Here is a 119,518-nt window from a genome sequence, read left to right as displayed (position 1 = left end):
AGAGCCTTTATTTCATAAAAGGGAGTAGAATTAAGACAGTTCTTATAGGGAACATGTACTTATTTATAGTCTTGATCCCATAAAAATTAGTCTATGGTCCTCTGGCAAAGATATAGTCAACAAGAGAATTGGGTGCTTACGTTTGTAGTTTGGGATATGCTCCCGTGAAGAAGCCAGTCTTCCTCAGCTAGGATCACTTGTGTTGTATTCGATGAAACCACTGACCCTATTATCAAGAGATTGCCACTTGTGGTGCCACAGTTGCTGATTACTGAGTTAGAGCTCAGAGGTGGTGTCTGGCAACTTCTGAAAGAATCCTACTGAAGGGAAAAGTTTGATAGAGTTTGCTGGAGGGAAAGAAATATGTTAAATGTTTTTAAGTAGTTAAAAATCCTAGATGTAAGCAGATCAGAATATGACAGTGCTTGGCTCTTAGTATGTGTACTAAAATTCTTAACGATAAGTGTTGAATAAATATAAAAAAAGGAAAGGTTTCAGAGAATGTTAAAAAAATAAAATAAAAACCTAAAATGAAAATAGAAGTATGTTAAGTTGTTGCTATCAGTTTTACATGATGCTCATTGCCTAATTGTGTGTTGCCCTGTGAAAATAAAAGGATAAAGTAAGAGTTTATACACAGCATAAAAATACATTTAGGCTATAGTTTTATGGATCCATCAGTGGTGAAATGTTCTGCTTTTGTAAATTATACAGGTAACTGAAGTGCTATTCTTTTATTTTTCTTTTATTTTTTTGGCCGTGCCTTTGGGCTTGCAGGATCTCAGTTCCCTGACCAGGGACTGAACCCAGGGCCACAGCAGTGAAAGCCTGGAATACTAACCACTAGGCCATCAGGGAACTCCGTGAAGTGTTATTCTTTTAAAGGGCAAAATAATTTGTAACCTTGTTTGGTGGGAAATTTCTCAGTATTTATTACTTGCTTAGGGGTCGTCCAAAAGATATACTGTGCATAAAAACACAAGCTTCATGAAACGTTAAAATATGAAGATAGTCCATCACACTGGAAGTTGTACCTCACTACTCAGAGTGTAGCTCGGGAACCCTCATCCTCTGCCTGCCCTGGGAACTTCATAAAGGGGAAAAGAATTAAGGGCTTAGACATGCAGGGTCTCAGGCCCTGCCCCAGACCTGCTGGCCCAGACTCTGCGGTGCCAAGATTCCCTGGGGTTAGAATGGACTCCACGGCTTGAGAGGTGCTGCACCAATGCAGTAATGCGCTCAGGAGAGCAGAATTTTCTGGGGCTTTTTACTTTTCACTCTTCCACTAGCGTCCTCAGGTGACACTGCCTTCCTAGTTGGCGTTACAGGTGCCTCTGCTGTTCCAGTTGTCACTCCCTGCCCACTCCCCTTTCCACATGGCCAAATTAAGAGGAACCAAGTTCCCAGGGGGACAATGAATAAGCCTGCTAAATCAGATATTTCTAATAGCACATTTCAAAGTGTGTGCTCTACCAAGCGCAGAGGCGACGCTTTCTGAGAACTGTGTTATGTGTTCACAAGCCTGCAGCATCTAAGGGCTGATGTGCCTGCCCCGAAGGCTGTAAAAGGACGGATCGATGGTGTGTTTATGCACATGAAATCAAATAACAAAAATCGTTTAGGGCTTCCCTGGTGGCGCAGTGGTTGAGAGTCCGCCTGCCGATGCAGGGGACACGAGTTCGTGCCCCGGTCCAGGAAGATCCCACATGCCGCGGAGCGGCTGGGCCCGTGAGCCATGGCCGCTGAGCCTGCGCGTCCGGAGCCTGTGCTCCGCAACGGGAGAGGCCACAACAGTGAGAGGCCCGCGCACCGCCAAAAAAAAAAAAAATTGGATCATACAATATGTGACCTTTTGTGACTGGTTTCTTTCACTTAGCATAATGTTTTCAAGGTTCATCCATGTGATAGCATGTGTCAGATTTCATTCTTTTTACGGCTGAATAATATTTCAGTATACAGAGAGACCAGCTTTGTTTATCAACTATAGTTGATTTACAATATTGTGTTAGTCTCAGGTGTACAGCAAAATGATTCGGTTATACATATATATGTATATATCTAAATTCTTTTATTCCGATTCTTTTCCATTATGGTTTATTACCATGAATTCAAAATATTGAATATAGCTCCCTGTGCTCTACAGTAAATCCCTGTTGTTTTTGTCAGTCTTAATAATAACAACGTCTCTCCGTTTTTCCCTCCAGTTCTAGGAGCCAGAGCTGTTTCTAGCAATTGCTACCTTAAGGTGGTTCCCTTTTTGCCTTTTCAGCTCTCCAATACATGGGTTAACCAATCTTTATATTATAATGATTTTTTTTGATGTTGACCATTTTTAAAGTGTTTATTGAATTTGTTACAATACTGCTTCTGTTTTATGTTTTGCTTTTTTGGCCGTGAAGCATGTGGGATCTCAGCTCCCCGACCAGGGATCGAACCCATTCCCCCTGCATTGGAAGGTGAAGTCTTAACCACTGGACCGCCAGGGAAGTACCCCATTCTTTTTTTTTTTTTTTTTTTTTTTTTTTTGCGGTACGCGGGCCTCTCACTGCTGTGGCCTCTCCCATTGCGGAGCACAGGCTTTGGACGCGCAGGCCCATTGGCCATGGCTCACGGGCCCAGCCGCTTGGCGGCATGTGGGACCCTCCTGGACTGGGGCACCAACCCGTGTCCCCTGCATCGGCAGGCGGACTCTCAACCACTGCGCCACCAGGGAAGCCCTGGGGTATCTTTTTTGATGAGTTGTAGTGTCTTCCTGTCGATGATTGTTCAGCAGTTATTTGTGATTCAGGTGCTCTTGCAAGAGAGCACATCCTTCTACTCCGCCATCTTGAACCAATGTCCTATATAGAGATTTTCAACAGTGCCTAACCCCACAAGTATTTTGTATTTTTCTTTACCACTCTCTTTATACATATAGTTTCCACTTCCTTGCAAGTCTGTAATTCTGGCCGAGACTTGTAGAAATAAATCAGAACAAAATTCATGAAGCCTGTATATGCAATATATGTATTTGAATTTTTGAAATGCATGTACTCTCTCCCAACATTCCTTATATGACAAGAGTTTTTATTTGAAGTATCCTCTTCCTGCTGGAACTGACACCCCAGTGTTTGCCAATCTAACTGTACATTCTACAGCCTGCCATCAGTATGCCTGAGCAAGGTAGGTATAAGGTATAATCATTTTTTAAATCTTACAGTATCTGCCAGAAATGTGGAAGTGTATAGCAAATGCTGAAATTGGCCAAATTCTTATAAGGACTAAAATCAGGGTGTGCATAGAAGGATGGTATTGGGTAATCGAATTAAACAATAAGCTCTCTGTTCTATGAAAAGGCAAATACTCCTTTTCACTACCTACAACCCCAAGAGCATGCAACAAACATGAAATGGAACTCTTTTGTTGAAATAATACCCTTGGCTACTTTAAAGGTTAGTAGGAGCTTTTCTTTCTCTGAAAATTCTCCAAGGTAGACAAGTCAAACTAGCGTGGTTTAACTCCTTTTGACACTTCAAGATACGGCTCAGATGTCACTTTAAACCTTCCTTAAGCTTCCCTACCACCAGTAGAAAATTACACTTAAGCTGTTACTTTGCAATACCTTTATCTTCGGAATTTTGTTACTGTTTTTTAAAAATTTTTTTATTGGAGTATAGTTGATTTACAATGTTGTGTCAGTTTCTGCTGTACAGTGAGTCAGTTATACATATACATATATCCACTCTTTTGTAGATTCTACTCCCATATAGATCATTACAGATGAATTATGTTACTGTTTGTTATTTGTATCACTGGCAGTGTTGGCCTGAGAGCCCTTATTCTAAATCGTGGTATGCCTGGTGTCTAATTAAGTGCTCAGAATGTAGTAGGTGCTCAGTAAATGTTCAACTGATGAATGAACTTTCTATTGCCACTAAGTTTACCCTGGGATGATCTTGGTCCCGTGGCTGCCTGAGGTCTTCTCAGTGTGGCAGCGGGATGTTGCCACTAGGGCACTCTCCAAGAGGTTGTGAGAAGGGATATCACCTTGGGGAATTGGAGGTTTGGCCCTCATCTGTATAGATCCGGAAAATTGAGTGGCCAGTGTACTTTTGCTATTCAGAGTCTCTTTTTCTCAAAACGTATGTATTGAGAGCTTTCTCCGAGCCTGGCCTTCTGCTGAGTGCTGAGAATATAGAAGTTCCATGGGCACGGCCCCTGTCCTCACTTCATTTACCACCTAGCTGCAGAAGTCCATTCAACAAGCCCTAAAAAGAAACAACTCAAGGGAGTTCCCTGGTGGCCTAGTGGTTAGGATTCCATGCTTTCACTGCCGGGGCCTGGGTTCAATTTCTGGTAGGGGACCTGAGATTCAGCAAGCCAAAAAAAAACATGAAAAAATAAAAATAAAGGGCTTCCCTGGTGGCGCAGTGGTTGAGAGTCCGCCTGCCAATGCAGGGGACAGGGGTTCGTGCCCAGGTCTGGGAAGATCCTAAATGCTGCGGAGCGGCTGGCCCGTGAGCTGTGGCCGCTGAGCCTGCGCGTCCGGAGCCTGTGCTCCGCAATGGGAGAGGCCACAACAGTAAGACGCCCGCGTACCGCAAAAAATGAAAAATAAAAAAAAATAAAAATAAAAACAAGCCCTTACACTGAAGTGTGGGACTGGCCTGGTATGGGAAGTACAGCATGCTAGAGATGCAAAACAGGAGTACCCAAAATATTCCGGCCCCCTAAGGGGCTTCTGAACACACTCCCAGAAGGCACTGTCTCCAGAATATGGCTCTCAGTCCCGATTTACAAAGTCAAAATGTCCCTTTATTAATAATGGGCAGTGGAAGCATCTCACTGAATACAAGTATACACTGTGGACAGAGAATGTCGCCTGCATTTCAGTAAACAAAGGATGTTGTGGCCATAAAGCCACCATTCACTGTAGCCGCCCTTGAGGGTGAGCCCTGAGTGGATTCAGGATAGAGAAAAACAGGATAGTGGCCCTAGATAGTTAAGGTGCATATCAAAGGAATGATTTCAATGAGCCCAGACTCTTGCATCTTCCCATACCAAAATCATTAACTTGAGATGGCTGTTTTTGTGATTAGCAGTAATCTTTTGATGTTCTGATGGTTGACTACATGTTTTTTTTTCTCAGCAAAATACTCATATATCCTGGCTCTTCCCTTACCTATTTTATTTATTTATTTAAATAAAAAAATTTTTTTTTGGCCACACTGCTCGGCTTGTGGGATCTTAGTTCCCTGACCAGGGATGAAACCGGTGCCCCCTGCAGTGGAATCATGGAGTCCTAACCGCAGGACCACCAGGGAAGTCCCTCGTTCCTTACACTTTGGAGCAGTCTCTCAGAGCTAACTGAGAGGCTGTATCCCAGGCTCAAGTCCTCAGTAAGTTCGCTGAATAAAACATAATTCTCAGGAGTTCCCTGGTGGCCTAGTGGTTAGGATTCTGGGCTTTCACTGACAGGGCCCGGCATTCCATCCCTGGTCGGGGAACTGAGATCCCACAATTAGGTTGTGCTTTTTTTTTTTTTTAGTCGACTACACACATCAACATTCCCTCTCCAGAGTCAGACCCACATAGGGAGACAGATTCTAATGGGAAGGTTTTTTGGTGAGTAAGAAATCAAAACAAGTCTCCTGTTCAAAGGCATTAGATTAGCATGCTGGAGCCTCCGTCCCCACACTAAGGATAGCCTTGGAAATGGGGTCATTATTTCTTTTTTTAAAAAAATTATTTTACATTTCAATTGGCTTTTTTAAAAAAAATTACTTATTTAATTTATTTTTGGCTGCGTTGGGTCTTCGTTGCTGCGCATGGACTTTCTCTAGTTGCAGGGAGCTGGGGCTACTCTTCGTTGCAGTGCGCGGCCTTCTCATTGCGATGGCTTCTCTCGTTGCGGAGCACAGGCTCTAGGCGCGTGGGCTTCAGTAGTTGTGTCAAGTGGGCTCAGTAGTTGTGGCGCACGGGCTTAGTTGCTCCACGGCATGTGGGATCTTCCTGGACCAGGGCTCGAACCCGTGTCCCCTGCATTGGCAGGCGGATTCTTAACCCCTGCGCCACTAGGGAAGCCCGGGGCCATTATTTGTGAAGTTCTCTGTTTTGACCAGGATTCTCTCTCTCCCAAACATTGCTTGGATGGGCCAGTCAGCCTGGCCTCCCTGACTCTCCCTTTTCTAGGTTTCCACTCTTCTGATGAGACACACTGCTTCTTGAGATTTGTCAGTACCTTTGATCATATTATACGGTATGATGGGGTCTGTTAATTTACTGCCAGCAAAGACCGTGTAGTAGTCGTAGTAGTAGCCTCTGTGTGTATGTGTGTGTGTGTGTTTGTGTGTGTGTGTGTGTGTGTTGTGTAAAATTAAGGGCTAGCAATGACCGCAATCAGGACGTCACACACCAGGGGAGGGGTAGTCGGCTATATTAATCAGGGAGTCTGTATTCCAGATTCTAGCTACTACAAATGCTTCTGTTAGCCATAGCTCAATCAATAGCAGAGGCTTTGCTAAGTAGCAAAATGAAAGTTAGAAATGGGTTTTCATTGGTGAAAGTAGTAGCTTGTTAGCCAGTATGATGGGTGTCAGAAATGGGCTCACAGCGGTGAAATTAGTAATATTCAAGATGTGCATTGCTTAAAATTTGAGTCTCTTCACCGTTGCATTGACAGGGTATGAGAACCTAGCAATCTGAAGCCTGCTCCCTAAGGGGTAATACTACAGGCCAAACCTCTAAATAGCCCTGTGTCCAGCTATGAACTCTGAGGGTTCCAGTTCCCTGTGGCCATAAGGCCAACAGAATCCTGCCTCTGTAATAGAGGCAAGTTGGCCTCTTAACAGGACAGAGAGCTGGGGGCATCACTGAGCTTACTGCTCTTAAGAACTTTCTGCCTCAGGCTCCTGGCTGTTTACTAAGCATCTGAATAAGTGGGCCCATATTCAGGTACATGCATAGCCTTTAGGGAGGAAGTGGGGAGAATACCCCCTACTGGCGACGAGCTGTTTTTCTTGTGACGTTCACCTTTCTGGCAGGTAGAGTTCTTAACAGAGACCGTAAGTCCTTGAGCAAAACGTGAGAATAATTAATGCAGATAGATCATGGGATGCCTATTAAAGATTTGGAAATAAAGAAATGATAGCTCTTGGGACTTCCCTGGTGGTCCAGTGGTTACGACTCCGTGCTCTCAATGCAGGGGGCCCGGGTTCGATCCTTGGTCAGGGAACTAGATCCTGCATGCATGCCGCAACGAAGATCCCGCATGCTGCAACTGAGACCTGGCGCAGCCAAATACAAATATATTGGGGAAAAAAAAAAAGAAATGTTAGCTCTTGAAGACTTAAAACATAACCCCAATAATGGATCCCAGCTGAGATAAGTACAGTGCTTTATAGAGCCTTGGGTTAAGGCTGGAGAGTAACCTCTTTGAAGGCATTTAAACAGAGAATGGGTCTATCAAAAATCAGGTTAGTTTGACCTGAGGAAGAAGAGAGTGATCTGAGACCCAGAGAGCCAGCCAGAAGCTATTCTTTCTCTCTCCCTTCTGCTAAGCTGTTTTCCTTAGAAACGGATCACTAAGCCTGGCCCACTTGCAAGAATAGGGGAATCAGACTCCACCTTTTGAAGGGAGGAGCATCAAAGAACTTGTGGACAGATTTAAAAAAACACCATCCCCTCTATTAAAGACGTTGTAAGAAGCAGACCTCTGAAATTCATATTTCTCGCGGGAGCAGTAATAGCTACGTTTCTCTTGAGCACCCGGTTTGTTTTTATTTTGTTATGTTGTGAATCACTCTGTAAATTGTGTTTTCCTCTTTTCCCAGCTGTCAAGAAGCTCAAAATAAAAATTTGGCTCATGTCCAGCTTGTGGACAAGAACCTCAAGGCTTGCGTTTTATGGAATCAACTCACCCATGACTTCTTATTTTTCCTGATCCTTCTTTCACTTTCACTTTCTTGCCATTTCTCTCTCTCTCTCTCTCTCTCTCTCCCTCTCTATTTGTATATAAAAGAATGATATGACATATATCTATATATCTACACACACACATATGTATGTCGTGGCATATCGTGTATATGTTTACAGCCTTCCAAATCCCTTTGAAATAAGAATGTATATAAATAAAACAAATACAATTAACAATTTTTCATTTCTCTTAAGACTTGAGGTCACTTGCATAGTCCTTTTGTTTTCTTAATAAAGATAACTATTTTTTTTAATTCCATGCATACTTATACTCAAACAATACAGAAAATCATGAAGTAAAAATACTCCCAAGTTTCATCTCCCAGGGAAAAACATTATTAACACTTTGGTTAATGTCCTTCTAAACATCTCTTTATAAACCTACAGGCAATTCTATGAAAATGGATTTTTTTTTAAGCTCACTGTGCTATGTATATTTTCTAGGTCAATTTAAAAAATGTTTATCATTTTTAGTAGCTGCATGGTGTTCTCTTGTACCATAATTTAACTATGGTGCATTTTAATACTCAATTCCCCGGGCGGGTTAGAGGCAGCATTACCGATAGATTTTTTCTGCATCTCACTGGGACTTTTGCCTTTAAGAAGGTGAGGAATAGTGGCCGAGGCCATCAGCTTTATATAGTGTCTAGGTATGGGTTCATTATCTGCTGCTCTAGTTTTGAAATCTCATAGCTGGACTGAGGTGTTCTGCCTGTGAAATAAAATAATGGTACTTTCCCCAAATTTACAGAAATAATTAAAATTAATAGAAGGAATTTCCCCAATATTGAAATTTACTCTCACGTAAGTTATTAAATTTTTGGCGCCTGACACCACTACTTAGTATTCTCTCATAAAAAATGACATAGGATTTACACAAATTTTCATAATGAGTTATTTAAGGCAACATGTCAGGATTTCATGACGCTCTGTGACTAACAGAAGCTCGGTCATTGGAGATCTGGTTCCATCAGATGTAAATAGGGAGTATGCCTGAGAAAAAAATCCATCCCCGCCCTAATCTCGTCAAGAAAAAAAATCGATTCAGCAAACCGAGTTTGTTAAAAAATTTCAGTAACGAAACAACTGGCGGAGGAAGCCAGTACGTTCAATGTGTATTTAGCGCCAACTAAGGGAGGAGAACTGTGCTAGAAGCCCGGGCGGTTCAGCCAAGGTGAATATGACGCAGCCCCCACCCCGCAGGAGCTCGGGACCGCTAAACCGTGCTGAGAGCTCTGGTGGAGGGGCAGGACTCGGGACAGGTGTCGAGCCAGAAACCTCAAATTCTGAAAGCCATTACAACTCTCCCGCCTTGAAAGTCACGAAGTATTTCTCCTCATCCCCCAATCATTCGGGCTCTGTTCCGAAGAAGAGCAACCAAAACAAAAGCAGAACAATGTGTCCCCGACCTCGCTCCCTCCCAAACACTGAACTATTTCTGAACTTTTCCCGCAGGATGATAAGGAGTACCTTCCGGTACTGGTACATCGACCCTAGAAAACTACAAATCCCAGGAGGCTGCACGCGCAGCACAGTGGATACTCTTCCCCCATTTCAGAACGCCGCATTACGCTCCAATCCTGATCCGGGTCTGCGAGCCGTGGCCGCGCAGCCTGCTGGGACTTGTAGTCCGCTCCAGAGTCCCTTTCCTCGTTCGCGCAGGCTCGCGCGGCCTCTGTTCGCCCTTCGGCCCTGCAGTAGCCCAGCCCCGGCTTCAATGCTCCCCACCCCCATTCCGCTCCGTCCCCTCAGGGGCCAACCTCCTCCGGTCACGTGGGGAGCCTTGCATGCGGCAATTGGCTGGGGGGTTCAGGGGTGGGGCGCGAGGCCCTGCGAGGTTCCGTGCCCCTTGTCGGGCTGCTTGTTTGGCTGCTGCCGTCACCTCATGGCGACGCGGGTAGAGGAGGCTTCGCGGGGAAGAGGCGGCGGCGCCGAGGAGGCAGTTGAGGCCGGACGGGGCGGACGGCGACGCAGCCCGCGGCAGAAGGTCAGTCTGGGGGGTGCCTGCGTTGTTGCTGGGCCCGGGGAATGCTGGGGCTAGCTGTTTCGGGGTGCACCTCTTCACTGTCCCGGGTTACCTTTAGCCACGGGACGATCATCGGCCCTCTTCGCTCCCAGGGTGACGACGGTGGGAGCAGGTGAGGGGAGTGGAACCGGGGTGGATGGGGTGGGAGGGGGCGACGGTTGGGGATTGAGGCGGGGGCGGGAGTGAGGGCAGGGGGCGCAGCCGAGTGGGAGGGGGAAGGGGTGCTTGGCGGGGGCGCGCCAGGTGTGACAGCCACGTGCGGCCGGCGCCGCGGGGCCCCGGGCGCCAGGTGTTCCCTCTCCCAGCCCCCGCCCTCCGCGTGCTTCCAGTGCTCCTAGCGCTGGGCACCGCCGTTTGGGCTGCCAGGGGTCGCTGGCTCACCCTCCTCGCGCCGGGCAGGTGCGCGGGGCGCGCTGCTGGGTGCGCCCGGGCGGCGCGGGCGAGGCTGTTGCGCAGTAAGATAACCGCGCGGGAGCCGGGGCTGCGCTGCGCCCCCCTTCCCCCGCCCCCCTGCGCTCCCCGCCACTGCGCGGGCTGGCGAGCCGGGCCTCTCGGCCCCCGGGACCCAGGCCCAGCGGCTGCTCTGTGGGCGCCACGGGCTTGGCTGCACGTGGGGAGAAGATGCTGGAGGACCTGGGTCCCGCACATTTGGGAGCAGCATCGCGGATAACCGGTCTTCCCAATCCAGCCCTCCCTGCTTCCCCTTCTCGCTCTTTATTTCTGCCCCTTTTCTTTCTTTCTCCCCCCCCACCTTGGTGAGCGGAAACTTGAGCGCCTCCCCCAGCTTGGCCTTTGGTCTCTCTTAATCTGGGAGTCGGGCTGGACTGTTCCCCTTGCCTTATTTGACTCACGTCAAGGAGTTTTCAGTGTCTCCCTCCCTTTCTGGAGGAAAATCCCGACCTTCAGAATGGGAGAATTCCACTTGTTCTGGAGTCAGTGGGTGGAGTTCGAAAAAAATTGCACAACAAACGGGATACAGGGCTTTCAGGGCCCAGGAAGAGAGAGGTGCGGGGAAAAGGACTGGAAAGGTGGAAACCCGTCTCGTTCCTTGCGTTTGAACAGATTGAAACATTCAAGTTGTTGGACTTCGTGCTTGATCACTCGGGGCTGTTTAATGTCACTTAATTATGCGTTTGAATACTCATAAAGATCACCCCTGTTGGAAATTACGAAATAATATTTTTCTAATGCGACTCGTGAACTTGAAAAAAAAAGAACAAAGGTTCGCTTTACCTCTGCGCAGAGTGTCAAGAATTAGCTTTTCGAGGCCTGTTTCTAAGGTCAGGTGTTTTCACGTCTGTCTTCATGAGCGTGTTACTGCTTCTCAATTACCTGTCTTTCTCTCCCTCTCTTTGTACTCTAAAAGAAAGATCCAGTACTTGAAGGACTGAAAAAGAAGCTGTGGACCGAACGGAACTCTAGGGATTCAACACTGTCACTTTGGACACCTCACTTATTCCCTGAGGGTGGGGAGCCAATCTCAGGGTTTGATTTCATAGGCCCCCCAGGGGAGGACTCCGATAAAAAGCCAGTGCAGTTGAGGATATGAGTTCCTTTTTATGCCCCTAGCCTAAGGATAAAAAGTCAGCACTAGGAACTGACGTTTAATCAACTAGCATTTTAAACGACGAAGAGGTAATGACCCTTTGACGCAGTTCTCTGGTTAACAGCTGGATAAGAGTAGTCAGGTGTGTCTGTACTGTCTCAGTTTTGTTTACTTACTCAGGCACCATTCTTCTTTGCTCAGGCTTTTCTGGGCATCTTTTTTCCTTTTGATTTACAATTGACTATGAAGTGGAATTGAAATACATGGCTAAATATTAGTTTCTGAATTTTCGTTTTAAAAAATTGGGTGAATATCTTGTGTTTGCAGAAGTCACTTTTTAAGTTATTTTCTTTGGACCCCTCGTTTTTTATTTCCTCTGGGCCACTAGCTTGAAAATATATTCGTAATTCTAACTTGATCTCAGCCCTATTTTTCAGGAAGCAGAAATGCTGTTTAACTAATTGAGTTGTTTTGAAAATATTGAAGGAATTAAAGGAACAGTGACCGTTTTGTCACTTTTGGGTTACATTATGGGACTTAAAAGTGAGAAACAGTTGGAGATGGGCTTTGTTGCTTCCTGTTTGTCTTAACCATCTAGTCACTCTTGACCTCAGGTAATTGTGGCATTGTTTCATAACTACTGCTATTTGGATGGTCTCTTAAGGTGACTTTTTTCTTTTAACATTACAGTACATTTCTAAGAGTCTCTTGAATTGTCTAAAACTGCTGTCTGATGTGATAGCCACTAGGCGCCTGTGGCTATTTAAGTGTTAATTAAAATTAAGTAAAATTAAAAATTCCCTTCCTCAGTATACTAGCCACATTGCAAGTGTTCAGTAGCCAATGTGACTAGCGGCTACTGTGTTAGAGCAGATCTAGAATATTTCCATCATTGCACATTGCATAAAGTTCTATTGGACAGCACTGGTCTAAAAAGATGGGATATTACTTTGTCAAGTATTCCAGGCATTTTTTAGAACACCAAGCTCCTTCATAGTACTTCCTAAATCCGTGTGTAGAATTTGTGGGGTTTTTTTTTGTTTGTTTGTATTTTTACTAGAATTTGTTTTATAAGGTTGAGTTTTCAAAAAACGAATAGACTATTTTTTGAGCAGTTTTAGGTTTACCAAAAAATTGAACATAAATTGCAGAGTTCCCATTTATCCCCTCACACCACACCCCTTTCCCCTATTATTTATATCTTGCAGTATTGTGGTACATTTGTTACAATTGGTGAGCCAATATTGATACATTCTTATTAACTGAAGTCCATAGTTTACATTAGGTTTCATTCTTGGTGCTGTATATTCTAAGAGTTTTAACAAATGTATAATGACATGTGTCCACCATTACGATATCATACAGAACAGTTTCACTGCCCTAAGAACCTCCATCCCTTCCTCTCTTCCCCCAAACCACTGGCCACCACTGATCTTTTTATTGTCTCTATAGTTTTGCCTTTTCCAGAATGTCTAAGGTTGATATTTTTCCCTCTAGATTTTTGCTTTGGAGTGTTAAAAATTATTTAACTACTCTTAAAAACTTATTTTCAGGTCAGATAGGAAGGATAAAGATATATGGAATGTATGCTCAAATTAATGAAATGTTACATTTACATGTTGCCTTATAGTTTTTATAGCATATTTTTGCACATATATTAAGTTTTTCAGCATCACTCAGGTGCTGTGGAGAAGGCTGGGCAACTGTCATTGTCCTCATTTATAGATGACAGATTGCTCAGCAAGGTCAAGTGATTTGCCCAAGGGGTGAAGCCGAGTGTGGAAAGTACCCTTTCATCTACACTACAGTAATAAGTAGGGTGGTAGTGGGCAAATAGTATGGATTTGGAGTCAAGACCCGTGGCTCTTGCCACCTATTAGCTGTGCAACCTTGGGCAGGTTTCGCAATCTTTCTAAGCCTCAGTTGCATCATCTGTAAAGTGGCGATGATGCTAATCCCTACTGCATAGGACTGTTGTGAAGTATGAGAGTTGAGGGCTTCCCTGGTGGCGCAGTGGTTAAGAACCCGCCTGCCAATGCAGGGGACACGGGAAGATCCCACATGCCCCGGAGCAACTAAGCCTGTGCACCACAACTACTGAGCCCACGTGCCTAGAGCCCATGCTCCGCAAGAGAAGCCACCGCAATGAGAAGCCTGTACACCGCAACGAAGACCCAACACAGCCGAAAATACATAAGTAAAAATAAAATTAAAAAAAAAAAAAAAGTTGATGTGACGCGTTCAGCCCAGTGCCGGGCATGTAGAATTTTACTTGGTGGGGAGGCTAGCATATATGAAAGATCCGTTTCTCTTGCTTTTAGGGTGTTATTCTGTAAATCTATTTTCCAACCTTTGTGTCCTTCACTCTTCCCAGAATCTCTCAGTGATAGACTTAACGAGGAGAAATCAGGTCAGGGTGGGGCGAGAGTATGGGGTAGGAAGAAGCCATTTCGTTGTCTTGTTTTTCTCCTCATTTGCGGACTTGATGAATTTCCACTCTTCTAGCACAGAGATTAAGTAATAAGAATCAAAGTGATCTTCTCTTTACGACATTGTCATCTAATTCTATCAGCAAACTTTGGCAAATTTTATTTTCATGGAGAACCAAACGGGCAAAGCAGTAATGAGAGCAGACCAGATACAGCACATCCCTCTAGCAGTACCACATTCATAGATCGTAATATGCCACAGTTATTTATTACATTACTGGAAGGTGTTGTATATGTTATTTTGTGTCATTTATATCGGTCTTGACTAGAGAAATTTTATTTAGGAGTGTATATACCAAATCCAGATTCCATAAAACAGGTCACATGTGATTTCCCTTTGTGTGGGATTCTTCACAGAAGGAGTCACTCTAATAGTTTTCCTTTCAGTAGATATGCTGTTCAGGTTTTGCACTTTGCAGAGAGTTGTATTTCAAAGGAAAGGAATTCGAGTTCTCACTGTTTCCTGCATTGTGCTCAGCACTTAAAATGTGCTTGCATTCTGATATCTTCCTTACCTCTGCAGAATAGGTGGTATCCCTAGGTATGTAGATAAGGCATCTGAAGCTCAGTCAAAACAACAGCAAATCTTGCTCAAATTAAATAACACAGCTCAGAGTTGGTGAAGTTGGCCTAGAGCTGGTATATAATCGTGTAATTGATAACGCAACTGATGTACCCTACTGCATGGACAGTTTCCGCTTTTCTAACCTAATATCCCAAAGAAATCCCTTTGCCTCTTCCCCCCACCCCCTTCTTCCCAATTACTTTTTGTTTGGTTCTAACACGATTACAGTTTCCACTTTTTTAACCTAATATCCCAAAGAAATCCCTTTGCCTCTTCCCCCCCACCCCCTTCTTCCCAATTACTTTTTGTTTGGTTCTAACACGATCATCAGTAACTTTTAGTTAATGTAATGGATGTGACAGTATTTAAAGTGTGTAAAGTGGTATACAAGTTTAATATAGTATTCATCAACATTGAGAATTAGCTATGTTTAAAATTTTGCCAAGTGGGGCATTTCTAGAAGAGGATAAAATAGGTTAGGTGACCCTTTAAGGGTTTGAACCTTGAGTATGTTTTTATGATTCAATTTATTTCCTAGTTGAAATTCTCTTGGGACTTACAACTACTTAAATTTTATTACTTGAAGGAAAAGATATATAAAATGACCATTGTTGTCCTGTTGTGCTGGCAACATAATTTTATTAACATTTATTGCTCAGGGTGCTGGTTTGCATTCTGTGTTCCATTTCCAAAATGTCCCCAGGACGACCCCCATTACCCCCACTTCCTACTCTGTAGTCTGCCACGAGTAATATTGCTAAACTACCACTTGTTCATTTTTCTTCTTTCCCTACTCAGGTCAAAGTAGAATGGTTTGTTGAGGAAGATGTGCCAGTAGCTTCGAAGCACGTTTCGTTAAGGATGTTTCATTTTTTAAACTTATTTATTTATGCTGCGCTAGGTCTTAGTTGTGGCATGTGGACTTTAAATTGCGGCATGCATGCGGGATCTAGTTCCCCAACCAGGGATCGAACCCGGGCCCCCAGCATTGGGAGTGTGGAGTATTACCCACTGGACCACCAGGGAAGTCCCAAGGATGTTTTAGATTGACATGTGGGTCATATTTAAAAGTGAGAATGCATAATTTGCAAATGCATCCTTATTCACATATTATAAACAGTTCTGCTGCATGGTAGCAATATATATTCATTACAGCTTATCTTACTACTCTAGGAGGTAGGTACTGTGCATCTCTAGTTTACAGATCAGGAAACTGAGAGGTTGACCTCCCTATGGCAACACACGAGGTAGTAAGTGGTATATTCAAAGGCCGGGGTCTCTGGGCTCCAAAGCCATTAGCCATATTCCATGTCTCTTGTGCTCTCTAAACACATTTCTTGAGGATGGTAAATAAAAATGTGCTCTTCGTTGAATGTGAGTAAAACTTGGTGATAGGTAAAATGAGTAATAGTTTTTGCTGAATGAAATCAAGTTACAAAGGGTGCGGTTAGGTCATTGGGGGTATAGGAAAGCTATTGTAATCCAGGAACCCAGGGAGTTTTGAGCCTTATAGCTTTTGTTTCATTGCCTTAGGCCCCAGGTTGACCTTAAGATATTTGATTTAGGAAGTGTGCTTTTGACTCCCTGCAAAGGCACCTCCAAGTGTAGTTTGGATGAACTAAAAGGTAGAGGGTTTAGAGACCCTTTTTTTAACCTCTCAAAGTCTGCATAGCACAGTGTTAACAAAGAGCTGAAGTGGTTGGGTTAAATAGGACAAGAAAAAGAGAAGGTTTGATGTTTCAAAGGTGCATCATGATTGGTCCGTGTGGAGCTGGCGAAGGATGACTTCATAAAATTGGAACAGGGGTGTTGCATTTACGTAACCTGTAAAAAGTAGAGGACCATTTTACATCTCAGGAGTCTGTGGCTTGAAGATGCTAAATGTGTGGCCTGGCCCCTGCCCTTCTGCAAAGTAGATCAGGCCCAAGCACATTTCAGTAGCTTTGGGAATTAACATCTTATTTTCTGATCCTTTTGCCACCTAGATAGGTGTTCAGGCTAATACAGGTATCTCTCAGATTGCTGCTCATCACTGAACTACAGTTTTAGAGCTAGAAGTGATTTTGCAAATTATGGAGTCCAGCACCCTTCCTTTTAATAAAAGAAATGGCCATAGAAGTTAAATGTGAAATCGAGTGCCATTATCCTTGGATTAAAAGGCAAACGATGTGCACAGTCTAAGATAGATGTTAGCACCAACCACTAGAGATAGTAGCACAAACCCCTGCTGGAGAGAGCGTGCAGCCAGAGAAGCTGCATTCTGACAGGGCCTTTTCCAGACCTGTTGGCTCCTTTTTAAAAAAAATTTTTAAATTTAATTTTATTTATTTTTTTATACAGCAGGTTCTTATTAGTCATCCATTTTATACACATCAGTGTATACATGTCAATCCCAATGGCCCAATTCATCCCACCACCACCCCCACGCCCCCCCCCCCCGCAGCTTTCCCCCCTTGGTGTCCATACGTTTGTCCTCTACATCTGTGTCTCAATTTCCGCCCTGCAAACTGGTTCATCTGTACCATTTTTCTAGGTTCCACATAGATGCGTTAATATACGATATTTGTTTTCTTTTTCTGACTTACGTCACTCTGTATGACAGTCTCTAGATCCATTCACGTCTCAACAAATGACCCAGTTTCATTCCTTTTTATGGCTTATATTCCATTGTATATATGTACCACATCTTTATCCATTCATCTGTCGATGGGCATTTGGGTTGCTTCCATGACCTGGCTATCGTAAATAGTGCTGCAGTGAACATTGGGGTGCATGTGTCTTTTTGAATTATGGCTTTCTCTGGGTATATGCCCAGTAGTGGGATTGCTGGATCATATGGTAATTCTATTTTTAGTTTTTTAAGGAACCTGCATACTGTTCTCCATAGTGGCTGTATCAGTTTACATTCCCACCAGCAGTGCAAGAGGGTTCCCTTTTCTCCACACCCTCTCCAGCATTTGTTGTTTGTAGATTTTCTGATGATGCCCATTCTAACTGGTGTGAGGTGATACCTCATTGTAGTTTTGATTTGCATTTCTCTTATAATTAATGATGTTGAGCAACTTTTCATGTGCTTCTTGGCCATCTGTATGTCTTCTTTGGAGAAATGTCTATTTAGGTCTTCTGCCCATTTTTGGATTGGGTTGTTTGTTTTTTTAATATTGAGCTGCATGAGCTGTTTATATATTTTGGCGATTAATCCTTTGTCCGTTGATTGGTTTGCAAATATTTTCTCCCATTCTGAGAGTTGTCTTTTCGTCTTGTTTATGGTTTCCTTTGCTGTGCAAAAGCTTTGAAGTTGCATTAGGTCCCATTTGTTTATTTTTGTTTTTATTTCCATTACTCTAGGAGGTGGATCAAAAATGATCTTGCTGTGATTTATGTCAAAGAGTGTTCTTCCTATGTTTCTTCTAAGAGTTTTATAGTGTCCGGTCTTACATTTAGGTCTGTAATCCATTTTGAGTTTATTTTTGTGTATGGTGTTAGGGAGTGTTCTAATTTCATTCTTTTACATGTAGCTGTCCAGTTTTCCCAGCACCACTTATTGAAGAGACTGTCTTTTCTCCATTGTATATCCTTGCCTCCTTTGTCATAGATTAGTTGACCGTAGGTGCATGGGTTTATCTCTGGGCTTTCTATCTTGTTCCATTGATCTATGTTTCTCTTTTTGTGCCAGTACCATATTGTCTTGCTTACTGTAGCTTTGTAGTATAGTCTGAAGTCAGGGAGTCTGATTCCTCCAGCTCCGTTTTTTTTCCCTCAAGACTGCTTTGGCTATTCGGGGTCTTTTGTGTCTCCATACAAATTTTAAGATTTTTTGTTCTAGTTCCATAAAAAATTCCATTGGTAATTTGATAGAGATTGCATTGATTCTGTAGATTGCTTTGGGTAGTATAGTCATTTTCACAGCATTGATTCTTCCAATCCAAGAGCATGATATATCTCTCCATCTGTTGGTATCATCTATAATTACTTTCATCAGTGTGTTATAGTTTTCTGCATACATGTCTTTTGTCTCCCTAGGAAGGTTTATTCCTAGGTATTTTATTCTTTTTGTTGCAGTGGTAAATGGGAATTTTTCTTTAATTTCGCTTTCAGATTTTTCATCATTAGTGTATAGGAATGCAAGAGATTTCTGTGCATTAATTTTATATCCTGTAACTTTACCAGATTCATTGATTAGCTCTAGTAGTTTTCTGGTGGCAACTTCAGGGTTCTCTATGTATAGTATCATGTCATCTGCAAACAATGACAGTTTTACTTCTTTTCCAATTCGTATTCCTTTTATTTCTTTTTCTTCTCTGATTGCCATGGCTAGGACTTCCAAAACTATGTTGAATAGTAGTGGAGAGAGTGGACATCCTTGTCTTGTTCCTGGTCTTAGAGGAAATGCTTTCAGTTTTTCACCGTTGAGAATGATGTTTGCTGTGGGTTTGTCGTATATGGCCTTTATTATGTTGAGGCAGGTTCCCTCTATGCCCATTTTCTGGAGAGGTGTTTTTTTTTTTTTTTGCGGTACGTGGGTCTCTTACTGCTGAGGCCCCGCCCGTCGCGGAGCACAGGCTCTGGACGTGCAGGCTCAGCGGCCGTGGCTCACGGGCCCAGCCGCTCGTGGGGTCCTCCCGGACCGGGGCACGAACCCGTGTCCCCTGCATCAGCAGGCAGACTCTCAACCACTGCGCCACCGGGGAAGCCCTCTGGAGAGTTTTTATCATAAATGGGTGTTGAATTTTGTCAAAAGCTTTTTGTGAATTTATTGAGATGATCATCTGGTTTTCTTCAACTTGTTAATATGGTGTATCACATTGATTGATTTGTGTATATTGAAGAATCCTTGCATCCCTGGGATAAATCCCACTTGATTATGGTATATGATCCTTTCAGTGTGTTGTTGGATTCTGTTTGCTAGTATTTTGTTGAGGATTTTTGCATCTATATTCATCAGTGATATTGGTCTGTAATTTTCTTTTTTTGTGGTATGTTTGTCTGGTTTTGATATCAGGATGATGGTGGCCTTATAGAATGAGTTTGGGAGTGTTCCTTCCTCTGCAATTTTTTAGAAGAGTTTGAGAAGGATGGGTGTTAGGTCTTTTCTAAATTTTGATAGAATTCACCTGTGAATCCATCTGGTCCTGGACTTTTGTTTGTTGGAAGATTTTTAATCACAGTTTCAATTTCATTACTTGTGATTGGTTTGTTCATATTTTCTATTTCTTCCTGGTTCGGTCTTCGAAGGTTATACCTTTCTTAAAATTGGTCCATTTCTTCCAGGTTGTCCATTTTATTGGCATAGAGTTGCTTGTAGTAGTTTCTTAGGATGCTTTGTATTTCTGTGGTGTCTGTTGTCGCTTCTCCTTTTTCATTTCTAATTTTATTGATTTGAGTCCTCTCCCTCTTTTTCTTGATGCGTCTGGCTAATGGTTTATCAATTTTGTTTATCTTCTCAAAGAACCAGCTTTTAGTTTTATTGATCTTTGCTATTGTTTTCTTTGTTTCTATTTCATTTATTTCTGCTCTGATCTTTATGATTTCTTTCCTTCTGCTAACTTTAGGTTTTGTTTGTTGTTTCTCTAGTTCCTTTAGGTGTAAGGTTAGATTGTTTATTTGAGATTTTTCTTGTTTCTTGAGGTAGCCTTGTATAGCTATAAACTTCCCTCTTAGAACTGCTTTTGCTGCATCCCACAGGTTTTGGATTGTTGTGTTTTCATTGTCATTTGTCTCTAGGTATTTTTTGATTTCCTGTTTGATTTCTTCAGTGATCTCTTGGTTAATTATTAATGTATTATTTAGTCTCCATGTGTTTGTGTTTTTTACGTTTTTTTCCCTGTAAATTCATTTCTAATCTCATAGCGTTGTGGTCAGAAAAGATGCTTGATGTGATTTCAGTTTTCTTAAATTTACTGAGGCTTGATTTGTGACCCAAGGTGTGATCTATCCTGGAGGATGTTCTGTGCGCACTCGAGAAGAAAGTGTAATCTACTGTTTTTGGATGGAATGTCTTATAAATATCAATTAAATCCATGTGGGCTGTTGTTTCATTTAAAGCTTCTGTTTCCATATTAATTTTCTGTCTGGATGATCTGTCCATTGGTGTAAGTGAGGTGTTAAAGTCTCCCACTATTACTGTGTTACTGTCGATTTTCTCTTTTATAGGTGTTAGCAGTTGCCTTATGTATTGAGGTGCTCCTATGTTGGGTGCATATATATTTATAATTGTTATATCTTTTTCTTGGATTGATCCCTTGATCGTTATGTAGTGTCATTCCTTGTCTCTTGTAACATTCTTTATTTTAAAGTCTATTTTATCTGATATGAGTATTGCTACTCCAGCTTTCTTTTGATTTCCACTTGCATGGAATATCTTTTTCCATCCCCTCATTTTCAGTCTGAATGTGTCCCTAGGTCTGAAGTCGGTCTCTCGTAGACAGCATATTTATGGGTCTTGTCTTTGTATCCATTCAGCAAGCCTGTGTGTTTTGGTTGGAGCATTTTATCCATTCACGTTTAAGGTAATTATCGATATGTATGTTCCTATGACCATTTTCTTAATTGTTTTGGGTTTGTTTTTGTAGGTCCTTTTCTTCTCTTGTGTTTCCCACTTAGAGAAGTTCCTTTAGCATGTGTTGTAGGGCTGGTTTGGTGGTGCTGAATTCTCTTAGCTTTTGCTTGTCTTTAAAGCTTTTGATTTCTCAGTTGAATCTGAATGAGATCCTTGCGGGGTAGAGTAATCTGGGCTGTAGGTTCTTCCCTTTCATCACTTTAAGTATATTATGCCACTCCCTTCTGGCTTGTAGCGTTTCTGCTGAGAGATCAGCTGTTAACCTAATGAGAGTTCCCTTTTGTGTTATTTGTCGTTTTTCCCTTGCTGCTTTCAATAATTTTTCTTTGTCTTTAATTTTTGCCAATTTGATTACTATGTATCTCGGCGTGTTTCTCCTTCGGTTTATCCTGTATGGGACTCTCTGTGCTTCCTGGACTTGGGTGGCTATTTCCTTTCCCATGTTAGGGAAGTTTTTGAGATAATTTCTTCAAATATTTTCTTGGGTCCTTTCTCTCTCTCCTCCTTCTGGGACCTCTGTGATGTGCATGTTGTTGCATTTAATGTTGTCCCAGAGGTCTCTTAGGCTGTCTTTATTTCTTTTCATTCTTTTTTCTTTATTCTGTTCCGCAGCCGTGAATTCCACCATTCTGTCTTCCGGGTCACTTATCTGTTCTTCTGCCTCAGTTACTCTGCTATTGATTCCTTCTAGTGTAGTTTTCATTTCAGTTATTGTATTGTTCATCTCTGTTTGTTTGTTCTTTATTTCCTCTAGGTCTTTGTTAAACATTTCTTGCATCTTCTCGATCTTTGCCTCCATTTTTTCCCAAGGTCCTGGGTCATCTTCCCTATCATTATTCTGAATTCTTTTTCTGGAAGGTTGCCTATCTCCACTTCATGTAGTTGTTTTTCTGGGGTTTTATGTTGTTCCTTCATCTGGTGCATAGCCCTCTGCCTTTTCATCTTGTCTTTCTGTGAATGTGGTTTTTGTTCCACAGGCTGCAGGATTGTAGTTCTTGCTTCTGTTGGCTCCTTCTTGTCTTCTTCACCAGTGGGAGAAATCAGTTGCCTTTGCCCTAACTTCAGCACTGGTTTGCCCCTCTTTTCTTCTCATTTACCTAATTAATGCCGCTGTGTGCTCCCTTGTCCTCTACATGCTGTGACACATCACTCTGGAGCCTTTTGCTGCCTAAAGTTAGAAGCTGGGACAACTCCTTGGGACTTCCCTTGTGGTCCAGTGGTTAGGACTCAGCACTCTTGCTGCCAGGGCCCTGTGTTCAATCTCTGGTTGGGGAACTAAGATCCCCCAAGGTGTGCAGCGAAAAACAAAACAAAAAGTTGGGATGATTCCTAAACTTAACCTTGCCTCCAATTTGTGTCCCTCCTCAGAACTCTGTCATTGCTTGTGTTCATTCATTTTTTGTTTAACAGTTTTATTGAGGTATAATTCATATGCTATACAATTCATCCACTTAAAGTGTAGAATTCGATGATGTTTAGTATATTCAGAGTTGTGTGGCCATCACCACACTTGTTTATTTTTAACATACTTTGGAAGAACATACTCTTTGGAATATTATAGAGAAAGAAGAGAATTCAGTCTCTGCTTTCTAAGTCCTAGGTCTGTGACTGGACACATTACTTAAGATTACCTGGGGCTTCCCTGGTGGCGCAGTGGCTGGGAGTCCGCCTGCCGATGCAGGGGATGCGGGTTCGTGCCCTGGTCCTGGAGGATCCCGGGTGCCGCGGAGCGGCTGGGCCTGTGAGCTGTGGCCGCTGAGCCTGCGCGTCTGGAGCCTGTGCTCCACAAGGGGAGAGGCCACAGCAGTGAGAGGCCCACGTACCGCAAAAAAAAAAAGATTACCTGATCACTGAGGCTGTTGTTCATCATACCTGCCTTTAAGACAGTTCTGAGGATTCAGTGAGGAAGTATATCAACTACTGTTGGAGAGGCTTTTGAATGAACCAGAGCAACAAAGAAAGGCCAAGGGAAAATGGCTTATACCAATTCTCCCTCACCACCCATGTGGATTATAGTAATTGGTACTGTAGTGACTTAACCAAAAGGGAAAGAGGCTGATTTGTTAGGTGTGGTTGAACAGGAAGGAAAGGACACTCTTCTCCCCCCGCCCCCCCCCCCGGTCCCAGGGTGTGTTCCCTAGAGATGGATCTGCTTGGTTTGGGAGCCCTCTCAGACCATGCTTTCACTGAGCTGGCCTCTTGTCTTTCCCTGTTCCTCCTCTACCGCAGCCGGGCAGCAGTTCTCAAACTTTTTGGTTTCAGGGTCTTTTTGCATACCTAAAAATTATTGATTACCCCAGGGAGCTTTTGTTAATGTGGGTTATATCTAATAATGTTTCCCATATTTTAGAAACATATTACCCAGCTGCCATTCGGAAAGTTTGTACAACTTTATATTCCCATCTACAGTGCTTGCTGCCTTTTCCCCCATACCCGTTTCAAAAGCAGCTTAAAAAAAAAAAAATCTAAGTGATGTATATACCTAATTTTAAAGGTCAAATGACGCAAGGCTTTCAGAAGAGCAAAACCCCGAACTGCTTTTCCCCATCCCAATTCCCACTTCCCAGAAACCACCATTTTACATCCTTAGCAGTTTCATCTGTTTGCCTCTATATCTCAGAATACGCTTATACTGCTCTTCCTTCATTTTGTTTTAAACTGTGGCAGACACTGCTGTTTGCCCACCTGATACCAATTTCTTCCTCTGTCTTCAGAGGTAGCTCAGAATTCCTGAGCCTTTCCAGGGTTCTGAAGCTTTAAAATGTCCTGGTCACCACCTGGCTGCTGTTAGTTGCTCTCCTGTGTTTGGTTGTGTTTTTTTTTTGTAATAAATTTTGTTTATTTATTTACTTATTTGGCTGCATTGGGTCTTCGTTGCTGTGCGCGGGCTTCCTCTAGTTGTCGTGAGCCGGGGTTACGCTTGGTTGCGGCACGCGGGCTTCTCATTGCAGTGGCTTCTCTTGTTGCATGCAGAGCACAGGCTCTAGGCGTGTGGGCTTCAGTATTTGTGACACGCGGGCTCAGTAGTTGTAGTACGTGGGGTCAGGAGTTGTGGCTTGCGGACTCTGGAGTGCAGGCTCAGTAGTTGTGGTGCACGGGCTTAGTTGCTCCGGGGCCTGTGGGGTCTTCCCGGACCAGGGCTCGAACCCGTGTCCCCTGCATTGGCAGGCGGATACTTAACCACTGCGCCACCAGGGAAGCCCTGCCCTCTGGTTTTATCAGAAGTGGGGACTGCTCTTTCTTGTTTCATCTTTCCCAAGATTATTCTGTATTCTGTCAGAAGAGAATAGGCTTATTTTTCATGGGCCTTTTCCTAAGACTTGTTCTGAGGAATGTGGCATCCCATTTATTACTGACTCAACTGCTTTATCTTGCTAATGGAGCAATTCAGTAATTCTAGCAACTGGAATATTTTTACATTAACTCCTGATGACCAGTATAAAGTTAGATTTTATTTGCTAAAGACTTGAATATTTGAAATTGTGATTCATCATGATTGGGGGGGGCGGGGGTAAAATATATATAGCATAAAATTTACCATTTTAACCATTTTTAGGCGTACAGTTCATTGGCATTAAGAGGTTAACAGTGTTGTGCAAGCTACACCACCATGCATCTCCAGAACCTTTTAATCTTCCCAAACTGAACCTCTACTCCATTCCCCCTGCCCCCTGCCCGTGGCAAGCAACCACCATTCTGTTTTCTTTCTCTATGAATTTGGCTACTTCAGGTATTTCATATAAGTGGAATCATACTATGTTCTTTTGTGTCTGACTTTTTTCACTTAACATAATGTCTTCTTCAAGGTTCATCCATGTTGTAGCATGTGTCAGAATTTTCTTCCTGGGCTTCCGTGGTGGCGCAGTGGTTGAGAGTCCGCCTGCCAATGCAGGGGACAAGGGTTTGTGCCCCGGTCCGGGAAGATCCCACGTGTCGCGGAGCGGCTGGGCCCGTGAGCCATGGCCGCTGGGCCTGCACATCCAGAGCCTGTGCTCCGCAATGGGAGAGGCCACAACAGTGAGAGGCCCGTGTACTGCAAAAAAAAAAAAAAAAAAAAGAATTTTTAAGGTTGAATAATATCCTAATGTACGTATATACAGGTGCACCTTGGAGATATTGCAGGTTCAGTTCCAGACCACCACAGTAAAGCAAATAACATAATATAGTGAGTCAGATGAATTTTTTGGTTTTTTAGTGCATATAAAGTTGTTTACACTATAGTGTACTCTATTAAGTGTGCAGTAGTGTTATGTCTAAAAAAGCAATGTACATACCTTAATTAAATAATACGTTATTGCTAAAAAGTGCTAATCGTCATCTGACCATGCAGAGTTGCCACAAACCTTCAATTTGTAAAAAACGCAATATTTGTGAAGCACAATAAAACCAGGTATGCCTTTACCATATTTTATTTATCAATTCATCCATCAGTGGACATTTGGGTAGTCTTCACGTTTCTTAACTTCAGATGTGATTCTTTAGGACATAGAAACACTACTTTCATACCAGGCTCAGTACATGTAGGTCTCAAATCATGGCTTTTTTTTCCTCACTCACTTCCTACTTTGTTGCCTAGTTTATCTGTATAATGAAGTAATATTCTCACTGTCTTAGAATTGTAAGGCTCAACTAAATAAAGTATTTTAAATGTCTACCACATAGCAATTAGTAAATGTTAGGTTTTTTTCCTTTCTCCCTTCAGTCAGAACTTAGCCTTATATACAGTATGTTAACCCTCTTTTGTGTGTTCTCTGTATAGGCTTAGCTGTTGACTGTCTGGTTCTACTTGGGAAGAGTTAACTATCCATGATTGAACCTATTTTTTTTTCAACTGGTAAAATGATTTGGTAGATGTCCTAGCCGTAGTTATAGATTGAGGCCAAGTTTAAATGAGATATTTTAGTTTTCATAATTGTTTTAAGAAGGAGATATATCAGAACGGCTACAAAAATTCATGCTTAGTAGATCGTGTTCCTACTATAGTAGAAGGTGTGGTGTAAAGATTTGGGGGGACAGACCCAGAGGTCTGTTGAGCAGGGTGAAGGGAGAAGATGACATGAAATGACTCGAAAGAAACTCCTGCAACTCTTCAGACTCTGAGGCTGGGGTGTGGTGGATTAGTGAAAAAATAAAATACTGCTTTTTGTTGTTGTTTTTTTGTAGTACGCGGGCCTCTCACTGTTGTGGCCTCTCCCGTTGTGGAGCACAGGCTCCGGATGCGCAGGCTCAGCAGCCACGGCTCATGGGCCCAGCTGCTCCGCGGCATGTGGGATCTTCCCGGACCGGGGCACGAACCCGTGTCCCCTGCATCGGCAGGCGGACTCTCAACCACTGCGCCACCAGGGAAGCCCTATAATACTGCTTTTTATAATACTTCGTATAATACTGGTCATGGTGAACAGTTTGGGGGATATCTTTATAGAAAAGTTTTCTCCATTTACTGGCTTCTGTATGAATACATTTTTGTTTATACTGACATGTTCATCCAGGACCAAATGTTTCTTTTTCCTTACTTAATTATACCTTGGAGATCTGTTCATATTGACATGGCTGTACCTTACTCTTTTGAATAACTGCCTCCTTTAACTTGTGTGGATGACCATTCTTTAACCAGTTCTTTTTAAAATTTTATTTAAAAATTTTTTTTATTTTAATTTTTTGGCCACACTGTGCGGCATGTGGGATCTTAGTTGTCCGACCAGGGATTGAACCCACAACCCCTGCAGAGGAAGCGCAGAGTCTTAACCACTGGACCACCAGGGAAGTACCTTTAATCAGTTCACTATCAGTAGACGTTCTGGTTCTTGTGTGTAGTAATAAGCGGTGGTGTGCTGAATAGCCTTTGCCCTTGAGTGAGAATATCTGTGGAATAAACTATGGTGGACTCACTGGTGAAAGTGAACGTGCATTCAGATGTTGAGAGATACTGCTAAATACCTCTGCAAAACCAATATGCTACCAATGTAGGCTTCTCAGGACTGTACTGGGGGACCTGTTTGCCCACATGAAGGTTTGTTTTGTTTTTTTAAAAAATCACTTAAAAAAATCTGGTCAGTATTGCTTTGATTTGCATTTTTATTTGTATTTCTTTAATTATGAATGAGGTCGAACTTTTTTTGGATGCACGGTGCAGCATGCGGGATCTTAGTTCCCCAACCAGGGATGGAACCTGTGCCCCCTGCATTGCGAGCGTGGAGTCTTAGCCGATGGACCATCAGGGAAGTCCAGTTTGAACATGTTTTTGTATGTTGGGCATTTTTAGTTCTTTAACTGTGATCTCCTTGTTCAGAAATCCTTGAAAGTTGGGTCTCTGACTCATTTGAAGCCCTTATGAACGTGGTCTTTTGGCTAGTCTGCAGTTTTCAATTAATATTTAGTAAATTGATTTTGCTTTTCTTTAAAAAATAAAATAGCTTCCGAGTTCTCTGATTTCCTTAGACCAAAGTTTCACTTTTTTTTTTTTTTTTTGTGGTATGCGGGCCTCTCACTGTTGTGGCCTCTCCCGTTGCGGAGCACAGGCTCCGGACGCACAGGCTCAGCGGCCATGGCTCACGTGCCTAGGCGCTCCGCAGCATGTGGGATCTTCCCGGACCGGGGCACGAACCCGTGTCCCCTGCATCGGCAGGCGGATTCTCAACCACTGTGCCACCAGGGAAGCCCCAAAGTTTCACTTTGAACTTCTAGTTCTTTGTGGTTTTCATTTTTCACGTTTCAATCTTGATATATCTGGAGGGGTGTGATGGGTTATCACTTTTTCCCCCCATATGACTTGGGAGATAATCTCAAATCGTTTATTTCCTTTACCAGTTTGAAATGACATCATTTTAAAATTTTTTAGGGACTTCCCTGGTGGCGCAGTGGTTGAGAATCCACCTGCCAGTGCAGGGGACACGGGTTTGATCCCTGGTCCGGGAAGATCCCACATGCCGCGGTGCAACTAATCCCGTGTGCCACAACTACTGAGCCTGTGCTCTAGAGCCTGCATCCCGCAACTACTGAGCCCAGGTGCCACAACTACTGAAGCCCGCGCACCTAGAGCCCGTGCTCCACAACAAAAGAGAAGCCACTGCAATGAGAAGCCCGCGCACCGCAGTGAACAGTAGCCCCAGCTTGCCACAACTAGAGAAAGCCTGCATGCAGCAACAAAGACCCAATGCAGCCAAAAAAAAAAAAAAAGTGATTGTTATACAAATATATTTTCTTTTTCAGATTCTTTTCGCATGTAGGTTATTACGAAATACTGAGTGTAGTTCCCTGTGCTATACAGTAGGTCCTTGTTTCTATTTTATATATAGTGGGGTGTATATGTTACTCCCAAATTCCTAATTTATCCCTCTCCCGCCTCTTTCCTCTTTGGTAACCATAAGTTTGTTTTCTATGTCTGTGAGTCTGTTTCTGTTTTGTAAATAAGTTCATTTGTATCATCTTTTTAGATTCCACATATAAGTGATATCATATGATATTTGTCTTTCTCTGACTTCACTTAATATGATAATCTCTAGATCCATCTGTGTTGCTGCAAATGGCATTATTTCCTTCTTTTTTTATGGCTGAGTAGTATATCATTGTGTGTGTGTGCGTGTGTGTGTATCACATCTTTATCCATTCATCTGTCGATGGACATTTAGGTTGCTTCTATGTCTTGGCTATTGTAAATAGTGCTGCAGTGAACATTGGGGTGCGTGTATCTTTTCAAATTATGGTTTTCTCAGGGTATATGTCAGTAGGGGGATTGCTGGGTCATATGGTAGTTTTATTTTTAGTTTTTTAAGGAACCTCCATACTGTTCTCCACAGTGGCTGTACCAACTTACATTCCCGCTAACAGTGCAAGAGGGTTCCCTTTTCTCCACACCCCCTCCAGCATTTATTGTTTTGTAGACTTTTTGATGATGGCCATTCTGACTGGTGTGAGGTAATAACCTCACTGTAGTTTTGATTTGCGTTCCTCTAATAATTAGCAATGTTGAGTATCTTTTCATGTGCCTTTTGGGTCTTTGGAGAAATATCTATTTAGATCTTCTGCCACTTTTCTAATTTAAAAAGCACATGAACCTACCAACTCCAACCACTTATTTAAAAAAATAACAAATAAAAAAGCATATGAAAATGTAAGTTTTATGGGTAGGTTTGTTTGTAAAATTTGTATTTGGAAATGTAAAAGCCCTTCAAAATACTGGAAACGTTTACAAAAGAGGTTCATATTTTCAAAACCAAATAAGGCCGGTCGTGGCCATGCTGAGAGCGGGAAGCGCCTGGTGTCTGAGGCCAGGCAGGCGTGCGCTCTGTGTCTTCACATTCCTGTTTCGTCGTTGATGACTCTTAGAGGAAATTATTAGAAACATAGGGTTGAAGGGATTTTTAGAGATAATTTAGTTTAATCCTAAGACACAAAAAGTTTTTTTTTAAAAAAAACCTTCAATGTCTTAAATATAATCACTTAAAATTATTTAAAGATGTCTCTACTCCCAAATTAGTGTTGTCTCGCCTCCCTAAACCCCAGAGTTAATTACTGCTAAAAACTCTCCAGCTCTTTCCCAATGTTTTCCTAAATTCATGCTGGTATATCTAGCATGGTATGTATTTTTAGACATTTAATGTCTCTGATTTCTTTGTTTGACTTTGAACTTTCATTTTCCAAGGCTGATGTGTGAAGGGAAAGGAGTGGTGTAACGGAGAGAACATAGGCTCTTGAATTTGACAGACCTGGTTTTGAGTTTTACTGGCCCATTTTACTGACTTGAATATGATCTTGGGCAAGTTACTTCACGTCACTGAGTCTCATTTTCCTAAGACCCACCTCTCAGTGGCGCGGAGAAGGTTAAATGGGGTAATGGGGCTTGTAGGTTCTGAAGGTTTACCTTTACCTACTTGATAAGTTTCTCGAGACTCTTTGGGAACTAGAGGTGAGCTCAGGACCTCTGGCGGGGATGGGGAAATGCATCTGTGTACACAGCCTTTCCCCCCTGCCCCTCCTGTGGCCGCCCAGCTCTCCACAGGGAGTGTCTGCGCTCAGCACGTGCCTGGCACTGGTCAAAGGCATTCAAGCTGGTTTAAGCAGATGGTAGTTGAAATAATTTGAAAGTGAATGTTGGCTTTTTTGTTTTTTCCTTTAGACCAGTCTTAGTAAAAGAACAACCATCGCTAAAAACATTTAAGCTCTTTTAAACAAAATAAGCCAAAGAAAGGTGGTTCTTTAGCTTCAACAATATTTGAAGGAGCATAAGTGAAAGTTTTTGAACTTTTTTTTTTTTTTTGGGCCGCGTGGCTTGTAGGATCTTGGTTCCCCGACCATGGATTGAACCCAGGCAGTGAGAGCACAGAGTCCTAACCACTGAGCCTCCAGGGAATTCCCAAATTCATCTGTTTCTAGATGTATTTCCTCCCAATACTTTGTGTGTCTGTGTATATATACATAATACATGGTGCGTACTATTTTGTAATTTCTTTTTATATATAATACTTCGGGAACATCTCTCCCCGTTATCAAATAGACTTCTGTAAGACGGCTTGGTCAGGACAAGAGTGTTTGTACGGTAGACAAAGGTGACTCATGAAGCAGTACATCGTTGTGGTTAAGAGCGTGGACTCGGAAATTAGTTGGCCAGGGTTCAGATCTTTGCTGGGCAGTTTACTGACTTTGACCTTCAACTAGGTACTTAACTTTACCACGCCACCGTTTGCTCACATGTAAAATAGAGATAATAATGATAACTGTCTCTTGACATTATTGTGAGGATTAAATTAGTGAGTATAGGAAAGTGCTTACAGTAGTGCCTGGCTATAGTATTTGCTGTATAAGTGTTAGCTGTTGCTGCTGTTGTTTATCCAAGAGAGTGTACCCAAGCAAAGGCGTCCAGAATGGGTGTCAAAGAGGGCAGAGTAGGAAGTTGTATTGGCCATGTGATAGAGAATTCTCTGCTTAAGGAGTTGAAGGCTGAGAAATCATTTACAATTTAAATAAAGTTATTGGCCCTAAGAATTTGCTTCATATCAAATGGTCCAGTGCGGAACCTCAAGTGGGGAAAATTGGGGCCTACTATATCAAGAGTATTTGTAGACTAGGGTTGGAATCAAGCCCAGCTCTAACTGGGCTTATTCATAAACAAAAAGATTTTGTAGAGCCAGAGTAAGTCTTTCATTAGCAAATGTGAAGAATAAATCAAACTTAACTGTACAGGAGAGAAGGGAAATGTAATACTGTCCTGCTTCTAATGATAAAATAATAATAGTGGTGTTTTTCTCAATAGATACTTCCCATGGCTTGTTTTAAGCAGCCATTTTGGCTCCTCGTGTTTTCCACTCAGTTGGCACTTGAGCACCTTTTATGCATAAGCTGCCGCTATCTAGGAGGATGTACATACCAAATAAGTGATAATGTAATATGTGTGGCAGGAATTTCAAGGTGAAAGGAGTGTCTGGAAAGACAAAAAAGAAGTAGTGTTAGCTAAAGATAATGATGAAATAAAATTAGAAGGATAACGTTAGATATGATGGTTGTGCACTATACAGATTAATTTAACATCCTTATTTATGCTCAGTGCCACCGGCTATTTTTAAACTTATTTATTTATTTTTGGCTGCATTGGGTCTTCATTGCTGCGCGCGGGCTTTCTCTACTTGTGGTGAGCGGGCTTCTCATTGTGGTGGCTTCTCTTGTTGCGGAGCACGGGCTTTAGGCACGCAGGCTTCAGTAGTTGTGGTACACAGGTTCAGTAGTTGTGGCTCACAGGCTCTAGAACGCAGGCTCAGTAGTTGTGGCACATGGGCTTCGTTGCTCCACAGCATGTGGGATCTTCCTGGACCAGGGCTCGAACCCGTGTCCCCTGTGTTGGCAGGCGGATTCTTAACCCCTGTGCCACCAGGGAAGCCTGCCACCAGCTATTATTTTAAGTTAGGTGAACATTTTGGCCTTTCTAACCTGTCTTTTTTCTGTCTCTGGTAGTTGTAATTGACCTATATGCCTTTAATCTGAAAGCCAGCATAACTTGCAGTTAAATCACCTATGGCATTTTGAAATAGGTGAATAAATATACTGTGAATTTTCTCCAAAATTGAGAGAATGAAGGAGAGTCATAAGAGAAAATATTTGCAAATCGTACCTCTGATAAAGGACTTGTATCCAGTGTCTATAAAGAACTCTTACAACTCAATAATAAAATAACAAATAACCCAAATTTAAAAATGGGCAAAGGATCTGGATAAACATCTCTCCAGAGGAAGTATACAAATGGTCAATAAGCACATGAAAATGTTCTCAGCATCACTGGTCATTAAGTTAGATACCTTCACACCAACTATGATGGCTATAATGGAAAGGACAGACAATAACAAGTGTTGATGAAGATGTGGAGAAATTGGAACCCTCACCCACTGCTGGTGAGAATGTAAAATGGTGCAATCGATTAGAAAAAGTGTGGTAGGTTCTCAAAGGGTTATACATAAAGTGACCATATGACCCAGCAGTTCCACTCCTAGGTATATACCCTGGAGAAATGTAAACAGATGTCCCCACAAAGATTTGTACATTTATGTTCATAGCAAAATTATTTATAATAGCCAAAGTTGAAAATAATCATAATAGCCAAAATTGAAAATAATCTAAATGTCCATCTACTGATGAATGGATAAACAAAATATGGTCTGTCCATACAGTGGAATATTATTTGGTAATAAAAAGAAATTAAGTACTGATACATGCTACCATGTGGAGGAACCTTGAAATCATTATGCTGTGTGAAAGAAGCTAGACACAAAAGGTCACATATTGTATGATTCCATTTATATGAAATGTTCAGGATAACCACATCTATAGAGACAGAAAGCACATTAATTGCCTAGGGCTGGGAGTTTTGGGCGGATTAGGGGTTTATAGCTGGAAAGGGTACTGAGTTTCATTTCGAGGTGACCAAAGTATTCTAAAATAGATTGTGGTGATAGTTGCACAACTTTGTGAATACACTAAAAACCAGTGAATTGGATGGTATGTGAATTATATCTCAATAAAGGTGTTATGAAAAATCACTAATTGAACTGGGAAACTAGAAATAACCAATGCCAATCCTCAGGTAGGCTTCTCAATAAAATTGATCTTAGGAGAGGCCTTGGGTTTTCTTGGTGAAAATTATTTATGCTCCTGCTTCTTCCAACAAATTGCTTGCTCATTATATTTTTGATATTGCTTGACACCATGTTTTCTGGTATTTTGTGAGTTTTATTATCATTATGCTTCTGAGAAATTCTTTCTTAGAGATAAGCAATCTTCCATTTTAATTATCTTTTAACAGACTTTCATCAGTGTTTAAAGCCAGCATTGTGGTTTTGTAGCCCTATTCTTAATATTGGGCTAATGGTTTTCAGGGAATCGGTTTAAAAATTATTTTTTAAAAATTGGGGGGACTTCCCTGGTGGCGCAGTGGTTAAGAATCCGTCTGCCAATGCAGGGGACACGGGTTCGAGCCCTGGTCTGGGAAGATTCCACATGCCGCAGAGCACCTAAGCCCGTGTGCCACAACTACCGAGCCTGCGCTCTAGAGAGCCCACGAGCCACAACTACTGAGCCCACGCACCAAGAGCCTGTGCTCCGCAACAAGAGAAGCCACCGCAATGAGAAGCTCACACACCGCAACGAAGAGTAGCCCCTGCTCGCCACAACTAGAGAATGCCCACACACAGAAGCAAAGACCCAACGCAGTCAAAAATAAAAATTAATTAATTAATTTTTAAAAAGTTGGGGAAGATGGTATTAATAGCACTGGGTTGGGTTTTTTTTTTTTTTTTTTTTTTTTTGCGGTACGCGGGCCTCTCACTGTTGTGGCCTCTCCCGCTGCGGAGCACAGGCTCCGGATGCGCAGGCTCAGCGGCCATGTCTCACGGGCCCAGCCACTCCGCGGCATGTGGGATCCTCCCGGACCGGGGCACGAACCCGTGTCCCCTGCATCGGCAGGCGGACTCTCAACCACTGCGCCACCAGGGAAGCCCTGGGTTGGTTTTTTTTTTCTTCTTCTCAGTATTGCTTTTGCATAAAGGATCTCTGTTAACATTATCCATCTGCCCAACTAGTATATGACAGTTTAATATTTGGTATAAAATAGAGGTGGGACTAGTAGTTCTGTGTATAATGTAGCATTAAAATGATCACTTGGCAGGAATTCCCTGGTGGTCCAGTGGTTAGGACTCTGCACTTTCACTGCCGAGGGCCCGGGTTCAGTCCCTGGTCGGGGAACTGAGATTCTGTAAGCCAAAAAAAAAAAAAAAATCACTTTGCGTTTGGCTTGATATTAATACTTCTGTATGTTATTTGGGCCTATCAAGGACTTTAAGAAGTTTCTGCAGTAATGAAATTTAACAAAAGACATTTCCTAAATCCTTGGTAATTTTTTGTAGACCTAATATCTCTGGATTACATTTGAGAAATACTGCTTTATGGACTGCATTACGTATGGAAGAGAATTTTTTGGAAAGAATTTGAGTGTAGCATCAAACCATAACTCTAAACAACGCATTTCTCCTTAATGCATTAATTTTTTTAAGAAAAAGTGTAACAGGCACATTTTTTAAAAAGTAGTATCAGAAAAGAATGCATCTCTAATCTCTCTCCCCAGAGGAAAATATTTCTGTTTTGGTTCTTCATAATGCTGGAATAATATATAAATTACAACTTTTAAAATAAACCTTATTGAAGTAAAACATACATTCAGAAAAGTATCCAAATCATAAAGGTTTAGGCTTAATGAATTTTCACAAAGTGAACATCTACGTTACCCCACCTAGATCAAGAAACAGACTATTACCGAGCACCCCAGAAGGCCCCACCCCCAGCGGTGAACACAATCTTGATTTCTAGCACCATTGATTAGTTTTGCTTGTTTCTGAACTTTATATGTAAATGGTTTCCTGTAGTATGTTTTCTTCTGGCACCTTCCTCACAAAATTTTATGAGACTCCTCCCTGTTGCTGCATCTAGCAGTACTTAGTTCTCACTGCTGGATGGTATGAACACACCACAATGCATCCATTCTTCTGTTGATAGAAACTTGGGTTGATTTCATTCGGGGGCAATTACAAATAGTGTGGTTTTAAACATTCTTGGCCTTTGGCTGCACATCTGTACATACTAGGGTAAAATCCTAGGGGTAGAATTAACTGGATTGGAAGGTAGCCATATTGCAAAAGGTTTTAAAAGTGGCTGCACCAGTTTGTTCTTGCAAAAGCACAGTACTTGATTTATCAACGTTGGACTATAAAAGATGCGGATTTAGTTCCCTTAACCTCTCCATACTCTGCTACTTTGATACTTTAAATTATCTTCATTTCTTCAGCTGGATACTGTTGTAACTTGAAAAAATAAATCTCTCTTTTCCTGTTAACTTTGTAGAGTAGCTTTTGTCCACTTGTAATAAGAGAAAGGTATTAGCCACCTCCCCATCAGTTATGTTATTCAAAAAAGGAAGAGGCCCTCTTTCACGCAGAGAGGAAATATACAGAATTTAAGTTTGTGCCCCATCATATGACCAAGTAGTGTCAACCAGGGGAAAAACACACACCACCCCATAAGTAAATGGGTTAACAGTATGATAGAAGAGAGGGGAAGTTTAAAGTACTGATGGAGAATAAAATAGTAGAATGAAGCTGTCTGTCCCATGCCTGCTGTCTGTATTTGTTAGGGCAGGGGTAGCTGTTTAAAACCTAATTCTCACAATGTCTGTGGCTTTATAAGAAAGAAAGGTATTCTCTTTCTCATCTCATAGCCCAGTGTGGGTGTTCTTAGTAAGACGGATGGCTTTCCTTGTATAGGTATGTGAGCTTTAGGGGTGCAGGCTGCTTTCATCTTGTGGCTCTGCCATCTCTTGGGGTCTTGGAGACCTCTGCGTCCAGCCAGAGTGGGAAAGAGATGGAGGAGAGAGAATGTGTGCTTCTAAAAAAAGTTTTGTTGCAGAAGGAAAAGTCATTCCTTGGGCTCACATTTTATTGGTGGCAACTTTGCATGGGAGTCCCGGCCAGATGAAAGGGGCTGGGAAGTGTCGGCCGGTCTGAGCACTTGGCCACCAGTCCCGGCTCCACAGGATTGTGGAGGAGCCTGGGTTTCTGCTGGACAGCCAGTGAGCCATCTCTGCTGTACTGTGTCCTAGAGGCTAAGACCAGAATAATTAACATTGTTAACTTGGGATAATTTCATGTCTTTTAAGATGCTAATTATTTTAAGTGGTGAATTTTTATAAGGAAATATGTTTATTTTTTATTGGCTAGGGCACTAACACAACTTGATACTTTTTTTTTTTGAAACAAGTTTAGATGTACAACTAAATGGCATTTCTTGCTTCCTTTGGTACCACTGAGTTCTGTGATTTGTTTTAACTTTAATTTCCTTTCTTTTTTTAATTTTTATTTTTATTGGAGTATAGTTGATTTACAATGTTGTGTTAGTTTCTGCTGTATAGCAAAGTGAATCAGTTATACATATGCATATGTCCACCTTTTTTAGATTCTTTTCCCATATAGGTCATTACAGAGTATTGAGTAGAGTTCCCTGTGCTATACAGTAGGTCCTTATTAGTTATCTGTTTTATATATAGTAGTGTGTATATGTCAATCCCAACCTCCCAGTTTATCCTTCCCCCCCTTACCCCCATGGTAACCGTAAGTTTTCTACATCTGTGAGTCTATTTCTGTTTTGTAAATAAGTTCATTTATACCATTTAAAAATTTATTTATTTATTTATTTATTTTGTGGTACGCGGGCCTCTCACTGTCGTGGCCTCTCCCGTTGCAGAGTACAGGCTCCGGACGCACAGGCCCAGCGGCCATGGCTCATGGGCCCAGCCGCTCCGCGGCATGTGGGATCTTCCCGGACCGGGGCACGGACCCGTGTCCCCTGCATCGGCAGGCGGACTCTCAACCACTGCGCCACCAGGGAAGCCCTGTACCATTTTTTTAGATTCTACATATAAACGATATCATATGATATTTGTCTTTCTCTTTCTGACTTACTTTACTCAGTATGATAATCTCTTGGTCCATCTATGTTGCTGCAAATGGCATTTCATTCTTTTTTATGGCTGAGTAGTATTCCATTGTATATATGTAGCACATCTTCTTTTATCCATTCCTCTGTTGATGGACATTTAGGTTGCTTCCATGTCCTGGCTATTGTCAGTAGTGCTGCAGTGCATGTATCTTTTTGAATTATGGTTTTCTCAGGGTATATGCCCAGTAGTGGGATTGCTGGATCATATGGTAGTTCTATTTTTAGTTTTTTAAGGGACCTCCATACTGTTCTCCATATTGGCTGTATCAATTTACATTCCCACCAACAGTGCAAGAGGGTTCCCTTTTCTCCACACCCTCTCCAGCATTTATTGTTTGTAGATTTTTTGCTGATGGCCATTCTGACTGGTGTGAGGTAATACCTCATTGTAGTTTTGATTTGCATTTCTCTGATAATTAGTGATATTAAGCATCTTTTCGTGTGTTTTTTGGCCATCTTAACTTTAATTTTCTTATTTACAGTGAGGTCACCTTTCAGTGAAACTTAGAAATTACCATGTTTACACCGGTTTTACAAACGACTAAGAAAGGAAAAAGCTGTCAACCTGTGGTGTGTGATGGATTGTAAACATTGATTACATTTAATTTAACCCCCCTTCCCATCTTTTTTTCTCCTCTCCCCTTCCCTCTAGTTTGTGATTGGCACAATGGAAGAAGCTGGAATGTGCGGGCTAGGGGTGAAAACGGATATGTTGCATAACTCCCAGTCCAATGATATTCTTCAGCATCAAGGCTCACACTGTGGTGGCACAAGTAACAAGCATTCCTTGGAAGAGGATGCACACAGTGACTTTATCACGAAGGGCAGGAGTTTGGTGAGCCCAGAGTACTGCACACGAGAGTCAAGGGAGGAAATTCCTGGGCGAGAGGCTCGAACAGATCCCCCTGATGGTCAGCAAGATTCAGAGTGCGACAGGAACAAAGACAAAACCTTAGGTAACAACCTCAGCTTGGGGGTTGCATGTTTCACACGTTGCTCCTTTGAGTTGTATTGTCCGCAGCACAGGTGATGATGAACATGGCCAGCGTCGGGGGCGATGTTGCTCAGCTGACACATCTGTTGTCTTTAGTGGGGCAGGCAGCCTGTCTGCTGCAGTGACATGCTGGGGGGCCCGAGACAGCAGAGGAGGAGGTTACTTCTCTCTCAGTAGTCAAGAATGGGCTTTCGGGAAAAAAATCTGGGGCCAATTTGACAGGAGTAGTCCCCACCCCCAGCTTCACCATGAGGCTTGCAGGATCTTAGTTCCCTGACCAGGGGTTGAACCCATGCCCTTGGCAGTGAAAGCGCGGAGTCCTAACTACTGGACCACCAGGGAAGTCCCAGACGGAAGTAGTATTTGATTTGCCTTCTTTGCATCTTTAATGTAGTCTGACCAAAATTTACTGTGAAAACCGTATATTTATTTGATCATTTTATTTTAAACCTAGTCACAAAACTTTAGAGACGATATAACGTTGGGTGAAGTTCAAGAAGTGGGTTAAGACTGGTTTTCAAGGGTATGTTTTCTTCTGCTGTGTTTGAGATTCAGGATGAAGAATGCGGTATGGTAAATCTCATTAGGAAATCTGAATTCCCCTTTTATTTTAAGCTTACTGGTTGCCCCTACGTTTTTTATACTTATTCTACCTGAGATTAACAGTGTTTAAATTTGTTTGGTTTTCTATATGCTGAGTTGGAGTGATCCTTCGTATTATACCCATTTTCTGTTAACTTGGCAAACTTAAAATTATTTTTCATATTTCTATAAATTTTTAATTCCTTATGAACAAGACAAATTTCTTCAGTATTAGCAGCCCCAGTTAAATGTGTAAAAGCAGGAGTCTTAAAAAGTTACACATAATGTTACCATGCGACCCTGCAGTTCTACATCTAGTTATATTCCCAAGAGGGTTGAAAACGTGTCCACACAAAAACGTGTCCAGGAGTGCTCAAGGCGGCATTATTCATGATAGCTGTAAAGTCCAAACAACACAGTTACCCATCAGCTGTGAGTGGATAAACAAAATGTGGTCTGTCTGTACATGGAATATTATTCAGTGGTAGAAAGGAATGAAGTCTTCATACATTGTGGGTGAAGCTTTAAACTATTATGCTAAGTAAAAGAAACCAGACACAAAAGACCGCAAATTATATGATTCCACTTAATATGCAGTGTCTAGAATTGGCAAATCCATGGAAACAGGAAGTAGAGTAGTGGCTGCCAGGGACCTGGAGGAGGGAGCCTGGGGAGTGACCGCTCATGGGCATGGGGTTTCTGAAATTAGACAGTGGTGATAGTTGTATGACTTAGTGATTATACTCAACTGTACACTTTAAAAGGGTGAATTTTATGGTATGTGAGTTGTATCTCAGAAGAAACCAGGTAGAGTGTGAGTTTTAAAATCTTCATAAAAATTGCAAGTTACCTTACTGTTATTTCTAATCATATTCAATAATCATATTTTGTCATCTCTCTTAAAATTCTTATTGGCCTTGGGCCAAACGAGAGGGGATTTGTTGCTAAAATTTTCTGTGGTTGGAAAAGGATTCTGTTTTGAAGTTAGCCTGCTTGCTTGTTTTCCTCATAGCAATCTGAACACCATATACCAAAGTCAGAGTCATTTTCACTTTTATTTTTTTTTTCTCGCCATGCTGCACAGCGTGCGGGATCTTAGTTCCCCAACCAGGGATTGAACCCGTGCCCCCTGCAGTGGAAGCATGGAGTCTTAACCACTGGACCACCAGGGAATTGCCATCACATATGTATTTTTAATGAAATACTCTTCATGAAGAGTGAACGTTTAAAAAAATAAAAATGGTACCTACCACCCAGCTGAAGAAATAAAACTTATCACTTATTTTAAAACACCATTTGTTCCATCCTGTCTCAGTCACCTGCTTCTCACTGCCAGAGTCCTTAAAATACTGTTCAGCTCTTTTTCCCAAGGGAAGTGCCATCTTGACATCCTTCTTCTTCTTTTTTTTTTTTACACTAAATTTGGTTAACACACAGAATATGCTTACTAAGTCATCAGAAGTTATTTAAATTGCTCAAAGGAAAAGATCTGTGTCACCAGTGATAATGAGCGTCTTAGATAGGCGGAGAGTGCCACCCGAAATTGCCTTTGAACTTCCTTCTATATTCGTACTTGGTTAGGAGGAAGCATATAAAAATATTCTGCCCTTTGTAACTTGCCCTTTGTCTTAACCTGAAAATCAGTGTAAGCAAGGGAATTTTTAAGCCTTCAGCAAGAGTTCTTTTCACAAATAGCTCACAGTGTTAGTGAGTGAAGAAATTTGGGGTGGAGATGGGGAGGAAGGGGTGCCTGCTGATCCAGATTTTAAAAATAGCTTTCTTAATTTAGCTAGTAAATCTCTTATTTCTAGTTGTAGGCATAAATTATTTTACTCTGGATGTCAGAACATAGGAAGTGTTATTTAGAATTTACAGGTTGATCTCATTCTTCTTCTGGGACTTATTTCTTATCTTGTTAATCATCAGGAAAAGAAGTCTTATTATTGATGCAAGCCCTAAACACCCTTTCAACTCCAGAAGAAAAGCTGGCAGCTCTCTGTAAGAAATATGCCGATCTTGTGAGTATTAAATCAAGGGAGTGAGGTCCATATAAAGTATAGCAAAATGTGTATGTGCTTGATAAGCATTTTAAAATATGATGTAGCTTTTGATGTAGCTTTACATGTAAAATTATACTTTACTCCAGAATTGAAGAGGAGAATCTGATTTCTTGGGGCTTTTTGTTGCTTGTATGACTTCATTTTGTAAGGTGTTACATATATAGAGCATTATAATGCTAAAGATACAGCATAGGTTTTCTAAAACTCAGTCTTGTGTTGCTTTAAATGCCAGTCAGTTGGAGTGTAGTGGTTCCTGTAGTTAACTTTTCCCAAGGGAATTCTAGAGATAAAGGCTCTAACCATTGTGACTGAAATTGTGAGTTAGGTGAAGTAGTCTACTAAAACAATACTGTGTCTCAGGAAGTATTTATTTAGTATCTAATATGTGCCAGGCATTCCTTTTTCCATCTTCCAAAGAAATTAACCTCATTTGTTCTGTGCCTGAGTTATTTCAAGTAGCATTAATTCTCTTTGTCAAATTATGAAAGCAGTCTCAATATGGAAACACTGCTGTCCTCTTTAAGTTGAAGAGTGGGGAAGCCATTGAACCGTTTTAAATAAGGGTTGTGGGAAGCTTTTAGAATGAATGGTTCTAATATGCTAAGTTAATGTCTTTTGTGAAATACTTAGGTGAATTATCATGGACAATGTTTATGCATTTTCGTCTGTTGTTAAAGCAGTTATTCCGTGTCGTAAACGCTAATTTTTATCAGTGACCAGCTTTGAAAATGAATAATTACTCAATTACAGTTATATTTTCCTTCAGTTTACAAAGGGGTCCATGAATACCCCCACTTAGCTGGCGTTCATCAGTCTGGCACCAGGACACCCCGTGCATCAATGAAAATAGCCTAGAACAGTCACAAATACAAAGATGGCAGAAAACACAAGGTCAGATTGTTGGCTTCAGGAAAGGAACACTTCCATTGGCTGTGGAAGACAGTCCCTATTGGTTCCATCCACATGAAGAGAATCATGTGAGAAGTGGTAGAAAAAGAAGACAAAAACAAAAAAGGGAAAAGAAAAAAAATGGAGAAAAGAGTAAAAGAAAAAAAAGCAGTGTAGCAGGTTAGCTACTTGACCCAGTGTTGTTGGGACAACAGCAGACAGTCACACGTGGATTAGGAGAAGAAAGGGCAGATGGTGGCCTAGAGCAGTCCTTAGACTCGCACAGATGCTGGGACTTCTGTTGTTCAAAGGCACGTTGTGATTCACTGTGTCTGGGGCCTGAGAGTCTGCATTTTAACAAGTTCCCAGGTGAGGTTGATGATGATACTCTTACCCCTTGGATCACACTTTTTAAGCAGCAAGGCTCTAGGGCGTTTTGTTTGTGGCCTTTGTTTTGTGTGTGTGGGGGGAGGGGAGGGTATGGTTAATTCTTTTAAAGCACCAGTAATCATCGCTACATTCATTTTAGGATGTGACACGTTGAAGACTTGCTTAGTGAGCAACCTCTCTTTGATTTAGATTTGTGCTGAGCATATGAAGGACGAAACGTGTACTGTTTTCAGAAAATGTTATAAAGCTTTGTTTCTTGAAACAACACTCATTTCTTTTAAAAGGTAGAGCATATAGGTTATATAGCAGTGAGACTGTCAAGGCAGTAGGCTTTTCCTGAGGATTATTCGGAAAACTCCCCTTTTGCCATCACTGTCCTCTGTCCTTTTGGTGACAGCATCGTCTGACATCACTGGTGCTTGTGGCTCAGGTAGGAAAGTCCTGTAGAGCAGCTGGAGGGGTGCCTGCGCTGTGATGGGGATTGTCCTCTGGGGAGATCTTGTGGCTGCCACGTTCACCAGATAACATGGGTTTATGAAATTGTCACATTTCACTTGCTAAATGTGGATCCCATTAGGCCTGTAACATGGTCCTTAAGTACGTAGTGGTGCTGTTCTTTCCCATTCCTTAGTTTGTGTAGATTATTATAGTGTAATAATAAATCTTGATTTTCTGGTTGGGTAGGTGTATCTTCTCTTCATCAGAAGTATCTTGGCTGTTCTTGACTCTTTACTCTCTATAAAATTTTAGATTCAACTTATTAGTTCCATGGGAAGAAAACACCCCTTGGGGATTTTGAGGAGCATTTTATGGAATCTATAGTTGCATTTAGGGGAGAATTATACAATCCTTAAGAAATTAATGGAGCTTAAAAAGTGGATATCCTTATGGGGGAAAAAATGAATTTAGATCCTTGAACACCATATACAGGGATTAAGGACTTAAATGAAAATTTTAGGTATCATTTAGCTTTATTTAAATATATTAATAGGTGAATATTTTTCCAAACTTGAATTAAAAGAAGGATTTCTTATGACACAAAAAGCACTACCAGAGAAAAGATTTCAGAAATTGGCTGTATTGAAATTAAGACTTTCTATTCATCGAACGACATTTTAAAAGAAAGTGAGAAGACACATTACAAACTGGGGAGAACATATTTCCAACAAACATATTTCCAACAAATAATAACCAGTAGAAGATTCAATGTGAGGAATATCTAAGGAACACCTACAAATGAATACAAAAAGGACAATTAACCCAATGGAAAACTGGGCAAGAGATGTGTAAGAGGCATTTCATAGAAGTGGAGAAACATCAAGATTCGAAGATATCTTAACATAAACGTAAACACAAGGGATGTTCGATCTTATGAATACAGGGAAATGCAACTCAAGACCATAGCAACATGCTATTTTATGTCCAGTGTAAGTGGCATAAAGGAAGAATTGTGATCGTATGAAGTTTTTGGAGAAGTGCATCTACATGATTTCTTATAAATTGCTGGTGTGAGAGTAAATGTGCCGGCCACTCTGGAAAACAGTGTTCCATTGTCATGTGCAACAGAACATTTATTTATTGATTGATTGATTGCGGTACGTGGGCCTCTCACTGTTGTGGCCTCTCCCGTTGCGGAGCACAGGCTCTGGACGTGCAGGCCCAGTGGCCATGGCTCACGGGCCCAGCCGCTCCGCGGCATGTGGGATCTTCCCGGACTGGGGCACGAACCCGTGTCCCCTGCACTGGCAGGCGGACTCTCAACCACTGCGCCACCAGGGAAGCCCGCAACAGAACATTTAGAAATCACTTCCCCACAACCCTAGTTCTAGGTTTGCACTCAGGATAAATTCTTGCATGGTGTATACCAGGAAGCCCATGTGTGAGAATATGCGAATTGTTGTGAGTACCTGGAAACAACTCAATTGCCTATTGACAAGAGACTGGGTCAACAAAGTGTGTTGTGTGCTGCATATTTTTATTTTATTTTATAAAATATTTATTGGCTGCATCAAGTCTTAGTTGTGGCCTGCGGGATCTTTCGTTGCAGCACGTGGGCCCTCTAGTGCGGCACACAGGCTCATTTTAGTTGTGGCGTGCAGGCTTAGTTGCCCTGCGGCATGTGGGATCTTAGTTCCCCAACCAGGGATCGAACCCACGTCGCCTGCATTGGAAGGCAGATTCTTAACCACTGGACCACCAGGGAAGTCCCTGCATAGTTTTTACTTTTTTTTTTTTTGCGGTACACGGGCCTCTCACTGTTGTGGCCTCTCCCGTTGCGGAGCACAGGCTCCGGACGCGCAGGCTCAGCAGCCGTGGCTCACGGGCCTAGCCGCTCCGTGGCATGTGGGATCTTCCCGGACCAGGGCACGAACCCGTGTCCCCTGCATCGGCAGGTGGACTCTCAACCACTGCGCCACCAGGGAAGCCCCTTGCATAGTTTTTAAAAAGTGAAATAGCATACAACCTGAGGGCCAAAGCCAGCAAGGCCTGTTTTTGTACTGACCACACGCTAAGAATGGTTTTACTTAATTGTTGTTTAAAAGTGTTGTTTAAAAGACAGTGACGACACAACCGACATGTTATGGCCTGCAAAGCCTAAAATATTTCCTTTCTGGCCATTTACAGAGTAAGTTTGCTGGTCCCTGTTCTGTAGCTACATGCAAACAATCTGAATGAATCCTAGCAGTGTAATCTTCAGCTGTGCTGTCCAGAATGGTAGCCACTAGTCATATGTGGCCATTTAATCTTGAATTCATTTAATTTTTAAAGATTTATTTACTTATTTATTTATGGCTGCGTTGGGTCTTAGCATGCGGGATCTTTGTTGCGGCACCTGGGCTCTTCGTTGTAGTGTGCAGGCTTCTCTCTAGTTGTGGCGTACGGGTTTTCTCTTCTTTAGTTGTGGTGCGCAGGTTCCAGGGTACGAGGGCTCTGTAGTTGTGGCGCGTGGGCTCTGCAGTTTGCAGTACGTGGGCTCTAGCTGAGGCATGCAAGCTCAGTAGTTGTGTCGTGCGGGCTTAGTTGCCCCGTGGCATGTGGGATCTTAGTTCCCTGGCCAGGTATCGAAGCTGAGTCCCCTGCACTGTAAGGCGGATTCCTTACCACTGGACCACCAGGGAAGTCCCTTGAGTTCATTTAAATTAAAGAAAATTTAAATTTTGGTTTTTCAGTTGCAGTAGCCACAATAAAGTCAGAACAACTAAAATCAAAACGATTTCTTGGGCTTCCCTGGTGGTGCAGTGGTTGAGAGTCTGCCTGCCGATGCAGGGAACACGGTTCGTGTCCCGGTCCGGGAAGATCCCACACGCCGCAGAGCAGCTGGGCCCGTGAGCCATGGCCGCTGAGCCTGCGCGTCCGGAGCCTGTGCTCCGCAGCGGGAGAGGCCACAGCAGTGAGAGGCCTGCGTACCACAAAAACAAAAAACAAAACGATTTCTTTTAGGACCACACAAGGATGACATAAAATACAGAGGAGAGCAAAGGAGTAGTGACCCCAGGATTCAGGGTTATGGTTACCTTGAATCCGGGGAGGGTGGGGGGAGTTCTAGCCCTCGGTGGAGTTACTGATAGTGTGTGCAGATCCTGCAGCCCACGGTCCTGAGTAAGGTTACTTTACGAGAGTATTTTACAAAAACAAAATTATTTTCTGGGGGGGGGGATTTCCGTAAAGGTGTTTTTAATAGCTATAAGCATCTCGCCTGTAAGGATGTGTGGTATGTTTTGAGAGGCCACAAGGTGTCGCTCTTGCTCTTGAAATAGTGACTCAGCATCCTTTCCTTCTCCAGTTAACAGGTCAGTAAGGCTGCCATCTTATCTGTTAGTGTTGGTGTAACCTTGAAACAGACGCATTTGCTCCAAACCTACAGTTGCAGTGCGCCCCCTCTCACTTGCAAAGAACTGAGTGCTGCTTACGGAGTTCTAATTTGGAGGATTGTTTCAATAAAGTAGCTTGAGTGTGTTTTTCAAGAAAGTAAAACTTTCTGGTGTCGATTCCTAAAAAGTCCAAAACGTCATTTTTTTTGTTTTTAATAAATAAATAAAGAGATTAAGATTGTTTTTTTCCTACCCTAAATCATTTGCTTACTTTCCTATCATAATGGGAAAAGAGAAGGTTGGCAGGGCAGCATGGCATGAAACAGTTAAAATATTACACTACAATACTGTGGGTTTTTGGAAATGTATTCCTTAGTTCTTATTGTAATCCTTCCAGCCATAACTCAAAGGTTTTCGCTGTATTTCCTAAATGTAAAGTGCTTATTACTTTTAGCTGGAGGAGAGCAGGAACGTTCAGAAGCAAATGAAGATTCTGCAGAAGAAGCAAGCCCAGATCGTGAAAGAGAAAGTTCATTTGCAGAGTGAACACAGCAAGGCTATCTTGGCAAGAAGCAAACTCGAGTCTCTTTGCAGGGAACTTCAGCGTCACAATAAGACGTTAAAGGTGAGTTGGTTCCTTTTGTTTTTCTTTTTTAATTTTTTAAAATTTGTTTTTAGCTGTGCTGGATCTTCATTGCCGTGCGCGGGCTTTCTCTAGTTGCGGCGAGCAGGGGCTACTCTTTGTTGCAGTGCACGGGCTTCTCTTGTTGTGGAGCACGGGCTCTAGGCGTGCGGGCTTCAGTAGTTGTGGCTCATGGCCTCAGTGGTTGTGGCTCAAGGGCTGTAGCGCTCAGGCTCAGTAGTTGTGGCGCACGGGCTTAATTGCTCCGCGGCATGTGGGATCTTCCCGGACCAGGGCTCAAACACTCTCCCCTGCATTGGCAGGTGGATTCTTAACCACTGCAGCACCAGGGAAGTCTGGTTCCCTTTTCTGTTTTTCAGGAGGGTCTGGCTTAGCTTGATTTATAGTCACTGTGTACCTATTTGAACTAAATCCTTGTCTCTCCTTGGAGATAGGGATGCCACCGTTCTGTTTTGCTTGGCCTTGTGCTTCTTAACGCACCTCATACTTGCTCATACTTGCTCGTGGGGAATCTAGATGAGATTGATGTTTAGACCACAGCTTTCCCACTAGGAGCCATGGCTTAGGAAGCTCAAATTTGCAGTTTCCTGCTGAGCACTGAGGTCGTTCATTAGCACGTTGGAAAAGTGGACATGAAATGAGAAGCCCAGTAGGAGCAGACTTGAGGGAAGGGGAAGGCCCCACTGAGGTCCTCAAGGGCTGTTCGTTGGTTATATCACCGGCCACCCTTGTCCGTCCCAGTTCCCCATTGCCAAGTACTTTTAGAAGAGCGCTTATTCCTCGGCTGATTAAAAGACAAAGCAGTGGGTATCCAAAAGTTAGTTGGTACCAACAGAGGAAAAAGGGAAGAAGGCAGAGACACAGGGGTGGGCCTGTCCTCATGTGCAGTTGTGGTGTGATTTTGACTGAGCCGCATTGCTCGTGAGACTCCCCCACCATGGCAGGCACCCAAGGCCCTAGAACATAGGAGCCCTCAGGAAATGGATCTTTACCTGATGTGGGAGCCGTTGGGTTTTCTTTGCTTTTGAATCCTTGGATTTCGGTGTTCACGAAACTGAGTGGTATTTTTTCCCCATAGCAAGTCCACACTTTGATTGGAGTGGTAATGCTTTAGACACTAGACACCTAAAGGTCTCTTAGCACTTGGATCTGAGCAAGAGTTGGGACTAAGCTTTTAAGATGCAGATTCCTTTTGTCCCTTGCCATCTAGGGAGTAGAAGGTGTGACCCAGAAAGTAAAGGGCAGGAAGGGATTGCCCTCTTCCGGCTGATTTCAGATGCTGCCCTGCAGGACTAGCCAGGGGGGAGGGTATTTGGGAAGCCCGCGTGGAGGGGGCTAGCTGCCTGGCAAGACTCCTTCCTCGTCTCTCAGCGTGATCACAGAGCGCTTACTGTGGAGCAGGGCAGGCGGCGCCTCTCTGATTATCTACCTAGGAGAAGCTGCTTGCTTTCAAACGAGAGCCTTCCAGTCCTAAATAAAGGGAAGGAATTCTAGTTCAGAAGCAGCACTTCAGGGCAGCAAGCAGTGAGCCCACATGGCAGTCGTGTCTTTTGTGGGCGTCTGTGCCATCTTATAGGTCTGTACGATTAACAGAAATTGTTTTGGATAATAAGGAAGAAAATATGCAGCAGGCACGAGAGGAGGAAGAAAGACGGAAAGAGGCCACTGCACACTTCCAAATCACTTTGAATGAAATCCAGGCACAGCTGGAGCAACACGACATACACAACGCCAAGCTCCGCCAGGAGAACGTCGAGCTGGGCGAAAAGCTGAAGAAGCTCATCGAGCAGTACGCACTGAGGGAGGAGGTAGGGCAGCTGGTGTGTCCCCTCACTACGAACCAAAAGCATTCACTAAAGCTCTTCCTTCAGGGTGTTTTAGAACCTTCTTCCTCCAGGGTGTTTTACAACCTTTGTGTATGCATGGTGGAAGTCTGGCCTTCTCTCACAGGACTCGTGGGGACCATACTCGATGGCCCGGAAGTCAGTGGATTTGGGTGCGTGAGGCGATTTCTTGGAGACAGTGTTAAGCACTACTCATCTTCCGTCTTCTGTGTGATTCTGGAAGATTGTAATTTTAGCATAGATTTTCCCCTTATCTAGACTAAAAGTGAGTAAATACCTGGCCCCAAACTACACTGTATTTTAGACGTCTGTGATAATCTGTATGGTCTACACTATCATTCCATTATGCCTGTGTTTCAGATATTTTTTTTTAGTGGAGGTTTTATAGTATTTGGGAGAAAAAAAACGAACCTATTTCTAAACCCTTATACACCCAATTGAAGTAAAAAGTTTACTGGAAGGGTCTGTGGCACCTCATCTTGGTCACTGGCCTCCAACTAAGAGTTCTACAAGCCAGTTGGGAAGTCTGGGCGTGGTGTCTAGATTAAACGCAAGTAGGCGATCATGTGCTTTTTTAAAGTTCCTCCCTTTTAGAGGTCAGATGGGCAGGAACAAAGGGTTAGGTTCTTTAAATGACACATTCCCTGCCTTTTAGGTTAGTAAAATGTTCTCTTATGTGTGTTGTATCCCTTATAGAGATAGATTAAAATAGCTGATTTAAAAAAAAAAAAGATTGTGGCATCTCTGTGGGTTATTTTATCCAGTTTTCAAGGCAAACTTTATATTAATTTAGGGTTTTCCATATAGCCCTTTAAAAACTGTTAGTTTTTTTAAAGATTTTCTTTTTATCACTCTCGATGCTTTTTGCTTACCTTTTTTTCCCCTTATTATTATGGAAAATTATAAACGAAGAAAAGTAGAGACTGTATCACCTGGTTTTAGCAAATGAAACCACAGTTTCAACTATATTCCCATCACTTTCCCCTGGGTTATTTTGAAGCAAATCCAAGGTATCAGTCCATTCATATATATTTGAGGGTGTACCTCACAAAGACTAAGGATTCATTTTTAGGTGTGACCACAATACCATTTTCATACCTAAAAAATTAGCAGTAATTATTTAATATTAAAATCTAGTCATCGTTTACATTTTTCTGATTGTCTCCCCGTTTTTTTTAAAAAAAGAAAAAACCTATTTGAATCATCCAGATAAAGCCCGTCTGCTTCACTGGCTGACGTGTGTCAAGTCTCTAACATAAACATTTCCTTTTCTCTCTTTTTTATTCTTACAGTGTGTTTGTTGAAGAAACTTTTTTTGTCCTAGAGAATAAATTTTCTATTAGATTATAAAGCCCTCACTTTTCTTAAAATTATTGTTTTAGTTTTGTTGTTTAATATGACAGTCTGCCACATTATAGATGTAGAAAATTTGAAAGCTATGTGTGTTGAAATCACATTACCTGTGAGCCTTATTCAGTTTGAGTATTATTGAATGTTGTTTCCTTGGTCAGGGAGGGATGTTCTGATGACTTTATTGTACATAAGTAACCACTTTCACTGGAAAATCATAATGATCTTTTATCAAATTTATCTGATAAGTGCCAGGCACCAAGCACCTTACATAGTATAGCCATTGCGTTGGCCTTTACAGTTCTGCAGTGTGGTTGTGGCTACCCCCCACAGGTGAGGGGACTGAGATTCAGCAAGGGGGAGAATTCGACTGGGGCCATTCCTCCCATCACAGCATGCTGCCTCCAATTGAGAGATTTGGGAAAATTTAATGGGGAGAAAAAAATATCCAGTAATTATGTGTATGATGTATTATGGGTTTAACAGTTTGATCTCCGTAGCCATCTTTTTCTTGATACAATTTGAGCTTCATTTCTACCTTACGGCAGAAATAGTACGAGGCCGGCTGCTGAGGTGCTGCTGGGCCATCTCCGGAGGGAGGGATGCCGACACAGGCTTCTGCCAGCACAGCACGCAGACAGGCACCTTGCTGGTATTAGCCCTGGTGGTATTAGCAGGAAAAGCAGCCTCATGAGTGAGGTCTTGTAACTTGTGTCGTGTTTCCTCGTCATTCTGTCCCTTATTTCATTAAGTGACGGAAGAAATTTTACTTTCCCCGTAGCACATTGATAAAGTATTCAAACATAAGGAACTGCAGCAACAGCTTGTGGACGCCAAACTGCAGCAGACGACACAGCTGATAAAAGAAGCTGATGAGAAACATCAAAGAGAGAGAGAGTTTGTAAGTTTGCAATTTCTTAAAAGAAATGATTGCCAAAATTGTAACCAAAGCCATTTAAAACATTTAAACTTATTCTACATTTAAATTAGCACTGGGTTGTGCTAATTGTTTTTTTCTCTAGATTGTGAAGGGCATGTGTGTGTTAGAAAACAGTAGCTTTTTCTTTCTATTTAACTTTATATACAGAAGATACACTGGAGAGATTAGACCAAGTTAGTGCAAAGACCTGTACTGATTGGACTTTCCTGTGCTTAGAATATTTATTTCACTTTTTAGATAATGGCCACTAAGTTTAAGAATTATAGCAGTATTTAACACATTAAATTTGGGGATTCGATTTAATAGCAAGCTTACCAAACATGGGTGTCCTTCATACTGTTACAGTTTATTTCAAACAAGTAACTTGAAACTAGGGAAACTATTTGTTTACTCTGGTATAATTTTCCGAAAAACTTTAACAGAATTCTCTACCTCCTAATCACTCAGCATTATTCTCAGAATGTGTGCTCAGATTATATGGCCTGTCAATAATTGTGAATACAGTGGAATGCCATTGGGTTTGTATACTTAACACATGCAAATTTAACTTTACCTGCTTAACCAAAAAAAAAAAGTCAGAAGTGGTTATGATAATGAGGACGGTCCCATCCAGATTTCACTTAAGTAACCTAGGCCCTGAGGCGAGCCAGGTCTGAAGACTCGGGTCCTGAATGGCCCTCATGATGTGAACATGTCACTCTGAGTGCGAGTCTAGGGTTAAGAGAGAGACATTTTTCACACAGCATGGTCGTTCCATGTGAACTGACAGCGCCGTCCCATGCATAACTGAAGAGACAGTTGTCATTTCCCAAGTTAGAATAGAAATATGATACGCATATTTAAATAAATACATACGATACATCTATTTCTGGTTGGTTTTAAGGACTTTTCAAAACCTACTGGACTAAGTGTGACATTTTACTTCAGGGACTGAATTTCACAGCTGCCTACTATGCAATTTCACTACATAATTTTCTTAAACTCAAGTATATAAATTAAAGCTCCCATCCCATCACCACCCCCCACCCCCCACCCCCAGCTTTAAAAAAAAATGTGATCAGAAACCAGGTTCCTGATTTCATTGTTTTGCTCCATACAATGCCTCATCTTGCCTCTCATGGAGCAGAGGGGCTTTCTAATTTTTTTTTCTTTTTTGGCCACACCACATAGCATGCGGGATCTTAGTTCCCTGACCAGGGATCGAACCTGTGCCCCCTGCAGTGGAAGCGCAGAGTCTTAACCACTGGACCGCCAGGGACGTCCCAGAGGGGCTTTCTAAATGACCCAGATAATGTCGAGATTCTCAGCCATGTTTTCTGCTCAACACTAGACTTCTCATTATTTTCATCTAAAAGACAACAGTTTAACCCTCAGTTTTGTAAACCTATTATTAGGCCTCCTGGGTACTTCTTCTAAGCAATAAAAGAGTATTCCTACATTCCTAAGTGTTAACAATGGAACAGATCAAAGATACAGGTAATTAGCAATTGATGTGACAATGTTTCATTCATGGAGTCGTGGTTCTTGCTAAAATAATGAGTAGAAGGGTTAAGCCTAACTATCTGGTCGTTGGACGTTGTAGTCATATTTGTAATGACTATTAGTATTTTGCCAGAATGTTTCTGTCTTCTAGTTATTAAAAGAAGCAACGGAATCAAGACACAAATATGAACAAATGAAACAACAAGAAGTACAACTAAAACAGCAGGTAACTTGACAGCAGGGGTAGTAGAATTTGTAAGAAAAAAATCTATGGTTCATTTGATACATACCTTGAATCTCCTCTAAGATGATTTTGCTTGTTCCCAGCAGACCTGAGAGTAGATCACACGTCCCTCTTGGAGTTTTCATCTTCATTTAGGGCGACCACCTCATCCTGATTTGCCTAGGACTTTCCTGGTTTTAGCACTCGGTCCCAGGAATCAGGCAGATGGGACAGTTTGTCCCGCTATGTGCAGGTCCTCCTTCCAGTATCACACGTATTTCCTCCCTTTCTCTATCCCCATGTGTGTCAGCTAATTTCCTACTAAAGAAAAACTGATAAATCTTCAGATTTTAGTTCTTTTTTGTGAGGTTGAACCATATGAAATTGCTGATACTTATTTGACCTACAAAATGGCATTTTCATATAGTGTAACGTAAAATCTTTAGAATTTTGTGCTATGAGCCTGTAACCTATTTTAAAAAACTGCCTATTGATCATGCATTTCCACTCCCAGGTAGAGTATGGAGGTGGTGGCCACCTTAATGGGGGCCCCCAACTTTCCTTCCTCCCTCCCTCCCTTCCTTCCCCTGTACAATATTGTTCACTATAGCCACCATGCTGTACATGAGATCCCTGGAACTTATTCATCTTCTGATTGAAAGTTTGTACCCTTTGACCAACATCTTCCCCTTTCTCCCCACCCTCCACCTCTGGCAACCACCATTCTACTCTGTTTCTTTGAGTTTGGCTTTTTTAGATTCTACAGGTGAGTGATATCATACGGTATTTATCTTCCTGTGTCTCACTTATTTCACTTAGCATAATGCCCTCAAAGCCCATCCACTGTGTCACAAATTGTAAGATTTTCTTCTTTCTTATGGCTGAATAATATTCCATTGTGTATATACATCACATCTTCTTTATCCAGTTATATGTTGATGGACACTTAGGTTTCTTCCATATCTTGGCTATTGTGAATAATGCTGCAATGAACATGGGAGTGCTGATATCTCTTTGAGATCCTGTTTTCATTTCTTTTGGATATATACCCAGAAGTGGAATTTCTGAATCATATGGTGGTTCTATTTTTAATTTTTTGAGGAGTCTTTATACTGTTTTCCATAGTGGCTGCAGCAGTTTACAATTCCACTGACGGTGCACAAGTTTCCCTTTTCTCCACACCCTCTCCAGCATTTGTTAACAGGTGTGAGGTGATATCTTACTGTGGTTTTGATTTGTATTTCCTTGATGACTAGTGATGCTGAGCACCTTTTCATGTACTTGTTGGCCATTTGTATGTCTTTGGAAAAATGTCTATTCAAGCTGGTTTTTAAATTAAAATTTTAAAAATTAAAATTTTTTTTTTATTTTTTGCTATTGAGTTGTACGAGTTCCTTATATATTTTGGATATTAACCCTTTATCAGATATATACGGTTTGCAGATATTTTCTCCCATTCTGTAGATTGCCTTTTCATTCTGTTGACTGTTTTTGTGCAGAAGCTTTTTAGTTTGATGTAGTCCCACGTGTTGATTTTTGCTTTTGTTGCTTGTGCTTTTGTTGTCATATCCAAAAATTCATTGCCAAGACCACTGTCAAGGATCTTTTTAACCTATGTTTTCTTCTAGGAGTTTTACAGTTTCATATCTCCTGTTTAAGTCCTTAACCTGTTTCAAGTTAATTTTTGTGACTGGTACAAGATAGCAGTCCAGTTTCATTCCTCTGCATGTGGTTATCCAGTTTTCCCAACACCTTTTATTGTAGATACTTTCCTTTCCCCATTGAGTATTCTTGGCTCAAATACTTGAGCCAAGAATATTATTGTCAAATATTATTGACCATATTTGTCAAATATTATTGACCATATTTGTGTGGGTTTATTTTTGTTTTGTTTAAAATTTATTTATTTATTTTTGGCTGTGTTGGGTCTTCGTTGCTGTGCGCAGGCTTTCTCTAGTTGCGGTGAGCAGGGGCTACTCTTCATTGTGTTGCACAGGCCTCTCATCGCGGTGGCTTCTCTTGTTGCAGAGCATGGGCTCTAGGCGCGTGGGCTTCAGTAGTGGTGGCACATGGGCTCAGTAGTTGTGGCACACGGGCTTAGTTGCTCCGCAGCATGTGGGATCTTCCTGGACCAGGGCTCAAACCCATGTCCCCTGCCTTGGCAGGCGGATTCTTAAGCACTGCGCCACCAGGGAAGTCCCTGTGTGGGTTTTTTTGGGGGGCTCTCAGTTCTGACCCGTTGGTCTGTCTCTGCTTTTATGCCCATAGTATATTGTTTTGGTTACTATAGCTTTGTAATAAAGCTTGAAATCAGGGAGTGTAATACCTCTAGCTTTGTTTTCTCAAGATTGCTTTGGCTATTTTGTTTGTTTTTTGTGGTTCCATACAGATTCTAGGATTATTTGTTCTATTTCTATGGCAAATGCCATTGGAATTTTGATAGGGCTTTGGCTAGTGTGGACATTTTTAACAATATTTACTCTTCTGATCCATGAACACAGGGTACCTTTCCACTTATTTTTGTCTTCTTCAATTTCTTTCATCAATGTCTTACAGTTTTCAGTGTATGGATTTTTCATTTCCTTGGTTAAATGTATTCCTAAGTATTTTTTTAATGCTATAGAAAATAGGATTATTTTATTTATTTCTGTTTATTCCTTTTTCAGATATTTTGTTGTTAGTGTATAGAAACATAACTGATTTCTGTATGTTGAATTTGTATCCCGAAACCTTACTGAATTTATTCTACCAGTTTTTTTGTGGGGTCTTCAGGATTTTCTATATATAAGATCATGTCATCAGCAAACAGACAGTTTTGCTTATTCCTTTCTGATTTGGATGCTGTTTATTTCTTGTTTAATTGCTCAGGCTAGGAATTTCACTATTGTGTTGAATAGAAGTGGTGAGAGTGGGCATCCTGTCTTGTTCCTGATCTTAGAGGGAAAGCTTTCAGCCTTCAACTGACTTGAGTGTGATGTTAGCTGTGGCTCTGTCATATGGCCTTTATTATATTAAGTATGGTCCTTCCTTGTACCCAGTTTGTTGAGCGTTTTTTTGTTTGTTTTGTTTTGTTTCGTCTTGGCTGCACTACGCGGCTTGTGGGATCTTAGTTCCCTGACCAGGGATTGAATCCGTGCCCTTGGCAGTGAAAGCGCAGATTCCTAACCATTGGACCACCAGGGATTCCCTGTTAAGCATTTTTATCATGAATTTATGTTGAATTTTACCACATGCATTTTCTGCATCTATTAGATCATACGATTTTTGTCTTTCATTCTATTGTATTAACGTGGTGCGTCACATTTATTGATTTGCCTATGTTGAACCATCCTTGTAGTTTTCTTATCTGGCCTGTACTGTCTTATCTGGCTTTGGTATCAGGGCAATGCTGGCCTTGTAGAATGAGTTCAGGAGTATTCCCTTCTCTTCACTTTTTGGGAAGAGTTTGATAAGAATTGGTGTTTGTTCTTCTTTCAGTGTTTGGTAGAATTCACCCATGAAGCTGTCTAGGCCTAGGCTTTTCTTCGTTGCCTCCCTGCTTTTCAGTCCAGACCCCTTAGGTTTGTTCTAATGCAGTCTTTCTCTGTGGTGCCTTGTGTGGAGTAAGGGTAGCAGATGCCTCCCCACTCAAAGAAGAGGTACAGGAAGGACTTCCCATGTCTTCACAGACAGGTGAAATTAGGCATTTGTACCTACAGTTCACCCTTTCTCAGAAAACTAGATTACATTTTGATGAAAAAATGTATTACTCATTTTGAAAGTTTATTATGTAACAAGTTTTTTAAATGTAAGGACTCTAGATTAGTTCTAAAATGCAGACTGGCCTGAATCTTTATGAACACACTTTTTGAGTGCTGTTTGTCTTTGGGTGCGTTTTACAGCGTGGTGACACTCGTTTCCTATAAAGCTAGCCTAACTTAGAGTGAAAACTGAAGAAGTCTTTTGAACTTTCCACCATAAGTTATTGTGCTAGAATGCTTCTAGGAAACTTTGAACCCCTTACTAGCCCTATAAATTCAGTTGTCCACATAAATGGAGAAGAGAATCAATGTGGAAAACGTATGAAAAGTCTATAGATAGCTTTGGAAGATGGACTTTAATGCAGGGCCCCAGAGGGCCCTTCTACCGAGTTCACAGGCAGCTCCAGTTCTGTTGTACTGTTAGCAGTGCAGCTTCTTTTGTCTGTGATCTGTCGCCCTGAGTCATGTTATCTGATTGTTAATTTGTTTCCTTTGCTGCCGCCTCTTCCTTTTCCTGCTCCCCAAATGTGCTGTTCTTCCCAAGAGTCCATCTCATTCTCTGCTCTTGCTCACCATGTCCGTTTCCAGGCTTTGTTGATGACCTTAGTCTTATTGGTGTGTTTTGACCAATTTTGTAATCTAGGCCCTTAAGTCCAAGATGGTAGTTGCCACTTACTCATTACCCAGAGGGGGCCAGCGTTGAACTCTGACGGGACCGTCCACCTGGATGTTCTATCTTTGATAAAAACAGACCATGCTAAGACTGCCATAACTTCTAATCTCCCTCAGGTGCTGGAACTGCTCTACCAGTCTGCCCGAGCCTCACCGCTGTTCCGACCCCAGGCCAGCGGCCCTGGCAGCTCTGTCACCATGTGCCCCTCTATGGACTGCTCTGCTTGGAAATCCTCTGCGCTATTCTCTTCACCCTGAAATTTCTGTTGGTCCCGGCCTTCAGCCTCCCCCTCCTGGGGGCGTGCTTTGGCTGTCTTATCGTAGCTTTGCCTGGCCTGTTGCCATTGGTAGCGTTGCTTTTGGTCCGCGTCTCCTTTCCACACAGCAGAGCTGGCCTCCCATCTTTCCACCAGCTGCTCCGCTCCCTCCCAGGGCATCTCCCCTCCCGCCCTGGTCTTGGTTTCTCTTTATGCTCTGCACACAGCACTGCTGAAGGTGGACAGGCATCGCTGACGCTGTTTCTTGGCCGCTGGTGATCTTTTCTTCTCCGCTCTCTTTATATGTGCTGTGTGATCTTGAGCAAAGCACTTTATTCCTCCAGGCCTGTTTCCTCATCCTGAAATAATGCAGTTACATTAGGTGGGCTCTCAGGGTTCCCACCTTGTCTGAAATGAAATAATTCAGCCTGCCCTTGAGACCTAGCTTGGGCCTCAGCCACAAGGAGCTTCCCTAACTATTCTATTCTGACCCCTACCGAGCCTCCCCCCACCCCTGGCTTCTGTTAATTCCTGTCCTGGGGGAGAAGGTGACTCTGTGTTCTAAATTCTGCTTGCCTTATCGGTTAGTGCCTTATTTTCCCAGCTAGAATAAAAATTCCTTAAGGGTGGGAGTTAAAAGAAAAATTGCTGTTTCTACTTCTTTCAGCTTTTTTCTCTTAACTATACTCCCACTGAATTCTTTCTCCTCTAACCACACCAATCCGTTGGCTTCTGTTTCATTTTCCTGCCTACATTAAGAAAAGAGATATCCCTGATTTCAAGCTAGGAACTGTGCAGGTGGTATTCTAAGAGAATGATCTTTTTCCAAGGACAATTTTTCAAATATAAGGAGAGGAGGTAGTTCATAAAGGATTAATTGTATGAAATTTATAGCTATTCCACATACTTCAGTTTTTATTATAATTGGCGGAATGGAGCTAATATTTGTACATTTTAAACAGTTTCATCTAAAGATGGTGAGGTTAACATAACTTCCTAAGTTTCAGTGCATTCCAGTGGGTTCTTAGAACTGCAGCCATTGATGTCTGGGGTCGAGGATTGGGTGTGCATTTGTTCTTATTTCTGTCGCTTATAACAGGTAACGTTTAACCATATTATGTTCTTTTTGAAAGTGGGATTTTAAATCATTTACCTAGAGCTCTGAATTTTTTATACTTGTTTTCTGTAGCTTTCTCTTTATATGGATAAGTTTGAAGAATTCCAGACTACCATGGCAAAAAGTAATGAACTGTTTACAACCTTCCGGCAGGAAATGGAAAAGGTATTTGCCTATTTTTAGTGGAGTATTGCCTAAAAGGGAATTTATATAAGAAGCTATTTTAAGCATGATTGCTACTTGGATGAGTTCATGTTTTTACTGTACTGTCTTCATTTCATCTCTTCCGATCCTCCAGTGGCATCATGTTTAGTCACTTTGCCCTCAGTAGTACCCCATGAAGCTAGTGATCTCTAGGCCCTCACAGTTGTCTTTATTAAAGTTAACTCCTCTATTAAATACAATTTGTTGCTAGCCGTAAAGCGGTGTCTTTATTTGCTTCAGGTGATACCTCCCAGCCCCACCCCACACCCTTTTCACAAAGCTCGATGTCCTTGGACATCAAATTATTTAAAGACAACCAAGCCCAGAACAGTAACTACGTATTTTGGTTGGTCGATACAGATCAGTGTTTCTACCTTTTTAGCTTTTTTTTTCCTTCTTCTTCTTCGTTTATACTCCCACTGAATTCTTTTCTCCCTCAAGCAAACCAATTTTTTGGCGTCTGGTTCTTTTTCCTGCCTGTGATAAGGAAGGCGGTATCCTCGATATTAAACTGAGAACTAGTATGCGCACGGTCAGGGGGTGGGGCGGGCTGTAGAGATAAGGGAACCTTGAATTTAAATTTGCAATTGTGTCGATTCGCAGATGACAAAGAAAATTAAAAAACTGGAAAAAGAAACGATAATATGGCGGACCAAATGGGAAAACAATAACAAAGCACTTCTGCAAATGGCTGAAGAGGTGAGGTGGTTTCCCGCGGGCTCATAATGTTCAGGTAGCTGACAGGGCAGGGGGACGTGCCTTGTGACACTGCCGTCCTAGCCGAGGGCTCTGGCCAGAGCTGCTGAGTGGGATCTGTCCCGGCAGGAGTCGCAGCTAGAGCCCCAGGTGATGTGGGCTTTCCCACCGCTCAGCCGGCGTTTGATTGACTGGGTCTGGGGCTGAGGGTCGGGGAATCTGCCTTCCGACCAGGCGCCCACCTGGCCAGCACAGGCCACTGACTCGGGTGCCTCTCTCTCCACCTCAACGTACTCTTTCTGAAAAGGTAGCATAGTACTTTTTGCCAGTCTTAGGAAGCTGAGATGTACTGTTTGCAAACACTAAATATCACACCTTAAATCCTGTTCTCATCTGAGGATTGGTAAAAACAAGAGAAATCTAGGTGGAAATAAGATGAGTCCTCTTTTTTAAGCAGGCCCTTCATTTTTTATCCGCTAGTCTTTGGTGGTGAGTATCTTCAATTTCCTTAGTAATTCATCAATACAAAACGCTTTTAAAAGTGGGCTTTGGTCTTTTTTTTTTTTTTTTTTTTTTTTTGCGGTACGCGGGCCTCTCACTGTTGTGGCCTCTTCCGTTGCGGAGCACAGGCTCCGGGCGTGCAGGGTCAGCGGCCATGGCTCACGGGCCCAGCCACTCTGTGGCGTGTGGGATCTCCCCGGACCGGGGCACGAACCCGTGTTCCCTGCATCGGCAGGCGGACTCTCAACCACTGCGCCACCAGGGAAGCCCAGCTTTGGTTCTTTTTAAGAAACATGACGGGGAATTTCATTTTGTCACCCCAGAACCACGTTAATTGGTGTCTGTAGCTATGTGTGCAGAAGGCAGGTGGCGGGACGTTGGGAGGTGTTGAAGAAACTGAACATGTTCAAGAGGTGACCCAACAAGTGGCTCAAAAGACTTAAATTTGTTGTATCCGGTAACCTAACTTGTATTCAGTTGGGTTACATAAATCCTGCTTTTTCCTCTTTGCAGAAAACTGTGCGAGATAAAGAGTACAAGGCCTTTCACATAAAACTGGAACGGCTGGAGAAGCTGTGCCGGGCCCTGCAGACGGAGAGGAACGAGCTCAGTGAGAAGGTCGAGGTGCTGAAGGAGCAGGTCTCGGGGAGGGCGGCGGGCGGGGGCCCAGCGCCGCCCGGGGCCCAGCCCTGCGCTGCCCCGGCTTCTGCCGGGGAGCCCAGCGCCGCCTGGCAAATCACTGCCCGTGTCAGCCCGGAGGCCGAGTCCCTGGGTGCTGGGCCCAGCATCGAGTCAGTTGACTGAGATCAAGTATGATCACTGTATCGAGAGCTCTATTTTGTGTATAACTTTCTCTGTTAGTAGTAACTTGGTTTTGTGGTGAAAATTTTCTTACTTTTTCTACCATATCTGTATTTTCTTAGAACTACTGGACTTATGTGGTACAGGAGGCTGCTTGGCAGGTTTGAATAGTTTTACTCTCTACATTTTCCTCAGCTGTGTTGCACATCTGCCTCTTTCCCCTTCATCGGAATGCATGTGCTCATTGCCTTTCTCCCTCTCCCCTGCTGCTTGCACAGAATTGTCCGAATTAAAATGTCACTCACCAGGGCTGACCATTACAAGGGAACTTTGTTCTGATAACGGTTCCCCACCCCCACCCCCGCCCCGCGGCTTGTGGGATCTTCGTTCCCTGACGAGGGATTGAACCAGTCCTAACCACTGGACCGCCAGGGAAGTCCCTGATAATGGTTCCTGATGTGAAAACAATACTCGTTTAAACATCCCGCCCCTCCCGCAATTAATATTACTCAAAGAAAAATATCAAGATGATTAGGTATTTGTCTCATAGCCCATTTTAAATGCCAAGTAAAAATAAAACTCTAGGCTTGGGTCAGAAACAAGCATAGCATATTTGATTCAAATTAGCTTTTTGATATTTATATCACTTGACAAATTGAGGTGGCTGCAAGCCTAGACTTGGTTTTGGCAGAATATGTACATAAAGGTGTAACTTTTAAAGTAGTATATACAGGCAAATCCTTGGAGAGACAGGGCTAACGTTTATATGATTAAAAACAGTCCCACCACTGTTTTCAGGACAGAAGCAGTATCTGAATTTGGACCACCTGGATGCCCGCTGGGTGGGGAGCCTGGTGGTTTGTTTGCTTTTCACTTGGGACTTGGGTGCGCATCCTCCACTTCCCACGGAGAGCTGCCACTGACAGTCCTTTGTCAGTCAGTGTAAGACGATGAGGATAAAATCATGTGTAGCTTTCCTTAAGCGGAAGTCCCTCCACTACCTTCTGGCTGCTTGAAAGTTGGTGTCCAACTGTTCCGACAGTCCAAACAGCACCGTTCTCCAGGGTTTTTTAAAGGGAATTTTAATTATGATCATGCCAACTGAATGAAACTGATTCCATTTCTAAAACAAAGACTGGAACCAGCATTTTTAACTTTGAGGAAACTTGGCAGAGAGTAGCCAGGATCTATCTATTACTTATGCTTTCAGTCTGTTTCTGCCCCTTTTCTTAGAGTTTTTTTGGTTTTTTTTTTTTTTTAGTAAAAACCAGTATTATCAAGGTGTCTACACTTGGAATGGGGGACTTCGGAAATGCAGCACATCACTTTTGGATTTGCTCTCTAACTTCCTTTGTTCTTCACAGTGTCACATGTGGTCGAGTTTATACACATCATTAACCAGGCTGCACTGATGAGAGTTTTGACTTTGTCCCTGGTATAATTTGCATTGAAATACTTTATGAAATAAAAAGGCTCTATTAGAACTGATGTTAGCACATTCCACTGAGCAAAACTATCAAACTGACACTTTTATATTGCTTACTGGACCGAATAAACTCCCTTCTGTCCAGTTAAAAGGGTTTTCTCTTTGTTAAAGTTTTATTTGTCCTGTCACGTTCATGGTCTAAACTGGGTTGAAGAATTGAAAACTGTCCAATAGATAGGCAACAGCGCCTGGAGTGGCGGATTATATCTAAGCTTCCGCCATCAGTCATGTTAATCAAAGGGCCAGACAGTGAAGGAAAAGAAACCCACAAAGTTGGTTATCTAATTACTGTGCAAATGAGTCGGAAGCAAAAACAAACACATCCTGCTCCAGCAGCCTTTTATAGATACCCCCTTCGGTTACTAAATGAAATATTGGACTCATTTCCCTGAGAGGAAATGGAGGTATACATCAGAAATACACTCTACTGTAAAATTGGTACTAATGATCCCATTTCACAAGCGCTCTGCTGGATGTACAGCTCTTACCATCTTAAGCCATTTGTGTAGCCCGCCACGTTTCTTTGTGGTGCTTGTCCTGTGTGGAAGGTTGTAACGGACCTGTTGCGTATTTTCAAGGGCTTTGTAAAGCGACATGATTGACAGTACTTGGCCTGCTGCTTTTGGCTTACTGTGTATTTTTAGCTAGATGCTCTCGTGGTGTTTAAAGGACATGGATTCTCTCTGGGGTGCATTTGGTATCCTTTCAGAATCTCTCCTTCCATTACCCTGTGAATAAATACAAACGGGACCCTCTGAGAAGGACACGCTCCTAAAGCAATCACCTCGCCAGCCCAGTGTTGTGGCTTTGTAGCACACCCTGTTTCTACCACATTCTAGAACACTGTAATGCTACTAAGGCTGGCCCAGGAAAGATTGAAATGTCAAATTTGCTTCAACTGCATTTGCTGCACCATCATGGAATCTTGATGTATATTATTTATAGTGGCAGGAGACTCCAAGGAGTAGAGAAAACTTGGGTCTTGGATAATGGACCATTTCATCCTCAGACTTGTAGGAGTACATTTCTTGGTCTTGAGACCAGTATTTTTTAGTTATGTATGCAACTGCCTTTACTACACCTGGTTATCAATTCAATTCTCAGGTGTTGCAGAAAAATCTACCTCTTTCAGACTGTAGATGGAAATAACTGTGAAAAAATGATGCAGATATCTTCTAGTTTGTGCTAAACACACTGCTTTATTTTTACAGCCCACGTCTTTCATGAGGATACGAATTGTTAAGAGGCAGTCTTGTTTTGCTTTTCAAAGACATTTTGTAGAGATTTTTCACTAATGTGAATCTGATTTTATCTACTCAATTCTGTATAGATTAAGTAAATATGTATGATAAACTTAACAGCTTCTGTGTATTCTTTTGTTGCCCATGTGACCTTAATGCCGATCAAGTGCAAAGACAGTTGTAGATACTGTTCCTTGTGCCTTAAAAAATAGTTTCATTATTGTATGATTCAAGAAAGAAGATGGGGCACCAGCCACTCAGATTGGGTGACTGACAGAAGACGAGTTTTATGTAGCCAGACCCTTTTTTTAACCTCTAAAATAGAGGACTAGGAAAACTCTGTAGTTGCTGTCAGAGCTTCAAATCTACAAGGACTGGATTTCTTCAGTTTGGGCGCTCTTAGCACATTCCAGGGTGTACCTGTCTCAACAGCAGGAGAGTAGGTATGTACACAGGGGCACATAGGAAAAGACCTTATTTGATGGTGAACAAAAAGTATTTAAGCACGTATAGTCAAATATACGAAGGAGTTGGCAAACTTTTCCTGTAAGTAAGTCAGTCAGGTAAGTCAGCAAGTATTTTAGGATTACTGTGGTTGTTTCTTCCTAAACAACAAACAACCTTTAAAAATCAATGTAGAGAGAATTCCCTGGCTGGCCAGTGGTTAGGACTCTATGCTTTCACTGCCTGGGGCCCAGGTTCAGTCCCTGGTCAGGGAATGTGCAGTGCGACTGACTGACTGACTGACTCACTCACTCACTCAATAAAATGCTTAAAAAAATATTTCTTTAAAAAAATCAATGTGAAAACCATCCCTAGCTGGCAGGCCTCACAGAAGAGGTTGAGGGCCAAGCTGCAGGCCAGTCTGTCCCCTTTGCTCACCTGCCACACAAGCTTTTCTTTCTTGGGGAGAAATCTCGTGTTCGTTTAAAGCTGCCCAAGTTAAGGCAGAAATAGCATATGGGTCAAATGACATTAAGTTTTAGATAGTTCTAGATTCACCAATCAAGCACAAAATACACCTAACTTCTCCCCACGTCTGCATAGGATACCATCGCTTACCTTGGAAAGAAATTCAGGTAGTTCTCAGCATGTATACCCTGACAGCCTCCTCATGAAGGGACATACATAGATCCATCCATACACACACACACACCCCCAACCCAGGTTCTAAAAGAATAAAACAAAGTTTATTTTAAAACTTTATTTCTGCAAAGCCAATCAAGAAGTGTTGGAGGGAAAAAGTGTAAAAGTTAATTATTCTTGCATATTTAGGAAGAGCAAGCACTTAGTTTGAGAAAACAAAGACTTAAAATAGTTGAATCAAAGGCAGTACCCTGCTACTGTATTTTAAAACAATGGCTGATGATCTTTCTTAAGCAACATTCCTTTCTTCCCTAAAAGCTACAATATGATACAGTACGCAATAGCTCACTTGAAAAGTGCTAGGATCAGAAGGTAAAGAACGCCATATGCCACCCCACTTAGACTTTCTACTATACAATGCCATTTTGGCGCTTGATAAATCAAGCATTTGTGTAGCATTACATTCAATAGAAACGTTTCTCATACTTTGGGTTTAAGATCCTTGCCCCTCCAGTTCCGATGTTGTGACATCTGACTCTTCATCATTGTAAATATTTTCAGCCTGGAGACAACCAAATAAAATCAGAGGTAAAACTCCCCAAAGATTTTACAAGACTATCTAAAAATAGCATTCACTAGTTCTATCCAGATTTTAGCTGTCACTGGCCAGCGTGATTTAGTGCTGGAAATTAAATGTGGACACATTTTGGAGTAAACTTAGTTTCCTTTTTGTTTTACCCCCAAAGACCAATAAATTTCATGAGGAAAAGGCACGCCAGTGTTCTCAAAAATTATTTGCCAGCATGTAACTCCACACACACACCTAGCTGCCCATGCACTACTACTTATTTCAGTTATCCATAAAAGGTGTTTTCCAAAAGCATTTCAGACACTTCGACGGAGTGATAGCCCTGAAGTGCTTAGTGCGCATCACCACAGAACTCAGTATCTCAGTGTGAACGCACTGATGTTTCCTCCCGTATCCTTCATGCCTACGACACATCAGACACTGGACATGGAGCAGTGATGCCAAGAGCCCAGCTGATAAAGGGCGTAACGATCATGAAAATCGGAGCAGGTGCTATGTCTACATCGACATGTGCACAGATTTCTCCCAACCCAACAGGTGCATATTGAACTAAAGACTGCTGTTAAAATGGAAAAAGGTCTTTTAAGACTTTCTATAAATATTTGATATAATATGTACCTAAATGTTTGATATATGTCTATTACATTGTATCATTAGTAAAATCTCTCCAAGATAGTCACTGAGGAAAAATAAATACTTCAGGCTCACCATCTGCCATATCTGCATGATGTTATCCTCGGACACCGAGCAAATGACCCAAGGCTCATTGGGGTTCCAACTAAAATCTGATATCTTGGCGGTGTGTCCTCCATGAATAAACTGTTAATAAGAAGAAAAAAAGCCTTGGTTTCATATCTCATGTTGGAAGTTAGTTTTTAGAGCATCAGTCTTGTAACGGGTCGCTGAACTGCAGTTTGGAGTGAGGGTGGTACAGGCTTAGTAAGCCAGCCCTCCACCACTCTTGATTTTGGCAGCTTCCAAACCCTTCAAAAAAGGTGATAGGATAGTACAACGAACGCCTGGATAACCATCACCTAGGTTCCCCAAATACTATTTCGTTAACACACCACCTGCTGAGCCACCACAAAGTTGCAGACAGCACACCTAACCCCTAAATACTTCAGCCTGCATCACCGAAAACAAAGGACATTTTCCTTCACGACCACAGTGCCATTTCCATAGCTAATATAATTAACACTAAAATTCTGCCTCATTAGCAAATATATAGATACAAATATTCAAGGTCATACATTTCCAGGATGTCTTATGTTATACATACTCTCCTAAAACTGGCCCACCTGGAGTCTCCTGGTTCTTCTGTGGCCCCCTGAAGGATCCCCTTTCTCCCCCTTACTAATGGAAAGGCATACTTCTCAGCCATCCTTCAATCTCTCCAAGGCACACTGCCCCAAGGCTGGGGGAAAAAAAGAATTCTTGGGACTCCAGAAGGTCCTTTAACCTCCCCCATAAGACCTAAACCGAGGTATTTGCTAAGAAATGCTGAAGGGGGCAGTCTTACTTCCTGCACTGGGCTTTATTTATCTTAGAATTAAGATTCAGAAGAAACAGTTCTTGGGACTTCCTTGCTGGTCCAGTGGTTAAGACTCCGTGCTTCCACTGCAGGGGGCGCAGGTTCGAGCCCGGGTCAGGGAACTAAGATCCCACGTGCCACGCAGCGCAGCCAAAAAAAAAAGAGGACTTCCCTGGTGGCACAGTGGTTACGAATCCGCTTGCCAATGCAGGGGACACAGGTTCGAGCCCTGGTCTGGGAAGATCCCATGTGCCGCGGAGCAACTAAACCCGTGCACCACAACTACTGAGCCTGTGGTCTAAAGCCCATGCTCTGCAACAAGAAGCCCGCACACCACAACAAAGAGTAGCCCCTGCTCACTGCAACTAGAGAAAAAGCCTGCGCACAGCAACCAAGACCCAGTGTAGCCAAAAAAAAAAAAATTAAAATTAAAAAAAAGAAGAAACAATTTTCACGTGGAGAATATGAATACTTTGTTATGAACTGGTAAGTCACCCTTCCTGACAGAAAGTCAGATTTGACTTTAGTTTGACAGTGAGGTCTATCTCCACCAATTAGGTTATATGCAATGTAACTATTTTACCTAGTATAAGATGGGATAAACAGCTTTTAAATATAGTCATAAAGGGGACATAAGTGAAAATCCTTTCAGACCACAGGCTTGGAATATATACAGGAGTCATTAAATCAAGACATTGTTATATTTAAATTCTTGTTAGTATCCAGTTTACTACACTTAAATGTCCCTTGATTTCAGACTCTCATGAAAAAGGAAGCAAAATACTAGTGGATTTTGTCAAGGCCCATGAAACTGTTACAGAGACATTGTACAAATACATTGTCCTCTCCCTGCAATATCAAAAACTAGCAGGAAACCTTAAAAACATTATACACTAAGTGCAAGGATCAGTCACAAAAGACCACATACTGCATGATTCCTGTCATATGAAACATCCAGAACAGGCAAATCTAGAGAGATAGAAAGTAGATTAGTGGTAGCCAGGGGCTCACAAAAGAAGACTGGGAAGTGATGGTTAAAGGGTACAATTTCTTTTTGAGGTAAAAAAAATATTCTGAAATTGACTTGTGATGGATGTCCAACTCTATGAACATAGTAAAAATCACTGAAGTGTATACTTCAGTGAACTGTATGATCTGTAAATTATACCTCAGTAAGCGTTAAATAAAAAAAGAAAAAAGTAAAAATGGTTGGTAGCAACACCTTAGCTAAAAAAAGACTTAAAAAATTTACGAGGCCCTGCATCACAAAACAGACTTCTCAAATTAAGACACCCAATACAGAATACAGCATTTAGATGCTGTCATCTGTCTATGGTAGCACTTTGAGAAATACTATAAGCAGCAGAAGTATTAACACTGAACATGCTAGTATGTCAGGCACGGTAACACACAGGGCAAGGAGTAAGGGGGTCTCGGATGTCCATACTATGTGGCATCTAGTGAACATCTTCTGTGTGCAGGGCTCATCCTCAATGGCCTTCTTTACCTTTTAAAAGTGGTGGGCAAAGCCCAAGCATTCCAAAAATTAGTACTGGCCTAAGAGCTAAATATACGTTACAGAGAAACGAGTGATTATCTGCCAAATGACTGGTGGAGATAAATGTTGAATTCAGAGTGAGGACAAAGAACCATTACCAAGTCTGGCAATGATTCATAGAAAAGTGACCTGAAGTGTACAATGAAGGACTCAGAGTCAGGAAGGATGAGGACAGATACCACCATGCAAACCTTCAAAGGGCCAAGGAGATGCCAAGATAATTTAATTAGGAATGGGAGGAAGATGGTGGGCACTGTTGGCATCAACAAGATCGAGGAAGCATTCATTTTTCTGAGCAGGGAACTTAATCAGGTCATTAAGTTTTTCCATACTGTTAGAAAGTGTTAAGTATTGCTAATTGAATATCAATGCCCCTCACCCCCAAACCCTCAGAAACATCATAATTGAGAGAATCAGTGAGAAATTATTATACACTATTTTCCAGGAGCCTAAATTATTCTTAGTGAAACATTGGTAAAACCTACTGGGCTCTATTTACTATTTTCAATAAATGTCAAAACTCTATCACAATAACCTCCAAGGCCTCCAATTTGAAATCATCTTCAAGAGCTAGAATTTGAAGTTCTTGACTCATTTTCCAGATACATGAAACAATGACAAATAGTCCAATCTGCATATGACATTTCATCTTGCATTAAGAAAAGCCAATATATATATACCAGGAGCTCTGGAGGCCCATCTTCCGCATCTTCTGCTGATTGTTCTTCTCCAATTTTGCTATTGAGAAAGAACACAATGCCTTCATTACTGAAATTCTTCTAGCATCAATGTTTGCAAAGCCAGCATCAGCCCACAAATCCCATCCTAAAACACACACTCTAAAAGCAACTTACTTCTCTAGTGTTATCGGTTAGTTTTTGTATTAATTATTTGGTGGGAGGGTGTGGTGCTTACTTCCTGGAAATGGTAATAAGAGCAGTTCATAACTGAAGCTGAAGAATAGTAATTACTGTTAATAAATATTAACTTAAAATTCATTCAATATTTTAACTGAGGTGTTTCCTGCATTAGGATTAAAAGGTGAAAAGAATATAAAGTATCTACAGAAGAACTGATGCCCAGTCCCTACACTTCACTCTTAAAGCCTTTTTCATCCCAGGAGTGAAATACAATTACACATCAGTACTGTAGATGTGTCTAAAGATATGACAACAAAACAACTTTAACTATGGAATATATAAGCCAAGGAAAGGTTAAGTTTTAATTTTTTCTTATCTTAAAAACGTCAATTTGTAGAATTTGCTGCCAGCAGTTCCAAGAGTGAAATCACTCGTTACACACCAATCAGCCCTGATACCTAGGTACACAGGTGGACTTTGCTAGTAATAGCTGCTAAAAAAAAAATACAGCCAAAATACACAACTTTCCATGTGCTAGACTTTTTCTTTCCAATAAAGCTAATCAAACAAGCCAAACACATGGGACTGCTAGACAATTATGTTTCTCCTCCCACTGTCAGGAGTACAATTGCTAACATCGACCATTTTAATCCATAATTTTATCTAATGTATTCTTTTAATAGCAAGCAAGACATGAATAAACTTTAAGAAGAAATTATACAATGCCTGCAAATTTATTTACGGCACCCCTAAAGCCGGGACATCAGACTTTCAAACCTTGCTGCACCAGTTCATACAACACTGTAGTTTTTGTTTAAGGTTTCTAATTTTACTACTAAAATTGTTTTCAAGTTAAAAAAAAATCACTCAAATGTCTGTTTTAAAGATTCTCTACATTTTCAAGCATCTATCACAGCCAGAGTTTGTTCCATAAGAACACAGAACATTAGATGTTTAGCAGTTTTACAACACAAGCATTTTATTCTGCAGTGTCTCTATTCCATACACTGAAAAGTGGGTCTACTGTCTCTGTAAGTAAGGCAGCCTTGACTAAAAACTTAGTCCACTTCAAAGCAATACAGGTAGGAAAGAAGTTATTTTCAGGAATTTAATGATTTAAATTTGAGATAAGGACATCTTACAGAGATGTATGTAACGGAACATTATTAATGGCTCTAAAGGCTCAAAAAAAGCAAAGGAGTCTGAAATTCTTGCAACAGCAACTCTGCAGTCAAGGAACTTTAAGAATTGGGAGCAACTCTTTACACAATGAGCGCCCAGAAGAACTTAAGATCTCTGACAGCACGGGCTATGCTTATCCTGTTCCCAAGTTTACCCCAGCAGTTACACAACCCACAGCGGGAGCTCATACCTGCGAAGAGAACCAATGAAAGCACAGAAGAGCAAATGGTAAAAAAACTGAGAAAGACTAGTCCTGCAGGTGTAAGTGTGACCCAAGGAGACATGAACAGCTAATGTCTTTACCACATTCTACAGCAGAAGTGTTTTCAATGCCATCATTTTGATGTTGAAACACACATGCACCCCCGCCCCCTGACTTCAGTCCTAATTATCAATAGAAAAACAAAACTCACATATGCATAAATTTACAGTCCATTTGCTGATTCACTTTGATTTTATGGAACAAAGACTCTTCAGGAAGGTACTTAATATTAGACTTATTAAACTGGGGTTAGCAAATTGCTCTTCTAGTTTATGAATTACTACATAATCTGCCAGATTAGCATACTTATGCAATTTCTTGTCACCAGATACTGAGTTACCTTAAATCCCACACGTTCAGGCGGCGATCAGTACCACTTGAAGCCAGAATAGTTTCGTTATGTGGAGACCAGTGGACCTAGCAATACATATTTGAAAATGTAAAGAATCATCCGTTCCTAAGTTTGTGGATATTGTTCTAATCCCTGACATTTTCCCATTTCGTGTTCTATACCCTCTCCTTGGCCTACAAGCCCTCACCCTCTTTGCCCTGTCCCTTCAGGTACTCTTTTTTTTCCTTCTTCTTTATTGGAGTACAATTGCTTTACAATGGTGTGCCAGTTTCTGCTTTATAACAAAGTAAATCAGTTATACATATACATATGTTCCCATATCTCTTCCCTCTTGCGTCTCCCTCCCTCCCACCCTCCCTATCCCACCCCTCCTGGCGGTCACAAAGCACCGAGCTGATCTCCCTGTGCTACGCAGCTGCTTCCCACTAGCTATCTCTTTTACGTTTGGTAGTGTATATATGTCCATGCCACTCTCTCACTTTGTCACAGTTTACCCTTCCCCCTCCCCACATCCTCAAGACCATTCTCTAGTAGGTCTGTCTTTATTCCCGTCTTACCCCTAGGTTCTTCATGACCTTTTTTTTTTCCTTCTTAGATTCCATATATATGTGTTAGCATACGGTATTTGTTTTTCTCTTTCTGACTTACTTCACTCTGTATGACAGACTCTAGGTCCATCCACCTCACTGCAAATAACTCAATTTTGTTGGACCATCTCCTCAGCTTTCCCCCAGGAAGGTCATACTCCCCAACACAAGGGAACTCAGCTAGGGGTCCAAATAAACTTATTCAGCCCCAAAACCATCCCAGAAGTTTTAACATTTTCAATGAAGTATATTTTAGCCTATGCAAATCTCTGTTTTAAACCACATACAAGATATTTTTCACTAGAGGACCCACCATGCTGATATACCTTAAGGGAAGAATCTCTGGATTTCACTTTTTAAAATTTTTTTTACTTATTTTATTGATTGATTGCCGTGCCACACGGCTTGCGTGATCTCAGTTCCCCAACCAGGGACTGAACCCAGGCCATAGTAGTGACAGTGCCGAATCCTAACCAGCAGACCACCAGGGAACTCCCTTCACTTTTTAAACTGATCCTATTTTGCAAGGTTTTTTCCTTCTACTTCTGAACTAATAGTTTCTAAAAAGCTCCAAGTTATTTCTCACTAGTTAACTTACACAGGAGAAGAGGAGCTTTCAAAAATAAAAAACAGGGATTCCCCTGGCAGTCCAGTGGTTCGGACTCTACGGTTTCACTGCCGAGGGTGTGGGTTCAATCCCTGGTCGGGGAACTAAGATCCTGCAAGTCACGAGGTTTGGCCAAAAAAAACAAAACAACAACAAAAAAACAATGCCCACTGGCCATGATATAAAAGAAAAAAATTTTTTGATTTCCCTCTACCAAAACGTTACTAAAATCTGACAGATATCAGAAAACTGTCACATACCTGGAAAATTTCATCTTTATGAGATTCGAAGGTATGGAGTTTCAATTTTAAATTACGCAGATCCCATAAAGCTACAGTCTGAAGAAAAATAAATGAAAAGGAATTCATTTATGCACTTTACATAAGAATTTTAAAATATTGCAGTAACAAGACCACTGGGTTTGTAAACACCAAGTATGCAAAAACTTAAGAAACCTTATCTGCAGAGCCAGTTGCGAGAATGAACTCGCTGTAGGGATTGAACGACAGGCAATTGACCTCAGCGGTGTGCGCATCAACCAGGTGGCTCGGCTTGGAGGTGGTGTTGGACCTGGTGTCCCATCTAAAACACAAAGGTACAAGCAAGGCACATAGCACACGAGCAGGCTGCTCAACCCGACCCAGCCTCTCTCCCCAACGCTCGGCGCCCACACCAGCACCACTCCACGCCACTGTTCTCTCGCTAACTCGCCCCTTCAGGGACACCAACCACGCAGAGTTGGACTTCCAACCACTAACTGATATGTGCTAAACCTGCGCAAAACAAACTAGGGCTATTTCTGCTTTCTTGTTCCTTAGGTTCCTGTCTGGATTACCAGCTATTTCAAGTGTACACAAAATACTACATAAAGAAAAATGTAACAATTTGATACCTACAACATAGCCTTGTCAAATTTCCGTGTTTTGCTTTGTTTGCCTCAGATATTAGCTTATGAGATAAAAAGCATTCCAGGCAGTTGAATGCAGCCCCGTGGCCATGCCTTGATGCAATCACTCTCTCCCTCAACTTCAATGCAAACCACCCTGATCCCAATTTTGATACATACCACTGCCCTAAGCATGTTTCTTTGTGTGTACATACCTGTTTTCCTTTCTTTTTCTAAATAAAAAGTTGTGTTCAACCATACAGCACAGTAACTTTTATGTAAAAAGGCCATACCTACTTGCAGTTTATTATGTCAATTATACCTCACTAAAGCTATTTTTTTTCTTTTTTGAAGGCCAAGACATAATTACAAAAAAAAGAAATCAAACCACAGGCCACCACAATCACTGATGGCCATTCAGGACACCCATATAATGAGACCCCACTGAATTTTCCACCTTACATCATAAGTTTCTGATCATCAGCAACAGATCCAAACAATGATTCATGCAGCAGGTGCCAGGCCACATCCTCTACAACAGCCGAGTGGCCAGTAAAAATCGCTTTAGCATCCACAATTTTGCCTTCCTTTGGTCCTGCATTAATATCCCACAGACAGACAGTCTGAAGAAGGAACAAAACAAGTTATAAGATACTGAATTTAAATGCTAACACCTTATTTAAAACACCTTTATTAAAAACAATACTACTTAACTATATAAAAGTTACAAATAAACACGAGGAGGAAATATAAACAAAAGTAAAGCTTCATAAACAGAAGAGTGTATTGGTACAGCTTCCACAATCTGAGATGCAGAGGGCAAGGAAGATACAGTGTAATGGGGACAGGAAGACAGCATGGTGGCAGGCAAGAAATTCAAGATAGAGCTTCCACCTACATACATTCAGTCAAGTATCTAAAATTCACCCAGATTACACAACACAACACTGACAGCCTGGTGTTCGGTATCTACTGAACAGAAATGCACATCTTAAAACTTAACGCTGGGTTGGGAGACTGGGAATTAAAACTAAAATATGCCTCTTAAAAAGCAAAAGCCTTTGGCCAAGTCTCACTTCATGGCAGAAACCACTACACACATCAGGAAGTGCAAAAGGTGAATGACCTAGGAACCCCTATGAGGCTACTGGAAGATGCCACAGGGCCTGCCCAGACCTCAAAGATCACAGATCAGCAGGCTCTGGGAGTTGAGTCTCTTCTTAACATCTCATCATAAAAATAGTTGAGAAAAGTCTTAAGTTTCTATGAAAAAATACTGCAAGCTATAGCGCAATGATTCTCATCTCAATGGTTTAAAACAAGCGGTAATTCCATTAAGCTATATTCGACCTAATTCCACTGACACTAGTATCAGCTTCACCTCTTTATAAATCACTTTTTTTTTACCTGAAAGGGTTTCTGTTACATAATACACATGGCCCTTAGTCTCTGTTGGTACTTGCACAATTTACATGCACGGAAGAGATGGAACATGTGGAACTCTTGCCATCACCTGTTCCTCACCTCAGAAGGATCCTGGGAACATTAGCAAGATCCCTGGCATATGTGGAGCCCTTGGGAAACGTCAGCCATTAATTATGACTAGCAACTCCCAGCCTGGTGTCTTCAGAAAGTACTAGCAGTTAAGTTCCTGAGCATAACCCATCCTCCCTGTTGGGAGGATGTTCACTTTGAGGGAAACAAAGGAAAGCTTCCTTCCAGAGAACTGAGGTAGACCCTTGCTTCCCAGCCTCCCTTGGAGCATGGTTGCAAGAACATGACATGGGCTCAATCATCTGACCAGGTCTTCGAATTGTGAACAGCAACAAAAGGGGAATCTGTTCTGATGATTGGAGGGCGAGGGTGTTACATCCACTTTCCAAGGGTGGCAAGAATGACATCCTCACTGGCCTAATTTGGGTCAACGACCCGGCCTCCCCTCTTTTCCAGACCATTTTCTAGCCGCCACAGCACTTCTGTGAGCTACCCTACCCAAGGCCCTTCCAATCAATTACTTTTCTGTTTAAATCAGCCAGCACCATCTTTGCAGCCACCAAGGAAAATAGTTATGGAAGTTCTCAAAAAAGTAAAAATGGCACTACCACATGATCCAGCAATCCCACTTGGGTATTTATGCAAAGAAAACGAAAACACTAACTCGAAAAGATATATGCACCCCCATGTCCACTGTGGCATTATTTACAATAGCCAAGACAAGGAAACAACCTAAGTATCCATCAATGCATGAATGGATAAAGATGTGCTGTATATACGCAATGGAATACTACTCAGCCATAAAAAGAGGAAATCTTGTCATCTGTGACAAAATGAACTTTGAGGGCAGTATGCTAAGCGAAGTAAGTTAGAGAAAGGCAAATACCACATGATCTCTCTTATATATGGAAACTTAAAAACAACGACAACAAAAAACAAGCTCATAGACACAAAGAACAGATTGGTGGTTGCCAGGGGTGGAGGGTGGGAGAAATAGGTGAAGGGGGTATACATTTATTTTTTAAAAACAAATTAAAAGAGATATTTTTTTAAAAGATCACTCAGAAAATGCCCCTGAAGAATATCCTTAAAAACAAAAAATAAAAATAGTAAAAATTTAAAATTTACAAAAAGGTAGAGAAAAATTATAGAAAACAAAACCAAACCAAACCATCAGCCACAGTTGGTTTTGGTTGCTTGTAACTAAACAATCTTGATTGGGCCAATTGCCTACTTTCAATATTTCAAAAAGCTGAACAGAAACTGCAATTAACAGACAAATAAAGAAGGTCTGTGATGTGACAGGCCCTGTTCTAGGTATGGGGATATACTAAGGAAGAAGGCAAGTAACCTTCTCTCACAAAGCTGACATAAAATGCTAACTGTGGCCAAGTTACACGAGCTTTCAAAAGCTCCAGAAGTCTACTCTCGGCTTGTACTTGGAGTCATACCAGACACTTCAGGCTTACAGCATGGGAACCATGAAAGAAAATATGGGGCTGTTAGTGGCAAGAATGCTACAAACGTTGATCTATAATAAATTAACAAGATCACTTTGTATTTGTGTGGTACTTTTCATTGTTAATTAAAACACTTTATATTAAAAGATGCCAAGGTAACTCAACAGGGAAAGATTGGCTGGGAAAGCTAGATAGCCACACACAGAGGATGAAGTTGGACCTCTATACCTCACACCATATCAAAATGGATCAAAGACCTAAATATAAGAGCTAAAACTGTAAAATTCTTAGAAAAAACATAGGTGTAAATTTTTGTGATGCTGGATTATGTAATGGTTTCTTAGATATGGTATCAAAAGCAAAAGTGACATAAAATATATAAACTGAACTCAAAATTTAAAACTTCTGGGCTTCAGAGGAAATCATCAAAAAAGTGAAAAGAGGGCTTCCGTGGTGGCGCAGTGGTTGAGAGTCTGCCTGCCGATGCAGCGGACACAGGTTCGTGCCCCGGTCCGGGAAGATCCCACATGCCGCGGAGTGGCTGGGCGCGTGAGCCACGGCCGCTGAGCCTGCGCGTCCGGAGCCTGTGCTCCGCAACGGGAGGGACCACAACAGTGAGAGGCCCGCGTACCGGGGGGGGGGGGGGGGGGGGGGGGGAGTGAAGAGACAGCCCAAAGAATGGGAGAAATTTTTACAAAATCATGTATCTGATAAAGGACTTGAATCTAGATATATAAAGCACTCTCAAGGAAATACAAAATGAAAATGGACAAAGGATTTCAATACAAATTTTTCCAAAGATGGTACAGAAATGGCCAGTAAGCACATGAAAAGATGCTCAACACCATTAGTACATATAAGTCAAAACCACAATGAAATACCACTTCACACCCACTAGAATGGCTATAATAAAGACAGACCATAACAAGTGTTGGTGAGGACATGGAGAAACTGGTAGCCTCATACATGGTTGGTAGGAATGTGAAGTGGTGCAGCTGCTTTGGAAAAGTTTGGCAGTTCTTCAAACAGCTAAACATAAAGTTACCACATGACTCAGTAATTCAACTCCTAGGTGACTATCCAAGAGAAATGAAAACATACCTACACAAAAACCTGTACAAAAATGTTCACAGTAGCAATACTCAAAAGTAGCCCCAAGGGGAAACAACCCAAATGTCTACCAACTGATAAATGAATAAATTGTGGTATATCTATATAATGGAATATTGTTCAGCCATAAAAAGGGATGAAGTACCGACAGTGCTTTCATATGGATGAACCTTGAAAACATTAATGCTAAATAAAAGCAGCCAGACAGAAAGAGCCGCATGCTATATGATTCCATTTATATGTAATATCAAGAAAAGACAAATCTATTGATTGAAAGTAAACTAGTGGTTGCCAGGAGCTGGGGGAAGGAAGGAGTGAGGAGTGACTGTTTAATGGGTATGGAGTTACTTTTTGTGACATTTGATGCAAATGTTTTAGAATTAGATACTAGTGATGGTTTCACAACTTTGTAAATATACTAAAACCTACGGAATTGTACACTTAAAAAACAGTATAAAAAAACCCAAAAAACCAAAAAACAACTAAACTAAAATGTAATTTATATTAATCAGGCCTCACAAACACTTTAAAGAGTCTCCATTACAGAGGTCCACTTTTAAATAATGGGACACCTTTTGCCCACTTTCCTTCCACTCTAAGGCTGCTTCAAAAGAGCTTTGTGGAATTCTAAGGCTCCAAAAGGGCAGTGTGATAACCATTTCTCTAAATCCTGTGGAAATGTTATCACAACAATCAGTATTATCTTAGAAAACCTTTCATCTATTAGTCTCCATCAGTGCAGAGCTGTCCGTGACACAGTCTTTAACTCTCAGTGCATGAGTAGATTAGGAAGAATAGGTTTCTCACATGGTCGTCAGATGCACTTAAGAGATGTCCACTCAAATTAGAATTCCAAGAAAGACCATAGCCTTCCTTTTGGTGGCCTCTTAACCTAAGATCAGGATTACATTCTCCACTTGGGTCTAAAAAAAAAAAAAAAAAAAAAACAAAAAAAAAAAAGGAGGAAAGAAAAGAAAAGAAAAAAAAAGAAAAAGAAATACATTAACTACTAAGTGATTATCTGTTTATCAGAACTGGTAAGAGCAAACTCCCACTCCTGAGTGAGCCGTAACATTTATCATAGTGCCTGGAAAAGCACCACACATAAGCAAGGACTTGGTTTCACCCACGACCACCCTGAAAAGCTGTTCTCTCTGCTTCCCTGAAAAGCTGTTCTCTGTGCTTCATTTCAAATACTCAATGCAAACCAGGTTTCGTGACCATAAAATGACTTGTTCCTTTGCAAAACCTAGTACTAAGCTCTAACACAAAATACTGAAAACTATACCAGCCCACAAATTTACATGGTGACAACCCACCCCAGCTCCAAGTCCAGTTTTAAGAACATTTTTGTGAGGAAACAGTTAACACAGCAGGTCTGGCTGTTCAGTCCTTGCATGTCTCCAAGGTAGCCTGCAACCATGACTGACCTAGCCAGCCCCTGGGAATGTGACTCTCACAAAATTCTTCATGTCGCCGTCTGATGAAGCTGTGTATGCCCAGAGCAGTGGGGCATGCTGTGGCAGCTTGTCGAGACCTGTAGGATTGTTGAGCAAGATTCATGATGCATCTGGCTTCACTGCTGGGGTCCTGAGTTTCCCTTACCATGGCTGGTCACAGAGCAGAATGTACCTGTGTGACCAGACCTCCATAAAATCCCCAGACACTGAGACTCAAATGGGCTTCCCTGGGCAGAGATATTTATGCCCCTGTGGTATGTGGCCCCAGAGGAGGAGGATTCACAGGTCTATGCCTGACCTCTCTGGACTCTGCCTGATGTGCATCTTTCTCCTCCTGTCTTTGCTCTGTAACCTTTGCTGTAATAAACCTTAGCCAGTTTTTATTCCCATTTTTTTGCTCTATATCCTTTGCTCTAATAAACTTTAGCCAGGAATATAATAACCTGCTGTGAGGTTCTTCTGTTAAATCACTGAACTTGGCATGGTTTTGGGACCCCTGAAACAATTTCTAAACCTTTAAAAATTAGAGTATACTAGTTTGAATGACGTCAAAGTTATTATCATTTTGAATCAAGAAGAAGGGTCAAGCAATGGTCTGACTTTATTACTACATACCTGGTTTAGCAGGGTGCTTTGTATAGTCAAAAACCAGCACGTCAGAAGACGGCGTTTTTGTAGCAATGATGTGAGGATTCTGCGGCATGTAACGAGCACGGTTTACTTCTCCTTCGTGGTTAATTTTAATTTCACATTCAATTTTTCCTGTTACAGAACCAAAGCCACCAAATTCTAATGTGAGAAGAAAGAAATAAACACATACACTTACGATTAAAATTCACAAGTCACTCAGTTTAATCAACCTGAGATTTTAATCTGACAGGATACAACACAAATTGCCAAGAGAGAGGGAGAGAGGGCACGCAAGAACACAGAAATATAGGCTCGCTTGCCACTTAGAATTAATTTATTCTCGAAGCCCATGTGAATTGGAAAATGTTGATCCCTATTTTATGCAGTTCAGTTCCACCTTGGACTTAAAACATTTAAAAACCACCTTCTTTCAGTTGTGAAGATGATGTAATTATTCACGAAAATTCAAATAACCACACAATTAACACACCTCAGCCTTTTAGTTCAAATACAACTCATTTGGAAGTGCTGAAATTAGAAATGTATTTTAGGTTTCATTAAGACAGGTTCATCCTCAGGAGTATGAACACTCCTTGAGTCTAAAGTCAAAAACATCCTCATATCGGAAATCCAACTAACACCCACCCAATCCCAAGACAGACACACACACACACACACACACACGTACGTCAGTTCCACCAGAATCCTTGAACACATTCAATCCAGTTGAACATGTCGGTTCAACTGCTAGTGGAGTGCCAAAGCTAAAATGAGTGGGCTAACCTCCCTATCTGGTGTAGGAATATGACTACAATGTTAAATAGTTACTAAAAAGGCCTTGGGGGAAAAAAAAAGGCCTTGGAAAAGTGAGAAAGCCACATAAAAAGTGTAACTTCGGAGCAGAAGCAAGGTGATAGCAGAAAGAATACAAGTAGAGAACATCTAAGCAGATAAGAGCAAACAAGAACATTTTCTCTTTTGTGCTCGTAGACACAAATCTGAATTAGTTGCTGACTTGAAAAAATTCGGAGGCTTCACATTATAACTGTTACTTCTTCCTGACCTATATCTCTTCTCCTTTGCACATTCCTTTTCAGCTCACCCTGTGTCTCAGGTCAAGTAACACTAACTCAAATGCCTAATGAAACCAGGCAGGTAACAACTAAAACAGACTGGCTAGGGCCTGGCGAAAACACACCAAAAGCAGTAAGCCTTTTCTCAGTTTCAGCCAGGCCCTGCTATGTGGGAATGCTCAAGCAACGCTAGCTCCCATGCCTTACTATCAGAATTTAGCCATTCTTGGGAATTCCCTGGCGGTCCAGTGGTTAGGACTCAGTGCTTTCACTTCGGGGCCCGGGTTTGATCCTTGGTTGGGGAACTAAGATCCCGCAAGCCACGGGGCCGGGGGTGGGGGGATGGGGGGAAGAATTTAGCCATTCTTCTCTATGGCAAACACTGCTTACTATTTCTGAGGCTCAAAGTCATAGCCCATTTCACACAACAACTCTCACACAACCATACGCAATCACCCATTTCCCTCTTAGCACTTCCCCTTCCCATCGAGTCAATGGAAGAAAATGCCCCAGCCTTTCCAAGACACCCCTCCTGATCCTATCACCTGCCACCACCAGAGACCCTGCTCCAAAGCTGCCGCTTTTATATTTTCAATCTCCCACCACCGTGGACCCCAAGGATTCTTTCTCACCCTTCTGCTACAAAGATACTCAAGTTTCCAAATTCCTTTAGTGAAAACAAACTCAACAGCTCTTCTTTAATAAAAACTGGGCTTCCAGGTAAGATTTACTGTGTACACAGGGCTTTGTTTTCTCAAACTCAAAAGGAAAAGCTTGAAAAATCACTATCTTAATGACAATAGTATCCATTAAAAATACCATAACTGAAAATTTTAAAAGGTGTTAACTGTGAATTACTGTAGTCACTTGTTAGAATGTAATTCACTGGACAAGTTACTAATAACAATATCTCCATGTATCATGCACAGAGACTAATTCTTAAGCTGAAAGTCCAATTAAGTACATAGTTTAGGACTAACAGCCATTAAAATTTTTCTGATTACAACAATATTTACAGAAATAATGCATAAGGTTGTAGGGTAATGGACTATGAATTGTGGAAGTGGTAAACTGAGTAAATCATTTTGGAAAAGGTTTATATTATTTTAGGTTGACAATGAATATACCACACAACTCAGCAATTCCACTCCACTACATAAATTCTCCCACGTGTACGAGGAGATGGAATAAAGATGTTCACTGAAGCATTGCTCATAACAGCAAAACACCCACACAGATACAACCCAACTGCCCCTTGATAGAAGAATAAATTGAGGTTTAAGCATAATGGAATACTATACGGTTGTTAAAAGAATGACCTAGACATTTACATAGTATACACAGACAAAACTGAATGAAAAAAGCGAACTGCAAAACAACATTATGTATGTTTATTACTGTATGAATAATAAAAATACAAATAGTTGAAAACGGCACACTAATTTCAGGACGGTGATGAATTATGGAGAAGAAAACAAGGAGGAATGGAGTAGGGGTGGCAGGACTTTAGCTAAAAATTAGAATTTTATTTTCAATAAGAAAGCTCTATTCAACCATTTGGGGCTGTGGGGAAACCACTAACCCAGCAGGTCTGGTTGCTTAGCCCTCACAGTTCTGACGGACACTGGGCCCATGACTGACCCTTGACCAACTCCTGGGACCATGACCTCAGAATGTTCTCGATGTCACTGATGGGTTGATTTTGTGGTGTACACCTGAAGCAAGGGACCATGCTGTACCAGTCTGTCAGGGTTGCTTTGCACAAATATCAAGACTGATGATATGCACCTGATTTCATTACGGGGGGGGGGTTCCGAGTTCAGCTGTCATGGCTGGCTGCCAATATGATGTGCCTACAAAACCAACCGCCATGAAAGACTGAGACCCTGACCCTCGAATGGGTGTCCCTGAGCAGAGATAGTCCACACGTGTCCCTGTCGTTTGCTGCCAGAGGGAAAGCACATCCTGTGTGGCCCTGGATGAGACTTGTGCTGGACCTCTGTAGACTCCCTGATGCTTATCTTTTTCCTGCTGCTTTTGTTCTGTATTTTTCATTGTAACAAACTTCAGCCATGAGCATAATCTGCTGAGTCTTGTGAGTCCTCCTAGCAAAATCACCAAACTTGGGTGGTTGTGGGAATACCAAAACAGGGGAATGTATGTTTGGATTGGGGGATGGGAGTCAACAGCTTCCATAAAAAACCCACTATTAACTGTTTGGTGTAAATGCCTCCTGACTTTTTCCTATGCCTACACCAACACATATTCTTACTGTTACCAAAACAGTTACTATAATCACACATACCAGTTACTCACTTTATTTTGGAAACCTTTCCATACCAGTGCATACAGATTTATCTCCCTGTCTGTGTGTAAAATTCAAAGTTAGGTCATTCTTAGTAACTGCTGCACAGTATTTCAAACATACCATGATGTGTTTGACCAACTTCCTATGAACTAACATCTGGGTTGCTAGGTTGAGCCTAATTTTTCAATCTTGCAAATACTGCTACTGTAAAATCCTTGTGCACATGTGGGTGAGTAGTTCTGTAGGATAAAGTCCTAGAAGTTAAACTGCTGGGCCAAAAGATATTAGTACAACGTTTTAATAGCATATAATTAGAGGCCTATTCCTTGACACCAATGCTGGAATATATGGTATACCTACCACCCTTCTCACTGTCACAGTGGGAAGCATCAAACTGTGCATCATCATTCGGAATATGGACTCGAGCAACCACGAGATGATTCTGCTCATCAGATGTGTGAGTCCCCAGCACTAGCCAATGAAGGGCATAATCCTTTCCTTCTGGTCTGTTTAGGAAAGAAAGAAAGTCATACTAATCCTTTAAGAAATCAGTTGCTAACAAATCCAGTCCATCACCCATCCCCATGTTCATAAATCATGACTTCTTGCCTAAAAAAAAATCTTCAATTTTAAACACACTAGTTGTTTCTGGTTTCCGAGTAAGAAGCAACAAAGTACAACGGAAAAAATAAAGTGCTGAGTCAGAAAAACTGGGTTTAAATCCTGGCTCAAACTAAAATTAGTTATATGCAATTCCTTAAATCACAACTTCCTTGTGGGCCTCAGTTTCTTCACCTAAACAACAGGTTATGAGTGAAAATGGCACTATGTGAAAACCTCTTGTTTATATTTATGGTGCTTAAAGCTTATAAAATAGGCATTCTCATTTTTATGGGAGAGGGGAGGCGGGTCTTTGTTACCCTATTCTGTGGAAACTCACTTTGTGGCTGAAGAAATCACTGATACCTCTTGGCACCCTGGTCCAAGAAATGATTTTGCATCTGCATCTATTAACAATGCTTAAGCAATGATTCTGCATCTGGATCTATTAACAATGCTTTTCCATTTGTACTATCTAGAAGAGCAATTTTCACGTGTGTTCCATGGTCCCATCTCAGTAAGGAAGGCTGAGAAGTAAGACTCTGGGCCCCAGCATCAGACAGCCTAGACTATTTATCTGTTTCTAAATTCCAGTTGCACAAAGGATTCAGTGGTTTAGAAAAAAAGGTTTGTGGTTACTTCTAGGCATGTAATTTATTAATAACTGGGCTTCCCTGGTGGCGCAGTGGTTAAGAATCTGACTGCCAATGCAGAGGACACAGGTTCGAGCCCTGGCCCGGGAAGATCCCACATGCCACGGAGCATCTAAGTCCGGGCACCACAACTACTGACTCTGTGCTCTAGAGCCCGAAAGCCACAACTACTGAAGCCCACGCGCCTGGAGCCGGTGCTCCGCAACGAGAAGCCACAGCAAAGAGAAGCCCGTGCACCGCAACAAAGAGCAGCCCCCGTTCACCACAACTAGAGAAAGCCCACGTGCAGCAACAAGGACCCAACACAGATAAAAGTGAATAAATTTATTTTTAAAAATCTATTAATAACTAAAAAATACAAGATGAAATTTTACCAATATTTGGCTTAGGGTAAAAAACAGCAATAAATACACAAAAACTCCAAGAAAAGAATAAGGCAGCCATGGCTAAGCAACAGCAGTTTATTTGAAAAAAGACATGGGTCTGAGTCGACGTACATTCAGTGACCAAGAATACGACGTGGCTATCAAAAAAGATAATTAATTTCATCTGAGATGAACTTATATAGGGAAGAAGGCAAAACACATGAGCATTCACTCACTTATTTTTAACTGGAAAAACCACACTTAGAAAATTAGGCTGTAGCAATGTACTTTAGGAGGATTTGGACAAAATGAAACCTTTACAAGGAATAGTGGCTTAAAATGAAAGGGAACCTAAACATATCTCATGAGAACCGTTTGAAAAGAAATAGGAATACTTGAGAGAAAGGAGGCAGCACAGAGCAATGTTAGGACTGACATAAAAGGAAGAAAGTGACTTCTTTTTAATGGCATTAAGCAGAAAAAACTAAGACCAGCAGGTAAAGTTACAGGTTAAACACGTCAATCCGTCATATGACCTTTCTAAGGAGCAGGACCACAGATGGACTAGAGGGTCTGAAAAACTCCTTTTGACTCTAAAATTCAATTATTCTGGTTTCCCCTGACCCGATCATCACATAAGGATTTTTCTTTTTACTACAAATTCTTTCATCTCCATCATTAAAATACAAGCCTATTTTCCTGAGCCAATCAATATCTATTTTCCTCCAATACTGGATGCACCTAAGGCTGCAGAAGCACTCATTATAAAAGACCTTGTGCATTTTCAGTGCCAGAATCCTTTGACCACTTTAACTCTACTGCTAAGACATTCACCCAACAACCACAGATTATCACAAGGTTATTCTCAGTAGCATTGCCTGAAGCAGCGAAAGACTGAAAACAAATATCCATCAATAAGGAACTGGTGACATAAATTATAGTATATCCATAAACGGAATTTTATGGAGCCCTTAAAACAAAAGAACATATATATAAGTATGCTGATAGGAAAAAAGTCTCCAATATAAACTTCTAATTAAAAAGTCAAGTGAATTGGGAATTCCCTGGTAGTCCAGTGGTTAGGACTCCATGCTTCCACTGCAGGGGGCATGGTCAGGGAACTAAGATGCAAAGTCAAGTCAACAACTTGCTACCAGAAAAAAAGATGGAGGGACATAGCATGTACTTCTTCATGCCGGCAGGATGGATAAGAAATCGCAAACAAGGACTGCCTCCGCTCTGGATAAGGGAACTAGGAGCATAGAGGATGTGGAAGCGGGACTTATGCAGTTTTGTATCATCTGAGTTTGAACGTATACACAGGTTTTTAGGTAGAGAGTAAGTCTTAACATGTTTAAGAAATTATCCAATTAAGAGATATGAAATAATGATCTAGCAGTTTTGAAAAATAATTTCTTAGAAATACCTAAATAAAAAGTTTAAAGAGCCAAATCAATTATATGGATGATCACCTAAGTGAATTTAAGGACAACAGCTTAGAAAGTGCAAGTAATCATTCAGAAGCATGCTGTATGTAGGCAGAAGGCCAGCCTGATGAGGTTGAGTAGAGCCTGTCTCTCAAAGAGCCAGGCTATAAGAGTAGCCAACATTTTTACTGTCCTACATAGTGACGAAACACAATCACAGTCCCTTCATACCCCAAACAGAACCCTGCAAAGCACCAGACAGCCGTCCTCAACACCCAAGAATGCAGGCTGGCTGGCATTTTCTTGCATTCCCAGAGCCACTGCACGTGCCACAACCAGATCCCACTTCTTTGCATGCAAAGAACACCATGGAATATATAATTTAGTTAAAGTATTTTCTGTTAAGTTCCTAAGTGTTAATATAAAAGTAATATCTGGGGGGCTTCCCTGGTGGCACAGTGGTTAAGAATCCGCCTGCCAATGCAGGGGACATGGGTTCGAGCCCTGATCTGGGAAGATCCCACATGCCATGGAGCAACTAAGCCCGTGCACCACAACTACTGAGCCTGGCCCTAGAGCCTCTGAGCCACAACTACTGAGCCTGTGTGCTGCAACTACTGAAGCCCATGTGCCTAGAGCCCATGCTCCACAACAAGAGAAGCCACTGCAATGAGAAGCCCACACACTGCAAAGAAGAGTAGCCCCTGCCCACCGCAACTAGAGAAAGCCTGTGCACAGCAACAAAGACCCAAAGCAGCCAAAAATAAAAATAAAAAATAAATAAATTTTTTAAAAAAGTAATATCTGGGCTGATATACACAGATCTATAATTTTAAAATCTTTACGCAAAACATGTTACAGGTAACATTTTAAAAAGACTTCAGTATATTACTCAGCCATAAAAAGAAACGAAATTGAATTATTTGTAGTGAGGTGGATGGACCTAGAGTCTGTCATACCAAGTGAAGTAAGTCAGAAAGAGAAAAACAAATACTGTATGCTAACACATATATATGGAATCTAAAAAAAAAAAAAAAAGTCTAGGGGTAAGACGGGAATAAAGACGCAGACCTACTAGAGAATGGACTTGAGGATATGGGGAGGGGGATGGGTAAGCTGTGACAAAGTGAGAGAGTGGCATGGACATATATACACTACCAAAGGTAAAATAGCTAGCTAGTGGGAAGTAGCCGCATAGCACAGGGAGATCAGCTCGGTGCTTTGTGACCGCCTAGAGGGGTGGGATAGGGAGGGTGGGAGGGAGGGAGATGCAAGAGGGAAGAGATATGGGAACATATGTATATGTATAACTGATTCACTTTGTTATACAGAAACTAACACACCATTGTAAAGCAATTGTACTCCAATGAAGATGTTAACATAAATAAATTAAAAAGACTTCAGTAAACAGCATTCATTGAAATACAAATGGAAAAAGAGAGATATTCCACCCTAACAAATGATTTCTGAATAGGAAAGGGTGGGAGAATTACCATCAGTCACCATTTACTGTGTACTCACTCTGCGCCAGCACTTAAACATGCACGATCTTATTTACTTCCTCAAGTGGAGGCTGTCAGAACCATGAGCACCTCCATTTACGGACCAGACTACTCCAGGATAGAGACTGACCAACTTGCCCTAATTCACAAAGCTAAGAAGCAAGGGGCAGAATTCAAACTCGCGTCTCTAACTTTAAAGCCTCGGCTCTTTTCTACAGTTAGAGTAGGTCAAAAAGATCCAAGCGAATGTAAATCATCTGCTTAACAGGAAGACACAAAGAGTCAAATGCACATGATGCTCTAAACCAGAACCTCAATACCCTTAAGCATTTGATGGTCAAAGTTATAAATGTCAAGGATTAGAAACCTCCACTATTTAGTTCTTGGCTCTTCTTCCCACATCTGCACATTTACATTGAGATTTTTGGGAGGCCCAGTGGAAGTCCCTAACTGTATGGAAGTCAATGTTCACATATGGAAAATCTGGCCATCATATGAAGAGTTTTATATGAAGGTAATTTACTCTTATTTTTAAAAGTTCTTGCAAAATCCCCTCTCTAGAGTTTGATTAATCCTCATTAAGTTATATGCTCACAATACTCAAAATTTAATACACTTTTAAAGTACAAGGGCACACGCACCGCAACAAAGAGTAGCCCCCGCTTGCCACAACTAGAGAAAAGCCCGCGCACAGCAATGAAGACCCAGCGCAGCCAAAAAAAATAAATAAATAAATTTATATTAAAAAAAAATAAAGTACAAGGCCAAGTTCCTACTAGGAAAAGTATGAGAAAGATAACCTAGTGCAGAGGTTGCCTCAACTCTGGGGCCACCTGGTTTGGGTTTGAAAGCCTGCTCCACCACTTACCAGCTGTGTGACCTGGGGCATGTTATGTCATATCTCAGCCCCAGTTTCCACATGATTTAAAAAAAAGAATGATAAAAAGTAATTATTGTACTGTTGTATTAAACCAAATAATAGGACATAAAGCTCTTCAGATGCGCCAGGCCCTGTTCTAAGTGCTCAATAAATGTCAGCAATTATTACCAGAGAAATTTTACAAACAGGTGCAAAGAACACTCTTATAAAAACCAACAGCAACCTCAAAGTGTATCCCATACTATAAGCCAACACCACCACCTTTTCGTTGGTGAACTGCTGCTAAATTCTCTTCACCTTTGCCAATTAAGACGTATTCATCTTGGGGGCTGGTTACAAGGGTGTATTCACTTTGTAAAAATTCATCAAGCCACACGCTTATGATTTGTGCACTTTTCTGTGCACATGCTATTTTCCCATAAAGTTATTAAGAAATCCATTAGTCTGGGGCCCAAAGAAATGCTGATCTATATTTAAGTCCACGAAATGTCAAATATATCCAGTGCATCCTACATATATCCTTAATCTCACAACAGATTCTTTGTCCCCTTTTAACGCCACATTTATACGTCAGAAACCACCCCATAAATCGCTTAAGTCCTGAAAATAAAAATCACCTGCCATATCACGCAAGGTCTAAATTGATTACTTGCGTATGTTCTATGTATAAAACGCCAAAAAAAAAAAACCCTAGGAAATTCAAGTCAATAGTTAAATTTATGCGAAATAAAAGTTGCCAGAAACCCTTACTTAGTCACTTCAGGAAGCCACTGAACGGTAAGGCTCGGCCACTGAAGAGCATGGGTCATAACCAGGTCATACAGAAACGGTGTATTCTTCTTCCAGATTTTATATTCTTCATTGATGACACGCTCCTCCACAGTATCTTCAAACACTGAAATTTGGAGAAAGCCCACACGATTAAGTGGCTGAGAGGAATCGGAGTCACAATCTCCACTGGAGGTCACCTCGAGACGACCACACCTAATCTCCTCTTTCCCTTTACCTCTAATTTGGACACGAACAACCAACTGCTCTTCCAGAACGTGGAGAGAATATTAACACCAGGGAGCTTATTTTTTTGCACTTTAAAATCAATACCGCGTGCGTATACAAAATTGGGTAATTACACAGACAACGCAATTGTTTTGCAGGTTACAGCTGTTCGCACCTGTTCCAAGATGATGACCCGTATGTAGAGGACTCCCCGACCCACCCGGCGAGACGAATCCACGTGTAGCAGAAACCCATCAGCCCGCTCCCTCCATCCCCCACCAGGAGAGGCCTCTGATCCCACGAAGCCCGCGTCGGCAGCCATAAGCCAGCGGGTTCCAGAATCCCCCGGACAAGGGCCGCGACCCGAGGCGGTCGACGCGCGCGCGTGTTAGGAGGCGCCGTGCCCGCTTTCCGGCGGCAGAGGCCGCCTCCGCCCGGGGGCCTAGAGAGCGCCGCCGCTGGAGGGGGGTGGCGGGAGGGGAGGGTGGCGGGAAGGGGGCCCAACCCGCGGCCCCACGCCCGGCTCCGGAAGTGCTCGGAGCCCTCCGCGCTGCGGCCCCGTCCCGCGTAGGCCCCTCGAGCCGCGCGCCGAGCCTCGCGCCCGGCCCCGCCCCCTGCTCCTCACGCCAATTCGCGCCTTTCGCCGGCGCGTGCCGCGGCCTCGCACGCCCGCCGCCCCCCGCCGCGCGCCGCCCCGCAGGGCCTCTTACTCTCTTTACTCGCCATCTTGCGTCGGGTGTTCGCCCCTCGCCGCCTCCTCGGACTCCCCTTGCTAGCCAAGAGCAGCCCAACCGCAGGCGCTCCTGCCTTTCCCAGGCACGTCACACACTTCTAGCTCTCGAAGCCTGAGCTCCGTCTTACAGCCTGGGTGCTCCCCAGACGCTGCGTCCTTCTCTCTCACCTCCTCCCCGCTTACGGGTACCGAGGTCTGAGGCGCTCTTCTCTCTCTCTCCAAACTTGGAACGAGACTTTTCAACCCGCGCCTCCCAGCCCGCCCAGGCAGCTGAGCGCAGGCGCATCCGCCCTGGGAAAAGTGAGAGGCGGTGGCGAGGCGGGCCTGGGAGCCGACGGCTTCGTCGCCTCGACCAATGACGTGCGGCAGGCAGGTTTCACGCGGCGTTCGGAGGCGGGCTTCTAGGGGTGGGCGGGGCGTTCCGCGGCAGGAAGTTGGCGAGGCGCAGGCGCAAGGACTCGCCCGGCGCTCCCAGGGCCGGCCGCGGGGGCGGATGGGGGCGCGCGGGGGTGGGGCGAAAGGAGGCGCGGCTTGCAAGCTGCGTGGGGGCTGCGAGCCCCGGGGCGGCGAGCCCTGAGGCCGCGGGGCGTGGCTGCTTGCAGCGGCCGTGGCCGTGGCGGTGGGGGTAGGGGGCAGGGAGGCTGCCGCCGCTTAGCCAAGCAAAATCTCAGAGCGAGAAAGGAAAATGGTTTCTAGTCTCGAGAGACTACTGTTCCCTCAAAGTCTCCCTGACAGTCGCGGGCATGCAATTCTCTGCACCCGAAAGTTCTCCCTCCAGCCGACTGGCCTTTTCTGGGGCCTGGTCGAGCCGAGGTAGGGTTTGTCGGAGGCAAAGGGGGCCTTTTGCAGAGGCCGCGGGCGTTTTGTGACTGCAGAAGCCGCCGGGCCTCCCTAGTAGGCTAAACCTGCGGCCTGTTCAGGCACAGGCCGCAAACGCTCCGAAGCTGATTTGAATTACATTTTTGTTTGTTCACAAATTTGAGTCCTTCAAATGATGTTTGAGGCCTCTCGTACTGCGGGGGATTTTGTCCCTGCACTGGCGTTCTGGTCTCTGTCCTAGCTCCGGGCCCTGCTGAGTCATACTTGTCACCTGCGGGGGTCCCAGTGTGGCCCCACCCCAAGCTGGCGAAGCTGGAAAGAGCTGGGCACAGCTGACCTGCGCCGGCTTGCCGGAGGCTTGCTCTGCCCTGGAACTTGGTAGCCCCTAAGGAGTGCTCGGGGGTGAGGAGAAAGCAGGCTGCAAGGCCAAAAGGGAATGAAAATGAGAGCCAGGAGCAGAGGGGACGGGCTTGGGGGAGGTGGCCGAGGTGCCTAGTGCAAAGGGAGCCTCAGTCTACATCCAGACTCCGAGAGGCTCCCGCTGCAAAAGCACCCCCGCGCCGGGACACTTGCTGCCGTGATGCTTTCCAAGCACCTTCTTGCAAATGACGATGGTGATTCTGAAACGAAATCGTGCGGTTGCTGCTCTGATGTCCACTTTTATGATCGGGAAACGAACCCAGGCATTACTCTAGTCCGTGGCAGAACCACTCGTATTACCTTATATAGAAATTTACTGTCTGGTGTCTCTGGTTTCCGATATGGTACAATTCATTATTATAACGCTCTCCCTTTCATGTCAGCCTCAGGAATGTGACTGAAGCTGGGGAAGGGGGGAGCGGCTGGAGAGGGAAGAGGGTTGGAAGGGTGTTTAAACAATACAGCCCTCTTGTTCTAAAACACTGGTTGGTAAACGTTTTTCTAAAAGGAGCCAGATAGTAAATATTTTAGGCTTTGGGGGCAACTACTCGGCAGCGTTATAGCGAGAAAGCAGCCCTAGACAATATGGATGAACCTGGCTGTATTCCAATAAAACTTTATAGATACTGAAATGTGAACTTCATATAATTTTCACGTGTCACAAAATGTTCTTTTGATTATTTTCAACCACTTGAAAATTGTAAAATCATTTTGAGCTCGTGGGCCATGCAAAATTAAGTGGCGGATTAGATTTAGATGGGAGGACTGTAGTTTGCCCACCGTGTTCTAGAATAATTGGGTCGTATAGCTCTGCTTCAATGGGAACTTCCTCATGTGCACAGTAAGAGAAGGCTTGGCAGACGATTTCCAGTCTCCCATTAATATATTTAACTTATTTTCTGGTGGGTAGGCATGATTTCCAAAACCTATTAAATGTTTAAATGGTTGAAAGAAAAGAAATCTTCCCAGACGATTTGACTTTAAAATCGTTATGCTGTCCACCTCACTGAGGGTCTGAGTAGGAAACACGGAGCAGATACTTTGGGAGTTTGTGAAAATACTCAGGCACTATCATACACAATCCCAAAGTAACTGGTACAGCATATTTTGTTAGTTTGGGATTTTGTTAAATTGAATCTGTCATTTCTGTTTCTCTAAATTTTTTTGGTCAGGTACTTTTTTGCGTCAAAAATGTAGTATCAGTTTTTCTCTCTTGAATTGCGAACTGTTCAGTTTTGGTTTTGCCTTTCACTCCACCTTATGAGCTCTGGTCCTAATCTTCCAGTTTCTCTGTGGTTGTCTTTTTGTCTCTCTTGCAGTCAGCTGAGTCCACTAATTGAATAAGGCACCAACAGGTGTGCGCACAGGGTGTGGGCTCTCTTAACCGAGAGATGCCCTGTTTAGGTACCGTTCTCTTAAGACTGCTTACCTCAAAGTTGCTGTAGTGTTAACCACCACTTTCTTCATGCCAACCGTGTTTTACAGACTAGTACACTTGTATATAAACCAAAACAAGTTAGACCACACAGTGCTGGCCTTTAATATGTGTGATGCACTCTCGTATTTTATTCCTTTTTTTTTTTTGTGGTACGCGGGCCTCTCACCGTTGTGGCCCCTCCCGTTGCGGAGCACAGGCTCCGGACGCGCAGGCCCAGCGGCCATGGCTCACGGGCCCAGCCGCTCCGCGGCACGTGGGATCCTCCCGGACCGGGGCAGGAACCCATGTCCCCTGCATCGGCAGGCGGACTCTCAACCAATGCGCCACCAGGGAAGCCCTTATTTCATTTTTAAAAGTATGCAGACAACCCCCTACATTGCTTTCGCGCTGAGTCACAACTTGTGGCTTGAGACTGGACACTAGTATATTTTTTGAAACCTCTAGCCAGGTCCTGACCACCTTTTACGTTTCTTTTTTTAATTTTAGTGAAGTATAGTTGATTTACAATGCTGTGTTAATTTCTGTTGTACACCAAAGTGACTCAGTTATACATATATATATGTACATATTCTTTTCCATTATGGTTTATCACAGGATATTGAATATAGTTCCCTGTGCTATAGTAGGACCTTGTTTATCCATCCTGTGTACAATAGTTTGCATCTGCTAGTCCCAACCTCCCAATACTTCCCTCCCCAGCCCCCGTCTTGGCCTCCACCTTGGCACCCACAAGTCTGTTCTCTATCTGACCACCCCTTATAAAATAGCAACACACCTCCTCCACAGGTAATCACTTTCTATCCTCTTTCTTTTTTTTTTCATAGCACTTATCACCACCCGACATATGTTTGTTCATAGGCTTTTTCTCCTACACTAGAATGTAAATCAATGGCGGGATCTTTGTTTTAGTGTACCCTCAGCAACTGAACCAGAGCTTACCAGATGAGGAAGCTCAGGCAGACAGTGCCAAGGTCACATAGTGAGTGTTGGAGTTGGAATTTGAATTTAATCGATCTTCTATTAAGACAGCAAAAGTGTTTCGGAGAATGAATCACTTTGGACAAGAATGAATAGATGGAGAGAGACTAGTTAAGAGTTACTTGTGATAAACTAGGTAAAATAATTATGTTGTAAGGCTAATGGCACTGGGGCTTAAGGAAAATAAAAGAGGAGCTATGCTGCAAAGAAAAATCAACAAGACTTGATGAAGGGTGACTGGGAGGAAAGTGGCATCAAATACTTATTGACTACTTATTATATATTGGTCATTTTAAAGTTTCCAGCTGGCTGACCGGTGGAATTATTGACAAAAATATATGATACCATATACTATTAATTATAATAAATTATCTCATGATAAAAAAAAAAGACAGCAAAAGTGATCATATCTGATAAAATGAACTGTTTACCGAAAGGAATGAGAGAGGGAAATAATACCCGGACATAGCTGCGGGTGATTCTGTGTTCATTAGCAGCTCTGTCTCACTAGTTTTTGGCAAAAAATCTTAGCCATTCAAAAAAATGTTGCAGTACTCACTGTGTGCCAAGCGTTGTTCCGGGAACCGGAGATACCTGGAATGAACAAGACATATACAAGTCTCCTGCCCTTTTATAAATCCCTTTACTGTTTGTTTTTCTTATTACAAAATCAGAGCTCGTTACAGAAAAACCTGAAAATTACACAAACAAAAGAAGAACATAAAGAATACCAATTTTGTTTCTGGCCAAATTGTTTTTATTCAAATCACTAGGAGTGGAAGAAAATACACGAAAACATTAATAGTCATTGGCTCTTGGTTACTGATATTATGGATGATGGTTACTTTACTCTTTATATATTGCTCTATTTAAAATTTTTCTCCAACGGACAGACATTAGTCTTATAAACAGAAAAAGAAACCCACACATTTTAGAAAAAATATAAAAAGCAATGGTAGATGAGTGATGCAAATGAAAAGTTGTCTTAGTGTGATAGAATTCTAAGTAATTTCTCTTAAAATATTTAAGGCAATTGTGTGAGGGAGTTGGAGGAAAATTATAAAATTGAAAGCACACTGTACTTGTTTGAACTTGTACTTTGTTTTCATTTACTACTGTGATATTAGGTAGAGCGAAGTAATTGTTTTATACTTATAAATGTGTTAATATTTAACCCTTGTGGAGCGTCCCTCGGGATTTCTGAAAGGCCACCTTTCCCCACTGTGCTAGCCGTTAACGTTAAGCTACACGAGCTCTGCATTGGTGACAGTGAATAAAGGAAATGACCTAGAGCAGAATCCCTGGGGCTTAGACTTAGAATCAATGGGGCGAAGTAAATAAATATTTGTCAAATGAAAAATATTGAATAGGAAATTCCTCCTGGCCTTGGCCCAGTCCATAAGCAGAAATGAGAAGGCTTCACACATAGAACCTCGTTTTAGAAACCTTGCTCTAAGCATTCTACCCCAAGCACGTTTTTCTTTTATTCAGAATTTTAGTGTATTGTGCATTTTAATTTACAACTGAAGACCTCTTCTGAAGTTCACTGGAGTGAAAATTTGTAATTGCTGGCCATTGTCCATTCTTCCTTCTCCAGAGTGAGCCCCTCTTCCTTCTTCAGCCTTCTTGTAGTTTGGTAGGACTGTCCATCAGGATACTCTGCTCTCCACCAGCCAAAGTGTAGGTACTTAACCCCCATTGGGCCCGTCAGCCATGCCCTTTCTGGAATGTGGATTCCCTAAACTCTTGCTGGCGAAGCACCCCAAGGTGCTGGCCACTGGTTCCTGCTTCCAAGATCTCTAGAATGGCTGCTTTTATTCTGTGAGCTCCACATGCCCTACCATATATTCCCTTTTTGCTGAAGTTAGCCTGAGTCCATTTGTTGCTTACAACCAAAGAATGTCTGATGTTCACCTAACCCCTTCCGCCTCCAAGTCCTGAATTCAACCATAGATTCTCCTGAATAAGGACTACGGCCCTGTAGTTGGAGAGGAAATAGATAAGGTACTAAAAACTTTGCAAATGTGTATTTACAATTGTATGAAAGCTACAGGAAAACAGAAAGTTGTGCCAAGTGTTTCCAACGGCGGATTCAATACAGCGAATTGGGTACACAGCTGAAAGAAAGGACAAGATAACCTGGATATTTGTCACTGCTTCCTGTACCCCTAGAGCTGATATTAGTAACTGCAAGAAGCAGCTACCACACTTAGGGCTTGGGGAACGAAAGGAAAGCAGTGGGGTTACCAGAATTGGGAGCTTGGAGGAGAGGTCCTGCGCTGGCTGGTGCATGGGCCTCTGGTGGGGGCACTCCACACAGCCCCTGCTCAGACCCCCAAGAAGGCGTGGCTGGTGGGCGCTGGTGCCTCTGTGGAGACCTGGTATGGTGATGCTGGGAAGGCTGAAAGAAGGTGGAGGCTGGTGGTGGGGGGTGAGTGGGGGCTGTTGATGGAAGTTGGCAACCAGAGGTCCCTTGTCCCTCCTTCCAATCTCCCATCAGAACCTCCCATTAACAGAACCTCACGGGAAGGCAACCGGCTTGGGTGTTTGGGAAAAACAGTTAGTAGAGTCCCAGCCCTGGTATCACAGAGCAGAGTTAAAAAGGGTCAGCTTATGGTGGTCCAGCGGTTAAGACTGCGCTCCCAGCGCAGGGGGCCCGGGTTGGATCCCTGGTCACGGAACTAGATCCCACATGCCACAACGAAGATCCTGTGTGCCGCACCACAGACCCGGTGCAGCCAAATAAATAAATAAATATTAAAAAAGAAAAAAACGGTCAGCTTAGAGCTGAGGCAGGTGAATAACCATGACGAAAGCATGCTTTACCTTTAAAAGGATCTGTAGTGGTTTTTGAAAATAGAATTCCCTGGTAAATTGGAAATTTTCAGTATATCTGTGGCTGAATGTAAATTACATCATTATTGTACTTTATGCCGAAAGACGTAAAGGCACAAATTTAAAACCTGTAACATGTTCTCTGGCCCTTAGTGATGGCATATGGATGTATCAGTTGGAAACTTTGTCTCCTAATACATATTTATGAGGTGGAGAAGTTACAGCAAGATTGCTTCATTTGATTATTACAAAGAGGAAACCAGCATTGATGTAAAGCTTTCTTAGTCATCAAGAGGTTCTGTAATTGTAAGGTAATTTACAAATTCCTTTTGAGACTTGCTTTTCAAAATATGTTAGAAGAAAAGCCAGAGAAATTCATTATATCATTAGGAAAATACTTCATAATCTCACTTAAGGGAAATTACTTATGCTTAAAATGTATAAATCAATTAACCTAACAGATTTTACTTGGAAAGTTTGCAAAATTACCAGTCTTCTAAGATTAATGAATAGGAGAAATTATTATACTGCTAGAAAACAAAATGTTAGATGAAAAATGCATCTGTGAATGTTCATAGCAGCTTTATTTGTAATAGCCAAGAACTGAAATCAGCCCAGATGTCCTTCCACTGGTGAATAGTTAAACAAGCTGTTCTACAATTCATACCACGGAATCATACTCAGCAATAAAAAGAAAGGAACTATTGATACACACAACTTGGATGAATCTACAGGGAATTATGTTGAGCGAGGAAAGCCAATCCCAAAAGGTTACATACCTTATGATTCCACTCATATAGCATTTTTGAGATGACAAAACTTTAGAAATCGAGGAGAGCTTAGTAGTGGCCAGAGGTTAGGGATTAGGGGTGAGGTTTAAGGAATGTGAGTGTGGTAATAAAATAGCAAAATGAGGAATCCTTGTGCTTGTGGTATTGGAATGGTTCAGTATCTTGAACTGTGGTGGTGGATACATAAACCTATACAGGGATAAAATTGTGTAGCACAATACACAAAGACACACACATACAAATGAGTACAGGTGAAACTGGGGAAATCTGACGATGAGTGGATTGTATCAGTAACAATATTCTGATTGTGATAATATACTATAGTTTTGCAAGATGTTACCTTTGGAGGAAACTGGGCACAGTGTATGAAGGCTGTCTCTATAATATTTCTTACGACTGCATGTGAATTCACAATTATCTCAAAATTTTTATTTACAAATTAAAATTAAAAATCGTGTGCAGCAACAATCAAAAAACCTTAGTGGTGCTTTCTGTCTTGTTCCACTCACTGAAATAATAGTTCCTGCACGTGTGGGGTTTTCAAATTTTAAATTATAGACAATCTCAAACATACACAAAAGAAAAGAGAATAGTGGAACGAACGCCCATGTATACAGCACCTAGCTTCAATAGTGATCAGCTCATGGTCAAATGTGCTTCATCTATCCCCCCCCCACTCCTACCATCCCTCATTTATTTTGATGGATATATCACATCTCTTATGATTTCATCTGTAAATATTTCTATATGCATCTCTAAAATACAAGGGCTCCTTTTTATAATTTTTTTACATTGAAGTTAACATTGGTTTATAACATATTTCATGTGTACAGCATTATATTTCTACTTCTCTACACCCTACAGCGTGCCCACCACCAAAAACTTATTTTCCATCCGTCACCATACAGTTGACCCCCTTTACCTATTTTGTCCTTCCTCCCTTCCCCTCTGGTAACCACTACTCTGTTCTCTGTATCTACGTTTTTGGTTTGGTTTGGTTTGTCCATTTATTTGTGTGTTTGTTTGTTTTTTATATTCCGCATATGTGTGAAAATCGTGGTATTTTTCTTTCTCAGTCTGACTTATTTCACTCAGCATGATACCTTCAAGGTCCATCCATGTTGTCGCAAATGGCAAGATTTCACCTTTTTTTATGGCTGATTAGTATTTCTGTGTGTGTGTGTGCGCACGCGTGTGTATATCTTTTTTCATTCATCCATTGATGGACACTTAGCTATTATAAATAATACTGAGATGAACATAGGGTTGCGTGTATCTTTTTGAATTAGTGTTTTCGTATTCTTTGGATAAATAGCCTGAAGTGGAATAGCTGGGGGAATTCCCTGGTTGCCTACTGGTTAGGATTCCAGGCTTTCACTACTGGGGCTCTGGTTCAATCCCTGGTCGGGGAATTGAGATCCCATAAGACAAACCACACGGCCAAAGGAAAAAAAAAAGGGGGGGGGATTAGCTGTATCGTAACGTAGTTCTATTCTTAATTTTGGGGGTAACTACCTCCATGCTGTTGTCCATAGTGGCTACACCAGTTTACATTCTTTTCTTTTTTTGAGTTTTTAAAAAATTTTTAATTTTTAAAAATTTTTGGTTGTGTTGGGTCTTCGTTGCTGTGTGTGGGCTTTCTCTAGTTGCGGTGAGCGGGGGCTACTCTTCGTTGCAGTGCGCGGGCTTCTCATTGTGGTGGCTTCTCTTGTTGCAGAGCATGGGCTCTAGGCATGTGGGCTTCAGTAGTTGTGGCACACGGGCTCAGTAGTTGTGGCTCACAGGCTTTAGCACGCAGGCTCAGTAGTTGTGGCACATGGGCTTAGTTGCTCCGCATCATGTGGGATCTGGCATATGGGATCTTCTTGGACCAGGGCTCGAACCCGTGTCCCCTGCATTGGCAGGTGGATTCTTAACCACCGCGTCACCAGGGAAGCCCAGTTTACATTCTTATCAACAGTGTATGAAGATTCTAAGGGCGTCTTTTTCTAAAAATTCAAAATAACTGCAATACATTCTCACACGCAAAAAAATTAGTTAACAACTCCTTGATATCAGTATCCAGATAGCATTTACATTTCCTGACTTGTCTCATAATGAGGTATAGTTTATGTACCATAAACTGCACCGATTTAAAGTATACAATTCATCAAGTTTTTACAGATGTTGACACCCATAAAAGCACTACCACAATAAAAAAAACCAGAACATTTTAATTATCCCCCAAAGTTTCCCTGTGCCCCTTCCTCTGTCTCCGGCCACAGAAAAATCATTGATCTGCTTTCTGTCACTATAGATGAGTTTACAGAGAATGTGGTTTTGAAAAAACCCAACAAACCTAAATGGTACACGATTTTATAAAAATTAGAAAGAATTCTAGAGAATGAAGAAAAATATGTGTGTATTCCTGTCTGATATATTTTGATGGTGAGTCCCTGAGACAGGAAGCAAGTTAAATTTAGAATACTGAATAATGACCGCTAACATTTATTGAGCAGTTAGTATGTGCCAGTTATTTTACATCTATTATCTAATTTGTCTCATGATAACCCTCCGATTATTATCAATCCTATTATTATCAAACCCATTATACAATTGAGAAGACTGAGGCTCAGAGAGGTAACTTACCCATGGTCTCACAGCTTGTGACTGAAGGAGCTTAGATTATAAATACTAGGTCCTTGACTCCAGTGCAATTCCCTTAAACACAGCTGTCATCAGTTTACCAGCAAAAAGAACTGACACGAGAAGAACACCTGGGTGTGTTGTGAAAAAGTCTTACCCTTTCTTTGACAAAGGAGCAAAGACAATTCAATGGACAAAGGATAGTCTGTTCAACAAATGCTGTGGGAAGAACAGGACAGCCACGTGCAAAAGACTGAATGGAGACACAGACCATACATCTTTTACAAAACTTAACTCAAAATGGAGAGTAGCCCTAAATGTGAAACTATAAAATCCCTAGGGACTTCCCTGGTGGCACAGTGGTTGAGAATCCGCCTGCCATTGCAGGGGACACGAGTTCGAGCCCTGGTCCGGGAAGATCCCACATGCCGCAGAGCAACTAAGCCCGTGCGCCACAACTACTGAGCCTGCGCTCTAGAGCCTGCGTCCCGCAACTACTGAAGCCCACGTGCCTAGACCCCGTGCTCCGCAACAAGAGAAGCCACCGCAATGAGAAGCCCGTGCACCACACCAAGAGTAGTCCCCGCTCGCCGCAACTAGGTAAAGCCCGTGCGCAACGAAGACCCAAAGCAGCCAAAAATAAATAAATGAATAAATAAATTTATTTTTAAAAATCGCCGACTTAAAAAAAATATATATATTTAGATTGCTTAAAGTGGTGGCTTTAAAACTTTTCTTGGCTGCAATCCACAGCAACGTATACACTTTACATTATCTATCAATCTATCATCTTTTAGTCTATCATCTTTCCATGTTTCTATGATACTGAAACAAATTTCTCACAAAGTAGTACCTATCCTCACTGTGTGTAATACACTCTGATGTGATCTATTCTATTCTGTTCTCTTTCATTTTTAAAAAATTCTCATCCTGATCCTCTAATTCGTTTCACTAATGGGCCAAGACCTATAGTTTTTTTTTTTGTTTTTTTTTTTTAAACATCTTTATTGGGGTATAATTGCTTTACAATGGTGTGTTAGTTTCTGCTTTATAACAAAGTGAATCAGTTATACATATACATATGTTCCCATATGTCTAAGACCTATAGTTTTAAAAAAGTGGCTTGGAAAGCTCCAGATGAAATTTCCAGTGAATAGACCAAAGTGTCACATGTGATTATCAAAATGCATTAAAAGAGGGCTTTTACCACTTTACTTCTGAATACATATAAAAATGTTCAATTGACATACCACAGACTGTATTTCTGGGGATTGAGATTGATAGATCAAGCCTTTTTAAAAAATATATTTATTTGGCTGCACTGCGTCTTAGTTGCGGCACGTGGGATCTTCATTGCAGGATCTTCATTGCAGCGACATGCACTCTTAGCTGCGCCATGTGGACTCCTAGTTGCAGCATGCATGTGGGATCTAGTTCCCTGACAGGAATCGAACCCGGGCTCCCTGTGTTGGGAGCATGGCCTCTTAACCACTGGACCACCAGGGAAGTCCCTAGATCAAGCCTTTTAATTTTACTTTTCAAATTGTTTGAAAGACTAGTTTTAACATGTATAACTTTTATAGTAAAAAAGAACTCTAGCGTGATGTTAGCTATTTATCCTAAGGAGCCGATGTCATGTCATACTTCCAAAAGTTATGTTTTATAAAACATAGTGGAGGGACTTCCCTGGCGGTCCACTGTTTAAGACTCCACGCTCCCAATGCAGGGGGCACAGGTTCGATTCCTGGTCGGGGAACTAAGATCCTGCATGCAGCACGGCACAGCAAATAAATAAAATAAAAGTACTACTTAACAAAAAAAAACAGTGGAAAATTGGACACAACAGGAACGTGCAATTACAGGGTTCCATAAATTGTAGATTATCCATGTAGCGTACTACACAGCCATTAACAATGATGTTTTAAGGTCTAGCTCAGTGGTTCTCAATCAGGGGCGATTTCGCCTCCCCGGGGACCTTTGGCAATGTCCAGAGACATTTTGGGTTGTCACACTGGGGGAGGGGAGGGCTCCTTGCATCTAGTGGGTAGAGGCCAGGGATGCTGCTAAACATCCTACAGTGCACAGGACAGTCTCCACAGGAAAGAATGATCCCCAAATAGCAATAGTGCTAAGGGTGAGAAACCCTAGTTTAGCTAAATAATTATATTGTCATGGAAGCTTTACCTCCCTCATATCTGTAAATAATCTTTTTTAGTAGCATTTTATCTCTCTCTCTCTCATACTTGGAATACAGTTGTCAATGTTCATGTCTTATTTCCCTTCCTAGGCAGAAAGCTCCTTTTTACAGATAGGATGTGTGCCTGACTCATCTCGGTATAATCAGCAACCAGACCACCTTGTGTCTTGTAACTGTTTAATAAATGTTTGTTGAGTTATTACATAAGAATAACAGATCATGGCACTGTAAGTATTGAAGTGGAACGGTGTCCACAATATACTTTACTGGAAAAAAAAGCAGATTAGAAAACAATGTGAGTGATCTATAGATTCAGTGTAGTCCTTATTACAATCCCAACTAACTTCTCTGCAGAAATTGATAAGCTGACCCTCAGATGCAGATGGAAGATCAAGGGGCCTGGAAAAGCCAAAACAGTCTTGAACAAAGGTGGAGGACTCACGCTGTAGAACTCTTGGAAGAAAGGATAGGAGTAAATCTTCGAGACTGTGGGTTAGGCAGTGATTTCTGAGATATGACACCAAAAGAACAAGTGACCAAAAAAAAAAAGAAAAAAAAACCACAGCAAAAAACCCCCGATAAACTGGACTTCATCAAAATTTAAAACTTCTGGGGCTTCCCTGGTGGCGCAGTGGTTAAGAATCCACCTGCCAATGCAGGCGACACGGGTTCAAGCCCTGTTCTGGGAAGATCCCACATGCCGCAGAGCAACTAAGCCTGTGCGCCACAACTACTGAGCCTGCACTCTAGAGCCCTCGAGCCACAACTACTGAGCCCGTGTGCCACAACTACTGAAGCCCACGCACCTAGAGCTCATGCTCCACAACAAGAGAAGCCACCGCAATGAGAAGCCCGTGCACTGCAATGAAGAGTAGCCCCTGCTCACTGCAACTAGAGAAAGCCTGCATGCAGCAACGAAGACCCAGTGCAGCCAAAAATAAATAAATTTATTTAAAAAAGTAAATATTTATTAAAGAATAATTTAAAACTTCTGTGCTGCTAATGATACATCAAGAAAGTGAAAGGACAACCCATAGAATGGGAGAAAATTTTTGGAACTCATATATCTCATAAGAGAATGTATCCAGAATGCATAAAGAACTCTTACAACTCAATAATAAAAGATAACCCAGTTTTAAAATGGGCAAAGGATATGAATAGACATTTTTCCAATGAAGATGTACGAATAGCCAATGCAGGGGAGGGAAAAAGATTTTTTCTTCTACCCTTCTAAGTTCTCAGCTTGGGCCCCTGTAACAAAAGATAGATTAACAAGAGAAAAGCATACAAATTTATTTAATATAAGTTCTATGTGACACAGGAGCTTTCATAAGGAAATGAAGACCTGAAGAAGTGGTTAAACATGAATGCTTTTATGCTAGGTTTGATGAAGAGCAGAGAAATATAATAAGACAAAAAGGATATGAGCTAAGAATAGTAAACCGGGGTATTGCGTGTCCTGAACCCTGCACCAATAAGCACATGAAGAGGGAAATGTAAGTAAAATCACAGTAAGAAGCTGCTTTACACACACAAGAATGGCTATAATGAAAAAGACAGACAATAACAAGTGTTGGTGAGGATGTGGAGAAACTGGAACTCTCACACATGGCTGGTGGGAATGTAAAATAAGGCAGCCGCTTTGGAAAACAGTTTGCAGTTCCTCAAAAAATTAAACGTAGAGTCACTATATGACCCAGCAATTCTACCACTAGATATGTACCCAAGAGAAATGAAAACATATATTAACACAAAAAGTTGTACACAAACGTTCATTGCAGCATTATTCATAGTAGTCAAAAAGTAGGACTTCCCTGGTGGCGCAGTGGTTAAGAATCCGCCTGCCAATGCAGGGGACACGGGTTTGAGCCCTGGGCGGGCGGGGAAGATCCCACATGCCGCGGAGCAACTAAGCCCATGCACCACAACTACTGAGCGTGCGCTCTAGAGTCCGCGAGCCACAACTACTGAAGCCTGTGCTCCACAAGAGAAGCCACTGCAATGAGAAGCCTGCATACCGCAATGAAGAGTAGCCCCCACTCACCACAACTAGAGAAAGCTCAAGCGCAGCAATGAAGACCCAACACAGACAAAAATAAATAAAATAAATAAATTTATTTTTTAAAAAAGTAAAAACAACCCAAATGTCCATCAGCTGATGAATGGCTATATAAAATGTGGTATATCCATTAAAATGGGATATTATTTGGCAATAAAGAGAAATGAAGTACAGATATATCCTACACCATGGATAAATCTTGAAAATATGCTAAGTGAAAGAAACCAGGCATAAAATGCCATATATTGTAATAGTCTGTTTAAATGAAATGTGCAGAATAGGCAAATCCATTAGAGACACAAAGTAGGTTAGTGATTGCCTAGGGTTGGGAAGTTTGGGGGGAAATGGGGAGTGACTGCTAATGGGTCCAGATTTCTTTTAGGGAGAATGAAAATGTTTTCAAAGTAGATTATGGCAATAGTTGCACAAACCTGTAAATATACTAAAACCCAGTCATTTGTACACTTTAAATGGGTGAATTGTACAGTATGTGAATTATATCTCAATAAAGGTATTTTTTTAAAGTAAAAGCAACACTACGTGTATTTGCTCCCTCAAATGTAGTTTGCTAAGATAAATGTGGAATGTTAGTGGGTCAGCTTGCACCTGGTTTTCAAAAACATTCATTGTGAAACCCCTGATTGATGAGTTGCAGCTGCACTAGGAGGGAGGTGATTTGGCACTTACCCTCAGAGACAAGGCACCCAGCGTATTGTACAGGTAGGTGCCGCATTGAAGGGGCGGCGGCCCTTAGTTGAAGTACTCAGCACCGGGTTCAACCCAATGTTTGCAACTGAGCATGCTCCATGTGGTGGAGGGACCTGGAAGCCGTGCCTGACCACCCCAGAAAGCAGCTGATTTTTGGCTACATGCATTGCATTGCTTATTGCATATCTTTTAAAGCTGTGTAAACTAGCGTGGGAGGGGGCGTTACCACAATGTGTAGTGCATTCTTCTAGTTAGCTACATTAGCTAGTGATTCTCTTTGGGTGACCAAATTCTGGGTGATCTTTATTTTCTTTATACTTATCTGTATTTTCTGATTTTTAAAATCTATACGATTTTCTTTCTTTTTTAATAAAATGGTCTGAAAAACAGAAGTCTTTGCATTCGTGGACTAAGTCCTACTTGGTCATGGTGAACGATTCTGTTAACGTACTATTGAATTGTTTGCTATTATACTGTTTATAGTTTTTCATCTAGTGCTTTGGTCTTCTGTTTTTTTTCAAACTACAAGCGTACCTCATTTTATTGCCCTTCACTTTATTGTGCTTCACGGATGTTGCATTTTCTACAAATTGAAGGTTTGTGGCAACCCTGCTTCGAGTAAGTCTATCGGCACCATTTTTTCCAACATTTGCTTACTTTGTGTGTCACATTTTGGTAATTCTGGCAATATTTTAACTTTTAAATTACTATTGTTATATTTCTTATGGTGATTTGTGATCAGTGATTTTTTAAAATAAATTTATATTTTCGGCTGCATTGGGTCTTTGTTGCTGTGTGCAGGCTTTCTCTAGTTGCGGCAAGCTGGGGCTACTCTTTGTTGCAGAGCATGGGCCCTAGGTGCGCGGGCTTCAGTAGTTGTGGCACGTGAGCTGACTCAGTAGTTGTGGCTTGCAGGCTCTAGTGCACAGGTTCAGTAGTTGTGGCGCACAGGCTTAGTTGCTCCGCGGCATATGGGATCTTCCCCGACCAGGGCTCAAACCCGTGTCCCCTGCATTGGCAGGTGGATTCTTAACCACTGCGCCACCAGGGAAGTCCCTGATCAGTGATCTTTGATATTAGTATTACAAAAAGATTATGACTTGCCGAAGGCTCGGATGATGGTTAGCATTTTTTAGAAATAACATATTTTTAAATTAAGGTACGTACTTTTTTTTTTAGACATAATGCTGTTGCACACTTAATAGACTACAGTATAGTGTAAACATAACTTTTATATGCACTGGGAAACCAAAAAAGTCGCATGACTCTCTTTACTGCGATATTCCCTTTATTGCAGTGGTTTGGAACTGAACCCGCAATATCTCCGAGATATGCCTGTAAACTCTTCAAGATTCAATTTCAGGGTTATACTGTCCTCATAAAATGAATTAGAGAGTTTGCATGCTGTTCTATAATCTGGAGCTTGTTAGTTGAGTAGTATAGGAATAATCTGTTATAGATTGCTGATTTATTATAAAAGGATATAACTCAGGAACAGCCAGATGGAAGAGATGCATAGGGCAAGGTATGGGAAGGGAATGGAGTTTCCACGCCCTCTCCAGGCACCACTGTCCCAGCACCTCCACCCAGAAGTTCTCTGATTTATTGTTGTTGTTGTTGGAAATGATATAGTAATGTTGTCTTAAAAAAAAAAATGAACCTTTACGAAGAGTTTAGCTTTTTCGTTTCTTCCATACCAGGAGTGTCAGCGGTAAGGCTGGATGCTGGGCAGAAGAGTCAGTACCTGCCCAGGGCCCTCCCATTCTGTGTGCATCGGCTGGAGCATGTGCTCGGTTAGGGGCTGCTGAATTCTGGCACCAACTGATCCAGGAGAGGCCTCACCCCTTCACCCCTGGTCTCTGTTTTTACTGCGCAGGCGCATTGAACAGCCTGGCATAGTGAGTGGAGAGATGGGGAATAAATTTTTGGGATCAGGCACCAAGCAGGCTGAGTTGAGGTGCCAGCTGCGTAGGGGAGTGCCAAGAAGTGCCACATGCCTGGCACCCGGAAACAGGAATCCCCTTCATCCAGTGGAAAGCTGGGTCTCAGGTTAGCTTCTCCACCCCCAATCCACAGTGGGAGAGTCATGGGTTCCATCTTGGTTGTTGCCAGCTACCACTGAGAAAGTTCCTGGGATCATTCATCTAATAATCCCTGCTGTCTCTCCTCACTTTTAAGCAGTTACATAGCACTATCCTTTGTTTAAACAGGGAGTGTCTATCTCACAAGCCTAGGCTCATACCTTCTCAAATAGATTTTCCTTAGTAGTGTCGAGAGAATTCAAAATGCATATACTCTTTTATGTTACATTTCTTGCTAACGGTCAGATTACTAAAGATTTCTTTTAAAATGTGTATTTTATTTTATGGCCCCACGGCCTGTGGGATCTTAGTTCCCCAACCAGAGATCGAACCCACATGTCCTGCATTGGAAGCGCGGAGTCTTAACCACTGGACCGCAACGGAAGTCCCTAAGATTTTTTTTTTAATTGAAGTGTAGTTGATTTACAGTGTTCTGTTAGAGATTACTAAAGAATTCTAAACTATCCGTTTTATAACTGTGCTGCTTCATCTCAGTAAAACACAGACTAGTTTCCATCTCTAGCCACAGGAGGGCGCACAAATACATCAATCAAGGGAAGTTTGGTATAAAACGTTTTGGGAAGATCCTTGCTTGGGTTGAGAAAGAAAAGAAAAGAAAACAAAACACAACATGAGCAGTATAGTGCTCTTGTTATTAGTGTAGACCAGCACTGTCCCATAGAACTTTCTGCGGTGATGTTAGTGTTCTGTATCTGTGCTTTCCAGTGGATCAACCACTAGCCACATGTGGACACTGAACTCCTCAAATGTGGCTAATGTGACTGAGGAAATGAAATTTTAATTTTAGTTAATTTAATTATAAATTTAAACAGCTATGTGTGGCTAGTGGCTGCCATATTGGACCACACAAATCTAGAGGACTAGACTTTATAGGAATATGGTTTTTCTGAATGGCTTTATGATGTTGGCATTTAAACAACTTTGACTCTAACAGCAATAACTTAAGAGGTAAAGGGCAGTAACAGTGATGTTCCCACCATTGGCCAGCTACTGTACCAGGCACACTTATATACCCATCTCATCTCACTTGACCTTCACTAGGCACCTGAGAGATGGATATCAGTGTACCCATTTTATGAATGAAGAAGCAGACTCCAGAGAGAAGAAGTAACTGGCCCAAAGTCATCGGGATAGTCATCAAGCCAGATATACCCATTTAATATTTTTTGAGAACCTGCAATGTGCCAATAAATATATCAGCTAGGCACTATTATAGACACTGGAAATCTATAATAGGAAACAATGCTTGATATGGGGGCCTTTTTAGTAAATGCTAACATTCTGTGTAGTGTTGACTTAAAAAAATGCACAACGTGAGAGTTGCGAGTTAAGTTTCTTTTTTTAAACAAGTGCTATATATATATTTTTTCTATTTATAGACAGTCCTGTATTATTGCTCTCATCAGTGTTTTGTAGTTTTCTGAAAATATATCACACCCAAGTTTTGCCAGATTTATTCTTTTTTTTTTGAGGTTGATCATGCCATTTTATTTTATTTATTTATTTATTTTAACATCTTTATTGGGTTATAATTGCTTTACAATGGTGTGTTAGTTTCAGCTTCACAACAAAATGAATCAGTTATATATATACATATGTTCCCATATCTCTTCCCGCTTGCGTCTCCCTCCCTCCCACCCTCCCTATCCCACCCTTCCAGGCGGTCACAAAGCACCGAGCTGATCTCCCTGTGCTATGCGGCTGCTTCCCACTAGCTATCTACCTTACGTTTGGTAGTGTATATATGTCCATGCCTCTCTCTCGCTTTGTCACAGTTTACCCTTGCCCCTCCCCATAGCCTCAAGTCCATTCTCTAGTAAGTCTGTGTCTTTATTCCTGTTTCACCCCTAGGTTTTTCATGACATTTTTTTCTTAAATTCCATATATATGTGTTAGCATACGGTATTTGTCTCTCTCTTTCTGACTTACTTCACTCTGTATGACAGACTCTAGGTCTATCCACCTCATTACAAATAGCTCAATTTCGTTTCTTTTTATGGCTGAGTAATATTCCATTGTATATATGTGCCACATCTTCTTTATCCGTTCATCCGATGATGGACACTTAGGTTGTTTCCATCTCTGGGCTCTGGGCATTGTGGTACATGACTCTTTCTGAATTATGGTTTTCTCAGGGTATATGCCCAGTAGTGGGATTGCTGGGTCATATGGTAGTTCTATTTGTAGTTTTTTAAGGAACCTCCATACTGTTCTCCATAGTGGCTGTACCAATTCACATTCCCACCAGCAGTGCAAGAGTGTTCCCTTTTCTCCACACCCTCTCTAGCATTTATTGTTTCTAGATTTTTTGATGATGGCCATTCTGACCGGTGTGAGATGATATCTCATTGTAGTTTTGATTTGCATTTCTCTAATGATTAATGATGTTGAGCATTCTTTCATGTGTTTGTTGGCAGTCTGTATATCTTCTTTGGAGAAATGTCTATTTAGGTCTTCTGCCCAGTTTTGGATTGGGTTGTTTGTTTTTTTGTTATTGAGCTGCATGAGCTGCTTGTAAATTTTGGAAATTAATCCTTTGTCAGTTACTTCATTTGCAAATATTTTCTCCCATTCTGAGGGTTGTCTTTTGGTCTTGTTTATGGTTTCCTTTGCTGTGCAAAAGCTTTGAAGTTTCATTAGGTCCCATTTGTTTATTTTTGTTTTTCTTTCAATTTCTCTAGGGGGTGGGTCAAAAAGGATCTTGCTGTGATTTATGTCATAGAGTTTTCTGCCTATGTTTTCCTCTAAGAGTTTGATAGTTTCTGGCCTTACACTTAGGTCTTTAATCCATTTTGAGCTTATTTTTGTGTATGGTGTTAGGGAGTGATCTAATCTCATACTTTTACACGTACCTGTCCAGTTTTCCCAGCACCACTTATTGAAGAGGCTGTCCTTTCTCCACTGTACACTCCTGCCTCCTTTATCAAGGATAAGGTGACCATATGTGCGTGGGTTTATCTCTGAGCTTTCTATACTGTTCCATTGATCTATCTTTCTGTTTTTGTGCCAGTACCATACTGTCTTGATTGCTGTAGCTTTGTAGTATAGTCTGAAGTCAGGGAGCCTGATTCCTGCAGCTCTGTTTTTCGTTCTCAAGATTGCTTTGGCTATTCGGGGTCTTTTGTGTTTCCATACAAATTGTGAAATTTTTTGTTCTAGTTCTCTGAAAAATGCCAGTGGTAGTTTGATAGGGATTGCATTGAATCTGTAGATTGCTTTGGGTAGTAGAGTCATTTTCACAATGTTGATTCTTCCAATCCAAGAACATGGTATATCTCTCCATCGATTTGTATCATCTTTAATTTCTTTCATCAGTGTCTTATAATTTTCTGCATACAGGTCTTTTGTCTCCTTAGGTAGGTTTATTCCTAGGTATTTTATTCTTTTTGTTGCAATGGTAAATGGGAGTGTTTTCTTGATTTCACTTTCAGAGTTTTCATCATTAGTGTATAGGAATCCCAGAGATTTCTGTGCATTACTTTTGTATCCTGCTACTTTACCAAATTCATTGATTAGCCCTAGTAGTTTTCTGGTAGCATCTTTAGGATTCTCTATGTATAGTATCATGTCATCTGCAAACAGTGACAGCTTTATTTCTTCTTTTCCGATGTGGATTCCTTTTATTTCCTTTTCTTCTCTGATTGCTGTGGCTAAAACTTCCAAAACTATGTTGAATAATAGTGGTGAGAGTGGGCAACCTTGTCTTGTTCCTGATCTTAGTGGAAATGCTTTCAGTTTTTCACCATTGAGGATGATGTTGGCTGTGGGTTTGTCATATATGGCCTTTATTATGTTGAGGAAAGTTCCCTCTATGCCTACTTTCTGGAGGGCTTTTATCATAAATGGGTGTTGAATTTTGTCAAAAGCTTTCTCTGCATCTATTGAGATGATCATATGGTTTTTCTCCTTCAATTTGTTAATACGGTGTATCACATTGATTGTTTTGCGTATATCGAAGAATCCTTGCATTCCTGGGATAAACCCAACTTGATCATGGTGTATGATCCTCTTTTTTTTCTGTATGATCCTTTTAATGTGCTGTTGGATTCTGTTTGCTAGTATTTTGTTGAGGATTTTTGCATCTATGTTCATCAGTGATATTGGCCTGTAGTTTTCTTTCTTTGTGACATCTTTGTCTGGTTTTGGTATCAGGGTGATGGTGGCCTCATAGAATGGGTTTGGGAGTGTTCCTCCCTCTGCTATATTTTGGAAGAGTTTGAGAAGGATAGGTTTTACCTCTTCTCTAAATGTTTGATACAATTTGCCTGTGAAGCCATCTAGTCCTGGGCTTTCGTTTATTGGAAGATTTTTAATCACACTTTCAATTTCATTACTTGTGATTGGCCTGTTCATATTTTCTATTTCTTCCTGGTTCAGTCTTGGAAGGTTATACCTTTCTAAGAATTTGTCCATTTCTTCCAGGTTGTCCATTTTATTGGCATACAGTTGCTTGTAGTAATCTCTCATAATCCTTTGTATTTCTGCAGTGTCAGTTGTTACTTCTCCTTTTTCATTTCTAACTCTATTGGTTTGAGTCTTCTCCCTTTTTTTCTTGATGAGTCTGGCTAATGGTTTATCTATTTTGTTTATCTTCTCAAAGAACCAGCTTTTAGTTTTATTGATCTTTGCTATCGTTTCCTTCATTTCTTTTTCATTTATTTCTGATCTGATTTTTATGATTTCTTTCCTTCTGCTAACTTTGTGGTTTTTTTGTTCTTCTTTCTCTAATTGCTTTAGGTGCAAGGTTAGGTTGTTTATTCGAGATGTTTCCTGTTTCTTAAGGTGGGCTTGTATTGCTATAAACTTCCCTCTTAGCACTGCTTTTGCTGCATCCCATAGGTTTTGGGTCATCGTGTCTCCATTGTCATTTGTTTGTAGGTATTTTTTTATTTCCTCTTTGATTTCTTCAGTGATCACTTCATTATTAAGTAGTGTATTGTTTAGCCTCCATGTGTTTGTATTTTTTATTGATCATTTCCTGTAATTGATATCTAGTCTCATAGCGTTGTGGTCGGAAAGGATACTTGATACAATTTCAATTTTCTTAAATTTACCAAGGCTTGATTTGTGACCCAACATGTGATCTATCCTGGAGAATGTTCCATGAGCACTTGAGAAAAATGTGTATTCTGTTGTTTTTGGATGGAGTGTCCTATAAATATCCATTAAATCCATCTTGTTTAATGTATCATTTAAAGCTTGTGTTTCCTTATTTATTTTCATTTTGGATGATCTGTCCATTGGTGAAACTGGGGTGTTGTCCCCTACTATGAATGTGTTACTGTCGATTTCCCCTTTTATGGCTGTTAGTATTTGCCTTATGTATTGAGGTGCTCCTGTGTTGGGTGCATAAATATTTACAATTGTTATAGCTTCTTCTTGGATTGATCCCTTGATCATTATGTAGTGTCCTTCTTTGTCTCTTCTAATAGTCTTTATTTTAAAGTCTATTTTGTCTGATATGAGAATTGCTACTCCAGCTTTCTTTTGGTTTCCATTTGCATGGAATATCTTTTTCCATCCCCTTACTTTCAGTCTGTATGTGTCACTAGGTCTGAAGTGGGTCTCTTGTAGACAGCATATATATGGGTCTTGTTTTTGTATCCATTCAGCCAATCTGTGTCTTTTGGTGGAAGCATTTAGTCCATTTACATTTAAGGTAATTATCGATATGTATGTTCCTATTCCCATTTTCTAACTTGTTTTGGGTTCGTTATTGTAGGTCTTTTCCTTCTGTTGTGTTTCTTGCCTAGAGAAGTTCCTTTAGCATTTGTTGTAAAGCTGGTTTGGTGGTGCTGAACTCTCTCAGCTTTTGCTTGTCTGTAAAGGTTTTAATTTCTCCATCAAATCTGAATGAGATCCTTGCTGGGTAGAGTAATCTTGGTTGCAGGTTTTTCTCTTTCATCACTTTAAATATGTCCTGCCACTCCCTTCTGGCTTGCAGAGTTTCTGCTGAAAGATCAGCTGTTAACCTTATGGGGATCCCCTTGTGTGTTATTTTTCCCTTGCTGCTTTTAATATGCTTTCTTTGTATTTAATTTTTGACAGTTTGATTAATATGTGTCTTGGCGTATTTCTCCTTGTATTTATCCTGTATGGGACTCTCTGTGCTCCCTGAACTTGCTTAACTATTTCCTTTCCCATATTAGGGAAGTTTTCAACTATAATCTCTTCAAATATTTCCTCAGTCCCTTTCTTTTTCTCTTCTTCTTCTGGAACCCCTATAATTCGAATGTTGGCATGTTTAATGTTGTCCCAGAGGTCTCTCAGACTGTCCTCAGTTCTTTTCATTCTTTTTTCTTTATTCTGCTCTGCAGTAGTTATTGCCACTATTTTATCTTCCAGGTCACTTACCCGTTCTTCTGCCTCAGTTATTCTGCTATTGATCCCATCTAGAGTATTTTTCATTTCATTTATTGTGTTTTTCATCATTGTTTGGTTCACCTTTTAGTTCTTCTAGGTCCTTGTTAAATGTTTCTTGCATTTTGTCTATTCTATTTCCAAGATTTTGGATCATCTTTACTCTCATTATTCTGAATTCTTTTTCAGGTAGACTGCCTATGTCCTCTTCATTTGTTAGGTCTGGTGGGTTTTTATCTTGCTCCTTCATCTGCTGTGTGTTTTTCTGTCTTCTCGTTTTGCCTATCTTACTGTGTTTGGGCTCTCCTTTTTGCAGGCTGCAGGTTCGTAGTTCCCGTTGTTTTTGGTGTCTGTCCCCAGTGGCTAAGGTTGGTTCAGTGGGTTGTGTAGGCTTCCTGGTGGAGGGGACTAGTGCCTGTGTTCTGGTGGATGAGGCTGGATTTTGTCTCTCTGGTGGGCAGGTCCACGTCTGGTGGTGTGATTTGGGGTGTCTGTGGACTTATTATGATTTTAGGCAGCCTCTCTGCTAATGGGTGGGGTTGTGTTCCTGTTTTGCTAGTTGTTTGGCATAGGGTGTCCAGCACTGTAGCTTGCTGGTCGTTGAGTGAAGCTGGGTGCTGGTGTTGAGATGGAGATCTCTGGGAGATTTTCGCCGTTTGATATTATGTGGAGCTGGGAGGTCTCTTGGTGACCAGTGTCCTGAAGTTGGCTCTCCCACCTCAGAGGCACAGCACTGACTCCTGGCTGCAGCACCAAGAGCCTTTCATCCACATGGCTCAGAATAAAAGGGAGAAAAAGTAGAGAGAAAGAATTAGTAGAAGTAGGAAGAAAGAAAGAAAGAAAGAAAGGAAGGAAGAAAGAACGAAAGGAAGGGAGGAAGGAGGAAAGAAAGAAAGAAAAGAAGGAAAGAAGGAAAGAAAGGAGGGAAGGAGGGAGGGAGGGAGGGACGGTGGGAGGAACGAAGGAAGGAAGGAAGGAGGGAAGGAAGGAAAAAAGAAAGAAGATAAAGTAAAATAAAATAAAATATAATAAAGTTATTAAATTAAAAAATAATTATTAAGAAAAAAATTTTAAAAAAACGGACGGATAGAACCTTAGGACAAATGGTGGAAGCAAAGCTATACAGACAAAATCTCACACAGAAGCATACATATACACACAAAAAGAGGAAAAGGGGAAAAAATCATAAATCTTGCTCTCAAAGTCCACCTCCTCAATTTGGGATGATTCGTTGTCTATTCATGTATTCCACAGATGCAGGGTATATCAAGTTGATTGTGGAGATTTAATCCGCTGCTTCTGAGGCTCCTGGGAGAGATTTCCCTGTCTCTTCTTTGTTCTCACAGCTACCAGGGGCTTAGCTTTGGATTTGGCCCCGCCTCTGCGTGTAGGTCGCCCGAGGGCGTCTGTTCTTCGCTCAGACAGGACGGGCTTAAAGGAGCCGCTGATTCGGGGGCTCTGGCTCACTCAGGCCGTGGGGGAGGGAGGGGCACGGAGTGCGGGGCGGGCCTGCGGCGGCAGAGGCCGGCGTGACGTTGCACCAGCCTGAGGCGCGCCGTGCGTTCTCCCGGGTAAGTTGTCCCTGGATCCCGGGAACCTGGCCGTGGCGGGCTTCACAGGCTCCCCGGAAGGGGGGTGTGGAGAGTGACCTGTGCTCGCACAGAAGCCCCTTGGTGGCGGCAGCAGCGGCCTTAGCGTCTCATGTCCGTCTCCGGGGTCCGCGCTGTTAGCCGCAGCTCGCGCCCGTCTCTGGAGCTCCTTTAAGCAGCGCTCTTAATCCCCTCTCCTCGCGCACCAGGAAACAAAGAGGGAAGAAAAAGTCTCTTGCCTCTTCGGCAGCTCCAGACTTTCCAGACTGCCTCCCGGCTAGCCGTGGTGCACTAACCCCCTGCAGGCCGTGTTCACGCCTCCAGTCCTCTCCATGCGATCTGACAGAAGCCCGAGCCTCCGCTCCCAGCCCCGCTCCGGCGGGTGAGCAGACAAGCCTCTCAGGCTGGTGAGTGCCGGTAGGCGCCGATCCTCTGTGCGGGAATCTCTCCGCTTTGCCCCCCGCACCCCTGTGGCTGCGCTCTCCTCCGCGGCTCCGAAGCTTCCCCCCTCCGCCACCCCCAGTCTCCACCCACGAAGGGGCTTCCTAGTGTGTGGAAACATTTCCTCCTTCACTGCTCCCTCCCACTGGTGCAGGTCCAGTCCCTATTCTTTTGTCTCTGTTTTTTCTTTTTTTCTTTTGCCCTACCCAGGTACGTGGGGAGTTTCTTGCCTTTTGGGAGGTCTGAGGTCTTCTGCCAGCGTTCAGTAGGTGTTCTGTAGGAGTCGTTCCACGTGTAGATGTATTTCTGGTGTATCTGTGGGGAGGAAGGTGATCTCCGAGTCTTACTCTTCCGCCATCTCGGGTCTGATTATTGTGTGGGCTGCTGCCCCTGTGTCTGCTGTTGAGCCCGAAGTCGCTGTAGGTCAGCAGGACCAGCTGTGTGGAAGAAGAAGGTCTAGCAGTGGAGTGTTACCTAGTGCCATCTAAGTGGGGATCAGATCAGTGACCTGAGTGCAAGCTTCCACACTGCCGGGCACCCTGAACTAACCTTCGGAGCTTCAAAAATCTGACTGCTGGTTCACATCTGCCTCCCACAAAATGTCTCTAGTGGCCAGTGCTAACCTGGAACCACGCGGGGAAGGGAATGTGGTTGCAGCTTAGCTAAGTTGATGTGGGACAAAGCCACTACAGGAAGTATGAGGGAGGGGGTACTGAAGTGGAAAGAGCTGCTGTTTTGAACTAACTGAACCTTAAGCATTTTACGTTTTCAAGTATCAACATATGGCCGTGTAACAACGTTGTTAGGATCTTTCCTTAAGCTTTATTAGCTTCACAATAAACCCATCCTGTTACACGTTTGTAAGTACGTGGTCCTAAGTGCTCTGGAGAAAAGTGAAGCAGAGGAGGCAGGTAGGGAGTAGGGGTGAGTGGGCAGGAACTTTGGGTTTGCTCAGAGAAGGTCTCGCTGACCAGGTTGAGCAGAAGTCTGCAGGAGGGGGCACTTCCCTGGTGGTTCAGCAGGTAAGACTCCAAACTCCCAGTGCAGGGGGCCTGGGCTCCATCCCTGGTCAGGGAACTAGATCCTGCATGCACGCCGTAAGTAAGAGTTTGCATGGCACAACTAAGACCCAGTGCAGCTAAAAATAAATAAATAACAAATAAATATTAAAAAAAAAAAGCTCTATCCTTAGTCTTTAAAAAAAAAGAAAAAGAAAAAAGAAATAAAGAAAATCTGCAGGAGGGGAGGGAGGGAGCCACATGGCGATCTGGGACACAATGTCCAGGCCCGGGAACTAGCACGGAGTCCCTGAGGCCAGAAAGGTGGAGGTGATGGCTTTGTCGTAGCAGAGCAGCTGAGCCGTGGCAGAGGCTGGGAGATGAGGTCTGAGAGATGAGTGGGGGCAGCTACTGCTCCGCCTGGTGAGCAATTAGCCTGTCACTCCTAGAGAGGAGGATCCACATGACGGCCCTTGGAGTTTTGAAGGCACGCCAGGTGTTTGTGTTAGGACAGACTCAGGGAGACCAACACGGGGTCCCACACAGTAATCCTGGCCCACACCCTCTGCTCCCAGCACCAGTGACGTTTTCTCAACATCCCCTTTCCCACTTGCTTTTTTTTTTTTTTTTTAATTATTTATTTATTTTTGGCTGCGTTGGGTCCTCATTGCTGTGCGCGGGCTTTCTCTAGTTGCGGCGAGCAGGGGCTACTCTTCCTTGCGGTGCATGGCCTTCTCATTGCGGTGGCTTCTCCTGTTGCTGAGCACGGGCTCTAGGCACGCGGGCTTCAGTAGTTGTGGCTCGCGGGATCTAGAGCACAGGCTCAGTAGTGGTGGTGCACGGGCTTAGTTGCTCCGCGGCATGTGGGATCTTCCCGGACCAGGGCTCCAACCTGTGTTCCCTGCATTGGCAGGAGGATTCTTAACCACTGCACCACCAGGGAAGTCCCTTCCCACTTGCTTTGCTTTTGCTGTTTTTATCCCTATCCACCTGGATTCCTCTGCTCATTGAGACTAAATTTGATGTCAGAATTTGATTTCAGTTTTATTTTTCAAATTTGATATCATAATTTTAAGTTTGCAGGATTGCCTCCTGAACCTCCCAAGAGATGACAGAGGAATTGCTTATGCAATTCAAAGGTGTTTTTTAAAAATAAATTTATTGATTGATTGATTTTTGGCTACATTGGGTCTTCGTTGCTGTGCGCGGGCTTTCTTTAGTTGCAGCAAGCAGGGGCTACTCTTCGTTGCAGTGCGCAGGCTTCTCATTGCGGTGGCTTCTCTTGTTGCAGAGCACAGGCTATAGGCGCATGGGCTTCAGTAGTTGTGGCACGCAGGCTCAGTAGTTGTGGCTCGGGGGCTCTAGTGCACAGGCTCAGTAGTTGTGGCACACAGGCTGAGCTGCTCCGCGGCATGTGGGATCTTCCCGGCCCAGGGTTCGAACCCGTGTCCCTGAATTGGCAGGCGGATTCTTAACCACTGCGCCACCAGTGAAGTCCCTCAAAGGTGTTTTTGAAAAGCTACAGTCGGGGAATTCCCTGGTGGTCCAGTGGTTAGGACTCTGAGCTTTCACTGCAGAAAAGGGACAATTGGATCTCCCTATCAGGGGCTGGACCAGTGCTTTCATCCCTCTGAAAGTGAGTGTCTCCTTAACATTTTGTGCCCTAAGTGCCTCGCTCACCTCATCTTAGTCCCAACCCTGCACGTCCCCCAAAATGACATTACAAGGGGAAAATTAGTAACTTGACAGTGGAGGAAACAGGCAGACACCAAGTGATCAAAGTTAACCTCACCAGTGATGGAACAAGCTGACTTCATGAGCCTCCTTATGTGGTACCCTGAGGGGGACACAGGATCTCTTACTTGGTGTCCCCACCTAAAACCACGAGACTCAGAGAGTTCCCTGGCTGCCTAGTGGTTAGTATCCTGGACTTTCACTACCATGGCCTGGGTTCAACCCCTGGTTGGGGAGCTGAGGTCCTGCAAGCCTCACAGCGTGGCCAAAAACAAAAACATGGAACTCAGTTTAATCATGAGAAAACCGGACACAAACCCAGACTGAGGGATCTTCCATAACACAGGTGGCCTGTATTCTTCACAGCTGTCAATGTCAAGAAAAGCAAAGAAGGCCATGGAACTATTTCAGATGAAAGGAGACAGGAGAGACATGACAACTAAAGGCCATGTGTAATACTCTTGGATTGGGTCTTGGACCGGACAAGAGTGCTAGAAAGGACATTATTGAGACAGTGGGAAAAATGTGATTATGAACTGTAGATTGGATAATAGTATTATATGGACATTAATGTTAACAGTTGATGAAATGGCATGAAGGGGATATATGGCATGTCTTTGTACTGTTTTTGCAACTTTTAGGTAAGATTGAAATTATTTCACAATAAAAGCTTTTTTTTTTCCTCTTAGGGTTCACTTTAATGAAGTGAATAGTGTTGCACATTCTATGGGTTTGGACAAAAGTGTAATGACATATATCCATCATTATAATGTCATACAAAGCATTTTCACTACTCATAAAAACTTCTGTACTCTGTGTTTTCATCTCCCCTCTCCCCCCAAACTCCTGGCAACCATTGATCTTTTTATTGTCTCCATAGTTTTGCTTTTCCAGAATGGCATATAGTTGGAATCTGTTTTTCTTTTTTTTCCTTGGAGAGGTTCAAAGCCTTTATGTCTGTAAGACCACTCATGGCCCACACATGCATGGACCGGACAGGCTCTAGGTGGCAAACTCCGCCACTAAATACTGTAGCTTTTCTTCCAAAGTTGAGCCCTGTCCCACTGGTACAGGGGGACGTGTTGGGTATTTGTTCATAGGAAGGCCACAAGTTTTGTGCCCCTTGTCACAATGAACCCAGATTCCTGTTGGGTGTGCTGTAAACAGAGGAGCCATTTCTTCAGGCCCCCTGCTCTGAGCACACCCCAAAAACTTTTTTAAAAAGGCAGCTACAGCCATAGAAAGAATGAAATTTGCCCTTTGCAGCAACATGGATGTACATACAGATTATAATACTGAGTGAAGTAAGTCAAAATGAGAAAGACAATATTATATGAAGTAACTTATATGTGGAATCTAAAAAAATACTAATGAATCTATATACAAAACAGAAAACAGACCCATAGACATAATAAACAAACTTATGGTTACCAAAGAGGAAAGGGGGAAGGGGAGGGATAAACTAGGAGTTTGGGATTAGCAGACACATACTACTATCTATAAAATAGATAAACAACAAGGTACTACTGTATAGCACAGGGAACTACATTCAGTATCCTGTAATAACCTATAATGGAAAATAATCTGAAAAAATATTTATGTATAACTGAATCACTTTGCTGTATACCTGAAACTAACACAATGTTGTAAATCAGCTATACTTCAATTTTTAAGAAAGGCAGCTACAATTCTAGACTTCTAGATGGAGTCTAGAATGGAGATTGGGATCATTCTTTATAGCAGGCATCTCCTTTGCTTCCAAAATAAACATGAGGGTTATCAAATAGTCATCTTTCTGCAACAACAGGGGGGAGGATAAATCATTAACTTTTTCATGGCTTTGAACTTGCAGTTCCCATTTGCATCTTAAGTTCACTAGTTCTGTTAGACTGGGCAATTAATAAGGTACAAATAGTTATGAGTTCAAATGGCTAACCTGTTTATCTTTAATTGCTTGAATGGACAGAAATGCACAAGGAAAAATGATGTGACGTAAGAATAGCATGTTATTAAAAAGTGAAGTGCTTCGATATACAGACATGTATTTTATGTTTTTTTTACAGCACTGCATAGAATTTGGCATAGGACTTTGGATACAGAAGTCATTTGGCAATTCTCAACCTCGGCTGCACAGTGGAATCATCTG

At 42.1% G+C, this 119,518-nt stretch overlaps 2 protein-coding genes and 1 non-coding gene across 4 annotated transcripts; 1 reads left to right on the top strand and 2 right to left on the bottom strand.

Moving 5' to 3' along the window:
- The first annotated feature begins 9,786 nt into the window (after positions 1-9,786).
- TXLNG (taxilin gamma) lies at positions 9,787-63,204 on the top strand. Its single transcript, XM_022562676.3, has 10 exons — positions 9,787-9,940; positions 37,817-38,120; positions 40,667-40,758; positions 46,345-46,515; positions 48,147-48,341; positions 50,509-50,628; positions 52,301-52,375; positions 58,231-58,323; positions 58,966-59,061; positions 60,073-63,204. Exons 1-10 carry the CDS (start codon positions 9,839-9,841, stop codon positions 60,361-60,363), a joined length of 1,539 nt encoding a protein of 512 aa, XP_022418384.1. The 5' UTR covers positions 9,787-9,838; the 3' UTR covers positions 60,364-63,204.
- Positions 63,205-64,276: 1,072 nt separating this feature from the next.
- On the bottom strand, positions 64,277-89,514 carry RBBP7 (RB binding protein 7, chromatin remodeling factor). Of its 2 annotated transcripts, none has more exons than XM_022562695.3 (12): positions 89,256-89,514; positions 88,300-88,444; positions 82,483-82,628; positions 78,727-78,873; positions 77,459-77,574; positions 73,050-73,210; positions 72,157-72,283; positions 71,962-72,039; positions 70,496-70,572; positions 68,532-68,589; positions 65,471-65,581; positions 64,277-64,735 (listed from the first exon to the last, which is right to left on the bottom strand). In XM_022562695.3, the coding sequence occupies exons 1-12, from the start codon at positions 89,269-89,271 to the stop codon at positions 64,667-64,669; spliced, it is 1,251 nt and encodes a 416-aa protein (XP_022418403.1). In that variant the 5' UTR covers positions 89,272-89,514; the 3' UTR covers positions 64,277-64,666. The 2 variants fall into 2 exon arrangements, with proteins under 2 accessions (XP_022418403.1, XP_022418402.1); XM_022562694.3 differs by having other exon boundaries at positions 78,727-78,900; positions 89,256-89,513.
- A 28,935-nt stretch (positions 89,515-118,449) lies between these two features.
- LOC115803570 (small nucleolar RNA SNORA11) lies at positions 118,450-118,579 on the bottom strand. Its single transcript, XR_004024304.1, has one exon. It is a non-coding gene; the product is annotated as a small nucleolar RNA SNORA11 (small nucleolar RNA).
- Between the last annotated feature and the right edge of the window lie 939 nt (positions 118,580-119,518).

The sequence above is a fragment of the Delphinapterus leucas genome, chromosome X (genome assembly GCF_059928025.1).
Source record: "Delphinapterus leucas isolate spDelLeu-1000000601 "Yukka" chromosome X, BTC_Dleu_Yukka2, whole genome shotgun sequence".
NCBI lineage: Eukaryota > Metazoa > Chordata > Mammalia > Artiodactyla > Monodontidae > Delphinapterus > Delphinapterus leucas.
The sequence above is the reverse complement of the archived record's forward strand: the minus strand, read 5'-3'. Positions and strand labels throughout refer to the sequence as shown.

Excerpts from the sequence above, each read along its gene's own strand:
- TXLNG (XM_022562676.3), top strand. The coding sequence starts at position 9,839 with ATGGCGACGCGGGTAGAGGAGGCTTCGCGGGGAAGAGGCGGCGGCGCC. Across the intron at positions 9,941-37,816 it reads GACGCAGCCCGCGGCAGAAG|TTTGTGATTGGCACAATGGA; the intron begins GTCAGTCTGGGG and ends CCTTCCCTCTAG. Across the intron at positions 52,376-58,230 it reads AAGTACAACTAAAACAGCAG|CTTTCTCTTTATATGGATAA; the intron begins GTAACTTGACAG and ends TGTTTTCTGTAG.
- RBBP7 (XM_022562694.3), bottom strand. Across the intron at positions 73,211-77,458 it reads TAAGTGCATCTGACGACCAT|ACTGTCTGTCTGTGGGATAT; the intron begins GTGAGAAACCTA and ends TTCCTTCTTCAG. Across the intron at positions 68,590-70,495 it reads CTGAACGTGTGGGATTTAAG|CAAAATTGGAGAAGAACAAT; the intron begins GTAACTCAGTAT and ends CTTTCTCAATAG.